Source organism: Pinus tabuliformis, chromosome 5_1, assembly GCF_031772625.1.
Source record: "Pinus tabuliformis cultivar Carrire ecotype Pingquan chromosome 5_1, CPIR1, whole genome shotgun sequence".
Lineage (NCBI taxonomy): Eukaryota > Viridiplantae > Streptophyta > Pinopsida > Pinales > Pinaceae > Pinus > Pinus tabuliformis.
This window is the reverse complement of record NC_142305.1, coordinates 30,475,632-30,619,810: the sequence shown is the minus strand read 5'-3', so window position 1 is coordinate 30,619,810 and position 144,179 is coordinate 30,475,632.

The following is a 144,179-nucleotide window of genomic DNA, read 5'->3' as shown; positions in this document are numbered from 1 at the left end:
GGAAGTTTATGCGGAATCGCTGGCCACCAAGGGGCATAAGCAATTGGATCATTCGTCAACCGGTTTAGATCTGGTAATTCTAGAGTTGCTACAAAGGGCAACTGTTGGTTCAGGTTAGGCGAAGCATATCCAGGATAAGATGGTATCGCCTGAGCAATGGGTCTTTGCAGACCAGCATAATGCTGGCAACTTTGACAAGGTTGATGGGCATAACCATTATAGTATGGTTGCCCATTACTTACAAAGACTTGTTGCTCAGGTCCTTGATATGATTGCTGGAATGGCGGTTGTTGAGATTGAACCAGCTCTGGTTGTTGGACCATTTGCTGTTGACCAATACTAGATGATTGACCGGGATGAGGAGTCACAGTACGTGTTTGAGCCTGAGTCACTCCAGATAAGGAGGCACTACCCTGAGATTGTGATTGAGTCGTTGAGACAAGAGGTTGTTGTATTGCAACCTGAGAAACTTGGGGTTGACATACAACAGGTGGAGCTTGTACTTGCGACACATTCACTATAGCAGGTATGGTGGGAATATTCGACACAGGGTGTACTGGTTGCATTGAATATACAACCCTGGTTGTTGAGGCAGTATTGGTACCCAACCGCTGGATGTAATTCCAGTTTGACCTGAACTTTGTTGTAAACTCCCAAATGGTTGTTCTCTGGGAGGGAACAATGAAAGAGCATACTGCCCTCCATATGGTGGAAATCCAATACTTAAAGGGTAAATTGGCCTTTGAAGACACATTGGATCAATTTGTTGAGTTTCAACATAAGAAATACCAGATGATAATCCGGATGAAGAAATAGGAACTAACCATGTCGTTGTCCCTGATTGAACTCTGGCTTGTTGTTGACAATTTGCCGGGACAAATGGTATACCAGTGAACATCATTGGAGTAGCAGCAGGAGGCTCTGCTGCTGCTGTGTCGGGCGACACAGTCCTAGATGTCGACGGTTGTTCAGACATATCTAGTCTATCCAAAAGATTTCTTAGCGATTCTACAGGAACTTCCACTTGTGGTGGACTAACTTCGAAGATCAACGAGGGAAAGGTGATGATTATTCCGCTTAAAATAAATTTTATAACGACGCTTTAGACACAACTTGCTTTTTCAGTTTTAAAGAGTCGAGAAAAAGCTAAAGATGACTCTAGTCTCCTTCGATGTTTTAACGAGCCCGAAGTGACAAATGCTCGGATGGACTTTTTCAGTTATAGAGTTTGAAAAAGGCCAAAAGAAACTGCTCTAGAGATCTAGGCAGAGGGTGTGCCAAACCTTTCGCAAAACCACAGAATACGTTTTACGGTACGGGTGGTCGATCTTCGTGAATGCTGTGTTCACTGCATTGCGATCAGTAGGGCGGCCGACACGGCTTCCTATGGATAAAAGATATATGCCTATAGGGGTCTCCCAATATATACGCGACGGTACGTGGGAGCACAAGTCTGTATTAGTGCCACCGACTCTCAGGAGGAATCACCCACCTTCGTCGAGATCGATAGTCACTACGTTTAACGACGTCGGAACACGTCTCTAACTTAGACCTCTATGTGTTTGCGTTATGTTTCAAAGCATTGTTAGGTTCATTCAATATATTTTAAGTTGATCTTTTTAAAGTTTGCCTTTCAAGGTTCACCACGAGATGTTTGATACAAATCCCTAAATGCAGTCTAAGATGAGAAGCAAGCTTTTTCAATCTTTTCGACTTATGAAAATCTTAACTACTGAGGAAAAAGAAAGACAACATCTTTTCACACAGATCAAAGAGCATACACTAATGCACTTTTTCCTTAAATCAACATACAAACTTATATGCAAAATGAAAAATGCAGGTATTTCTTTTCTCTTTCTTAATGTTGGTGCGATACAAAAAGAAAGCTGTTGTATAATTTCGAATTCAATTTCAAGTGAAAGCAAACAAGCTTGTCCAAAATCAAAAGACACCTTAAGATTTACTTGTTTCGACACTAGAAATATATAAATTCAAACCATATGACGAAAGCAAAAGCTCAATCAGCTATGAACAGCAAATAAACTAACTCTTAAGATCAAAACGACACTTAATCACAGGTCTAGACCCAAGAGGCCACAGCAAGACTAGTTCACTTTCGTTATGGGAAACTGCAAATGATACAAGAAATACACCAAGAACAAACATAGTTTCTTTATACAACCGAGGCGGAATAGTGGCAAGGAAAGTTGGTTTCAGATAGGTACATTGACTGGTAACAGACTGCAAAAACAAGGGTGAAAACAGGGCAATGAACAGCAGGGAACCCCAGTAGCACTAGGCAAAACTGGTTCAACACAGGTGGTACACTGTCAGTTTGACATTCAGCGCAGGTAGCCCCTTCGGGAACTGCGCTGAAATGCAGACTACCTTCACAGCACCTGCACTGAAGATTCAAACTTTCATTTTTCTCAGTTTCCGGGTCACAGATTGCTCAAAAATTCACAGTTTTTGGCCAAATCAGAAGCTATCAGTCAAGTACACACTAAGGGATGAAAAGGAGGATGAAAAGCTATCACTAAGAGCTATTTAGAGTCCTTGTGGATCAGCTCTTCAAATCATAAACTTGCCCAGAAACTGAGCTAGAGTAGCTGCCCTCTACTTTGCATTTGAAATATCCAAATGCAGTTCGATTCGGTATTCCCTGTGTTTATGAAATGAATAGCAAAACACAAACAACCAACAAGATACGATCCCCAGCGGAGTCGCCAATTTGTTGTTGGGAAAAGTATCCAATACGGAATGACCCTATCCCACTCTAAGGGTGATAGTACCTCAGCAACAACTGAATGCAAAGCTATTCAAGATTACTTCTTTATGAGATGAGAGAGAGAAGAGAAAAGGGATCCACTAACCGTTATCTTCCGCTAATGGTTGATCCAATCTTCCCTCTTTGCTGCTTGCTCCTAGCTCCTTGCTCTTTCACCGACCCAGCTACACAAAGATCCTGTAAAAGCACAAGGAAAGGAAACTACAAGAAGCATACATCCATAACTGATTCAAGGATTAGAATAAATCAAATATACAAGCATCAATTCACCATAGAGATACATGCATATAGAAGAACCTCAAATACTTTATTAATAGAAGAAGTAAAGTTCTGAGAGTGTTACAACCATAATAGGCCCAATCCAGCAACACCTCCCAGCAGAAAGAAATCTCCTCTTCACCTCCTTCAAAGCAATCACCCAATAGTTCTATACTCAAACCAACAGCACTTCCTTACTTGCACAAAATTCCAGCCTCCTTAGACCTCATGAGAGAGCTCTATATATAGGAGATTTGGAGAAAGGATGAGTCAGCTTGAGGTTGGCATGAAGCTGACTAGTGTCCTCTCCCACTTCAGTTATACTTCAGTTCTTGAGTCCACTTGGAGTTTCTTGCTTCCACTTGGAGATCTAGATCCTCTTACTCATCACAAGGCGAATTCCCTGATCCAAGTGTCATTTTGGAAGCTTCCTGGGCATTTGACACCTTGCAGAATGACTGTGCCACTTGGCCAATCTCGCCCAGCGCAGGTAGCCTTCATTGCTTTTGACATTCAGCGCAGGTACAGAGTGGAGCAGTTGACATTCAGCGCAGATGCTCAGTGGAGCAGCTGACATGATCCAGAAATAGCTTGTTTTTGAGTGTTTTCAGGTGGAGAACTGATTTTCAGTGCTGTGGTTTGCTGACCTTGTTCCTCTAGGGGTAGGAACAACATGTTTAGGGACTTTGGATCCCTCAGATTATCGACATTTCATGCTTCATGCTGTAAGGCACAAAAATGTCTATAACAGAGGGACCCAACAATTAATTATGGTGGTAATGGCTTTATTATGGGTTAAAATTGAGATTAGCAATTAAATGGAGGTTTAGGTTATTTCTTCATTTAAAACATAAAAAACCTTTTAAAAAACGAATCGTTTGCAAAACACGGTATCGAGGACTTGAAATTTTATGAATTCGATAGATAAATGATATCGGGTCTGGGTTCATCACATATCACAATCGTGGTTTAGTGGAGGAAAGGCCCATCGAAAAGGAATGTGATAGGGGCCGAACGTGACATGGAAATAAATCATAGATAATAATGCGATCGGGTCCGAGTTCATCGCATTTCGGAGATCGCAATGGCGAAGGGTAATGCTTTAGCCGGGACTTACGATGGAGGCGGATGCAAAATGGAAATGAATTATGATATATATTGTGTCAGGTCAGGGCCCATTGCGCATCACATATCACAACGTGGGGAGAGTGGATGCATGTTGAAAGGCTTGCGATCCGCTGATACAATGTTTTATTAAATACATAGTTTTTATAATAAAACTAATGGTTTTGGGGTATTTTAATAAAGGGAGTTAATATATACGGGAAAGGGAACTTTAGGGGTTTAATATTATAAGTTAGAGTTAATATAAATATGAGCGGGAAGGGGAAATAGACTAAGTATAATTCTTTTTATGAGTTTTTTTCTTTTCACATATATACATTAATACTTAGGCTAAACATCTTTTTCTGAGTTTTTGGGTAAAAGGGGATTTAGCTTGGGTTTTTCACTTTTCCTAGGAAAAAAGGATTTTGACCTTAGGAAAAGGGGTTTTTTTTTATGGGAAATGAATGAATATGAGCTGTATGAAGGTGGGAAGGGGAAATTAGTAAATATAGAGATGAATAGGGATGAGGGAAGTTAATTAATTGATCTTGTAGACCTTCATTTGCTTTGTGTAATTGCCTCATGGACATAGAATCATATAGTAAAACATGATAAATGTACATTTTGTCCAATCAGTCATCATACTTCTGCAACCTTTATGTACTTATCCTTTGCTTATCCTATCATTTTTTCTTCACTTAATGGGTGCATTTAAGTTAGCAAACCCTTTTCCTTTCTTCTTATTTTTACAAAAGAAAACAATCTAATTCTAACCTTATAACATCCAAGGGCTCAGATTAAAATGATGAGCACCTTATTATTCTCTACCTAACTACTGATCTGCTAAGATTAAATAGTTTGGCGAAATATTAATTCTCTAATTATAGCATTAAATTTAAAGCATGAAGTGGTCAAGCCTAAACTATTTCACTGTTATGGGTTGTGGCATTTATGACAAGCTACACACAACCATTATTTTGTAGAAAAAATATTAGTGGCATTTAGACTTGCTCACTTCCAGAGTTTATGTGTTTTCTTTTCTTTCTAACCTAACATTTTCTTTTTGCCTTGATTTTTTAGGGCATCTAACCTAACATTTTCTTTCATATGGACATCATCATCAAGATATTTTCAAAAACATTTTATTCACTATTGTTATTTCCATATCCTAACTTAACATTTTTTCAAAATATTTTTTATTTTTTGACTATTTTATTCTCTTTTGTCAAAACCGAAAAGTGCTACAACATTGGCTCCAACTAGAGACTGCTTTCTCCTGTAGAATGTAGAGAACCTTCAGATCCATGTGCCTTCTCCTCGAGCTATGGAGTCCTTGCTGTAAGAAAAATCACACTGACATCTTGAAAGGTAAAAGAAAACTAGAGTATTTACGATGAAAACTATTTCAACTTCTTAGTATTGAATGTAATGTTTGAGAAACCTTCCATTTACAGGATAAGTGGACTATAGCCCCTCAAGATTCTATAGCACAAAAGTGTTGTTACCCTTCACTTCAGAAATTGCTAAAGGTCCAAACCATAGCTTGTCAAATTTTCCATGCTTTCCTTTCTCTTCTCTCATGGCATCCCATCTTAGAACTAGATCACCTTCCTTAAAGTTCCTCTCCCTGGATCTTCTGTTAAACAGGGCCTTCATCTTATTCTGATATTTATTCAATTTCTATTGAACTTCATCTCTGTTTTCATTAAGTTCAATAATCTGATTTATTCTTCTTAAAAAATCATCAAGGTCATCTATTGAATCCTGCAGGAATTTTAAAACAGGCAAGGCCAAATTGGTAGGGAAAATTGCATCTTTTCCATAGACTAACTGAAATGGAGATTTTCCATTTGATCTCTTTGGAGTAATTATGTTTGCCCATATTGCATAAATCAATTGTCAATCCCAGCTCTTCTTATGATTAGCTAGAGTCTTTTTTATTACCTTTACCAGACTTTTGTTTGATGACTCAACAACGCCATTACCTTGAGGGTAGTATGGGGTTGAATGATGTAACAGAATCTGATATTTCTGGTAAAAGTCAGTCATTTTAACACTAGAAAAATTTGATGCATTATCAGTGGCAATTTGAGTTGGGCAACCAAATCTAGATAAGATATTCTCCTCAATAAACTTAATTACTACTAATTCTGTAGCATTTCTGAATGGAATTGCTTCCACCCATTTAGTAAAGTAGTCTAGTGCAGTGAGGATCCACCTATGCTGATTACTTGAAGTGGGGTGAATCTCTCCAACAAAATCTAATCCCCATCGAGAAAAAGGTGATGAAACCATTGATGGAACGAGTGGAAGAGCTTCTAATTTTTGTTTACCAGCAAACATTTGACAAGGAACACAACCTATGACCTTTGCCCCTACTTATAAGAACAATGTGGGCCAATAAAATCCTCCTCTCAGAATCGTGTATGCTACTGCTCTCCAAGCATAATGTCCCCCACAAAATCCTGTATTGATCAATGATTCCTTCAGTTTCTGATTCTGTTAAACATAATAACAAAATATTTAGTCGATCTTTCTAGTATATATTTGCATTTATAATGCAGTACTTGACTAATTTTAACTTAAGGGTTTTACACTAGGTTTTGGAGAATGATGTTGGACACTCAAATTGGATCAATAAATTTACAATATCTTGATACCAATTTGATAACAAAATTTTTTCATCAATATGTATAGGGCTGATTTTCTCTAAAGGTAGAGGTTGTTGTGGATTATCCCCTTTAGGATGGAGGGAAGGTTCTTGTGGATTCTCCCCTTTAGGATGAAGGGAAGGTTCTTGTGGATTCTCCCCTTCTGCAAGGACAGAAGGTTCTTGTGTATTCTTCCCCTGTATTTCTAAAACAAAATTGATTCCAAGAACTTTGCAGTTGGATTCGGCTAGAAGCTTGGCTAATCCTTGACCTTTTACTAGCTTGGTAGTCTTGATAGTTAGATCAAACTCCAGAATTTGAGTGATCCATCTACCTCTTTTCCCATCAGTGTCTGGTTGGGTTAGGAAAATTTTCACGGCACTATTAGGGACATAAGAAATAATAGGTGAATGTAAGACATACATACTGAATTATTTCAAGGCTTGAATGAGGGCATAGGCTTGCTTCTCAATGATGTCATACTTAAGCTCAACATCTCTCATAACCTTGATGAAAACGGATATGGTTTGGTCATGGGAATCTTCATTTTTCTATGATAGAACAACAATAAGGGTTGTTTCAGAGGCAAAGGAGAAAATACTGAATGGCTTAGTAAAATCAGGGTTGGTTAAGGTGGGAGCTTCAGAGATAGCCTTTTTATTTGTTCAAATGCATTCCTAGAAGAGGCAGTCCATTTGACTTCCAGTTATATCTTTTACAATCTCTGCATAATTTGGAATAAACCTCCTTAGAAAATTAATATTGCCTAGAAAATCTTGAATCTCCTTCTTGTTTCTAGGTAAGGTCAATGTTTCAATGGCAGATACTCATTTGAGGTCAATTACTACTCCTTGCTTTGAAATTATATGGCCCAAAAATTTTCCTTCTTTGATAGCAAAGAAGGAATTCTTAGGGTTCAATGATATTCCAAATTTTCTACACCTATCAAAAACCTTCATCAAGTGCTTTAGATGTTTCTGATCAGATTTAGAAAAAACAGTTATGTCATCAAGATAAATAACCACAAATTTATTTACCTAACCCATAAAAGCTATGTCCATAGCTCTCTGAAATGTTTCTCCAGCATTGGTTAAGCCAAATGGCATCCTAATGTACATGAATGTACCCCAGGGTGTAGTAAAGGTTGTCTTCTCTTTGTCTGTTGTATCAACATTCACCTAATTGTAACCTGAAAAACCATCAAGCATAGAAAGTCTTTGTGCTCCTAAAACCATTTGAAGTAACTGATCCATTTTGGGCAAAGGATAATTATCTTTTAATGATGCCTTGTTCAAATTTCTAAAATCCACACAGAGTCTTATTTCTCCATTTTTCTTTCTAATGGGAACTAGATTTGCAACCCAACTAGAATATATAAGAGGGAGGATGATCTGAGCATCTAGCATTTTCTTAATATCCCTTTCTACAGTTGGTAGGAGGGTTGGATTTATCCTTCTAAGTTTCTGTTGATAAGGTTTTGCTTTTTGCTTCAAAGGAATATTATGTTGTATTAATGAAGTATCATAGGTCTTTAGATCAACATAAGTCCAAGCAAAAACATCCTTATAATTTTGCAGTAACTTAAGATATTGAGCTTTGATTTTAGGGTCTAGAGATGCACATATTTTGATGTTTTTGATATCTTCATCAATTTCAATGTTAATCTCTTCTATGTCATCTTCTAAAGAAATGGACTATTGTGCATCTCTTTATCTATTGCATAAATTGAATGGTTCCTTGGTTGGTCAGTTTTACAAACATTATGCACAAATATTACCTCTCTATATAATCTTAATTACTCTCCTCCATAAACAGGAATAGTAGCATATGACATATCCATCTATAGATTTCCCCCTAATTTGGCACAAAAAGACCTAGAAAGGAGCATTCCAAACTTGGGAGGGATATCTATGACAACAATATCAAGTACTACACTTTTCACTGGAATTTGGGCAAGGGTAACCACTAGATCCTTGATCAATCCCAAACAGGGCACCCTTTTAGAATCAAAGGTGTACAGGTCATCATAGGATTTAGTTATGTCGAGTTTCAAATGGTCCATGATAGATTTTGGCATAAGGTTCTGTGATGCTCCTGAATCAAGCATACAATTATACAACATGGAATCATTTCTTTTAAGAGTTACATAGAAAGGAGGCATTATCTCATCTATCATGTCTGAACTAGGGCCAAAAACTACTGCTAGTTTTTCATCTTGCAAACTTATGACATCACCTTTAGCATCAACCGAGGTATTTTGTATCCATTTTGTGACTTGGCTTTTGTAACTAGGGTTTTTAGAAAGTTCTAACAAGTGGAATTGGGATCTTAACCCTCTCTAATTCTTCCTCAAAATTAAATGTAGTCAAAATGTTTTTACAAGTTTCGGTAGTATCAATTGACTGATCTAAGGGCTGAATAAGAGTTGTTTGAGATTCAACAGTTTTGGTACATGGTTCAATTATTGGAGTTTCCTTTGGAGGTCTCCCAGGACTAGGCCTAGGCTGAAGATCATATCTCTTGTTTAACTTTGTAATTAAAAATTCAGAGAAGGCATGATATTTAGAGACCTGTGAAGCTTCCTAATCTTCTTGAACCTGATTCTATTGTGAGAGAGGAATGATGGTTGTTTGATTGGAAGAAGAATCCATAATATTAATATCTTCAGTAATTGTCATAGTATTGTCATCAGGTTGTTGTTCATCTATCAATAGAGGAGTAGGAACTTGTTGATCATTGCTAGGTCTCTGAAGAATTTGTAGTGGAGGATTTCTTTTATACTGACCTTGATTTTGGTTTTGAGGTTTAGTAACTGTTTGTTGTATTGTCCTATGTTGGGTCTCAATCTTTGAAATCCTATTTGATAAGTTTCTAATAGGAGATGTTATTTTATCTATTTTTAAGTCTTCTGATTTAGTCTTAGAGGAGCTAGAGGCTTCTTGAATAGATTTGAGTTTACTTTGGGCCTTTTCTTCCTTAAGTTTTAAAGAAGTTGAGGTTGCCCTATTTGCTTCTACTTCTATAGTGTTTGTTTTCATATCTTCAAGATTTCTTGAAGTTCTCTCTCGTAGCATAACAGTAAATTCATCATCAAAAGCTTTAGAAAATCTAGACTTAGCTACTGCTACAGGGGGCTTACAATCAACAGGTATTTTGTGATAGAGTTTATTGAATCTTTTAATAAAATCTGATACTAGTTCACCAAAGTTCCTTTTAAGCTCTTCAAATTCTATGAGGAAGTAAAGAGGATCCTTTTTCACACCCCATTGATTTTTAAATATGGTTGTAAGCTCTTCCCAATTTCTAATGGAAGCTGCTGGTAACTGCCTAAACCAAATCCTCACATTTCCTTCAAGTGACTGTACAAACAATCTCATATAAACATTTTCTTGTTCAATATTCATGTTGTCTACAAAGTCTAGGAAAGATTGAAGATGGTCCTCAGCTGAGGGACCAGTTTCTCCATTGTACTTGGGAAGGTATTTTAAGTATCCAGTTGGGAATGCATCAATGTTATTAGGTAAGACTAAGGCAACATATATAGCCTGTACAATAGGTTGGAAAGCCATGACAGCAGGTGGTGTATGAGGTGCTTGAGGTGTATGAGGTTGTCTAGGTGGAGTATGAAGTGTTTGTGTGGATGAAGAATAATTAGAGGATGAAGGTGGTGATTCAGGGGTTGATGAACTAGTTGGAGGTGAAGGAGGAGGAGATCTCCTAAAAGACTTCAAAGGAGTCTCAAGAACTAACTTTGGGACCTGTAAAGGAATACCTTCTTTTGTTTCAAAGAGAGGATTGGAATATATAGAGAAGGTCTCCTCAGTTTGTTTAGAAGAAGAAGCTTCAGGTCTGTAAAAAATGGAAGGAAAATGATAAGTGGTAGGGGATATGAAATCTGTGGGTTTATATTCTGGTAGATTAACACCCAAATTAGATTCAGTTTTAGGTTATCCTGGTGGTAGTGTGGGTATTGGATGAGATTTTAATGAATGAATAAGGTAGGCTGACTTAAAATCAACTCCTTTATCTAGAAGTTCAACAACCCTAGGTGATACATGGGAGTAAACAGGATCAGATGGGATATTACTATAGGGGTCAAATGATTCTAATTCTTCCAACTGTAGCATTGAAGAGGAAGAAGATGATGGTTGGTGTCCCCTTTTAGAACTGGCTTTTCTCATAAGCCTTTCAGGATTTGACAGAGGACTAACTATGTCAGCTTTTGAACTAGATCTGGTATGTTTAAAAAGGTGCCAGCTTGGGAGTATGGAGTCACCTAGGTGAATGATTTAAACCTTTATAAACCTTTAATCACCTTTAAAGGAAAATAATGAATGAATATCATTGCCCCAAGGGAAACTTAAATGAAATTCGAATCCCCGGCAATGGCGCCACTCTGATGTTGTACCTCTGAGATAGTAGTAGGTTAGCTACCAATGCCAGAGCATCTAAAATAATTGTTTTGGGGTTTTTGGTTTTAGTTTTGGAAGACCAATGAATGAAGACAAATGTAGAATTGAAATTCTTAATCCTTTGGGTTATATTAATATTTCAGCAAAGGGCTGCTATAAAGCTTTACACGTTGATATAGATCAAAATAGTGGTGAGAAGAAGACATAAATTAATATGATTATCACAATTTCCAAACTGTAAAACAAAACAATCATAAGTGTGAAAACCTTTTGAACTACGTTCCAAAGATTCAAGGTAGTATACTTTAATCATACACAAGATGTTGATGTTTTATTGATTAGAGGGGATTAGCTAAACAGACAATTCATCAATCCATTCTCTTAATAGACAATCACTTCAGAGCTTATAGGAATAAATTGAAACACAATTATTCCTACCTATATATCTCTATAAGTCATAAGAATATGATGCAAAACATAATGATTCATAACTGGAAAAACTTACAAGATAACACAAACTATGTAAAACCAAATTCAGAATCCTCTGCTTTGTATTAAGGTTCTAGAAAGATTGAGTACATCAAGTGTCTACAAAATCTTCCTTCAAAGGTGCAACCAGGTTCAAAGTAGAATGAACAGTCACAACTTAACAAGCAATGAATAATGAACCTTGATCTTCGAACCTATAACAACTCGAGAAGAGAGTTATTTATACAATAATGAAACTAAGAAAATATCCTAAAACTAATTAAGATTTATTCTAGGAAAGGAAAGATCTTCATGCAAGAAGATAGGGGCAGCTATTTAACTGTTTCTTGTTGTCCCTTTTATTCAGGTTGTGTTGGCTTTGTTGTTTGACATTTTTCCCTTTAAGCTGCTTATTTGTTTGTATCCTTTATGCCAGTCAATTCCTTCATTTCATCTTTCATATGATTCTCTTTAAACTCTGTGAATATCCTTTGACCCTGCTAAGTAACCTTTACTGTGTTCCTTTTTACCTTTACTGTGCATTTCAAGATTTTTTTTTACTATGTTTTTCAACAGTAAGATCTTCATATTTGTATTCAAACTGTATGCAACATTTTCTTTGTAGGCCTGGAACATAAGTTTTTACCTGCAAAACACAGAAGAAAACATAGGTGACAGAGGAGGTCTTCAATGGCTTTATTGAGCTTGAAAGGATATTGGAAGGAGTCTAGAGCATATCGGAGGGTAAAACAATGGATTTATTGGTCGCAGAGGCTTATGGAGGTTTTGCTGTGAAAACAGGTGAAACAAATGAAAAATAGTGATTTTTGCGTTTAAACGAAAAAAAAAGCTTTCTTTTTGAAATATGGCGCAAAGTGAATAGTGTTCATTTTGCCATTATGTGGGAAGTGGTTTTCGTTTTCTTTGCACCGCTTATGAGGCGCAGTTGGTTTTGGGAGGGGTCACTTGATGCAATCTGAGCCTGACACGTAGCAAGGGGAGGTCAGTGGAATATTGCTTTTCGGGAAAGTAATGCTTGGACAAAGAGCCAACCCGAAATCACTGAGGGTCGTGGATTTGAATGTATTGGATTGGACAGTGGTGGAGTGAAAGAGCAGCGTGGAGGGTAGAGGAAAGAGCAATGGAGGGACCCAATGATTAATTATGGCGGAAATGTCTTTATTATGGTTAAAACTGAGATTAGCGGTTAAATGGAGGTTTAGGTTATTTCTTCGTTTAAAACATAAAAAACCTTTTAACAAAGGAATTGTTCGCAAAACATGGTATGGCTGACCTCAAATTTTATGAATTATATGGATAAATGATATCGGGTCTGGGTTCATCGCACATCGCAATCGCGGTTTAGCAGAGGAAAGGCCCATCGCAAAGGAATGCGATAGAGGTCGGATGCAACATGGAAATAAATCATAGATAATAATGCGATCGAGTCCGGGTTCATCGCATTTTGGAGATCGCAATGGCGGAGGGTAATGCTTTAGCCGGGACTTGCGATGGAGACGGATGCGAAATGGCATTGAATTATGATATATATTGTGTCGGGTTCATGCCCATCGCGCATCGCATATCGCAATGCAGGGAGAGTCGATGCATTTTGAAAGGCTTGCGATCAGCCGATGTGATGTTTTATTAAATACATAGTTTTTATAATAAAACTAATGGTTTTGGGGTATTTTAATAAAGGGAGTTAATATATATGGGAAAGGGAACTTTTAGAGGTTTAATACTATAAGTTACAATTAATATAAAATATGAGCGATAAGGGGAAATAGACTAAGTATAATGCTTTTTATGACTTTTTGGCTTTTCACATATATACATTAATACTTAGGCTAAACATCTTTTTGTGGCTTTTTGGGTAAAAGGGAATTTAGCATGGGTTTTTCACTTTTCCTAGGCAAACAGGATTTTGACCTTAGGAAAAGGGGTTTTTTAATGGGAAATGGATGAATATGAACTGTATGAAGGTGGGAAGGGGAAATCAGTGAATATAGGGATGAATAGGGATGAGGGAAGTTAATTAATTGATCTTGTAGACCTTCATTTCCTTTGTGTCATTGCCTCATGGACATAGAAACATATAGTAAAACATCATAAATTTACATTTTGTCCAATCAGTCATCATACTTCTGCAACCCTTCTCTACTTACCCTTTGCTTATCCTATCATTTTTTCTTCACTTAATCGGCGCATTTAAGCTAGCAAAGCCTTTTCATTTCTTCTTATTTTTACAAAGGAAAACAATCTAATTCTAACCTTATAACATCCAAGGGTTCATATTAAATTGATGAGCACCTTATTATTCTCTACCTAACTACTAATCTGCAAAGATTGAACAGTTTGGCCAGATCTTTATTTTCTAATTATAACATTAAATTTAAAGCATGAAGTAGTCAAGGTTAAAATATTTGACTATTATGGGTTGTGGCATTTATGACAAGTTGCACACAACCATTACTTTGTAGAAAAAATAGTAATGGCATTTAGACTTGCTCACTTTCAGAGTTTATTTGTTTTCTTTTCTTTCTAACCTAACATTTTCTTTTTACCTTGATTTTTTAGGGCATTTAACCTAACATTTTCTTTGATATGGACATCATCATCAAGATATTTTCAAAAACATTTTATTCACTATTATTATGTCCATATCCTAACTTAACATTTTTTCAAAATGTTTTTTATTTTTTGGCTTTTCTATTCTATCTTATCAAAACCGAAAAATGCTACAATAGTCTACACATGAAAATGCATTTACTATTAATAAAAAATAATGGTTGATGTTCACCATACATTGTTGATGTGATATTTCATTAATGACTTGCTCAAAGATTTGACTTTTTTAAAAGCGTCATGTGAACACTGGACTCTTTTTGCTAGTTTTTGCTAGGACAATAGGGTACAGAAATAACAATTCACAACGCTTTTAAATAAGAATATATATTAATAAAAAATATATAATAGCATTACAATTTTTCTTATAGATAAGATAATAATGATGAATAGTGATTTATATAAATTCTATTTCAATTACTACCGTAGAAATGTACTATATTTAAAGTATTTCATAACTACCTCCATGTTTATAAACATATATATTTTTTGTTTATTTATTTAGCATAAAAAACACTACTATTAATCTATTTTTTATATGGATGTTAAAATATCTATATAATATCGTTTTACTTGAAATGTAAGGAGTGCTAAAAAAAATTCTACTCATTGCAGATATGTGGAGTGCTTTAACAACTATAGTAGGTATGCGTTCATTTTTCTATGTCGCAAAATATGATGCCGTGCAATGGTCTCACAGATAAGTTGGATATAGTTGGTTGATTAACTATCACAGATGATTTGGGAAAGTGTGAATATTTTTATATATTGACAATGTTACATTTGGGCACCACTGACGAGTAATCATTGTATACATCAAACGAGAAGCACAACAGTCTAATATGCTCGAGCTTGGAAGATTACAAAGAAATAATGGTTATACAACAAGAGGAATGATAGCAGAGCCAATAAAATGCAAGATAAATCAAACATGATATTTAAAAATAATCATTTTAGTTGTTTTACTAATGTTTACTTTAGAGATAACAATTTTATTTTTAGTCAAACTAGAACTAATATAAAGTCAATAAAATATCAAATACGATATAACCTGTCGGTGGCAAGAATAATAAGAGTCCCTCTTCGTTGCACCAATCAAAAATTAAATAAATTTAATTTAATAATTGAAAACAAAATTGTATTTTCTAATGTCCACTTTACATATTCTTTATAATTTTTTGGTCAACAAGAAATTAATTGAAGGGTCAATGTATTTTTGAATATGTTATACCCTAGCCTATGACAGGGATAATAATAACATGATTCTCAGTTGGTTTCTCTATTAGTTATCACTAGATGAGAAAACATACAAATTAGCTACAAGGTCCCTACTCTTCATACAATATTTAATTGCAAACTTCTCCTTTACAATTTTCTGTAAAAGGTAAGTAAACCCCTGTCTCTTTATATTCTCCCACAAAAGAGAAACAACTAAATAAACATTGTTTATTGAGGGAATTACAAAATGTTTTAAGATATTTTCACCATCACATCTCATTACTATGCACATAAGTTGTACATTTAATCGGCATGAAAGGATCATTATGTTTACAATGATTTGCTTCTATACCAATTAGCACACATACACCATCTATGTAGATAGGATTTGACTCAAATATCCAATATATGGAACTCCTCTCCAAATGCATTTAACTTGCTCTCCAAATTTGTACCACTCAATTTAGTGAAATTACAATTGGTAAGTGTTTGGTCCAGGGACTTATGATTTGATTAGCTTGCTTTATGTCTCTTCTGTCTCATTTACTTTTACATTTGCATTGTCTTTAATAGCTATTAACCTCTATTGATCATCGTGGTTGCAAGTAATAAATATTATAACCATTCATTTGTTTAAATTCATTTGGACCAAACTTCCCAAATTGGGAGGATTTCTAGTCTCCAAAAGCATAAACAAAACCAATCTAGATCAATGTGTCTTCTATCTGCTTCTTTAGAACATGGTTGTAACTCTAGATCCTAGCTACAACTTTGGCTTTAATTACTCTGGCTCTAGCCCATGTCTCTGGTTACTCTCTATAGTTCTAGTTATGGACCTTGATCTCCTTTTTGGCTTGCTTATTCTCACAATGCGCTGGGACAGTGTCCCCTAGGGTCGATTTTGGGGTTAAAAGCCCAAGTTTTGGGGCTGAAAGCCCAAGTTTTTGTATGTAAAGGGTAAAGTCTCCGCAATTTGTGGTTGTGGAGCGCGTAGATTGTTAACCCCCTAAATTTCTCTCTTTTGGCCACTTTTTCCTTCCTAAATCATAACCATTTACCACTGTTTTACGTCTCTTATACACCCTCATCTTGCAGTAGTCCAAGAACGATGACATATTTTGCATGAACTTTATATTTCATATTTTTAACTTAACTTAGCATTAATTAATTATTTATTACGTGATTTCTTACTTATAATCACTCATGTAACTTATCGATATCTCCAATGTTTGTTTGGTAGTCAAGTGCTTACCGTGACCGCTGAACCTAGTGTAGGATCGGATCTTGCACCAGTGCTAGCACAACAAATCTTTGCAGCAGATCTGGACCTCCTTGATCATCGCCTCATTCTGCACCGCTTCAGCCATGACAACAGGATAGATCTGAAGGTAGCTGAGCTTCAACCATGACAGCAGGGTCGATCAAAAGTAGTTGAGATTGGATTTATGAAGAACGAACAGCTGGAGATTGGCTATGGCCAGTTTTGTTAAATTGCCTAATTTTGAAGGCCAAAAGCTAAATTCTGCATATCGGTTATGTAATTGGTTAAATGATCTTTTTGGCCTTCAACCAAATATCTATATAACAAGGAGTGTAAATAGGATGAGATAGTTTTTCAATAGAGTTTGTATAGAACAGAGATATAACAAGGGAAGCAGTAACAGGCTTGTATTTTTGTTATCGCCCAAATTTGGGCTAGACTATGTATTCACGCATGTATTTGCCTCTATGAATTAATAAGAAAGGGAGCTCTGCCTTATGTTTCGTAAATCGTATTTCTGTGTTTCAAAGATGATGAGTTGATAAAGTACTGAGTAGCGTTTCTATTTGAAAACGAAACACGCTGGTTGGCTAGGGCCCAACCAAACCAGCACGTTTACCCTATTTTATGTTCTTGTAATTTATGTTAATACTGCCAAGTGTGGTTTAATTTACAGCACATGTATTCTTGTTAGAGTGAAAGCGGATCCGCTGTGTGAAGTAGTTAAATTTCATTTTCCCTGCACCTGATTTCGGATTGGCTTTTCCCGCCTGGTCTAAGTAGGAGAAATAAATCTGCACCAGTTCACGTTGGTGTGCTACTCATTTTCTGTAGTTTTGTTTGATTGGATTTCCCGCCTGGTCTAAGCACGAGAAATAAACTTGCACCAGTGCACATTGGTGTGCTATTCATTTTCTGCAGTTTTGTTTGATTGGCTTTCCTGCTTGGTCCAAGCAGGAGAAATAAGCCTACACCAGTGCATGTTGGTGTGCTATTCATTTTCTCCAGTTTTGCTTGATTGATTTTCCCAGCCCGGTCCAAGCAGGAGAAATGACCCTGCACCAGTGCACATTGGTGTGATGCATCAAACCTTTTTAGTTTACTTCCAACAGTTTTCTTGCTTTCATTAATACTTCTTGATAGGATAAATGATATGGATTGTTTCTTTATTTCTGCACTCTGTTAAAATCAGGAACATTCATTTTTTATATATGCAATTTGATTTCACAGTATATTAACACTTGCAGTAATTAAACACTTATTTGAAGAATTAAATGCCAAATGAAAGAAGCTCTGATCTGGTGCAAGAACTAGTTTCTTGCCACGGGATCTGAGTGCTCTGAACCTGAGAAAGTTCAAGCCCTTGCACGAAGTAAAATTATTTTAGTACAGACACCATTTATACCCTCTACATAAATCTCTATTCCTTCACTAGTGCAAGACAGATTAGTGCAAGAAGGAAATCTTTACATAAGTAGGTTTGAAGGGCGCATCTGTTGAGATTGATAAAGTGTCTTTGCTAAAGAAGACACACACTCAGTAGTTAATCAATAGTTAGCTAAATTGATTGCCCCTTTATTTCTAAATTTCTTTTGCAAATGCATTTTTCCTTGTTCTAGTCTTAGATTATTTTGATGGTTCAAGTTTCCTTTTTCTCTCTTTAGTTTCATTCTGCAATCTTTCCTTTAAAGAAAGTAGGGATTGGCATTAGAAATATTCATACCATCTTTGGCGTTTCCTGTGCTTCGTCTCTAAGTTTACAAATCCCCCAGGTTGACAATTTAAGTGTTTAGGAGTTTGCTTAAGTGTAATTCCTACACCCAACATTTTGGCGTCGTTGCCAGGGAGGCGATTTGATTTTGTAAGAATTTTCCAATTATACAATAGAGGTAATTTTTCCTTTATTTTTTTACAAGAAAAACTTCTTTGGAGGAATTTTACTGGTGTTGATTGATTTCTGGCAGCATTCTTTATTAAAAGTTGTTTTTTATTTTTCTTTCTTTTTTGAAATGAATGCCTAGAAAAGGTAGGGGTTCAAAGCCCACTAAGGGCTGAAAGAATTCTGAAAACAATTCTCATGTTGGGTCTCCTTGTGTGAGCAGGAAGCCAAATCCAATTCAAACCCATCACACAGGAACAGTCCACCTGGATTCTGGTGACAATAGCTTAGGTGTGGTTCATTCTGTTGGGAGAAAAAGGGAAACAATGGCAGACCATGAAGATAATGTGGAAGGGACTGGTGAAAACCAGGTAGGTGGGGAACAATCAACTTTTGTTTTTCCAATTGTGGACCCCGATACTGTGGTAAAAATGAGGAATATTCCACCATCATCTCTCCCTCATTTCCATGGTAAAGTTCATGAAGATCCTGAATCATTTTTATTCGAGTTTGATATTTTGTGTAGAAGTTATGATTATTCAACTGATGTTCAGAAGCTAAGATTCTTTCTTGTTACTCTCAAGGACTCGGTTTTACGCTGCTTTATGGGGTCAGGAGGAAACACTATAGCCTCTTGGGATCAGATGAAGCGAGTGTTTTTATCTAAATATCAAGAATATTACAAAACTCGGGACATGCAGGATGAGATTTTTACAATCATATAGGATGATGATGAAACTCTTGATGATTATCTAGAAAGATTTCTATATATTTTACAAAGGTCAAAACTTAAGCTTGATTCCAGTACTATTAGAACCTTGTTCTTAAGAGGACTTACTGATAATGCTAGAAATAATTTAAATATGTTAGGACAAGGTGATATTCTTAGCGAACTTTTGAACAAATTTGTGAATTATGCAGGAAATTTTCAAGAAATCAGTATAGATCAGGTAGAGGAACTCAAAATAGAAATAGAAAAACTGAATCTATTGATGCTATGATTATTGGACTAGAAAATAAAATGGAGAACATGAAAATTGAAATAATGAATATTGTTACCAAACAGTTGGACTCTTTAAAATTTCAACAAAAACTCATGAAGAAATAAGAGTCATTAAGCATTTTCTGTCCTAAATGTAGAGACAAGCATCCTCCTATTGAATGTCCTCTTAATTTGAAAGAAACTAATAAGTGTGTTATTTGTGCAGAAGACCATATCACAGAAAAATGCCCCTCTATACCAAGACTTAAAGATGTATTTACAAGGGGATAGCCTGAAGCTGAATACTTGTATGCTATGGGAACAAAAAGAAATTGGCCTCAGGTAGGTGCAGGTATGGCTCCTGAATTTTCTCCACACTATTTCGGTTATAATTCACATGCATATTCTTATCCTAACACTAATCAGCAGTGGCAGTACGGAAACCAATATCAGCATGGGAAACCTTCTCAACCACGGCAACAAGGTTGGAGAGGGCCAACTCATTCTCCATATTCCTACCAGCCACCTATGTAGTCATATCCATCTACACATACACCTTATTCAATGCCTCAACCTCCAAGTCAGTCTACTCCACCATTACCTTTACCTCCACCCTTTCGACCTCCTCAGTTGCCTACTCAACCTATGCCCAATCCTAACAATAATAAAGCAATGCAAATGATCTATGTAACAAACCCACCTTTGCTCGAGTACCAGTCTATTCTAGTTTGGGTTCATGATATTCAATTAAAATTAGGAAGGATTGTAACATCAGAAAATCAAAAGCAACCTAGAGTGATTGTTGAAGAGAAAGAAGAAGAGGAAACTCTTAATCATTCTCTAAAAGCTGTCACTAAGTAGCCCTTACCCTCTAAATCATTGCCATCTTCTTCCAACCAGCCTCCCTTCCCAGAGAGGCTAGTAATGGAAAGAAGTGAGCCTATTTCTGAGACTAGCTTGGCATCAGAGCTTTGGAATATTTTCATTAAGATACCTTTGCCCCAAGCCATCAGAGAGATCCCTATTTGTACCAACAGTATTAAGGGACTCTGTCTCAAGAAACCCGGGAGGAAGAGATTGGAACCCCAAACCATTCAATTTGTTGGTAGGGCAGTAGAGTTGATGACGGGATGTGTGTCTATGGAAAAATATATTGATCCCGAAAACCCTATTGTCTCAATTCAGATTGGTAATATCCTTGTCTCTAATGTTCTTATATATATGGGGGCAGCCATTAATGTCATGAATAAGCAAACCATGGATCAACTTCGATTATCTCATCTTCGCCCTACTCCCACTGTGCTTGAATTAGCAGATAGATCTAAAATTAATCCAGAAGGAGTATTGGATGATGTGATCATCTCATTATATTCTTTGGAATATCCTGCTGATTTCATTATGCTTCAACCAAAGAACCCAATAGGAGGACATCCCTTGATCTTGGGTCGACCATGGCTTGATACAGTCGATGCATATATTAGATGTCGTTCCAGTGATATGTATATTTCGCATGGAGATTCTAGGAGGAAAGTTACCTTATACCCCCCTGCCAGATCCATTCAGGACCTTCGAGATACTTTATGGTTAGATCAGAGCAGTGATGAGGAGACTCAGCCCATTTCCTTTATCCATCAGCATACTGGGTCTTCAAAAGAAGATGAGATTCAAGATTTCCTTAATAATATAGACACTATGCCTAATTTTGAGCGATTGGGCCAAATTTTCAGCCTAGATTTCCAAGATGACCATGAATCTCATTCCTTTGTACCATTGCGTTTGACCACCCCCTTGAATACTCCTGAGCCTGATACTACTCTTGTTGAGATTAGCCCTAGTAAATCCTTGTATATTAGTTCAGATTTGGACTCATCTCAACGAGAGCAGCTTGTGAATTTGTTGCAAAACCATCTTAGTGCCTTTGCATGGGGCTGTGAAGATATGAAAGGTATTCCTCCTAAAACTTGTATACATCATATCTATATTCAGGAAGGAGCCCGACCTGTCCGACAACCCCAAAGGCAAATGAATCCAGCTCTAAGAGATATTGTAAAGGAAGAAGTACAGAAACTCTTGGATGCTGGTTTTATCTATCCTATTTCTGATAGTCAGTGGGTCTCTCCATTAGTGATAGTACCTAAGAGAGATGGAAGATGGCATATTTATATTGATTATCGAGAATTAAACAAAGAAACTATCAAAGATTACTTCCCTCCCCATTTCATTGACCAGGTGCTTGATACCATTGTAGGAAAGAAATATTTTTCCTTTTTGGATGGCTTCAGTGGTTATAACCAGATACAGATTGCGCCCAAAGATCAGGATAAAACTACTTTTACATGTCCATGGGGTACATTTTCTTATACAGTGCTCCCCTTTGGTTTATGTAATGCCCCGACTACCTTTCAAAGGGCAGTCCTGGCCATTTTTGCTAATCTAGAATTTGTAGAAATTTATATGGATGACTTTTCTTTGTTTGGTGATTCTTTTCAGGAAGCTCTCGAAAATCTGTAAAAGGTAATTCTACGTTGTCAGGAAGCGCATCTCACCTTGAGTGAAAAGAAATGTAGATTAATGTGCAAAGTGAGAGTGGTACTTGGCCATTTGATTTCTAGTAAAGGTATCCAGGTTGATCCAGCAAAGATCGAAATTATTTTGCATCTTCCTGCACCGAAAACTCAAAGGGAAGTAAGAGGTTTTTTAAGACATGTTGGTTACTATAGGAGATTCATTGAAAATTATTCTAAGATAGTTGCTCCTCTTTTCCGACTTCTAGCTAAGGATAGTGAATTTTCTTGGACCACAGCTTGCCAACAGTCTTTTGAAACAGTGAAGGAAAACTTAGTACATGCACCAGTTTTAAGAGGTCATAACTGGTCTTTGTCTTTTCATATTTCCTCTGATGCTTCAGATTTGGCTATTGGCGCAGCTTTAGGAAAAGAGAAAAATAAAAAATCCTATGCTATTTGTTATATTAGTAAGAATTTGTCTTCTACTGAATTAAATTATACAGTTACAGAGAAAGAGTTTTTCGTTGTAATTTTTGCAATCAATAAGTTCAGGCACTATATTATAGGATATGAAGTATTTGTACATACTGTCCATTCCATGACTAAATATTTGATGAATAAACCATTAACTAGCAGTAGAGTGAGTAGGTGGTTACTATTGTTGCAGGAATTCAATATTACTATTGTTGTTAGACTAGGAAAATCTAATGTTGTAGAAGATTTTCTTTCTAGATTAGATAATCCTGGTGAAGCAACTCCTGTTAATGATGATTTTCTGGATGAGCATATTTTTTCTATGTCAACAGATTCCCTGTGGTTTTCTGACATTGCTAATTACTTGGTTGCTGGGAAAACACCACCCCACTTGTCCGCTCGTGAAAAGCGGAATATTGTTCAAAAAAGTGCTGCATATTCCTAGATTCAAGATCTCTTTTACATTGGTCCAGATCTGATTATCCATAGGTGTGTAAGAGAGGAATAAGTGTTTGACATATTGAAATCTACTCATGATGAACCTTGTGGAGGCCACTTTGCTGATAACCGGATTGCATATAAGTATTACATGCTGGTTACTTTTGGCCTTCCTTGTTTAAGGATGTCAAACAGTATGTCAGGCATTATGAAAGTTGTCAGCGAATGGGACAACCTAATCAAACCAATGAAATGCCTTTATGCCCCCAAATTATGATTAAGCCATTTGAAAAATGAGCTATTGACTTTATAGGGCCAATAAATCCAACATCATTAAGTAAAAAGCATATCTTGGTTTGTACAGATTTTGTTATGAAATGGGTAGAAGCTAAAGTTGTTTCTTTTGCTACAGAAAAAGTTGTTGTTGATTTTCTTTTTACTGAAATATTTACTAGATTTGGTGTGCCTAGAGAAATTTTTTCTAACAATGGTCCCCAATTTATTTCTAATCTGGTACAGGGTGTGATGGAGAAATATAAGATCCGGCACAGGAAATCCACACTGTATCACCTGCAAGCAAATGGCCAGGTGGAATCCACAGAAAAAGTGATCGAGTCCATTCTAACAAAGACAGTAAATATGCATGGGAAGGACTGGGCTAAACGATTACCAGAGGCTTTGTGGGCATACAAAACCACTTGGAGGAATAGCACAGGACGTACACCATATGAGCTGGTATATGGCAAACAGGTTCTGTTACCAATTTAATTCCAGATCAAAACTTTTAGAACTGCAGTTTAGTTGGGACTAGATCTCTTTGATGCACAAAAACAATGTCTTCTCCAATTAAATGAGTTAGATGAATTTCGTAGGGATGTTGTTCAGTAGAACATACTAATTCAGCAACAACGCAAAAGGTGGCATGACAAGTCTATTAAGAAAAAGCAGTTCCAACCAGGTGATTGGGTGCTCCTTTATGATTCTAGATTTAAAATATTTAAAGGGAAATTCCATACATGTTGGATAGGACCTTATGAAGTGATCTGAGTATTTGAGAATGGAGCAGTAAAATTTAAAACTATTGATGGAAAAAATTCAGTATTCTTGGTAAATGGACACAGGTTAAAGAAATATTTTCAGCCACCTACCAGGAAAGATTTTACACAACAAGTCCAACAACAATTTGGGATGGTTTTGGTGAATGGTAATACCATCCTTTTGAAAACATGAATTCTCTTTCTTCTTAAAAATAAAAAAAAAAATAATAAAAAATAATAAAAAAGTAAAGAAAAAATATTTTCCTGTAATTATGAAAATCAGTTCGCTGACATGATTGCAGAAGGATCAACCTGAAAACCAGCTTGCTAGCAGGAAGATCAAAAATTTCTAATAAAAAGAAAATGTTGTTTGATCTTTAGATATGCTAGCTACCACCAAGTAAAAGCAGGTTCAGCAAAACCAACTTTTATACAGTTGGGTAATTAGCATGGAAATTTTTACTCAAGTAGTGCTTAATTTTCGCTGTAGTTATTTTTTCTTGCACCAGTGCGGGCAGAGCTTCCAGAAATTTCTCTTCCTTTATTCATATTCCACTTTCGTAATATTCCCTCATTTTTCTTCATTGATCCCAGAATGATTAAACTTCCCACATTCTTCTAAATTTACCCTGTCCGCTTTAAAGAAATCCCACTTTACCCTTGAATTTTTTTTTCCCTACACCACTTCTATTTATTCCCTCTTTTGGTACTTTTCTTGGAATCCCTGTAACAAAATTCCTTCCCATTCTAAAAATTCCCTATTCCCACTTCTTTATTCCCTCATGAATTTATTGCAGGATCTCACACACAAGGAGAAAAAGGATATGCTCTGAAGCATCAAGAAAGGATGAAGCAAATTTTTAGTATAAGTTGAGGAAGTCATGTGAAAATCCAGCCTATATTTTATTTTAAATTCTCTGTTTTTAGATAGTATGCTTGCACTAGTGCAAGCATGTTGTCCTATATGATAAAGCAAGTAGAATGGTACCAGCAGAATAACATAATTTAAGCCGTGAAAGCATATCAGTGCAAGCATGCACTGTGTCAGCAACATAGTACAAGTTATTTTTATAGCATACCGCATAGGAAAGTGGTTATCATGAAAATTAATATGAAATCCTTTCATTTCACCTACGAGTACTTATGTTATCATACTAACTAGGAGAAAATTATTTAAAGTACAAGGTGTTTTTTAAGTTAGAAATCATGATCTTTTTAATGAATGCTAAGTTCTTTTTTTGAGTTATGAAGGAATGCGGAAATGTTTTAACCATTGCTTGGACATAATTACCCCTCTCCGTCATAATCCTAAACATCCTTCACTCGTAATGATTACCTCACCTAGCCATTAAACCGCCACCTCAAGTACCAATCTGGCCTGACATCAAAGATTCAGTGCATCTACGGCGAATGAACCGATGATATGATGGAAAGGATGGTGGACAGTTGGATCGGTATTTATAAGGACCGATTTCCCCGGTATTGCATGTAAAATTTTAGAACTTGACAGTTCATAGCTGTTAAGCAGCGATGCTGCCTATTCGGAACAAACCCTCGTCTCTCAGCAAAATAGAGCAGACCACTGAGTATCGCAATAGTCTTGCACTATTGTGAGACTCAGGTTTTCTTCCATTTCTGTAGAAGTTTGACAGGCATGATAAAGAAGTGGCTTTACAGTTTGCAAGGAGTTGGAGAAATGGCCGAGTGAAAATTGGGCCTCTCAAATTTAAAGTTACAGAAGAATTCATAGCAGCAGCGACAGGGTTAGAGAACACTAGAGAGCAATGGTTTAAGACTCAAAAGCTAGAAAGGAAACGCTGGTAGTGTTTCATCATTGATAAGAAGATAGAGGTAGACTGGAAGGTAGGAGTTCCGTGCAGTGCCCTGTTGGGTTAGTGGAAAGACCTCCTTTTCATTCTACAGAAGTTTGTGACTTGCGAGGGAAGATACACCCGCACCTTGGTATACCATTTTAGAATGCTACAACATTTTGAAGCCCGCCGGCACGTCTGGTGGAGGATGAATTTCCCCCTTTTTTTGCTTAAGAGCTTGGAGAAAATGGCTAAAAGTGTGCAGGATGGAAGGGTAGACCAGGCCAACACAAGGTTATATCATCACAGCCTGATAAAAATCTTGGTCCTGAAATAGCTGGAAGTGAAAGTTATGACATGGGAGGAACTGTTAAAATAGCTGCACAAAGGGGTAGCCGCTGGAAAGGAAAAAGAGGACCCCACTAGCACAAGCAAGGGCCTGAGAAAAAATGAAAAGGGAAGTTCTTCTTGCACCAGTGCAAAAAGGAAACGATCTGAAAAAGTAGAAAAGGCCTCATCTTCAAATAAGAAGACAACTAGCGCACCAGCTAAAGAGACCCCTTCCACACCCGAAAATGACAACCTATCAGTCCTTGCGGATGCAGCAAAGTTTGCAGAGGTCGAGGACAATGCTTTGTTAGCCGATTTCATCAAGAAGCCCCAGAAAAAGAGTGAAGTCTCTGATGCAAGTAAAGAACCACAGTCCCCATAGGGCATGAAATCCCCTCCTGCACCAGTACAAGAAGAAGCACGAGTGTGAGAAGAAGAACCAGAGAAAGAAGCAGAAAACGAAGAAGCAAAAGAAGAAGAGACAAGAGGAGAAGAACTAGACGACGAAGAAACAGAAGAAGAAGAAGTAGGAGGAGAAGAATCTGAAGAAGAAGAGGCAGAATCTGAAAAGGAAGAGGTAGAACCCACAGAATAAGAAGCAGGAGGAGAAGAATCCATAGAAGAAGAAGCAAGGAGGAAGAACTGGAAGAAGGAGGACCAGAGGAGGAAGAAGCAAAGAAGAGGGACCAAAGGGAGAAGATTTCCCTGATGTAACCATGGCGGATATGGGGGTCCCTGAGGAAGACACTACCCCTACCGAAACAGAAAAATAAAAAGAGTTGGTAACTCCTGCTGCTCGAGTAGTTGAGTTAGAGCTTCAAGTGCAAAACTTAGAGCAGCTTGTCTCCAAAGCACAGGAGGATAAAGAACAGAGCAGAGGAGAATTAACGGCAGAAATCTAGAAGAGGAAAAGAGAAGTTAAAGTCTAGAAGTATCGAGATGCGCAGTGTTTCAAGTGACTTAAAAAGGTGAAAAAGAAGTTAAAGAACATCAGAAAGAAGAAGTCTGAAACATTGCAGGGTGATGACAGTATTCCAGAGCAGGATTGAGCTGGAGTGCTTAAAGTTTTGAATTTTTTTCAGAGGTAAAGAGTTGTGTGAGGACACACAACAGTTTAGGGATGGGAGGATGTTAGCCCCCTAAATTTCTCTCTTTTGGCCATTTTTACCTTCTTAAATCATAACCATTTACCACTGTTTTACCTCTCTTATACACCCTTATCTTGCACTAGTCCAAGAATGATGACATATTTCGCATGAACTTTATATTTCATATTTTTAACTTAACTTAGAATTAATTATTTATTTATTACATGGTTTCTTGCTTATAATCACTCTTGTAACTTATCAATATCTCCAATGTTTGTTTGGTAGTCAAGTGCTTACCATGACCACTGATCCTAGTGCATCATCGAATCTTGCACCAATGCCACCACATCGAATCTTTGCAACAGATCCAGACCTCCTTGATCACCACCTTATTTTGCGCTGCTTCAGCCATGACAGTAGGATAGATCTGAAGGCAAATCAGCTTCAGCCACGATAGTAGGGTTGGTCAAAAGCAGCTGAGATTGGATTTATGAAGAACGAACAACTAGAGATTGGCTATGACCAGTTTTGTTAAACTGCCTAATTTTGAAGGCCGAAAGCTAAATTCTGCATATCAGTTATGTAATTTGTTAAACGATCTTTTTGGCCTTCGGCCAAAGATATATATAATGAGGAGTGTAAATAGGATAAGATACTTTTTCGATAGAGTTTGTATATAACAAAGATATAACCAGGGAGGCGGTAACATGCTTGTAATTTTGTTATCGCCTGAATCTGGGTTGGACTATGTATTCACGTATGTATTTGCCTCTATGAATTAATAAGAAAGGGAACTCCACCTTATGTTTCATAAATCGTATTTCTATGTTTGAAAGCTGATGAATTGATAAAGTACTGAGTAGCGTTTCTATTTGAAAGGGAAATGCACTGGTTGGCTAGGGCCCAACCAAGCCAGCATGTTTACCCTATTTTCTATTCTTGTAATTTATGTTAATACTGCCAAGCGTGGTTTAATTTATAGCACATGTATTCCTATTAGATTGAAAGCGGATCCGCTATGTGAAGTAGTTAAATTTCCTTTTCCCTGCACCTGATTTTGGATTGGCTTTCCTCGCCTATTCTAAGCAGGAGAAATAAACCTACACCAGTGCATGTTGGTGTGCTATTCATTTTTTGCAGTTTTGTTTGATTGGCTTTCCTACCTAGTCCAAGTAGGAGAAATAAACCTGCACCAGTGCACGTTGGTGTGCTATTCATTTTTTGCAGTTTTGTTTGATTGGCTTTCCCGCCTAGTCCAAGCAGGAGAAATAAACCTACACCAGTGCACGTTGGTGTGCTATTCATTTTCTGCAGTTTTGTTTGATTTATTTTCCCCGCCTGGTCCAAGCAGGAGAAATGACCCTGCACTAGTGCATGTTTGTGTGATGCAGCAAACCCTTTTAGTTTACTTCCAGCAGTTTTCTTTCTTTCATTAATACTTCATGATAGGATAAATGATATGGATTGTTTCTTTATTTCTGCACTATGTTAAAATCAGGAACATTCATTTTTTATATATGCAATTTGATTTCACAGTTTATTAACACTTGCAATAATTAAACACTTATTTCAAGAATTAAATGCTAAATGCAAGAAGCTCTGATCTGGTGCAAGAACTAGTTTCTTGCCATGGGATCTGAGTGCTCTGAACCTGAGAAAGTTCAAGCCCTTGCATGAAGTAAAACGATTTTAGTATAGACACCATTTATACCCTCTGCATAAATCTCTATTCCTACACTAGTGCAAGCAGACTGCACTAGTGCAAGACAAATTAGTGCAAGAAGGAAATATTTACATAAGCAGGTTTTAAGGACCCATCTATTGAGACTACTAAAGCGTCTCTGCTAAAGAAAACACACACTTGGTAGTTAATGTTACGCCCCTATACTACTAGTGTAACCCCTTATTGTTATTAGTACAACCCCCTTATTATATTGTTGTACCCATGTAGTCCCCATATTGTTACTATTGTGCCCCATACAAGCCCACTATTATTATTATTGTGCCCTTACATTATTATTGTTATGTCAGCTCTGATTATATTATGACCGCTGAGACTCTAATATATAGAAAGGAGGTCTTGTCATTTGTATCATCTAAGAATTGTTCATTTGTGTAATGTAAAGGAGGTTGCCCCCTCAAATAGGCTGAATTCTAAGGCATTGATCTATCTTTTCTATCTTTTTGTGAGTTGGTTTCATAACATTTGGTATCAAAGCTTTGGATTCTAGGGTTTCACTGCTCCAAACAAGTCATCGTGGAATTTGTGCTATAAATTTTGTTCTGTGACGTTTCAGATGCTAAAAAAAAAACCCATTTTGGTTGAAATCGTTCTAAGGCTTACATCTAAATTTTAGAGCTTTTCACGCTATATTTGCAAAGATATGGTCTGAGGAAGTTGGCCTTTTTGCAGACTCCCGAATTACATTAAAAACAGGTGACCTGGGGAAAATAGTCATAAATTTTGTTTTGAGCATCAGATTGAAATTTTGTAAGAAGTTACAAAACAAGAACGGACTGTAGTTTCTTGTATACATTTTTCAGATCCAAAGGTCGAAACAGTGACACGTGGCACGTCGTACAAGTTCGCTCTATTGAACTAGTCTATAATCAGTTCACCGTGGGAGATTTCGCATAACTCTTCCTTGGATAATCCAGTTTGGATCCGACTGGTGGCATTGGAAAGAGGCTGCAGAGGGATACTGTAGGTCGTGATTTCAGAACTGGAAGACATGAAATTACAGAGTTACAGTCGTTTAAAGATCAAGCTCCTAAAATCAAGAAAAAGTGAGATGAGGAAGTTTGATGGCAAGGATCCAGTAGATTGGATACTACAGATGGAGAAATATTTTGATCTACATGGTGTACCACTATTACAAAAGGTATGTATTGCATCTAATTATTTAGAGCCGAATTAATTTTTATGGTATAAAGGGCTTTGTTCTCGTAAACCACTTGTCACGTGGTCAATTTTCACGGAGGAAATGATAGCACATTATGAGGGTACAAAGAGAAACACCTTCTTTAGCCAATTGAAAAATCTCAAACAAAAGTGTTCAATGGAAGAGCACATTGAGGACTTTCAAAAATTGAATATAAGGGAAAATGATATTCTAGAGAAGCAGAGGATTGATGTCTCCATAGGGACTTTAAAGGATAACATTCAACATGAGGATCATCTTTGGGAACCTGATTCATTGGAGAATGCATTCAGGTTGGCAAGAAAAATGGAAAGAAAAATTATGGAAACAATGAATTCTCCTAGCCTTCCAAAACCTACAAGGATGACACCACGATAATTGGAAGAAAAAAGAGAAAAAAGGCTTTGTTACAATTGTGATAGAAAATGCGCTAAAGGTCATAAGTGTGCTGAGAAGAAATTATTTAACATAGATTATGAAGAGGAGGAAGAGAAGGATATACACCAAGAACAAACCCTAGAGAAAGAAGAAATGAATCCGACCATATCTTGTAAAGCATTGGCAAGAATTACCACTCGTCAAACTCTCAAAATAGAAGGACATATCAAGAAGAAAATGGTTCAAGAAGTGAAAGATCACATCAAGAAAGAAGAAATGAATCCAACCATATCTTGTAATGCATTGGCTGGAATTACCACTCCTCAAACTATCAAGATAGAAGGACATATCAAGAACAAAAATGCTCAAGAAGTGAAATCTCACATTGAGCATCAAGAAATGAATCCGACCATATCTTGTAAAGCATTGGAAGAAATTACCACTCTTCAAACTCTAAAGATAGAAGGACATATCAAGAAGAAAAAGGTTCAAGCAGTGAAAGATCACATTGAGCATCAACAACAAGTTCTCCAACTTTTAAAGGATAACACCACTTTGGTGCAGAATCGAATGAAAAAACAGGTAGATCAACATCGCAGTGAAAAATGTTTTGATGTAGGTGATTGGGTATTTTTACGGCTACATCTCAAGCAAGCTATTTATGAGAAGGAAATGTTGGCAATACTACATGCACTTAAGAAATGGCGACCTTACCCAATAGGAAGACATTTCAAGGTAATAATGGATCATGATAGTCTTAAATACTTTTTAGAACAAATATTATCTTTAGAAGAACAGAAAAAATAGGTCGCAAATATGTTGGGTTATGACTTTGACATCATCGATAGAAAAGGGAAGCAAAATTTTGTTGCAGATGGACTCTCAAGAAAGGATGAGGATGTGGAAGCATTGTCTTGTGCTATGTCTATTATCCAACTAGATTGTATAAACGAAATAATGGATGAATGGAAGAAGGACGAAGAAGTGTGGCCACTCATTCAAAATTTGCAAAAGATCCCAATTCAAACAATATGGCCAGAACTTGAAGAGGAAGGAAAAATCATATTGGAACCTGGAGCAGTCACAGAGTATCTCATCTATTGGAAGAACTTACCTGCTGAAGATTCCACATGGGAGGACAAGAATTTTATACAGAAGCATCAAGAACTACTCAAGCGTTGAGGACAACACTTTTTGAAGGAGAGGGGCATGTTAGGCCCCTATACTACTAGTGTAACCCCTTATTGTTATTAGTACAACCCCATTATTATATTGGTGTACCCATGTAGTCCCCATATTGTTACTATTGTGCCCCATAGAAGCCCACTATTGTTATTATTGTGCCCTTACATTATTATTGCTATGTCGGCTCTGATTATATTATGACCCCTTAGACTCCTCTATATAGAAAGGAGGTCTTGTCATTTGTATCATCTAAGAATTGTTCATTTGTGTAATGGAAAGGAGGTTGCCCCCTCGAAGAGGCTGAATTCTAAGGCATTGATCTATCTTTTCTATCTTTTTGTGAGCTGGTTTCATAACAGTTAATCAATAGTTAGCTAGAGTGATTGCCCCTTTATTTCTAAATTTAGTTTGCAAATGCATTTGTCATTGTTCTAGTCTTAGATTAGTTTGATGGTTCAAGTTGCATTTTTCTCTCTTTAGTTTGATTCTGCAATCTTTCCTTTAAAGAAAGTAGGGATTGGCATTAGAAATATTCATACCATCTCTCGCATTGCCTATGCTTCATATCTAAGTTTAGAATCCCCAGGGTTGACAATTTAAGTGTTGAGGAGTTTGCTTAAGTGTAATTCCTACACCCAACATAGATGTAAAGTGTCATAAAGGGTTTCCACCCTTCTTTTATGTAAGTTTTGTCAGCTTGAGAAGATCTACCCATGGTCTGTAGACCATGGGATTGTATAAAAAAGAGAGTCTTAGAAGAGTCTACGGTAGAGTTCAGATTTTGGATGATGAATGTAATGGGTCATTAGCAAAAAGAGTGAAGAGTCTTAGAGTAGAAGAGAGGGTTTGCAGTTGTGTGCGTAGAGGCCTAGGGTAGAAGTCTGCAGCTGAGTGCACGAACCCCCGCAGCTGAGTGTGCATGGTAGTTAGAGTCTGTAAGAAGATCTGAAGCACTAATAAATAATATTACTATGGAATTATTGGTGTTTTCATCTATTTACTTATGTTATGAATGAATGCGATTATGTTATGTTGAATAGCAGGTTTATGATTTAATGTTATATTGAGGTGCGAATCTATATGTTTTACATCATTATCTGTATGCAAGTAATAATATCTGTTTACGCGAAGAACATATTAATTCATGTTAATCTTATTAGATACTTAAGTTGATCTGGGTAAATACGGGAGTAAGAGTAATCACAGAAGTGCATAAATGGTTGATTCGCCTAATAAGGGTCTGTGAACAATAGTTGTAGATCTTCTCGAAGGTCTAGAGGCCAATTAAGGGAAGTATATTGATAAGCCCTAAAAGGCTTATCTATCTACACAAAGGCAGTGTTAGGGCACAAAACGACATCACTACCATCTCTGGGTGTGGAAACTTGGTTCCTGCATCCCCCCATGCTACTTCGGGTGAGACTTTAGCCCTCACTCCATGGGTTGATGCTGAAAGGGCTAGTAGTGTAGGGATTTGTTTGGCTAATTAACACTGAACCTGGGTCAGGGCCCAATAAGCCAACAAATGGATCAGTTGTTGGGACAGGGATCTCCATAAAGAGATGTGTGATGTCACATCACTGGAATTCACCTAAGAAGGAAATTGAAGACTAGTTGGATAGGAAGATCCAAAAATTCATGGAAAAAGAAAACATAAATTCGCAATTGATGAAAGAAAAGTGGTTGGACATATATCTGTACATAGAGATACATGAAATCTTCTTCTGTTCATTCCCGATTTAATTATACGAGTGGATCGCTAAATTGGTAGATGACCAAGGAAGGTGGAGGCTTGAAGATTCGATAATGTCGACCCTGGAGTTAGTGTGAATATTGGAAGCCTCAGAAGATAAGATCGTACACATTGTCGATCACTAGCTTGATCGTATCATAGGAGAATTTGTGACAGAGTTTGCGGTTGATACATCAGTTAGTTACAACGAAGCAGAGCACCACTTCTTCAAGGGACTGCGAGGTAGGTATTTAAGGTCTTTAAATACGTGGATTAAGATGCTCTTTTGTGAAAATATGGTTATGCAATTACCTTGATGTTTGGAGCTACGCGAAGTGGAAAGATCTTCAGGGATAGAGGAAAAACAGGCCCTGAATATAGCCCGCTGATCGAACCTCCTCTGGGTGACGACGAGGATGTTATAAAATTATATATCACAGAGCAATGGAACACATAAAATATATTGCATAAATATAAACACATAAAACAAGAGAGACACAGATATATGTTGTTCACCCAATTTGGGCTATGTCCACGGAGAAACAGCGAGTCCTTCCTTTTATATTATCTAGCAAAATGAAGAGATACAACCTACAGCAGATCCGATGTACTTCCCTCTTCGGTCTCACACAATCTCCTCTCTCTTTATCACTCAGAATATAGATCTATACATAGACGCAATACAATTCCCTCATATATAGTGAGGGGTTTCCCTCTAGGGAAAAAACCCTAAATTAAACATAACTTCTACGGTCAGATCTTCGCCTAATGAACGACCCAGATTGACTACGAAATCACAACATTTTACAAGTAAATTTTACATATATTTTTAGCTTCAGGGGTACTGCGTGCAATCCCCCACTAGGGGGGGCTCCTAAAGATCACTGTTGTCCCCCCAAACCCCCCTTGTAGCACAAATATTACGGGCGGCGTTGTCACCACATTATGAATTGTGGTCCAATTCGGTGATACCTCTGAATAAAGAAGATAATCAAGCTCCACGCCCAATAGAGGAAAGAACATAGGCTTCACCGTAGAGCGTTGTTCAGTTAATAAAACAAGATTTCCCTCGAATATGCCATCCACCTACCCCACCTCCACATTCACCTCCACAGCATACACCTTCTCCCACACTGCCACCACCTCCGCAACCAATTAGTATGGAAAATGCAATAAAGTTGCTCGTTTTCAAGGATTCAGGAACTAAGGACCCACACCAGTTTTGGTTCATCACAAAGGCCATATGGGAGGCTCAGGGTATTATGGACGATCATATGAACAAAGAAATGTTGGTTACTACTTTACAAGAATGCGCACTAACATGGTACATTAAGTACTGCACTAATAACCCGATGGCTTCAATAGCAGATATTCAGACTTTGCTGAATAAGGAGTTCAATCGGCCTAAGTATGAATCTCAATCAATTTTGGGATTCAAGGAGATCATGGTGAAGTCTGGCTAGATACCCTGGGATTTGGATCAGAGGTTGAAGTGCACGAACTGGGAAGCCAACATGAATCTTATGGATGGGTAGCATCACGAATGGTTTGTGGCTTCGCTCTTGCCTCATCTAAGGGTTTCTTTATCGCAGCAAAAGATTGGGGCCCAGACGGAAACCCTGCAAATTGCAATGAGATTGCATGAGACGTTGATGAAAGATGCTAATTTGGAAGTTCAACATATTCATGCGCAGTTGCTGAACCTTTTCCTATAGTTTCAAAGTTTGAATAAGGATAGAGCAGTTTGGCTAGAGGTGGGCAAAGCAGTTTGGTTCCTGAAATGCAATAGCCAGGGGCATGACAAAGATCACTTCCCTGTCTTCGAAAATTATGTTGCAGTAGGAGGGTTGATGCCTCTAAGGCCAAAAGCTCAAGAAGGGCCAAGTACAGGGCCTGCGCTATGGTGTGCTATCTGTTAGGTGGCTAGAAAACATGTGCCCAAACAATTGTCACATACTCTAGAAATTTGTAAAAACATCGCAACAACTCTTCTGAAACTTTTTTCAATCAGTGGGCCATGATGAGTGTAACTATCATAGCTATGAGCTAATGATGGATAGAACACCCTCATATATAGTGCAGGCAGAAACTCGGCCTCTAGATCAAGGTGTTGGGGGAGCTCGGGGAGGATTTTAGGGGCACGAGCAAGGCTGAGGTGGAGGAGGACCTGCTAAAGGTCAAGGATAGGTGATTTTCTACAACTATGGGGGACCAGGACACTGTTAGATCCTAGATTGACCTCAGGCTGAAGGGAGACAATTCTACGGTAGCCACAAACCAAGCTTAACCTGGTAGCTAGCTATTGGGCTAATTTATTGACTAAATTAACACAAGTATTTAATGATCAATCCGGGTTTGTAAAACTTGGAGGAAAATCCACTGTATATGGACATCAGATATAATCAAGTTTAGAAGATAAAATTTGAAGATTTAAAGAAGTACATATTACAAATATAAACCTATTTTAACAATTTCTAATTCACTTATGTAATATATGAGGGAAGAGGCTCCTAACTTAGGAGAACCAGGTTGTCTTTCCCTACAATACTACTTTCATGAAGATAAATCTAAGAGCACTAATTAACAATGGTTTATGATGCAGAAGATGTAGAAGAAGATGCTCCTAACTAAGGAGGTCCAGATTGTCCTTCTTCACAATCCTACTATATCACAATCACCATTGCTTCAAACCAGAAATGCATAAATAACTTCAAATAAGAAAAGGAGAATGAAATTCAGTTTTAGTTCAAGATCAAATAGAAGGAGAATTTAACTTAAATTCTTGTGTGTCCCTTCATATGTAGATTAGAATTAAACCAATATTCATTCAACAATCATCACACATCTAAATACATTTGAAACAAAAACTAGTCTATGAAAACTATGAAAATTGAACGAATAAGTGTACTTAGCTTGGTGTTGGGGCCCTCCACCCTTGCCTTGCACACTTGAAGAAATATCAGCTAAAACAACTTCAGTAGATCAACCAAGCATGAACAACAAATTGGGATGAAACAAGTTCTTCAAATTAGCTCCCAACTCAAATTATACAACAGTTACATACCAATTTCCATTACAAAAGCCATCAAAGTCTTAGCTTTAAATAGAGGTTTAATGAAACAAACTGATCTATATTATCTCTAACACTCATATCTACTCATATCCACCTATCTAAGTCGAACTCATCCAATCCATCCCAAGAAATATGGTCAATCCCATAAAATCTCAAAACTGCCCTATTTCCTAGGGATTTTCTGGTGACTAGTCATGTTTGACCAGCCTTGACCGGGCCTAATAAAGCTTGTTCTGGCTGAACCAAGTGGAGTTAGCTTAGTCCTAGTTCCCAAGCTGTCCATCCATGCATCAAACTCGAGCCCAAGTGTCCTGCAAATAATTCATCCACATAGCTATTACGGGAATTTCTGATTTAGTCCAAAATTGCACTTGAAACTCAATTTTCATAAAAACTTCTAGAAATTGCAAAATTAAAATTAAACACCTGAATATGCATAAAATACATCAAAATGAGATGGATGTGATGGAAAATGGATGGAAAATATAAGAATTAAGTAGGTTTCCCTAAGCAAAAATAGACCAAAACTGAGGCCCAACATCTCTCCCTTGCTGATCTTCAAGCATGTCCTCATGCTTGCCTTTGTCTCATTGATCTTCTGCCTCTGTATGCTGACCTCCCTTACTGTTCTACCAATGGCTCTGTCCCTTGAAGATTTCTCTTGAGCTACCTGTAAAAGGATATCTATGCTTTCATATACTTCTTCTCTTTTCTTGTGGATGACTTTCTTTACCAATATATCATTCTGGATGAGCGGCTTTAGAGAAGACAACAAATAAAACGAATTTTGCAATACATTCTGACATAGGATCCATGTCCCTCTCAAATCAACAATTTTACTCAAGGCATCCAATATCCAGTTTCCCTTACATCTCATTAAAAGAAGCAATTTTTTTATGTCTAGGCATTCACTCTCAATTTGGCCACTGATTTACCCATGCAATCTGCAAAATATGGGTTGGAAGAACCATAAAAATATCCCAAATAAAAATGAATTTGAGAAAAATGTTCACTTGGAGTCTAATTAGGCTCGTTCTGAAGAAAACCCATGTTTTTGTTTTTCAAATTTCATGTTATTTTACTCAGAAAAAGGCAACGAAAAATAGTGGCTTTCAAAAATCAAAATGCCTTTCTGGCACTGAATAAAATTTTATGATCCTTTGATTGGAAATCAATTGAAATCAAATTATTCAAATGAACAATCTTCACAAATTTGAATAATCGTTTTCAAATTCACCTTCTGCGCCTTCTCAAAAATTGAAAGCTGGAGATTTACTCAAGGTAACCACTGCATGCAACATAACCACTCATTCATTCATTACCTTTTGAGTAATTGATTTTTGGAAAATGAAAATCAACCTACAAGGCAATCAGAATTATGCTCAGCTACATAATATTCCCCAAAAATCGAAATCTAGAAAATAAAAATCATTCTTCTCTACCTTCAATTTCTGTGTCTTGCCAAAATTCATCAAAAATCCCCTCTCTGTTTCGAATTTTTTTACTATGCCCATACATGGATGAAATGCATTTTGCCCACTGTGTGTAAAAAGAAAGATGGAAAAATTATGTTCTCTGTATAAATTTTTATGCAAGCCTAATCTGCAGCATGACAATCGACATATGACAATTTTCCATTCACTGTTCCTGATGACCAATATAAACCGTTGCATTGTTTATACAACCGTCATATGTCATTTCATTGCTCCATGATCTATATACACCACTGCATTGTTTAATTCAATCAAAATATGACAATCAATTGCACCTACTACAATGTCCATTGGCATCTAATGGAGATAATTCCTTCTTTTCCATAGGCAATGGCTACAACACCAACCAACGTAGTGAGTGCCACACTGACACAAATAAACCTAAATCTTATAAATTCCATTGTGAATATTTAGGGACTCCAACAAACGTATTGAAGTTTTCCTTTCAAAAACTATTTTTATTTATAGTGTCAATGTATGGATCAAGGCTGAAAGCCATCAAAAAAAATATCCAATATCCAAATGAGTCTCGAGGCCATGCATTCTACAAATTATTGAAAACCATTAGCAAATATGAATGCAAATCTTTAAACATCAGCCCACGCTATGTTTTTAAAGACCCATTCCCTTCATGCATCAAACTGGAACGCGACTATTTGATCATAAAACGCATGGACAGGTGTAGACTTCGGCTCAGCAATTTCAAAAATTCACTCAAACGTTTCATTCATTATTTCAGCATGCAGCCAAACCATAATAATCAATTTATTGCGTGGAGAACCAGAATCACAGCTAACAACTCATTCCTCGTGCAATTAATCTGAAGATGTCATCATGCAAACACTCTGCTTTATCTAATAAACTTGGCGATTGCATGGAGAATCAATAAAACAGAATAAACTTGGCGATTGCATGGAGAATCAATTTACCTGGCTGTGATGAACTGTAGTGATTTCCTCTGCAACGTGGCTCAATTAACCTATGTTCCTTCTCATTCTCCGGATTTCCTGGAATTTGTTGGCTTATCGTGTAGGCAAGACAATTTTCAATTTAAAATCTTCTCTCAGCATTTCAAAACAAGAAGGCAGCATGTGGCAGCGTATCTCAAAATCTACAGGTGGCAGAGGATTTTATGCATACGAAATCTGGAACATAAAATCTGGGATTTGATTTTAATTTTGATGCTTACCTTCACTAAGACTTCACCGCATAATCTAAGGGATTCTCTGCATAAATTACGGCTTGGCATTATCTCCATTAGTTTACCTACACGATCTCAACTATTTTTATCATCCGTTGTCAAAACGTTTTTGTTCTCGCATCTATCGTCTTGCCTGAGCCTCAAACGGTTGTGATGGGAACAAACTTACAGTTCTGAGCATCCACAATGGCAAATTTCTTTGCTGTTAATATGCACAGGGTTTATTTCTGCTTGTTACAATTTACTGTAGCTGTACAGGGTCTTTTTTACCAAAACGTTTTGACCATTCTATTGTTTGGTTACTGTTCTTTGACCATTATACCGTGCACAGACCATTAAGCTTAGTTTCATATCAAATCACCATACCTTTGACTGGAATGCACTGTGGCTTTTTCTCTGTTTTTCTTAAAACATTTTGACCATTTACTTTTGACTGGTATGCCGTGCATAACCATTGAACTGCTGAATGGAGCTGTCCATATGGTTCATGGCTGTCCTGCAACCAACCCACAATACCATCGTGGTTTATCCTTTGACTGTCATATATATTTCTTTGTTGCTATGCTGATTGCTTCCTTCTTGGCTACCACCGTATTTCTTTCTGAGTACTGGTTGATTTTTGTTATGCATTGTTTTGATTGCCATGTTAATTGCGTAACAAAAATAAATTCCATAATACTAATGTTCAATTCCTACGGCTGTCCCTTCAAACATTATCACTTAAATTTGCAATGCATTGCCACCGGCTTACCATAATAACCTTGCACCATCACATCGTATTTCCATAAAATTTGCTATGATAATATCGTATTACCATTTCATGCACTATGATATATTTAATACATTAATCATTCCGATTTTGTATTTTCTTTAAATATATTTCATAATGTGCACATCCCTTATGTTTTACAATATCTCTTTAATTTTAAAATGACCATTTAGGTCATATTAAAATTATTTCCCATAATACTAATGTTTTATTTATGGTGGAGGTTTCAACTTATCTTACTTTGATCCCTTTTTGCTTCTAAGGAAAAATACTTAGGGTTAGGGTTATGAAATGAGAATATGGAATATATGAATATAGGTAAATAGAGAATGATATTTAGGGTTATGAAATGTTAGGGTTATGGAATGAATGTAAGATGTACATATGTACATTGAATTAGGTATAGGGTAAATGTAGAATGAAAATGTAGGATGGACATAGGCTAATGGGTATAGAATGAGGAAAATGTGATGAATATAAAATATCCATTCAACTATTAACTCAATTTTAACAAAGTCTAGAAATTTCCACAAAAATGTAAATTTGCAAGAACAAAATTGTGCACTTACGGTATTTGTACTTCCCTGTAGTATTGGATGAATGTTGTTGTTCCTTAACAATATTGGATGAAGTTGTCTTGATCAAATATCGTAGATAGATAGAGCTTATTTATGCTTTCTGTTCTAGCATCCTTCATTGATTCTGGTCCATTGATTGTTGATGTCGTTCAGGTCCCTCTGTAATTGATTCATGATAACTCAGGTCCCTTCTGTCATGTACATTTTTATGCAATATATACATGCTTTTGCTAATATTTCAGGTCCCTCTGCCAACAATACAAGTTCCGTCGTCAATTTAGCTGCACAACTAAGTTTATTTTTGCGAACCTTCCCCCCTTGCTGATGGGAAGACTTGTCCTCAAGTCTTCTTTGTTTTGGAGGATGATTCCTGCTAACTCAAACTGAAGAAATGGTAAAACAAAATAAAGAATTCATATTGGCCAAACAAGTTGGTTTTCCGATATGAATTCGAGTTTGTATTGTGCCACTTTCGTGGATTTTCACAACCAAACTCCTTTATTATTTTTGACCTTTTTCTATTTTTTCTTTTCTGAATGGAGGTGGGGTGTAATGGAGTAGGGATGTATGAAAAGCTTATGGAAATAGGTTATATTGAAGTCATGATGTAGTAGTAAGTCTGGACTTCAACATGCTTGGTCATGGAACTTTACATACAGTATGGATGATGGATGAAGTCATGGACAAATGATGATGATCAAATCATGAACAATATGAATTCAATATGAAAGGCTTCTTTTGAGATTGATGTGACTTGACATGGTACTGAACTTGACTGCTTCTTCTAATGATTGTCTTCATGTCTTTTTTCCTTGATCTCGATCATGTTGTAGGGTTTGTTGGTGTTGTTGGTCAATCATTGAAGAGCAAGCTTCAAGAGTTTGAGTTTCATTTAATGAACTCAAAATCAGGTGAATTTTCGCTTTTCTTTGACTTGAACATGTGTATTCATATTCTATAATATGAATTTGACTTTGAAAATTACTTCATCCATGCAATTTACTCCTTCATTCTTCCTATGACCTGCAAAAACATAGCACTTGCCTGCAATACAACATTAGATGATGGAGGAAGAGAGGTGTACAGTCTCTCTTCTTCCAATAAACATGTAAATCATTACAAGCATTTCTTAGAAAACAAGTCCAAATATGATAGACAAACATAATGCATTTATTTACCCCTTTGAGGAATGGTGGCCAGCCTAGACCTCCTAGCGGTATTTTGTTTACAAAATATTTGTTTGATATCCAATTAGAGTGATTCCAAAGCCAAGTTGAAGTGAATTCATATGGCTACCTCCAGTATAAACAGGTTTTCAAAATGATTTAAAATGATATGGTAAAAATTATAAGGAGTGCCATGTTTGATAGAGCTGTTTGTTAATTTTTAACTAGACCAACAGTCACTATTTGAAGCGTAACGTCTTTGATAAAGATCAGATCAATGTGATTCCACTTGGATATTAAAGTAGATTCATTTTTTTATTTCCAGTAGAAACAGGTTTTAAAAATTTTTAGTCTTGATATCACAAAATTGGTGATGAACAGGCCTGGGAGGCAGAGTTTTACTATGCTGGTTTTAAGACATGCAGTCACTAAATGTGGCATACCTTTTTCATTTCCCCTCCAAATGGGATGATTCAAATTGTGTCTTAAGCTAGAATTGAATATATATCTCCCATATAAACCAGTTTTGATAAATAATATGATTTGGTATTTCAAATATGCCAATGAACAGTCAAGACCTAGAATTGTCACCTTGCAGATTTTTCGACAAGCAGTTAGTATTTCAAGAATAACTTTTACATATGATACCTGATTGAAGTGATTCAAATTGATTTAGAAACTAGATTCCAAGGGCTATCTTCCCTATGAATTTCAGATAAAAATGTTTCCGTTAGACACTTCAAATATAGGCTGTACTAACTCTGTCTTCAACATTTCACTTGAGACCTAGTTTTGATTTTGATCACATTTTTATTGTGATATAAATTGAAAACTTAAAAATGGATTCCAAAACTAGATTTCAAGAGATACGTAAAATAAACCATGATTTCAAAATGATCCTATAGGGTTACCCAAAATAGGCTTGGTCTTACTGCATTTTGCCATGTAGTCCTTTCAAATGAATATTGAACAATGATTTGAAGAAATTGTTTGAAACAAGTTTATTATGGAAGTCTTATTGTGAGTTCATTCTACTTGTTTATTTATTCTATTCTATCCTATTCTATTTTATAAAATAATTCATTCTCTCAAGTATAAGAGAATTTCCAGTGCATCCATTTTCGTAACAAGATCATAAGTAAACTCATATCCAAATTTGAAAAATATACTTTAATGTATGTTTGGACATGAAAATCAAGATTTGATGAGAAAGAATGTTGAATAATGGAGTAGTGTTGTGAGCTAATGACTAGTTGAAACCAAGTTTTAAGATGATCTTTGTCTACTTGGTTCTCATTAATTGTCATAGCACAAAACTCTTCTTGTGGTACTTGTTCAAAATCTTGTATGCACAAGGGATCGTGTGATATACTTGCTAGAAATTCTTCAATTTCTGGCTCTAATGTTTGATCTTCATTGCCTGTGATCCATGATTCATTCACCTCCTCACAAAGATAGCTAGAAGAAAGTTCTAGGTTCTCTTCCCGTGGATCATCTTCATGGATGTTTTGTTGCTCTTCTATCCTTTGACATAAAGATTCAACCCTAGTGAGCATTCTAAATTGAGGACAAGGACTTGAAAATAGTTTTGTGGTAGCATACCCTCCTTCTCTAAATGATTTCTTTCACATCATTCTTTAGACCTTGTCTTGCAAATGGATTTTGTAGTTATCTTTTTATTTTATGTTTTTGTTGGGGGGTTTGTTTTGGGAAATCTACTTCTAGGATCTCTATTTCTAATCATAAAGAAACATAACTAAGAAAAATGCATACTAACTAGATTTTTAGTGTTTTTGTTTATCTTCTATTTGACTATGTTGATAATTACCTCCCCGGCAACGGCGTCAAAATGTTGGGCTAATTTATTGACTAAATTAACACAAGTATTTAATGATCAATCCGGGTTTGTAAAACTTGGAGGCAAATCCACTGTATATGGGCATCAGATATAATCAAGTTTAGAAGATAAAATTTGAAGATTTAAAGAAGTACATATTACAAATATAAACCTATTTTAACAATTTCTAATTCACTTATGTAATATATGAGGGAAGAGGCTCCTAACTTAGGAGAACCAGGTTGTCTTTCCCTACAATACTACTTTCATGAAGATAAATCTAAGAGCACTAATTAACAATGGTTTATGATGCAGAAGATGTAGAAGAAGATGCTCCTAACTAAGGAGGTCCAGATTGTCCTTCTTCACAATCCTACTATATCACAATCACCATTGCTTCAAACCAGAAATGCATAAATAACTTCAAATAAGAAAAGGAGAATGAAATTCAGTTTTAGTTCAAGATCAAATAGAAGGAGAATTTAACTTAAATTCTTGTGTGTCCCTTCATATGTAGATTAGAATTAAACCAATATTCATTCAACAATCATCACACATCTAAATACATTTGAAACAAAAACTAGTCTATGAAAACTATGAAAATTGAACGAATAAGTGTACTTAGCTTGGTGTGGGGGCCCTCCACCCTTGCCTTGCACACTTGAAGAAATATCAGCTAAAACAACTTCAGTAGATCAACCAATCATGAACAACAAATTGGGATGAAACAAGTTCTTCAAATTAGCTCCCAACTCAAATTATACAACAGTTACATACCAATTTCCATTACAAAAGCCATCAAAGTCTTAGCTTTAAATAGAGGTTTAATGAAACAAACTGATCTATATTATCTCTAACACTCATATCCACCTATCTAAGTCGAACTCATCCAATCCATCCCAAGAAATATGGTCAATCCCATAAAATCTCAAAACTGCCCTATTTCCTAGGGATTTTCTGGTGACTAGTCATGTTTGACCAGCCTTGACCGGGCCTAATAAAGCTTGTTCTGGCTGAACCAAGTGGAGTTAGCTTAGTCCTAGTTCCCAAGCTGTCCATCCATGCATCAAACTTGAGCCCAAGTGTCCTGCAAATAATTCATCCACATAGCTATTACGGGAATTTCTGATTTAGTCCAAAATTGCACTTGAAACTCAATTTTCATAAAAACTTCTAGAAATTGCAAAATTAAAATTAAACACCTGAATATGCATAAAATACATCAAAATGAGATGGATGTGATGGAAAATGGATGGAAAATATAAGAATTAAGTAGGTTTCCCTAAGCAAAAATAGACCAAAACTGAGGTCCAACACTAGCCCTACCAGGTCGGGAGAGGGCTCTCTCATTATGGATCTCAGTCAAAATGACTGGATCAGATAGGGATTTTAGGCTAGTTATAGTAGCTCGAAATGTTTTGATTGATTTTGTTGGGTTTTTTTCTGGATCAAATGGAGCAGGCAGCTTTGGGTTTGGGAAATTAAGTCAGGATGCAGGGTGTTCTGTGGGGCAAGGGTAGGTAGGTGTTTTGGCACTTGAAATTGAGTGAGATGAGAGGTCTAAGACTAGTGAGGAGCTAAGGAGGGTAGGCAAAGATCATGTATCCTTCTCAAATAGTAGAAAACATAGAAAACTGAATGGCTTCCCAAGGTAGAGCACTGTAACCAATGAATTCTACCTATCTATCTTGATATCATTCAGCTAGAAGCAATTGATTAGATTGTGGCACACATAAAACATGAGAAACACTGATAACAGAAGAAGAAACAATGAAAAAAAACCATACCACAATTATCCCATAGAAATAGCTGCAAATCCTGGTTTATTTCCTTGCCAAACTACTGATAAAGGTGTACAATGAGCATCCAAGAGAGTCCAACCTTTTCTAATGACACAAAAAATACATAATATAGATATCAAACCACCTATTCTAGCCATCAAGGGTCGAATCCAAGAGAAAAGGATCTGTTACAACCATTTCCAAATAGGGAACAGGAATATAGGCAGTGGAACAACTTGCCTCTGTAAGCATGGAAACTAATTCATTGACCCCCAAACCACCTCAAACTGATGAATCTACCCTCTAAGATCATTTCACTATTACATTTACATACCAAGGCATTAATTATAATCATAAAATCATCCATGAAGAGAGAGAAATTCAACTTGAAATGAAAGTAGGCGAAAATTTGATTTTCTGGCAAACTGGCCAAAACCGCAGTGCCATGAGCCAAAAGCGCAACGCCACATTCCACCCTCTTTTGGAGGCTTTCCCCTTAGCCAAATTTATCCCAAGATAGCTCATTGGAAAGGCATGTTTGTCTAGTTTCTGGAACATCTTGAATGTTTGTATTTGGAGGTAATTTTCACCCCCAAAGGTGAAATCTCCCAAGGCTGCTTCTGTGTGTCCAAAAAGAGGCAGAGAGGTCATTTTTTGGTAGTTTTTTTACCTTTTGGTGACCTAGTTTTGCTCCAAAATTGCTAAAACTTTCTGCGTTTGATGCTATCATCATGCTAAATCCAAATATATAAGCCTTTCCTCAACAAGTTCTCTAGGGAAAAGCATAGCGCCACCACATTTGGGCCAATTTTCTATTTTCAAATTTTGAAAAAGACAAAAATTCATCAAAACTTGCCGAGATTTGGCTTAGGACACCACCATTAGCTACTTTGATGGGCTAGTGAGGCTTTACCCAATATTTTCAACTTTTCATGCTCCTTTTTTCTCTTTAAGGCCTTCCTCAACCTAGCCTTAAGCTTCCTCATCCTTATGTTGCAGATTTTGTTGCGAGTCATGTAGTGGTAGGCCATGTGGCAAAGCATCTTCTTGTCTCTATTGGCCTTCTCAATCAGCCCCTCAAGGTGTATATTAACCCTCTCAAGCCAAGTTTCCCTATCATTCTCAATCTCTTGCTCAATAGGGGTCAATGGGACATTAGCCTCCTTGGCCTTTTACCTTTTTGTTTGATCATTTGCAGCTCCATGAGGACTTGCTTGTTGCTCAATTGTTTGTTTTCTTGCTCTAAATACCTAATGATGAACTTAGCTCTCTCTAAGATACCTGACAAGGATTGTATTTCAACTTCTTGTTCGTTTATGATAATGTCTTTGAGAGTTTCCAGATCCTAAGTTTCCAAGTCAATGACATCAACTCCTTGATAAGTAAAATGTTGTTGTGGCTCCTCATGATCAACAAGATTGAAATCTCTTTCCTACTCATCACTAAGATCCTTCTCTTGCACCTTTTTCTTGCCCTTACTTTTTCCCTTGCTTTGCTACTCAACCTGTACCTGTTTTGTTGAAGAAGAAGGCAAAGCCCCTTCCACACCTTGTGGAGATAGCATTTGCCTATGGCCTGATGATGAAGGCGAGACCCCTTCCACACCTTGTGGAGATAATACTCGCCTAGCAGCTGCAAAAAGTTTCCTAGTACCCCTCTTATATGTCACAAACACTGGCACTCCAACAGTTTCAGTCTCCTTGACTTTTTCATGGCTTGAAGGTCCACCTTCTTCATGATGTACTGATGAAAACATTTGTGTGTCTTTGAACATCTCATGAGAAATGAAAGTCTCCCATGGAATGTTAAGAAGGTTTAGCTGATGTAGAACAATGATTTTAATCAAAGAGTAATGGAAAATGCTAATCAACTGCTGGGGGTATGGCTTCCTCTTTACAATATGTGCCATCTTCTCAATGTTTCTGAACATGAAGTAAGGGATATTCATCATTCTTACTCTAGTGAAATGCATCAGCAGTCTAATGTGGTAGGCATACAACCGGGAGAACCTACCTTCACAAGTGAAGTACTTGATAATGATTTTCATCAATGGAGCAAACCTGTCTTCCAAAAACTTGAAGGGGAATACTCTCTTCATTTTGTCTTTGTATCTAGCCTTGATGTAAGGCTCATAGTACTCCCTATCAATATCCTGACCTTTGTTCCATTTTTCACCCACATCTGGAATACCTGTAGCCTTTGAGATGACAGTTGGTGATATGGTGAACGTAATTCCGATAAGGGTTACTTCATTATTGTGAAAATGTGTCACAAACAACCTTGCCAACTCATGATGAAATTTAACTCTTTCTATCATTTCACAAAAATCAAATCATGACTCGTGTTTAAAGCAAGAAATGCCAAGTGGACAGGCTTGCAACTCCCTCAAACTAGTAGCCTCTTCTCTGATAATTCTTCCTTCTTTATGAGGCTTCCTTTGCTGTATGTTTCTCTCCCTGGAACTGTCACTAAGGGTGTCCTCCTCAAACTCATACTCACTGTCTCTTTCCATTTCTTTTTGTAGTTGTGAACACTTGTGGTCAATGATGGGAAGGGTGGATGAAATAAAGATGAGTATGAAGATATTTTTATGGATGAGTATGGTTTTAGGGAGTGTGAATGGGATTTGTAGGGTTTGGGCAAAGTGTAAGTGGGAATGGGGGAATGGGGATGGGGAGAGTGTAAGTGGGAATGTGGGAATGGGGAAAATGTATGAGGGGAAAGGGGTTTAGGAAATAGGTAAATGGGAATGGAGTTTAGTTTAGGGAATAACGGAAAGGATAGGGTAAACAAAACAATGGAGAGATGAGGAAAACTAGGGTTTCACCCTAGAGACTAGGGTTTTAATTTTAAAAATGCTAAATACCAAGCTTTGCAATCAAAACCCTAGATCATAAGATAGGAGTAATGTACTTACTTGTTAGAGAGAGGAAATAAATATTTCGAGGTGAATTGGCAACTTGGAGAGTTTTGGTCTTTGCTGGACAGATGCGCAGTGCCTCACACAGGTGCGCAACGCCTCCAAGATGTGTAGTGCTAGCCTAAATTTCTCCAAAAACGCAGCGATTTCACTCTTTTGCTCAATGACACTTAAAAATTGCTCCTTAGCTCTCCTTTGGCACTTTGACTTCAAAATTAGCATAATGAAAAGATCAATAGAGGGATGGGCTTTATATGGCTTTCACTTTTTTATTTTTGATGGTGAAAACCCACTTTCATAATGTCTATTTGCTTTTTCAAATACTCTATTTTTGGATGCTTGATCTTTTTGCTTTGATATGTAGACTAATGCTCAAATTCTGACTTTTGCAGTGGCAAGTACTTGGCATTATCACCGGGTGACCAGGAGCAGCATGGAACCATTTATTACATATGAGAACAATAAAATTACATCAAATTTAAACATGAAATACAAATGCTTTGTTCTCACCTCAAAACTAGTTTTGAGGTGAGAACTTTATTAAGCTTACAAATTAAGAAATTATAGCTTTTTGATCATTATTTTCATCCTCAAGTGTCTGCTGACCATTATTAGCAATAATGATTAAATTTTGACAATGTTGAAAACCGTAAGACCTAATGAGACTAAAATCTTATATCATTGATGAAATGAATTGAAAATAAGCATGAATCATTGACTAAAAGGTATGAAAGGAGGTCAGTAGATATATATCATGAGGGAAAAACTGAAATGAACCCTACCATCAGTAGATCCATGACCTAATGGAATGCAACCTCATCGGAATGGGACTCCTAGTATGAAATGCAAAATAGTAAATTTTGATCATGGATGGCAGTGTGAAGACACTAACACTAACAGACACTACGCGCGAGAATGCATGAACCCAACATGCTTGTCGTGCAGATATTGCACTCAGTTTGATCATGTGACAAAAGACTGCCCTGTATTACTAGCTAAGATACACGAAAATGGGGCACAACCTCAGCAGCCTACCCAGAACCTGCAAATGATGAGGGTTGAACCCCAAGAAGAAGATCCTAATGTGAACATCGTGCTGCGAAGTGGAATGACGGCTGGAGAAGACAAGGGAAAGAAGCCCAAAGAGGGTGAATGGGTCCACAAAGCTCCAGAAAAGGAGGTTGGCTTTTATTTGGAGTACGCAAAGGAAACCTTCAGGGAAGCAAAGAAAAGTTTCGCTGAGGCTTCTACCTCAGAAAGATAGGATAAGTAGTCTAAAGAAATGGACCCATCCATGCTTACTACATTTTTGGAGACTTGTATGAAGTTGCTTTGAGATAGAAATGTCGTTAAGGGATTACAGGAGTTGATCAATAAATGTGATGGTGATACTCCTAATGGACCATGCGTGGTCAGGAAGTTTGGTAAGCATAAGGAAAGAACATTGTGGGAGATGAGAGTCACTGCGCAGATAGGAGAATATGAAATGGACCAAGTTATTCTGGATCTAGGGTCCAACGCGAATGTTTTTCCTAAACAGACATGGGAGAGAATGGGGATACCTAAGCTGTAGTGGTCTCTTATTCAATTGCGGATGGAAAATCAACAAAAGGTTATCCCCATCAGAAGACTATAGGGAGTGACAGTCGATATCGAAGGCACAAGCGCATTGGATATTTTTGAAGTGATAGAGATTGTGGATGACAACAATCACTACCTTGCACTCCTTGTGATAGACTGGGCTAGAGACATGAATGGGGTGATTAATTTGAAGAAATGGATGATGTCATTTGAAAGAAAACTGCTCCACGTAGTAGTACTGTTGGACCCTGTAGAAGGACTGAGCTACACTAAAATAGTCTGCAATTACGAAAGTGATGATGATTTGGACTAGATTTATAAGAACGATGCGAGATCAAGATTGGTTGAATTCGACAGCTAATGGACATCTTGCATGGGACCGTGAAATCTCTTGCACATCAGACTTAGACGAGGAATTGGAACATTGGCAGACTAGGTTCCATGAAGTGTCTACACTATGATGTAACATGGTGACCAAATCATTGGGATGCGTATCATTGGAGGTAAGAAGTCTACCTTACTATAATGATTTAACTGACGTTGATAAATTTTTGGATGTATTTGAAAGGGAAGTGCCGAAGAAGCATCGCTTCCAAGCCTTGGACTTGGCGCTACGCGCTACGCTTGCAAGATGGTGGGGTATGCATAAAGACAACTTCGATGGACGGTGCGAATATAGAAGAATGATGAGGGTGCAATTTGGTTGCCAAAAGGTATGCTTAACAGAGAAATATGATGGAAGGAGTGATCTGCATGATCACTTGACCAAATGGACCGATGCTTACGAAGAAGAACTAAAACAAGAGTGGGTACATCTGTTTTGTCACACCTTGGATGTAATAGCTATGGATTGGTACTTGGAGACAGAACTCCGCCATGGCACAGACGAATGGGATATTTTGAAATAGGGATTCTTCATGAAATTTAGCTTTGAATATGGATTTGAGTGCATTGATGAAGCACTACAGGAGGTCAAAGAAACGATCTTCAGAATACCACAATATCCCTTGGATTTGATTCAACCGGATTGGACAACCCAGTTGTGCCACGTGCTGGAGTGCTACAATGTGGCTGCTAAAGAGGAAGATGAGGATCCGAGGAACATTAATATCCTGGAAATAGAAGGAAACCGCGAAGTTGAGGGGCCATAGATAGAAAACCTAGACATCACTGTGCCACTGAAAACAAGACAAGTGAACATCGAGACAGAGGTGGAGCTGAAGTTTGCGAAAATAGGGGACTACTGGAATGATGCTATGATGGATAAGGTCGTTGAATTGCTCCACGAATACAAGGACTTGTTCACTACGAAGTCCTCAAACTTAAAGGGGATAATAGGGGACCTGGGAGTTATGAAAATTACGTAGAAACCAGACACGAAGCCAATCAAGCAAAGGCGTTACCAACTCAATCCGAAGTATAAAGAAAAGGTCCACTTAGAGTTGGATAAAATGCTTGTGGAAGGTATTATTGAACCAGTGGAAGAATCTGATTGGGTGAGCCCAATAGTAGTTCAAGAAAAGAAGCAGAAGGATGAAATAAGGATATGCGTAGATCTCAGGAAGTTGAATGATGCTTGCGTGCATGATCCTTTTCCGACTCGATTCACCGATGAAGTGTTGGATAATGTAAGAGGATAAGAATCATATTCATTCACTGATGGGTTCTTGGGGTACCATCATATCAAGATCATGTCGAAGGATAGAAGTAAGACAACCTTCGCAACTAAGTGGGGATGCTTTCAGTATATTGTAATGCCTTTTCGACTGAAGAACGCGTCAGTGATCTTTTCATGTGTAGTCATCGCGACGTTCGAGGACTTCATTCACAAGTTTCTGGAAGTATACTTTGACGATTGGACAGTGTTTGGGCTTGTGAAACACCATGTAGCCAGCCTACCCTTGATGTTGGATACATGCCGAAGGTATCACATCATGCTCAATTTGAAGAAATGCTTTTTCTATGTTCCTTTAAGAATATTGCTGGTCCATGTGGTGTGCAGACAATAATTAATGGTGGACCTAGCTAAGATAGCAGTTATAATTAATTTGGAGACGCCAAGAAGTGTGAAACAGCTGCACGCAACGTTGGGGCATACGGGATACTATAGAAAGTTCATCAAGAGTTATTCCCATATTACCGTGCCAACGAAGAAGATGCTAAAGAAGGATGCTACATTCTATTGGAATGAAGAATGTCAACAAAGCTTAGATGTGTTAAAGGAAAATATGGTCACCACGCTGATCGTAGTCTTCCTGGGTTGGAAGAAGGAATTTCATATGCATTTGGACACGTCATGTATTGCGCTCGGAGTAGTATTGACACAGGACAGTCAGGGAGAGTTGGATCAACTTATTGTATTTGTGAGTAGGAAGTTGTCTAAAGTTGAGAAGAACTATTCAACAACGGAGCACAAAGGTTTGGCTATGGTGTACGCACTCTAGAAGTTTAGAAACTACTTGCTAGGCAGACACTTTAAGATGTATAAAGACCATTCTGCATTAAAGTACTTGGTTAAAAATCCTGTGTTGGGGGGGGAGATATGCAGATGGTTGTTGTTATTTCAAGAATATGATTTCAAAGTCATTATGAAGCCAAGATGATTAAATGGAGGACCAGATCAACTATTGCGCATCAAAATAGGAGAGGAGCCTACTAATTTGGAGGATGGACTTCCTGACATGCATCTCTTTATGGTGCGCATAGTTGACAATCGCTTTGAAGATATCATACACTGATGATGGGAACGACTCCAAAAGGGTATACTAGTCAACAAAAGAACGAGCTGGTGGTGCGCGTAGTAGATATTTCTGTCATTGCAGGAAATTTATATAAAATGGGCTCGGATGAAATTCTGTGACGTTGTGTACCTAACTTTTAATAGAACAATATCCTTGCTAAAGCTCATGGAGGAGTTGTGGGAGCACATTATGCAGGGAAAGCAACAGTGCAAAAGATTTTACGTGCTAAGTTGTGGTGGCCGATAGTGCATAAGGATTCCAAGGCTTACTATAAGGCATGCGATGCATGTGAGGGGATGGGCAGGCCATCGCGGAGGGATTATCTGCCTTTGAATCTGCAAGTTTTGTTACAGCCATTTGAGAAATGGGCCATTGAATTTGTAGGCCCAATACGGCCTCCAGGGAAGAAGGTGGGTGTGCGATATATCATCACCGTGATGGAGTATTTGACCAGATGGGCAGAGGGGAAACCCTTGAAGGACTGTATAGGGGCAACAACAATGAAGTTCCTCTTTGAATATGTGCTGACTAGGTTTGATTGACTGAATATTTTGATGAGCGATCGTGGCACACATTTCCTTATTGAAATGATTAGCGTGCTGACAGAGGAGTTCTAATTTTATCATCAAAAGAGCACACCATATCACCCGCAAGCTTATGGGATGGTTGAATCATTTAATAAGATATTGGAGAACGTGTTGATGAAGGTTTGTAATGTACGAAGGAATGATTGGGATGTGCGCATACCCGCAGTGCTATGGGCTTACAGAACTACTTGCAAGAAACTGACTAGACAGACACCCTTCACACTGGTTTATGGCATTAAAGTTGTGATGCCAATAGAGTATATTGTACCTAGTCTACGCATAGTGGAATTCACAGGAATGGCAGATCGTGGAGCCCTAGAAGAAAGGCTTGTGCAGGTAACAAAGCTTGAAGAAGATAGGTTTTTGGCTGGATTCCATCAGAAAGTTCAGAAGAAGCACAGAAAGGCATGGCACAATCAACACATCAAACTGTGCACCTTCAAGGTAAACAATTTGGTTTTATTATATGACAACAAGTTTGATAAATTTCGAGTAAAATTTCAGATGCATTGGCTGGGGCCATATGTCATCAAAGAGATTACCAATGGTGGAGTGGTTCAACCGGTGAAATTGAGTGGAGATCCATTTCCTAGATAGGTAAATGGCAGCCAATTGAAGCCATACACTAAGGATCTGGCCACATGACTATATGATGGCATCATAGTCTTAGTGCTCCAAGAAGTTGGAAGGAGGTGCGAGACTATAAACTACACTGCTTGGGTTATAGAGATGCGTGACTGGGGGACTACGCGGGATGGAAGAATGTCACAGCATCAGCAGAAGCATGGAGGGAGCTATGCTATAGGAGGCGAGACCATCCAGGGTAGCCAGAAAGTGACTGTTACAGTCACTGTTCATGATTTGACAGTGAGAGAACGGCTAAGGGGAATGGGGGGCGCATTTAAGGTGAAATTTAAATGCGAGATCTTTGAAAATCTGTCGCCAGTCTAGCATTTATGAGCGGATTTTGGGGGGAATGGTCGGATCTGAATTCAAATTTGCCTATAAATTACAGATGATAGTGCCACAAAAAATACTTTGTATTCTGAGAGTTGAGGTGTCAAGCTATCGGTTGTGCATGAACCCTGCAATTTTTAATGCCTTGGTGGCTAGTTCGGTATTTTACAGGTTGCCTAAGGAAACCTAGGAGCTCCTTAATAGCCTGATGTCAACACCCACAAAAACTATAAGTTCTGGAGGATTGATAGCCTCTGAGGGAGCTGCCCTTGAGGTCATAAGTGTGGAGATGCCCTCTGTGGTGCCAAAATCACCGAGGTCTCCTAGGCTGAAGCCTACGCCAGTAGGAGAGGCTTCCAAGACAAAGAAGGACAAATAGAAAGTGACACAGTTGGCGCGAGAGTCACCAAGGAAGCACCAGAAGAAAGAGAAGCCCATCGCGTAGGAGAAAGGCAAGGTGGTAAACCTGGAATCTGATGAGGGCACTGAAGAAACTAGTATGGGCGGAGAGGACATTTACATTGAGGGTGTAGGCCCTATCTCAAAGCTACCATAATACGTTCCTCCACGCCAGGGTAAGGTGAAGATCCCAAAGGACCCAGATGAGGGAAATTTTATGCTTAATACACACTTGGTGCCAGAAAATATCGCGTTTTAAGGACCACACTTGGTGTGCGTCCCCCACCTAAAACTTAAAGACTCGGACTTGGCGGATATAGAGTGATTCCCCCACCTAGCTACTGATAGTTTCATGCAGAGGGTATTCTATAAGGATTCAGGTGTCATTGAGCTAGAACTGATGAAGTGGATTCATGGGGTGGAGAAGGCTGGATTACTAAACTTGCTATGGGTGCTGCATTACCACTGCGCGCCCATAAACTTTATAGTTATCAAACATTTGCTGTGTCTGGTGTATGACGGGTGCCTTTGGTTGGAGGAGCCAATCCCCATAACTAATATGTTGATCCATAGGATCACCCGGCTACCCCATTCAGGACTAAATCCGGCCAAGGAATTTGGTAGAAAGGTGGGCAAGTGTAACTTCGCCAAGCAAATGAAGGACAAGTTTAAGCTTGTCAAGAAGCCACACGATACTCAATTTAAAGCATAACCAACCTTGTGTTCAAAGTAGCCACCTAGATCTTGGCTAGGAAGATAATGCGGAAGTGTCATGTAGATGAGGTGTTGGCACCAGTAGTTTCATTAGCAGCCCAGTGCATGGAGGGCGTACAATTCAATTGGGTGCATTACCTCTGCAGCGAGTTCCTCACAAACTGTAGAGAAGTGTAGGATCACAACAAGACATTCCACTACTCTTGGTTGTTGTTATCAATTATGTTGGTTGCGTGGTAGTTGCCAGAGGATAGTTAGTTTCCTCCGATTGCGACAGATTTGCCAGAAGCCACAGAGTTTCCTTCACTATGGGCCACAAAGGATGTTGAGTGGGTCCACAAGAGCAAGTTCTTTTGGTTTCTAATGGAGATGAGCATCAATATGGTAATCAACTGTAAGCCAAGACTGTCACCAACTATCTTTAGCAGTTGTCGGGATACGCAGAGTTCAAAGCGAACATCCACTATATCTCCATCCGAGCATGGAAGGACCCAGAACAAGAATGGTATGATCTCCCATACCTTGCGACAGATGATGCCATAGCAGTGGTCCTCGATTGTTGGCCAGCTGAGTGGTGCATGGCCTTAGATTTTTCACCCGGGTCTAGTAGGTCTGCAAGAAAGCAAAAGAAGGAAGAGGCCCAATCGAAAATGCAGTAGTTGGCTGACAAAATGGAAAAAGTAGAATGAGGAAAAATAAAGAGAGGAAGCATAGTGCGTCATGAAGGAATAGAAGGAAGAGTGCAACTTTTACAGAAGTCAGAAGTCTCCTTCACCACATATGGAGGAAAAGGAGCAATCTGAATAGGGTGGTGGAGAGCAGGAGAACACCCCCTTTCGGGTGAAGTGGAATCAGCAGCAAGAGAAAGAAGGGCCGCAAAAGAATTCGAAGGCCTCTAAGTCATTTCTTGACTTGATCACCTTGACCAAAGTTAGATGACATTGAGGATAAGGTCAGGGACGTGACCGCGGAACTGCTACAGCAGTTTGAGCAGTAGCAGAAACAAGACCTGGTGTCCATTCAGATGGGTCTGCATGAGCTCCAGATCCAAACTACTCAACTACAGGCCAGTGTAGGGAAAGGTAGTGTGGCGTCGACTAGTTTGGCATCAGGGAACACTGGAGTAGTGGAGATGGATCTCTCCTTGGATCCTCGGGCCTTCATGCTACTTGATGGAGCCCTAAGTGCGGAGACAAAGGCTGATAGGGATGTGTTAAGGAACATTGGTCTCAAGTTGGCCATGATCCCAATCAAATTCCTTCACACACTACAAGCAAGTATGATTGCGGAGCTAAGGGCTCGAGAGTAGTGTGTGCTGAGTGTGATCAATGAGAAGAAGGTTAACAACAAACAACTGTTCATTGAGAAAACATCTGTGATAGAAACTTGGAAGAAGGTCCATGAAGAGAATCAGCACACAATAATGGTGGTAGTAGAAGCGTGTAGAACCGTTCCGAAACTGCACATCCCCAAAGAGGTGCCTGTGGAGGGAAAGATTGGGAAGTTGGTTGCATATGTCCGTGATGCTTGGATCGAGATGGCTAAGGTTCAATTTGATATGAACCTTAAAATTACAGAGCTTGAGATGAGGGCATAGCCTTCAACTCCACGAGAGGTTAGAGAACATCATGAGGCAGCTGTCAATAATGTAGTTGCTACAGTAGATACCGCGGTGGTAGATTGCACTGCGCTCTTCGAGCAATCACTGGAGGTACCTACCAGTCTATAGGAAGATCCCAACCTATAGAGGTTAGCAACCGAGGTGAGGGAATTGCATCAGTGGTTTGACGAGGCAAGAGAATTGGTGCGTACCGTCGCTATCACGTAGAAATTGGCAAAGCTATAGGAGGCGAAGGAATTGAAAGAATAGGCGGATGCAGCGTAGCAAAGAGAGGAAGTACTCAAGGCCAGATTGGGGCCTTGGCTAGATGAGGCTTATATGCTCACCACCACCATTGAAGAAAAGTTGACTATCTTGTAGAAAACATGTCTGAAGATCCAGGCAAATAGCGTAGGACCAGCAATGGAGCAATTGGTAGAGCAAGTTAAGAAGGCGGTGATGTAGTGTACCGTTGAAGTTGCAGTGGTGCAAGTGGATCTGGGAGGTCATCGCAGCAAGATCTCCACACCAATAGAGTGACTCAGGGGTGAGTTACCATATTTGTGTTGGGGACCTATTGGGAAAGGGTTCCCTAGGGTCGATTTTCGGGTTAAAAGACCATGTTTTGGGGCAGAAAGCCCAAGTTTTTGTATGTAAAGTGTAAAATCTCTATGATTTGTGGTCATGGAGCACGTAGATGTAGACTGTCATAAAGGGTTTCTTCCCTTCTTTTATGTAATTTGCCTCAGCTTTAGAAGATCTAACCATGGTCCGTGGATCATGGGATTGTATAAAAATGAGAGTCTTAGAAGAGTCTAAGGAAGAGTGCAGATTTTGGATGATGAATCTAATGGGTTGTTAGTGAAAAGAGAGAAGAGTCTTAGAGTGGAAGAGAGGCTTTGCAGCTATGTATGTAGAGGACTAGGGTAGAAGTCTGTAGCTGAGTGCACAGACCCTTGTAGCTGAGTGCACAGGGTAGATAGAGTATGTAAGAAGATCTGAAGCATTAATAAAGAAGATTACTCTGGAATCATCAGTGTTGATCTATTTACTTCTGTTATGAATGAATGCAATTATGTTATACTGAATAAAGGGTTTATGATTTAATGCTATATTGAGGCGCGCATCTATATGTTTTAGATTGTTATCTGTACGTAGGTAATAATATCTGTTTATGCGAAGAACATATTAATGTATGTTAAAGTTATCGGATAATTAAGCCGATATAGGTAAATACAAGAGTAAGAGTAATCATAAAAGCGCGTAAGTGGTTGATTCTCCTGATCAGGGTCCGCGAATAATAGTCATAGACTTTCACGAAGGTCTAGAGGCCGATTAAGGGAAGTATATTGATCAGCCCTAAAAGGCTTATCGATCTGTGTGAAGGCAGAGGTAGGGCACAAAATGACATCACTACCATCTTTGGGTGTGGAAACTTGGTTCCTGCATCCCCCCATACTGCTTTGGGTGATACTTCAATCCACGCTTCGCAGGTTGATGCCGAAAGGGCAAGTACTGTAGGTATTTGTTTGGCTAATTAACATTGAACCTGGGTTAGGGCCCACTAAGCCAACACAATGTAGAAATATATTCATTTACTCTGAACTCTAAGAAATCTCTAGATCCAAACTATAGAATCGACATTCATTCCCATCTCTCTCAAACTTCGAGACAGACTATCTTGGTACTTAGTGAATCCAAGTCAAATGCTAGTTTATGTTTCTTTAGTGAGATCTTGGTATCTATGCCTTGACATAACAACCCAAAAATAAGTGGTTTGTTATGCATTCTTCTACGAGGATTAGTTGCTTCCTAACATGGAAATAAATTTTTGGTGTTTACACATGCTTACAAGCCATCCATGTTTGTATCAATGTCATTTGGATGACAAGCTTACTATGTAACCATATCACCTTCTTCTGCCCAAAGCATTTGATGAATCATGCACATGTATAATTGTGGGGAACAATCACAAATAGGTTATACGCTTCAGGATGAGGGACTTCCTTCATATTTGGATAATGCAAGGAAAAGAGATTGTTATTGACTTCCCTACACCAATCTCTAATACAACCCCATATAGGGAAACATATTTAGAAGATTGTTACCTTGAAATGGGGTTTCTTTGGTTGTTAGCTTCAAACTATTATCCTCTTTGATAGTGATATAGACCTTGTGAGTGTGAAATGTTTTGGATGCCTAGAAGGTGTTATTAACCTAGTTTATTATTTCTATTACTTATACACAACACATTTTAATATTCAGCTGAAAATAATAAATAAAAACATGAACAAAACCATTTACCAAATTAAAGATTGTAGCAAAAATATGAAAAACCAATCACATAATTAACATGAGTAATTTTTTACAAATGAACTTATAAAAAACCTAATGTGGGGAAAACCAGTTTTCAATCTAAGGGTTTTATCATTATCTTCATAAAAAAATACTATTGAGAAAATACAACAAATATGCACCTTTCACTGGCAAAGCTCTAGAAAAAGTAAGTGATCTCCACCTTTTCTAATAAAATCGACTATGGAAATAACCCTTCGGTCCCTTTCATATAATGAACCTAGCCCCAACAATTCACACTGGCACTTTTGAAATACACATTGTCTCTCTGATAAACTCACACTACTCACACATGTGACCTTCTGAAGCTCGATCTACCTTCTTGCAAATTTTATATGTCTTCCAGGAAATTAGCACTGCCTCCTAGAGAACTTGCACCTCCTTTGGAAAAATCGCACTTGGTCTAGAAAAATAATTGCTTCCTCTCTGCAGAAAATTAATGGTTAGAAAAACCGCCCTTTAAAACTCAGAAGTTAGAAGTCTTTCGAATGAAGAATAACTCTATAAAATCTCTTCCTAATCATTGTTGTTGAAACCCTCTTGGTGTCTTACTAAAAACTCACCCAACTCACATTATCTTACTGAAAACTCACCCAACTCGAACTATGTCTGTGATCTGATATATCTCCAATGTTGACCATTGATATCCCTTTATAGTCAGTCATTAACAAATGAATGACCATGATTATAATTTCACTTGATCCAATCGATGGCTAAGATCATCTTAGAAACTTTCTTGAAGCTTCTAGAGTAAATAGATCTTATCTCAAATAATGTTAATTAATTATCCACTTTCCATAAGGTTTAACTCAGGAAATATTTAAAAAGTCACTAATTGACATAATTAAGATATTTTCCCTAGGTGAAACTTAGTAAAACTTACATAGGTTTGGAGATAATCAATTCCTATGTGTTCCTAGCCTCAATGATACCTATCGAGACTAGAAAACCTATTAGAGCTACAATAATTAACCTTCCCTTTTAGTGAGGAAGGTATTCTACACAACAACCAACTTTTCCCTAAATAAAATAAAATTCCCTTTACCCAAGGCCTTCGTTAGAATGTCTGCAATTTTCTAATCTGTAGGAACATATTGTAGTCGAATTGATCCACGTTATACATAATCCCTGACAAAATGGTATCATGTGTCAATATGTTTCAACCGATCATGGAATATTGGATTCTCAAATAGCTTTATGCAACTATGTTTATCATAGTGGATAATGGTGGAATCCATCCTCTAACAAAATAGTGCCACTAGCATATTTAGAATCCATATTGCCTCACATGTTTCCATGCTTGCTACCATGTACTCTACTTTTATAGAGCTTAATGCTACAAACTTTTGCTTCCTGCTATACCAAGAGACAACCCCTGATCCAATGTTGATGCAACACCTTGAAGTTCCTTTCTAGTCCATTGCATTACCTACCCAATCTGCATTGGTGTAGCCCATCAACCTAACACCGTCACCTTAAGTATACTTCAACCCATACTCAATTTTACCTCGTAGATATCACAACACATGCTTTGATTTTGTCTAAGTCATTCTCTTTGTTTATACCATGCACTAACTAAGAGTTTTGACTACAAATAAAATGTTTAGCCTTGTGTTGACCAGATACATAAGATAGCCAATAAGTTATCTATGTGAGGTGGGGTCCACTATCTCTTATCTTGATGCTTCAATCTTCCTCCAATTGGTTATCATAGGTGTAGAAATTGTTATACACTCCAACATACTTAATTTATTTAATATATCCATAACATATCTCCCCTGACCAAGGACAATCTCTCCATCTTCCTACAACACCTCAATTCCTATAAAATAGTGCGTCAACCTTAAGTCCTTCATCTTGAACTTTGCTTCTATGTCCCTCTTGCAATATTCTATGAGCCTTGGTTGCCTAGTCAAAAATAGCTCATCCACATACAAAATGAGAATGAGTGGCTCTCCTCCAATCATAAGGTAATAAAGGTGTGAATATGCCTCGCTCTTCATGAAGGCCATCTGTGTTATGAAACCAGCTGACAAAAAGATAGAGAATAAAGATCAACACCTTAGAATTCATCCTCTTGAGGGGGAAACCTTCTTTACATTACACAAATGAACAATTCTTGGATGATACAAATGAAAAAACCTCCTTTCTATATATAGGAGTCTAAGGGGTCACAATATAATCAAAGCTGACATAACAATAATAATAGAAGGGCACAACAATAACAATAGTGGGCTTCTATGGGGCACAATAATAACAAAATGGGGACAATAGGGGCACAACAATAACAATAAGGGCTACAATGACAATATAATTGGGGAATCACTAGTATTATAGGTACCTAACATGTCCCTCTCCTTCAAACAAGTGTTGTCCTCAACGCTTTAGTAGTTCTAGATTCTTCTATATAAAATTCTCATCCTTCCATGTGGAATCCTTAGCTAAATAATTTCTTCCACTTTACAAGATACTCCGAAATTGATGGATTTCACAACTGTCAAGTTCTTGTTTCTATGATTGCTTCAGGTTCCAATATGATTTTTCCTTCCTCATCGATTTCTGGAAATATTGTTTGAACTGGGAGCTTGTCACCAATAACCTTCTTTAAGCATGAAACATGGAAAACTTGGTGCACTCGGAAAGCTGCAAGAAGCTCCAATTTGTATGCCATGGTACCAATATTTTGCAATACCTTGTACGGACCATAATACTTTGGTGATAATTTATTATCCTTCTTATCTTTCTTGAGGAACATTTTTTTATATGGTTGTGGCCATATAAATACCCAGTCACCTATATCCAAACTTCTTTCACTGCGATGTTAATATGCCTATTTTTGCATTCTATTATGTGCCAAAGTTAGGTTATCCTTTAAGATTTGGAGAACTTGTTGTTGATGCTCGATGTGATCTTCCACTGCTTGAACCTTAGAATTTTCTCTTAAATATGATGTGATGGACGGTAGGTGATATCCATAAAGTGCCATAAATGGGGTCATTTTTGCTGCAGTATGGAAGGAAGTGTTATACCACCATTCAACCAAAGGCAACCATTTGACGCATTGTGTCTATTTATCTGATACAAAGAAATGAATATATCCTTCCAAACATTTGTTTACTATATCAATTTTCCCATCAGATTGAGGATGATAAGATAAGTTATGAGCTAATTGAGTACCAAGACAAGAAAATAATTCTGTCGAAATTTCTAGTGAAAATGGGATCTCTGTCACGTACAATAATCTTTGGGTTTCCATGTAGCTTTTGAATTGTTTCCATAAATTCAATAGAAATCGTACTAGCTTTAAATGGATGAGATAATGCACAAAAGTGTGCATACTTGGTAAGTCTGTCAACTACCACCATGATGACACCCTTTCCTTCAGAATTGGGTAAACCTGTGATGAAATCCATTGAAACCTCCTCCCAATGTTGACTTGGAATGGATAAAGGTTGTAATAGACCTGAGGTCTTAATTGTTTCAACTTTAATTTGTTGGCAAACCAAACATTCTGCCACAAACTTTTGAATATCATATTAAAGGCCATCCCAAAAAAATTCCTTCTTAACCCTATGGTAAGTTTTTAAAATCCTTGAGTTCCCTCCTGAGGGAGAGGCGTGCAATTCCATAAGTATCTTTTGTTTGAGTTGGGAATTCTGAAATAGGTATAAGCGATATTTGTACCATAATGAATTATTTTTCCAGCTAAATGTATCATATGTACTGGGATCTTGTTGTAATTTTTGAATGAGTTCCCACACTTCTTCGTCATTATTCCATTCATCCCTTGATTCTTTTATCCAAACTGGTTGGATAATGGAAATGGCACAAATAAATGCTTCCACATCCTCATCCTTTCTTGAGAGCATCTACCACAACATTTTGCTTCCCTTTTTTGTATATTATTTCAAAGTCATAACCCAACATCTTTGTGACCCATTTTTACTGCTCTTCTGAAGATAATCTTTGTTCTAAAAATTATTTAAGACTATCATGATCCGTTTTTACCTTTAAGTGTCTTCCCATTATGTAGGGTCGTCATTTCTTAAGTGCATGTAGTATTTCCAGCATTTCCTTCTCATAAATAGATATGTGTAAATACTTTCCTTTGATTGGATGAATTTTGAAAGAAATGAGTCTTTCTTCTTGCATTAAAACAACACCAATTCCATTTCCCAAGGAGTCACATTCCACAATAAAGATTTTTGTGAAGTCCGGCATAGCTAAGACTGGTGCTTGGCACATTTCCTTTTTAATATGTTCAAAGTCCTTCATTGCTTTTGGAGTCCATAAAAATGAATCTTTCTTCAATAATGTTGTTAGAGGTGCTACTATTATCCCATAATTCTTAACAAACTTACGATAATACCCTGTCAACCCAAGAAATCCTCACAGATGCTTTCTGGATGTGGGGATTTTCCATTTCTTAATGGCTTTAATTTTGCTACGGTCTACCTTAACACCTCCATGAGATACAATATGACCTAGATATTCCACATCTTGTACTCCAAAGAAACATTCAGAGCTTTTTGCATATAATTGTTTCTCCTCCAATATTTTGAGCATTGTGTCAACATGTTGAACATGATCCTTCCAAGACTTGCTATAGATTAGTATATCATAAAAGAATACTAACACAAATTTTCCAAGGGTTTGAAAATGGAATTCATCAAACCTTGAAATGTAGAAGGTGCACTGGTAAGGCCAAAATGCATGACCAAAAATTCATAATGACCCTCATGAGTTCTAAATGTTGTTTTTGGAATGTATTCAGTCTTCATTATGATTTGATGATATCCTAAATGAAGATCCAACATGGTGACACAAATTGATCCATGAAATTCATCCAATAGTTCATCAATGACAGGAATGGGAAATTTATCTTTAATAGTGAGCTTTTTGAACTCCCTATAATCCAGACACATGTGCCATGATCCATCCTTCTTATGCACCAATACTACTGGAGCAGAGAAAGAACTTTGACTAGGTTGAGTTATACCAGTCTCTAGCATTTCTGCAACCATACGTTCAATTTCACTCTTTTGGGCATAGGGATAATTGTAAGGCTTGATGATTGGAGGAACACTTCCTGGAATCAAATGAATAGCATGATCATGATAAAGAATAGGTTGGAGACCTTCGGGAGTCTCAAATACCTTTGAATGATTGTCCAAGATATTTTGGAGATCTGGAGAAATAGATGATTTTGATGTGAGAACCTATAGCGAACATAATTGTGCAATTACGCCTCTTTGTTCTTTCTTTATAAGATTTGTCATTCAATTAGAGATGATTATCTTTCCTGGTTTCCCTACGATACCTCTTAATTCAACTTCCTTTCCTTCTGAAGAAAATTTCATGAAAATTTCTTGAAAATTACAATCTATTTTACCCAAGGATTGTAGCCATTGGACTCCTAGTACAACATCAACACCACCCATTGGAATGGAAAGAATTAGGATATTAAATACATATCTCCCATGGATATCTTGATCTTATGGCACTTTCCAAAGAAATTTATGGTTCCTCCACTTGCAACCATCACTTGACACTCTAGTGCTAGATATAGGAAGCAATTCAATTCCTTGGCTATCTTACAATGAATAAAATTATGGGTACTGCCCGAATCAATCAACACTATTACCTTTTTCTTCTTGATATGTCCTTCTATCTTTGTAATTTGAGGAGTAGTAATTCCGGCCAATGCATTAAAAGATATGGTCGGATTCATTTCTTCTTTCTCTAGGGTTTGTTCATAGTGTATAGCCTCTTCTTTTGACATTTTTTGTTCCTTTTCTTCCTCCTCTTCACAACCTATGTAAAATAATTCCTTCTGAGCACACTTATGACCTTTAGTGTATTTTCTATGACAACTGTAACAAATCTCTTTTGCTCCTTTTTCTTCCAATTGTTGGGGTGTCAACCTTGTAGGTTGAGGAAGGCTAGGGGAAACAACACTTCCATCCTTATAGTTGTGAGTGGTAGGCTTCCTTGTAGCCATAATTTTGCTTTCCTTTTCTCTTGCCAACCTGAATGCCTTCTCCAATGAGTTAGGTTCCCAAAGGTGAAACTCATGTTGGATGTTATCCTTTAATGTCCCTATGAACACATCAATCCTATGCTCCTCTGGAATATCTTTTACCCTTATATTGAATTTTTGGAAGTCCTCAATGTGCTCCGTCATTGAAACCTTTTGTTTGAGGTTTATCAATTGGCTAAAAAAAGTGTTTCTTTTTTTATCCTCATAATGTGCTATCATTTCTTCCGTAAAAAATTCCCAAGTGACAATTTTCTTACAAGAGAAAAGCCATCGATACCATACAAACTGATTTGGTTCCAAATATAAAGTTGTAATGTGTACCTTTTGTGTGTTTTGGACATTATGGAGATTGAAATATTGCTCCATCTGTAGTATCCATGTTACGGGATCCTTGCCATCAAACTTTGTCATATCAATCTTTGGAACATGGTGGGTCTTCAATCCAACATTAGAGTCTATGAAATCATGATTAACATTTATTTTGTTCTCATCATGAGCTTCCTTTACTACCCTTCCACCATTAGTAAGCATTTATTCTAGAAACTTATTCAAATCTATCTTTAAATCTTCCATCTTAGCATCCATGCCATTCATCTTAGCTTCCTATTAGTGGTGCTAGACCCACCAACATCCAAGGGATCACCCTGGTATGAAGTTCCAACTAGACCTCACACCATTTGGTGTGGGAGTCGTATCCGGTATGATGGATTGGTTGCCATTGTCTTAATGATTTTCCTCAACTCTTTCTTGTCAGCACAGAAGAGTGATTCGCTTTATCTTCGAGAAGTGCAGTTTGCATGCATGGTGAGTGTAATTGTACTTGTGTCAATGGTTCTTTCGCTATGAGGGGGAAAAGGTGAAGGTGAGTTCCAAGGTTAAAGGGATCAGTCCCAACTCGGCTAGGAACACACAACACAAAAGGACATACAGAGCTTCCGGCGTAGAAATCCACTCGGATGCGGCAATCACAACATACAAGGTAAGATAACACGTACATCACTCATGGATCAGTCCGAGATGAGTGCAATGGTTGTTACAACAAGGTTCATGTGAAACATTTGTCTAATGTCTGGCAGAGTAGTCGACATGGATGGGACAACATTAACATCATATACAACACATTTCCATTAATAGATTATGCATTATAATAAATGAATCAGCTCAAATGTAGAACACATGGTTTAAGAAACATGCATTACAAGTGTTAAAGATTAGTCTTGCAAAAAATACAACACGTGTATGAAAATGTGCTGGCCTATTGACAAACTTCTGAGTTAAGTGAAAGTTCCAAGACACATCGTTACAACGTACATCACTAACCCCATTAGCGGGGTGTTAGAGCCACTACTTACTCCTCAGAGAAAATATTATAGACTCTCTTGGCTGTATGGGAGGAGTTGAGGTGAAAGGTCCTTTCATGTACAAATGAGGGGGTATTTATAGCCAAGCGTGAAACTGACCCTTGTGGTTGTTCAACTACCCTCATGACCATTTGAATTCCATGACTTTACAACTTACATGACTCTATGTTCAACAAGTGGGTATCTTGGACTTCCACATTACATAACATTGTTTCACATCAAGCCCATAGTGGAGGAGATGTGGGCAACATGACTCATGACTTGACTCGACATAACTTGACATAACAATGTTGGTACATTCATGCTACTACTAGAGTGCATGTCGAGCTAGAGTGTTGTCGAGTGATGGATGTCTTCATGGTCTATCATAGCTTCACCTCTGCATGGCGAAGTGCGTGAAGTCTTCCATGGTCCTTGGTTCACTTGATGAAGCTTTATCATGTTGTTCCTTGCTTTCATGCTGGAAGGCTTGACAGACTCACTTTTTTGCGAAGGTGCATGTTCTTCGTGTTCATCTGCTTCACATGCTTCATTCGTTCATCCATTGGTGAACTTTTTCATTTGCATGTGCTCCATTCGTTCATCCCGTCCTTCGTCTTGACATGTTTGTGGGTGTACCTGTACCTGCAGTCAATCATGATGTAACGACGTCAAATCCAAAACCTTCTAGTCTACTATGACACAAGATCATTCAGATGTGGGTGACTAGGAGAGGCAGTAGGGCTGTGATGCGGGATGATGGCTCTGGGCAACTACTGATGAAAACTACGCAAGAGTCACTGAGAGATGGAGATAGGCGATCTGAGTCGACAGTGATTGACCACAAGGTCTAGCTCAGCTGGGAGGAACTTGTTTGGGAGGAACAGTCCGGGCTGCTGGAAGGCAAGGCAAGCATGCTTTGCACATTTTCCGGAATGAATAGTCAGCAGGGGTTAGACAACCAAATTTGTTTAATTTTCCATAGGAACGAGTCGGGCTACATGAGGGGGTAGCAAGCAGGGATTGCGAAATTTTTGTGGGGAACTGCCTGGGAGACTGGCAGCCAAATTTGCGTAATTCCAAAAGGGAACTGCTAGTTGGCTGCTGGGGTCACTCGCAACCAGACTTGCACAATTCCCAGAGGGAACTGCTAGTTGGCTACTGGGGTCACTATCATCTAGACTTGCGCAATTCCCAGAGGGAACTGCCAGTTGGCTACTGGCGTCACTAGCAGCCAAACTTACCAATTCCTAAAGGCAACTGCTAGTCGGCTGCTTAGTCACTGGTAGCAGAAACTGAGTAATTCCTGGAGGGAATAGGCAGTCTCTTGCTGGGAGCTACTGGCTAGGAAATTTTCATTAAAGCTGGGAGGTCAGCCTCCTGATCATCTTTGTGCAATTTCCGAACTGACCTGACTGATGGGCAGCGGGAGGCCTGCTCATGAGCACTACGCAATTTCTAAGATGAATAGTCAGTCAATTGTCTAGGTGGGGAGCATGAGTGCTGATTGAATTTCTTGCGGGTAGCACAGCTTGAAAGAACTAGCTTGGTGCTTCTGATTGTTCTAGTTGACAGTCAGTCAAGTCGAAAGTAGGTTGATGGTCCAGCTCTCAGTGAGGAGTCTGGTCATCAGAACTTCAGCAAAAATGACTAAGTGTGTGAACAATCAAAAGATGCATAGGTGATCATATGGATACACACTCGCATGACTTGATGACGAAACGACCAAACCATCCAGACACACATGTTCAACATGACTAACTTGTTAGGATATTCCGACACATAGGAAATAGTTAAGTACAACTTGGTCTAGTGTAGAGTTAGGTATAGAGTTAGGTAAAGTGTGTTTCTTTACCGTTGTACATTTTGTAACTTACAATCCGACGGTCACGATATGTAGTGATCCGACGGTTCATTCTCTCCTCGGTATTACCGACACTTGATCCATGGCTTGACACCCGATTGGTCCATGAATTCTATTTAAAGCGCATGGAGGGTCATTTGTAGGGTAATCCGTGCATGAGAGAAACATATGTAAATTTTCATTCTTTTATTAATAAATTTCCTGAAGTGGCCGCGTTGGCTCAGGCCGTGGACTGTTTCCCTCTTTGAGGGTTTTAACCACGTCAAAATAATGGTGTATTGATCTGCGATCTGGTTGTGAGCGGTGTCCTTTTGGTGTTCTATCTGAGGAACTTACCCTGTAAATTACTACATGGTATCAGAGCTATTTGAGGGCCGCGTCCGTTGGTGATCCAAATCTGAAGCCGGTAGAACTGCATCTGACTGCCGTTTCCTAGATCTATTGTTTCTGACTGCTTTCGGGCCGAGAAGACTGCTCTGTTGTGTTCGGAGCATTTGTTCCAGTGAGGAACCCCTTTCGTTTCACGCGAAAAGGTTTCCGGTAGCCCTAGCTACGTCATTTTTAAGATCTGGAGGTATACAGTGTTTATTTGCAGTTTACTGTTATTTTCTGTCTGTTTATTTTGGTTTTGGTTTATTTAGCCTTTTTATTACCAGATCTATACCTTTCATTTCTGCGTATGCTCTTTGCCTTGTGACTCTGTGCGATCTGGGCAAATCAGAAATAGAAAGGAAGGATTTTTCTCATGCGTATGCTCTTTTCCCTGCGCCTTAGGGTGATCTCTCTCTCTCTCTCTCTCTCTCTCTCAAATTTTTTTGTATAGATCAATTGGTTCAAAGCTATTTTAAGAGAGTAGAGGTCTTGGGTTCAAGTCTCCATTTTGTGGGGGCGGATTTTTTCATTTCCGCACATTCCCGCACTTCGTCGGCACTCTCTCTCTCTCTCTCTCTCTCATTCCCGCACTTCTCGGCAACTTCAACAACTTTTTTTCAAAAAGCCATAACTTCTTCATTCAGAAGCCGTTTTCAGAGCCGTTTTTTTTAAACCAGCCTAATTTTTCGAGATCTATCCATTGGAACACTTATTTTCAGCATCTTTAGCTTTAGTTTCCATTGAAATGGAAAGTCAATACCAAGTTACCCTTGACAGCACCAACTACTTCCAATGGTTGGCTTACATTGAGGATTTACTTAGAAATAAAGGTCTCTTCAGAATAGCCTCAGGCCAAGAAAAGAAACCGAAGGATGAAGATAAGGCTGCTAAATGGGAAAATAGGCAAGATCAAGCACGTGGACTGATAGGGATGTCTATTTCTCCAGATCTTAGATTCCATATTGCAGAAATTGATTCTCCTGATGAAGCAATGAAACAAATCAATAACGTTTTCAGCATTAAAAATGAAATTAGAGCCCATCAACTTGAAAATGAGTTTCTTACATTGGACCCTAATAATTTTTCTTGCATTGAAGATTTCTTGTCCAAGTTCAAGACCCTTAGATATCTTTTGGAAGGTGTTAAAGTTAAGAAAGAATATAGTAATCTTATCTATTCCATTCTTGCAAAGTTGGGACCAGCCTACTCTGTGTTTGTTTCCACCTTCCATTCTACAATAGAAGCTGTTGGAGAGGTAAATCCCCTCTGCGGACAGAGGCGATCCCACTAGCCCAAAATGGGTCTAGCAACAATCAAATCACACTACTATGCAAGTTCCTAGTTGCATACTGAAAGTGGATTACGAGAACCAACCTGGAGTCTAACGCTAATGTCGAAGAAGAGTTGATACTCCCGTTCCCTTGCTCCGGAAGGTCACAATCCTTGTGATCCCCGCGTATGGATACCTGCACATGCAAAGAACGAAGCGAATACAAGCATAAAATCCACTAAAATACAACTATATTTCAGTTAGAAAGGAAATAAACCAAACATTATCATGATGAACAATGAGATTGGAACCATAACAGTAGTCGTTTATTAATGAATAATCAACAGAGAAAGATACAACCAAGGTTCTGACGTTGAACCTCTCCTTTGGCTGGGCGAGCAGCTATGTATATCTTGCAATGGACCTTCTCTCTCTCAGACTTCCGGTAGCATAACCTCCCTATGCTTCAAGACTCTTACTATCACTTAAGACAAGCATAATCACAACTAGCATTACTCAAAAACTAGCTTGTCTAATGCATGAGGACAGACTTTTATAGATGGAGAAGGGAGGAAGATACAATGCACCAGGACACCCAATGTGGATTGACATTATCTCTGAAATGCCGCTGCGGATAGATGATGACTCTCGACCTCTATCAGATGGATTTTATCCTCAAAAGACTTCGTGATCTGAAAGGAAAAAACATATGGGTGCGCGTTTGTCAAAAATCATTACCAAACTTGGTTGGAACGGGTGTTGTTCTAAGACAGAGCACCAATGGTCGCACCCTCCTTTGAGGATCTCAGTGATTGGCGCGGGTAAGACACTGTGGATCCGCGCCAATGGAAAAAGGGCACCTTTCAGGGATAATTTGCAGAAGGTGTCTTCAGGGAACATGAGGTACATACTCAGGGGAACATAATGCAAGTGTTTTCAGGTTATGCCACTGCTCACAGGTCCCAAAATGCGTCCTCCAATGTACGGGAACAGGGGTGACAGGGATGGTCACCAATGGTGACAAATTACTGTGTAACAGATGCCCCCTAAAGCAGGAGGCCCGAGAGAGAGAGAGGGGTGAAATGCTTTACAAGAATACATGTAGCTACCACTGAGAATCTGCGTTGAGAGATACAACTGATAGCTCAAGTACATGATATATGTGGTATGGTCGCAGCCATCCATAAGAGAGTACATAATAATCTAGATCCATAGTATGGACGCAACCATCTGGTTAGGATCAATGAATCAACTCAGGTATGGTCGCATCCATCAAATGAATGAGTCATGTATCAAGAATCACGCCTGGATTACAACAGACACAATCCAGGGTCTTGCACTCCATCGCGACCCGAACAAAAGTACAAGTTCAAGCATGCGAATATATGAGCTGAAGTCGAACATGCATGAACATTGTCTGATTACCAGTCAATATTGAAAACTATTAACAGACGCGAGAGGTACCACCAATAATGACAATGGCCCTCAAGGTACTATAGGTACAATCTACGGCGTGTGAATTAGTGATTTGACATTGAACACCCGTAGAATCATTCGATCAGAGGCCAATGATGAAAACCTCATGTCGAACACGAAGAACCTGCCATTGAGGCATGCAGGCTCCAAGGCACCGGAAGGGAGTCTCTAGATCAACTTCCTGGATAATAAGCTGAAGTCGACAGGAAGTGACCTTGATCAAAGGTGGGCCATAATGTTTCCCACATCATCGACACAAGACAGAGAGATAATGTTGTGAATCAAGATTGTGCGAGCTGTCAGAGGGAGGTTGTTTCTTTGCAGAGGTCAACTTCTCTTGAACATATCGGCGGCACGACAGTGGAATTGGCAGTATTTGACATTAATGCATCAGAGGTCATGGTGACGAGGCAATGAGCAGATGAGCGTTCAAACAGGATTACCCAAATCCACGGAGGCAAGTGAAAAAATGAGATGAGATATCCCCACCCAGACACGAAAGCAGAGAAGTGCCATGTTCAAGAACGACATATTGCCGACACAACGGTTATTACGGTTCCTATTTTCCCCTCCCCCGCCATTTCTGGCGAGTACCCTAATTATTTTTAACAAGCTTGATGGGGATAACATGTGCTTGTGGTGTGTCATTTCGACAAAATCCGATGTCATCAGGTTTTAACGAGTCTGACAAAGGAAGAACTCGGCGCCTTTTCACATTTAGAGAGTTTGAAAAGATAGCGGAAAAGGAAACTCCAGAGGTATCCTTTTTCGTAAAGTTGTGTCTCTCGGGCCCGAAAAAGTATAAAATATTGCCCGAAAGAACCGCCCAACCATTACGATCGAGGAGTACTTTTCATAAATAGTGATTTCGACCTGAAAAAGTAAAAAAGCGATCAAAACCACGTCGTTTCGTAACCATTAACGAGTTTGAAATGACAAAAACCCGGTAATCTTTTTATGTTTTAACGGTCGACAAAAAGAACTTAAAATGACTGCCCCTTATTAACGTTTAACGAGTCAAGAGGAGTAACTCAGCAATCTTTTCCTCTTTAAACGGTCAGAAAAGAGCTAAAAGCAGACCTTAAAAATAACCTTTTCACATGTGTTACTGAGCCTGAAAAAGTAGAAAAAGGGCCTCATTTCGTTTGCTTGAGTTGCACCAATCCCTGTCATCATACAAAAATAGCGTAAAACCCACTTTGACATAAATAGATTCCAAAAATACTCAAAAAATATCATTTCTAATGTATTTTTAGGTCAAAAAATGCTATAAATAGTGAAATGGTAAAAAATAAATTTACTTTTCACTTTTTACCTTGTGAGTTTACCATTGGAGGGTTTTGGGTGCAAATTTCAACTGCTGATTGCGATCAATCCATGAGACCATTCGAGCCGCCGTCTGAAGCAGGTAAGAGGCCTCATCCTTAGCTTTGTTTTCATTCCATTCTTTCAGTTTTTCATCCATAGATTAGTCCTCTGTAAGAGGATTTGCAATTTCATAGGGTTGCGCCATTGGCGCGAGTTTCCCGCTCGGGATCGCGCCAATGGGATTTTCTGCCCAAAGGGGTCGCGACCTTGGCGCGACTGTTTTAGAAACAGTCGTGCCAACCGCGCGACCTAAATTTCCCGCACATTTGACCGTTGAAATTGCAAATTTTCCTCAGATTTGATTTCACCAATGATTTAATGATGAAAATTTCGACTTTGTGGTTGCAGGGATTCATCAGAATGGCTATAGAATGGAGAGAAAGAGAGCATGATGCCATGGATGCCATGGCAATGGAGGATGATGCATGCATGGATGCTCTGAGAGACTGTGGCTTGAAAAAGTTCTTCCTTACCTCATACTTACGTGCACAACCTGAGTTGCTGTTAGGGTCCCACCCTAACCCCCTTATTTATGTCATGGGATCACGTCATAGTCAAGAGTCAATAAAGCCCATATTAATATTTGTAAGTGGTTAACCCGCAATTAATGACGGGACCACAGTTAGTTGCAAATGGGCGGTAGTATTAGATAGATGGTATTAATAAAACCCACGATATTGGCCCGTGGTATTGCATGTATGAGTCATATATAAAGGATAGAGACTCCCTGCGAGGAGCATCATGTCTTGTCTTTGTGATCGAGCTCTGCTCTATTGGAGGTTGCCCCCTCGAAGAGGCCTGTGAACATTTCTCTCTGAATAATAAAATCATTGCTATTCTGTGTTCTGGGTATATTTTCTTCGCATATTCTGTGTTCTCGGTATCTTTTCTTCGCAAATTTTATGTTTGGGTATTGCTTTGTAGGTTAAGAGCATAACAAGTGGTATCAGAGCACTTTCCAGGGCTCGGTGGGATCTCCAAATTTTAGCAAATTTTTTTTTGGCTAGAGACGTGTTCCGGCGTCTTTAAACCACGGGATCTGTCGTTAAGCGCATAAACCTGCGGATTTGGGGAGGCATGCACGCAGGAAATACAAGAGGTGGTCATGTTTGTTGGACTCCCTTGTAACCCCTGTGGGTACCCCTTCGAGTAGTAGCGCATTAGACAGAACCGCGCACGGACTGTCTTCCACGTACCCTCTGGGTATATAGGAAGCCCCCTAGCTACCTTGAAGCCTCACCATAGATAAACCTTCGGCCGTCTTGTGGCTACAGTACACCGAGAACAGCACTCGGAGAGATTACTCGCCCGTAAGATAGGGTAGTCGGGTTGTACGGCTAAGGGTACGGTCAATCCTCCTTAGTTAGAGCCTTGAAACATTGGGCCGAGTACTACTGTCAGACCCTTATGTATATTGTGATCTGTAGCACCTGACACTCCCCAAGACCATAGTTCCCTTTCTATCGGGGGATCACACATCATCTATTCCAGATCAGCAGTAGCAGTTGTTCCACCATTCAGATCTCTCAGATCCACCAGATCGGATATTCCAGATCAGCAGCAGCAGTTGTTCCACCATTCAGATCTCTCAGATCCACCAGATCGGAGTAGTTGTGAAGGGTTCCTGTACCTGGATATAATTTTCGCAGGACTTTTGGCGGCATTGACATTTTGAGGATTTGGCGACTGCAGTATTGATCAGGAAGGAGTAAAACTCCGTTAGGAGTTTTCCAAAAAAAAAAAAAAGTCTGAGATCTTCCGAAGTGCTTATTTGTGATCTAGCCCATCAGCATCAGGACAACGAGCTGAGCACGGTGGTACCATTCAATTTCTTAGAAAAAAAATTTGGCGGTCCCAATTTTTCATCAAGTTGGTGTATGGTAGAAACTAGAGCTCAAGCAATGGCCAATGAAAGATTAGACAAACTTGAAACAGATATGAACGAGATCAAAAATACGCTTGATGGACTATCGAGCCTGGTATGGCAAGCACTCGATAAGGGCAAGGAGCCAGCTCTTGAGGAACCCTATAATGACCATATACACCATGAGGGTGAGTCTAGCCACTCTCCTCACGTCTAGCACACCCATCCACCACCCAGTCAGCGGCCTCCCAAGTTGGATATGCAGAAATTTGATGGTTCTAACCCGTCCGCATGGCTAGCAAAAATGAACCAGTATTTCAAATTGAATCATCTCCAAGATGATTGGACTAAGATTGGAGTGGCGACCATGTACTTAGACAATGAACGATGGCAATGGGTGGAATGGCATCAACGTCGCAATGCACCTTTTTCGAGTTGGGCCCAATTTGCCAAAGCTCTTCAAGATCGCTTTGAACAGGGAGACTCCTTTTTGGGCCGTCTCACTAAGCTCCGACAGACGGGTACAGTGGATGAATATATCACTGCTTTTGAAGCCTTAGCCTTCCGCACTCAGCATCTCTCAGATGAGTTCTACACGGAATGTTTTATCAGTGGTCTTAAAGAAGCCATCAAAGCTCAAGTTCTACTCCACCACCCTCCCACATGGACGGAGGCTTTCCAGGTAGCCCGTAAGGTGGAACATGCCATAACAGCCCAATACAGTCGCCCCAATTTCCCCACTAAAGGTCATCCCCCAGAAGCTCACACCACGACTCAGACACTTAAGGTCCAAAAGGTGTCACCTCAGGAAATGGCTGAAAGAAGGAAGCAAGGACTATGTTACTACTGTGATGAAAAATATTCCCCTGGTCATAAATGCAAGGAGCCCAAGTTTTTTCAAATAGATGCCACTGACTACAGCTCCACCGAGGAAGATCCACCTCTTGAGGAACCGGAGGCGATCGAAGAAGACAGCCAAAAGGAGATTGTATCTGACGACCCAGTTATTTCGCTCAATGCGTTGGCAGGAATCTCTTCCCCTCAAACTCTCAAAATCAGGGGTTTTCTTAAACATCGCCCAGTAATAGTCCTGATTGATAGTGGAAGTACCCATAATTTCATCCATCAAAAAATCGCCGAAGCAGCGCACTGTTTTGTAAGGGCAGTTTCTAACTTCCAAGTCCAAATTGTAGATGGGGGCACAATGAAATGTGAAGGCCGCTGTGAAAATGTCAAACTTCAAATGGGGGATTATCAGTTGAAAACCCACATGTTTGCCATACACATGGGGGGATGCGACATTGTCCTAGGTGTTGAATGGCTCCGCACCCTTGGGCCAATCACAATGGATTTCCAGGAGTTATATATGAGTTTCAAGCAGAACAACTCCACACATACCCTCCGTGGCCTCCAGGCGGGAGCCCCCTCGGTCATCAGCTCGCATTGGATGGAAAAATTGTTAAAAAAGGGCCATCATGGAGTGGTAGCGCAATTTAATGCCATCCAGGTAGTCGAAACCAGACCTCTGCCAATTCATCCTGAGATGCAACAGATTTTAAATACCCATCGGACGGTCTTTGACAAGCCTCATGAGCTTCCACCCTCGCGAGGGGAACATGATCATAGCATCACCTTGGTTCCAGGGGCTCAACCCCCAAATGTGCGGCCATACCGATATCCGTTCACTCAAAAGAATGAAATAGAAAAAATCATCAAGGAATTGTTGGAAGCAGGTGTCATTCATCCCAACATTAGTCCTTATTCATCCCCAGTGGTCATGGTCCTCAAGAAAGATGGGGAGTGGAGGATGTGTCCCGACTTCAGGGCCCTCAACAAGTTGACAGTCAAAGATAAATTTCCCATTCCGGTGGTTGACGATTTGCTGGACGAACTCAATGGGGCTCAATTCTTCACCAAGTTGGATCTTCGCTCCGGCTACCACCAAATTCGCATGAAGGAAGTCGACATTCCCAAGACGGCTTTCAGAACTCATGAAGGCCATTATGAGTTCCTGGTCATGCCATTTGGTCTCTGTAATGCCCCTTCTACTTTTCAGAGTCTTATGAATCACATCCTCAAACCATATCTCAGAAAATTTGTTCTTGTCTTCTTCGATGACATTCTCATCTATAGTGGCACCTGGGCGACACATCTTCAGCATGTAGATCTACTCTTGCAACTGCTCCGCAAGCATAAATTATTTGTCAAAATGTCTAAGTGTGCGTTTGGCATGGAAGAAGTTGAGTATTTGGGCCACATTGTGGGGCGTGAAGGTGTCAAGGTGGACCCCAAAAAGATCCAGGCAATGCAAGAATGGCCTCAACCTAAGACTTTGAAGAGCTTGAGAGGATTTTTGGGTCTCACAGGCTATTATCGTAAATTTGTCCGCAACTATGGCCACATAGCGAAGCCCCTCACTCAACTCCTAAAGAAAAATTCCTTCTTTTGGACCGAGGAAGCACAACAGGCATTTACCGCGCTCAAAAACGCCATGTGTACCACTCCAGTCTTAGCACTACCTGACTTCACCAAATCCTTTGTCATTGAAAGTGATGCTTCGGGTACAGGTATTGGGGCGGTCTTAATGCAGGAAGGGCGACCATTGGCCTTCACAAGCCAACAACTCAGTGGGAGGAATCTGGGCCAATCTACCTACGAGAAGGAAATGATGGCCATCTTACATGCAGTCGAGACCTGGCGACCTTACTTATTGGGTCGACGTTTCCAAATCCGCACAGATCATCACAGTCTTAAATATTTTTTGGAGCAATGCCTATCCTCCCCACAACAAAACAAATGGTTAGCCAAAATGTTGGGATATGATTATGAGATCATTTACAAGAAAGGGAAAGACAACAGGGTAGTATATGCATTATCACGCCAATTTGAGGAGGAAAGTACTCTGCTCGCAATTTCCCTTCCCATTCCAGACTGGATTGAAGAGGCTCGCAGGGAATGGTTTTCACACCCAGGGCTCTCCCAACTCATTTCTCAATTGCAGGTAGATCCTAATTCCAGCACGGGCTACTCGTGGCAGAATGATATTCTTCGCTACAAGGATAGAGTCGTCATATCAACAACATCTACCCTCAAAAGTCGCCTTTTGGCAGAATTGCACTCATCTCCCATTGCAGGACATTCGGGCTTTCAGAAGACGTATGCTCGCACTAGAAGATCATTCTTTTGGACAGGTATGAAAAAGGGCGTCCTTACTTTCGTAGCCGAATGTGATGTCTGTCAATGCCACAAAGGGGAAACTGTCAACACACCAGGCACCTTACAACCATTGCCCATTCCGGCCTCAATTTGGACGGAGGTTTCTATGGATTTCATTACAGGTCTTCCAAAGTCAGGGAACAATTCAGTCATCATGGTGGTTGTGGACCGACTGTCAAAGTATGCTCATTTCTGTGCCCTACCCCACCCGTTTACACCAACCTTGGTTGCTCAAACTTTCATGGATCAGATCTTCAAATTACATGGCATGCCCACTTCAATAGTGTCCAACCGCGACCTGATCTTCACCAGCAATTTTTGGCAGGAACTCTTCAGACTACAAGGTACTCAACTCAAACTCAGTACTTCATATCATCAGCAAACAGATGGTCAAACCGAAGTTGTCAACAAATGTATAGAAACCTACCTTAGATGTTTCACGTCAGAGAAGCAACACCTTTGGGCACAGTGGTTGCCTCTGGCTGAATGGTGGTATAACACCAACTATCATGCTACCACCAAAATGACTCCCTATGAAGCAGTATATGGTCAACTTCCGCCTTCCCCTACTTCTTATCTCAAGGGATGCTCCAAATTACAAGCAATGGATCAACTCCTACAACACCGTGCAACCATGCTCGCCCACCTTCGCGAGAATCTTCATCAAGCTCAGAACCGCATGAAGCAACAGGCCGACCAACATCGCTCAGAGCGCCAATTTCAAGAAGGGGATCAGGTATTTTTGAGGTTGCAACCATATAAGCAAACATCACTCAAAGATAAGGGTTGTCAAAAGCTCGCTCCAAAATTCTACGGACCATAGCAAGTACTTCAGCGCATTGGAGAAGTATCTTACAAGTTGGCTTTGCCACCTACGGCAAAAATCCATCCAGTTTTCCATGTATCGTGCCTCAAGAAAGTGATTGGGAACAATTTCCGAGTTCAAACCAGTCTACCTGAGTTAGACGAAGAAGGGTCAATCTGGCTTCAACCTGAGCAGGTTCTAGAGACCCGAGACAAGCACCTGCGCGGCCGCATGATTAAGGAGGTCCTCGTCAAATGGAAAGACACCTCTCCAGAAGATGCAACTTGGGAACCAGCCACTATTCTTCAGCAGTTTCCACAGCTTCAGCCTTGAGGAAAAGGCTACTCTTAAGGGGGAGGGCATGTTAGGGTCCCACCCTAACCCCCTTATTTATGTCATGGGATCACGTCATAGTCAAGAGTCAATAAAGCCCATATTAATATTTGTAAGTGGTCAACCCGCAATTAATGACGGGACCACAGTTAGTTGCAAATGGGCGGTAGTATTAGATAGATGGTATTAATAAAACCCACGATATTGGCCCGTGGTATTGCATGTATGAGTCATATATAAAGGATAGAGACTCCCTGCGAGGAGTATCATGTCTTGTCTTTGTGATCAAGCTCTGCTCTATTGGAGGTTGCCCCCTCGAAGAGGCCTGTGAACATTTCTCTCTGAATAATAAAATCATTGCTATTCTGTGTTTTGGGTATATTTTCTTCGCATATTCTGTGTTCTCGGTATCTTTTCTTCGCAAATTCTATGTTTGGGTATTGCTTTGCAGGTTAAGAGCATAACAGTTGCTGCGATTTATCGTGGATGCGGAGGATCAGGTATTTCGCCTGAAAGACCAGACATTGGAGTTAGATGTTTCCGATGTCTACTTTATCACTGGTCTATCGTGGCGAGGTGCACGGCCCATCTTGACTGGTAGCAGGCCTTCCGGGGAGAAGATGGGAGAGGTGATGGAAAGAGTTTGTCCTGGGGCACAGTTTGGATCAAAAAGTGCCAAAGTAGATATTATCACAGTTCCCGACCTGGTGCTACGAGTGATTTTGTTCACTATCACCCGGACAGCTGGGGTACAGGCGCCCCACGAGGCCAGCAAGAATCATTTGCTGCTGGCAACTGAGTGTCTCCAACCTACACTATTTGATTGGGCCACGGCAGTGATGACAAACATCAAAAGGCAGCTTACCAAGTGTAAGCATGATGGGAACAAACAGTTCGGATACGGATCTATCGTGGTATCGTTCTTCTTGGAGTGACTGCGATATTCCGGGTACAGGGGGGTATAGTGGCAGATCCAGTGCCACGGGAGCCGAGATTGAATCGATGGGCAGAACTCATGCCCAGAGGAGGAGGGGGCCAGCAGATGGCCTGGAGGCCCGAGTTCTTTATCTGGCTCCATCACCAGATGATCGTCATCGAGGAATGGCCCTATGCGGGCACAGATTTTACTAGAGATCCAGATCTCCCATTGCCTGCAGGAGAGGACTGGGACGAGGAGCTAGGTAAGAACTCTTTGTGTTTTTGATGTTTTTATGTATTTAAGTTTTTTTTTTTGCAATACATGCCTGTTCCTGACAATAGCTATATATATGTATGCAGATGTTGGTGCAGAGCGACCAACTGACTTGCCTCATAACGCACGGAGAGCACAACCTGCAGTCAACCCTCAGGCAGAGGGTGATGCGGGTGACGATCTAGTACAGATGCTTGAGGCACTCACTCGAGGGATTCCAGATTATGCTAGATTGGCAGACGTGCCTAGAGCGTACCAGAGCCACACGGTGGGAGTATCTACTCGTGTCCATCGTTTGTTGAGACATTTGGTGCGAGCAGTGACATGCTATCATGAGCACCACCGTGATTAGACGCCTAGGTTTCATTTTTGCACGTTTTTGAGAGACATGTTGTCAGCGGCTGTATGAGTTTTGGACATGTATTATTTTTGGGTTATGTAATGCGCGTGGCGCAAACATTATGACACACACGTATATATATACATATGCCTATGGTTCATTATTGTGTTTTTCATGTGCTTGCTTGTATAATTTTTTAGTTACAAATTACACAAATGTCTATCTAATACATGATTGGCCAATGCATCAGATAATGTGTTTAATTATCGTGGAATATGTTGATATGTGATAAAATCAAAGTTCCTTTCTAACAATCTCACACGTAAATACAACCTTAAAATGCGATGGTCTCTGACGGAATATTGCCCGTTGAGCTGGTGGACGACAAGTTGAGAGTCCAGGTTCACTACCAATGCACGAATGCCGAGATTAATTGCTTCAGCAAGTAGCTCGATCACATCACAGTATTCGGCGACATTGTTAGTAGTACGACCCAAACACACACCCTGACAATCTATTAGCTCGCCATGAGGATCGTAGATCACCCACGCCGCAGAATATAAGTTGCGAGCACTGCGGCAGGCACCATCAGCAAAACCAACATAAGGTGTATCCGACATCTGCACAAGAAGCGAGAAACACAATAAGCAGCAGCTACGCCTTAAAAACTGACACACACACATAACACACTAGCTAGAGTACATGTATGTACAAAATAAAATGTACCAGCATTACGCATAGTACTTTTTCAAATAAAGCCCATTTCGGGGCTTCCCAAGAGGGTTTCCTTCATAATCAATCAGCTCGTAGGCCCCTTTCTGCAGAACTTTCTTGACAATGTAAGGGCCTAGCCACATAGACTCGAGCTTTCCTGCTCCTAGCTTATCTTTTGCCTGATCATAGAGCAGGACTAAGTCTCCCTCAACAAAAGAACGCGGACGTATGGTCTGATCGAAGTGATTCTTGACTCGCTTATTTTGCGTTTCGATGGCCAAGGAGGCCAGGCGACGAGTTTCATCCAGCCGTTCTAAGTAAAGAAGGCATTCTTCTAACGGAGTGGTGTTGGGAAGTAGCTCAACGACTAACTTTAATGAATGGATTTCACATTCAATTGGGAGGGTAGCCTCTAGTCCATAAACTAGCTAGAATGGAGTGAAACCAGTGGCATCCTTCACAGAGGCTCGGTAGGCTCACAAGGCAGGGAACAACATCAAATGCCAGTTAGACTTATGCATGCCAACGGTACGTTGAAGCATCGTAACCAAGATCTTATTGATAGCTTCAACTTGGCCATTGGACTGAGGGTAGTATGGAGTTGAACTATCGTGCTGCAAGCCTAGCTGGGTTGTTAATTCCGACATCATATGATTACGGAAATGCTTCCCGTGATCAGCTTGAGGGATGCCAAATCGCGAAATAATATGATTAAATAAAAATTGCGCCGCTGTGTGACCGTCTTTAGTTAATGTAGGCATTGCCTCGGCCCATTTAGTAAAGTAATCGACGGCAACGATAATAAACCCATGCCCCCCGGCCGAGCGAGGGTTACAGGTCATATAATCAATACCCCATTTGGAAAAAGGGCCAATGGTGACAACAGGGTGCAACGGGGCAGGAGGCGCTCGCATCTTCCGCTGGTATATCTGGCACTCATGACAAGAGCAGACGACAAGGATGCAATCCTTAAAGATAGAGGGCCAAAAGTAGCCAGCACGAAGGATTTTTTGGGCAGTAGCATATCCGGACATGTGACCGCCACAGGCACCAAAGTGGCAGTCATTCAAGACCTGCTCAGCCTCCTCGAGAGTAAGACAATGGCGGAGAATAGAGTCGGCGCCGAGACGATATAATGTATCTCCAATGATACGGTATGGTTGAGATTGATGGCGAATCCTTCGCCGAGCATCGTTAGACACGCCCGGACGAAATGAGGACGTCTGCAGATATATAATTATATCTCCGTACCATGGATCGAGGGTGCTAATGAGGAATAAGGACTCATCTGGAATTTTATCCTCGACGTGAGATGTCGGGGAAGAAGATGGCAAAGAGAAAATTAACTCAGCAAACATAAGGGATTTCTTAGACTTGGCAGTGGTAAATTCCAAGTCAAACTCTTGGAGGATAACAATCCACTTTGAGTACTTGCCCCCCAGCAACTGGCGTGACAATATATACGTCATGGGGTTGCAGTCAGAAATCACAGTATTGGTACGCAACAGAATATAATGACGGAAACCTTGGACGGCACAAACGACGGCCAAAGCCAACTTCTCGACATAGGCATATCGAGTTTCCGTGTCTAAAAGGTTGCGGCTGAGATAATAGATAACATGTTCAGTGCCATCATCGTCAGCTTGAATGAGAACCATGCCGATAGTGGTGTCGGCGGCGGCCAAATATAGAGTGTAGACGCGATAATAATTCGGAGGACGGAGCAATGGAGCAGAAACAAGGAGGCCCTTGAGACGCTCAAAAGATTCCTGAGCAGTGGTTTCCCAATGAAAAGGGACATCGCGTTTTAGTAATCATGTAAAACCTTTGGCCACCTCGGCATAGTTTGGAATGAAACGACGTAAAAAATTTGCTTTACCCTGCAAGCTTTGCAATTGCTGTAAAGAAGCAGGGGGAGGAAGATTCACTATAGCCTCGACTTTAAGGGGATCCAAACGGATGCCCTCTCAGGAAACAACAAACCCAAGAAGTCGGCTAGATTCAACACAGAAGACACATTTGTGAGGATTAAGCCTAATTCGATAGTATCGACAGCGAAGAAAGATTTCGCGAAGGTGCTTAGGATGGTCCTGATGTTTGGCCGAATGAGCAGGGAGATCATCCAGGTAAGGTTGTACAATGTGTCGAATGTCATGGAACACATAAGCCATTGCACGCTGGAAGGTAGCACCGGCATTTTTAAGATCGAAAGGGAGCTTCTTATAGGCAAAAGTGCCCCATGGACAGATAAAGGTAGTTTTGTGTTGATCACCGGGAGCAATATTGATCTGGTTATAGCCAAAAAAACCGTCCATAAAAGAATACATTTCACTTCCGGCACACTCGTCAATAATTTGATCAATGAATGGTGTGGCAAAATTATCTTTAGGACAGGCTCGATTTATATCGCGATAATCGACACAAACACGGATTGTACCCTGTTTTTCAGTGACAGGGACGATATTTGAAACCCAATCTGTGAGCGGAATAGGATAAATGAAACCGGCTTTAAGAAGCTTCTCTACCTCGTCCTTAATTGCTACAGCCTTTCGGGGGTGTACAGGGCGTAAACGTTGACGAACAGGCTTAGCACCTGGGTACATGATTATCTCATGCACCACTATGCTAGGATCAATGTCGGGCATTTCTTCGTAGGACCACGCGAAGACATCACGGAATTCACGAAAAAGATTAGAATACAGTTGAATCTCCTCCGGAGTACAAGTGACTCCAATGTGAAGATGCTCGACAAACCCTGGTTTCACAGAGATGTCGATGGGCTGGGTTTACGTAATGTTTGTCATATTCCCTTCAGAAGACACCTGATAAATCTGAATAGGTGTTTGAAGTATCATAGATGGGAGACAAGGAGCAAACCGCTCGAGACAAGTGAGAAAATTCTGCAGGGCAGGTAGAAACGAGGAACGATGGTGAAAATCATGCCAAGGAGGTTCCTCTAGAGACAAAGTCTCAATAATAGCTTCGTCGGAAGAGAATGTTTCTTGTAAAGGATCCGAAGAAGTTTCTTCTAGAAGCCCTAAAGATGGAGCAAGTTCAAAAGAGGGAGTTGATGCAGCAACAATTTCAACATAGTTGAGTTCCGCAGGACTTAACGGCATCTGGTCGCCCCAAGAATCTACTTGGTCGGTGGGAGGAATAATCCACGGATCAGAACAAGTAGTAATCATATTAACCGAGGCGACGTTAGGAGGTGGGAGTGGAAAAACACCCATAAGGGCAGGATCTTTGAAAAGTCCGGCTCCCAGACTCTCAGATAATTGCGAGGTATGCTCCACAAAAGGGATGTTACCTTCAGAAGAGGAAGCAAAGAATGATAGCTGGTCTACTGTAACAATCTTCCCTTGATGAGGGAATCAAATGATACGAAACAGAGATGAAGCAACAGCTTTCATCGCGTAGATCCAGCTACGTCCGAGAAGGAGGTTGTAGGTAAGAGTAGCGTCAACGACTTCAACTTCCATTTCGACCGTCTTCCCTTCTAAAGTGATGGGTAAACGTTGGAGTATTCCATAAGGATGAGAGGCTCTTCCATCAAAGGCTTCCAAGGTTGTGGGAGACTGGCTCAGTGTCGGGGATCCGATGGCTTTCCAACAGGCAACAGACATGATGCAAGTAGAAGCACCTTCATCAATGGTTGTTCGATGAATTGTTTTGGAATCAATGATAACCTGTATAAGGAAAGAAATTTGAGGAGGTAGTCTCTGGGTATGGCGTTCTAAGTCAAAAGTAATTAAATCCGAATCTGCCGGGTCTATGCCACCAATAGCAGATAGCAAGGACTTCCTCTGAGAAGGGCAGCTCTGGAGAACTTCTAAAGCGGACATAACCGACGGAGTCTGCGCTAAGTCCTCAACGATATTGTAGTGACGTGTAGCACGAGCATTTGGGTTGTAAGAAGATTTCCGGAGTACTCCTTTTGGAGGGGGTCGAAGAGGCGTCTCAGTTGTAGGTCTCTCAATGTGGAGAGGACCCGAACTGAACGGAGGAGCACTAGACGGTATCTCAGGCTCCTTCCCGATAGATGGCGGATAATATTTTGTTCGAGTACTGATATTGATAGGTATCGTTCCAGCCATAAACACTTGAGAACCGAAGGAAGAGGGAGGCTGAGAAGGGTCAGCCACCATCTGAGTTTTTTGAGTTTGTTGTGTGGGAAAGGGTTCTTTAAGCACCGCAGGAGTCCCGGGAGCGCCTTTCAACAAACGACTAACTTCGGACCGCCTCGGGCAGTCCTTGGTATAGTGATCCTCATCACAGATAAGACAAGGATACTTGGGTTTGCGTTTGGCACCGTCCTCGGGCGGAGGTTTAGGGGCTTCCTGCTTGGGTTGATCTGGCTTATTCTTCGCTTTCCCTTTCTTCTTTCCTTTCGAGGCTTTGTCTGCCGTGGTGGATTGGATGGCATTAACCTCGGAAGTAACATTCGGAATGGGTGCTACCTGGGAAGGTGGTTCATTCGAAGCAGTCGATTTTTGCTTCCCAGGATTTGCGGGATTCTTTTTTGAGGATGAACTAACTGAACCAATAATACGTCAACAGTTGGTGTTGGCGGGGCTTTAGATGTTCTTGGTCTTGGGGCATCAGGCAAATAATCATACAATGTACCTAACTGAGAGTAAACCAAGTCAAGGTACTGAGCACGCGCGATAGCTTGCTCTTCAGTGACACACGCCCCCATGGCAATGTCCCGAGCTATTGGAGGAACGAACGAAGTCGTGAACCAATCGGTAAGAAGCTGGTCGGGAATCCAAAATTTAATCATACATCTACGCCGTCTCCATTCATGGATATGATCAGAGATATGTGTAGCCGTCGTTTGTCTTAAGGATGTGAGGAGGTGTGTACCCATTTCATATCGAATGGGTAAATGAAAATGCGTGAGAAATGCCATAGCCAAGGAGTTAAAATCCTAAAAGGATCCGCGATTGAGCTCAATATACCACTTAGCTGCAGAGCCAGTGAGAGTCCGCTGAAAAAGGCGAAGCCGAATTGAATCGTCAAGCCACGAATTGGATGAACACCAAAGGTGATAAGTCATAACATGGGCTTGTGGGTCTTCATTAGCTTTACCATCGAATTTTGGACAGTCACCGAGAATTTTCGTTGGAACCGGAGGCCAATATGGGTTATGAAGAATAGGATCATTAGTCAATTTAGACACATCCGGTAATTCTAAAGTTGCTAAGAAAGGTAATTGAGGATTAAAGGACATCTGGGGCTGCTGTTGAGATGGAGCACCAGGGTTCCAACCAGGTGGCGGTTGCCCCCAAGGGCTTGGTCCGGACAGATTTGGCCCCATAGGATTTGGTCCATAGGGACTTGGGTTCTGCCCCCCAGCGGTCCATGGATTACCAAACGGTCCTGCAGAAGCACCATATGGTTGCGAGTAAGTCTGATAAGGATTTGTCTGCAGTTGTTGGTAATTTTGGTACGGGGCAAACAACGGTTGCCCTTGAGGTTGCTGGTGACCATAAGGTGGCTGGACTCCAAACTGAGTTTGAGAAATAGGCTGAGTTTGATAGGTCTGTTGAGATTGAACTCCAGCTTGCATTTGAAAACCGGATGGGGTCTGGGGTCCAGCCTGGGGGAAAAAAATAGGTTGAGCAGTGCCAGGAGGATGTCTTGTTGGTTGGGCTATCTGGCCGGAAGGATAACCTTGTTGATATTGAGGTTGACCTCCCTGCCCAGAAGGTTGTACCTGCTGGGAAAGGAGTTGTTGTTGCGTGACTGAAGCTTGTCCCAACAGACCAGATGGCTGAGTGGGCTGGGCAGTTGGTTGGCCTGATTGGATTTGAGGCTGACCGACTTGCCTAGAAGGTTGACTATATTGGATGGTGGGCTGAACAAGTGGTTGGACAGCTTGTCCAGATATCGGACCATACTGGACATTGGGTTGGTTTGGGTTAACAGATGATTGACCAATTTGTCCAGTAGGGTAACCTTGCTGGATACCAGGTTGAGCTTGTTGAATAGAAGATTGACCTGAGTTACTAGAAGGTTGAACATAAGAAGAGAAAAACGGACCACCAGAAGAAAAAGGGTTTCCATGGAAGGACTACCCTTGTTGGTCTTGAGGAGGTTGTCTGGGAGATTGGGCAGACGACACTTGGCCACCATGAAAAGAGGTGGAACCCCAGTTAATTGACAATGGAACTGATACCTCAACAATCGATTGAGACGACAAATAGTGCTCGTATGGCCCCTCTGTTGGGACATTTGACATAGGATCAAAGACTCCGAATAAAGAAGCCGACGGATGACTGAAAATAGGAGTCGAAGAGGCTGCACATACCGTTAGAGCGGTTGTGATTGAGGTAACAGACACACTGCGATTTTGCGGAGTAAAAGGCTCTGTGGTGGGAAAAGTGTGTGGTGACCAGATAGAACCTGTGAAAGGAGTTCCAGAGGGCATAGTATCCCTTAATGCTTTATACCCTGGTGGTAGGTCGCCAGTAGTAGGAGTACTACTGATAGGTGTAGGGCCCGTTGCGGTGGCAATTTCACCGCTCATCGCAACGGACTCGTCGGTCGTAGTAGGGGACAAGTCTTCCATGTCAAAGGAAGAAGTTGGGACTGAAACACGAGGAGAAGTATAGTCCCAAAAAGGGACACTGTCCTCAAAAGGTTCCCAAATAGGGTTCCAATGAAACTCGTAAGTCTCGTCGCCGGGGGCACGAGAACTAATTGGTTGTATACTTGCAACCAGAGAAAGAGTTGCACTCACAACCGGTATCTCGGAAGACGAAATTGGTAATTCCGCTAGGATGAAACTTCACAAAACCTAGGGAATCTACCGAGACAAAAGTCCCTACTCAAACTAACGCAAACAAAATTTAACCGGGTAAATGTTATCGTGGCCGAATAAATTTTAGGACGCAAAGACACAACTTGACCTTTTCATATTTTAAGAGTCGAGAAAAGGACAAAAAGATGACTCTAGTCTCCTTCGAATGTTTAATGAGCACGAAGTGACAAGATGCTCACTGGCACCTTTTCTTTTAAGGAGTCCGAAAAGGATCAAAAGTGACTACTCTGGAGATTCTAGGCAAAAGCTTTACCAAAAAATATGTAAAACTGCTTATACACCTCGGCAATCAGATGAAAACCAAGGACTTCCCGTATTGCAGTCAATCTTCCCGAATGTTGTGTTCAGTGCATTACGCCTTGTAAGGCGGCAGACTCAGCTTCCTATGGATAAAGGATGATAACCTAGTGGGGTCTCCCTTTTATACGCGATGGTACGTGGGAGCTCAGTCTGTACTGGTACTTGTTGTCTCTCAGGAGGAATCACCCAACCATCAGTGAGGCAATAGTTACCAGGTTTTACGACGCCGGAACACGTCTCTAGCCTAGACCTCTAGAATATGTGTGTTAGGTTCCAATGCGTTGTTAGGTTCATTCGGTTTATTTTACAGTTGATCTTCAATTAAGTTTCAGTTTTTTGGTCCTACCGTATGTGATCTCTCAAAACTTCCTAAATGCAAACTACATGCCAAAATGATATCATTTTGTTCAATGAATTCTAACTACAGAAGGGTTGAGATTTTCAAACAAACAAAATGAACGATAAACAAGCAACAAAGATCCTAATATAGCTAATAACAAGAAATGAAACTTTTTCTTTTCTTTTCTCTTTAAAAGCAACAAATAACAATAAATGCTAACTAATATAATGCAAAAATATCTTTTGTTTTTTTTCTTTTAAAATGGCATGATGCATTTAAACAAATCTCAAGAGATATTAACAAGCATGAACAAACAAAATTCACTCAATGCAAAGAGAACCAAATCTGAAACACCAAAATGAACCGTTAAAACAGGGAAAAGCACACAGACCTTCAATGAACCATGTGATCTAAGTTCAAATGAAGTCAAGCAAAAACCAAACAAGCTAGAAGTGAATTTCCCGAAGCACAGAATAACAAACTTAAACAACTACTAGACGAGTGTGGAAAACAACCAAAACGTTGACTGGATAATCAAACCAAAACTTCCCACAGAAGGCTCGACATGCAAAGCCACTAGGTACTCTAGGGCTAGGATACAAAATCGATAGAAATAAGCAAACAACTGAAGGATAAAAGTAACAACCAGTCAAACAGAGGTCCAACACACTCCCAGAAGCTGTAAAAGATATACAAAGATAAAAATCTGAGTTTAAAGAGCTTCCAACAAACAGGCTGGCAAAGTTCACAGGACTGGCGCGACTGTCAGCCTGCAACTTGCGCTATCAAGGAATTGGCGCGAGTTGCTGTGGTGCAACCTGCGCCAACTGGCGCGACTGTCAGAGGAAAAAACGCGCCAACCGCGTTTGCTGACCCAAAAAAAAAAAATACAACAGCCCGGGGTCTGGTCAACAGTACTCAGACAGGTCTAAGAGCAGAAAACAACTTCAAAGCTGACCCAGAAAGCTCAGTTATACAAGCAGGCAAGAGAAAACTAACATGCAAGACAAACTCCAAGCCATTCGCTTCATAAACCAAACCGAAGATCGACTGAAGTGGCATTGATCTACTCCGCTAATGCAAAGCAATAGCGTTTCAAAGGCTGCCTGGCAGTGCTTCAGACTCCGTCCAAGGTTTATGAATCAAACAACAAATAGCTCCTCCCCAGTGGAGTCGCAAAATCGTTGGAGAGGTAAATCCCCTCTGCGGACAGAGGCGATCCCACTAGCCCAAAATGGGTCTAGCAACAATCAAATCATGCTACTATGCAAGTTCCTAGTTGCATACTGAAAGTGGATTACGAGAACCAACCTGGAGTCCAACGCTAATGTCGAAGAAGAGTTGATACTCCCGTTCCCTTGCTCCGGCAGGTCACAATCCTTGCGATCCCTGCGTATGGATACCTGCACATGCAAAGAAAGAAGCGAATACAAGCATAAAATCCACTAAAATACAACTATATTTCAGTCAGAAAGGAAATAAACCAAACATTATCATGATGAACATTGAGATTGGAACCATAACAGTAGTCGTTTATTAATGAATAATCAACAGAGAAAGATACAACCAAGGTTCTGACGTTGAACCTCTCCTCTGGCTGGGCGAGAAGCTATGTATATCTTGCAATGGACCTTCTCTCTCTCAGACTTCCGGCAGCATAACCTCCCTATGCTTCAAGACTCTTACTATCACTCAAGACAAGCATAATCACAACTAGCATTACTCAAAAACTAGCTTGTCTAATGCATGAGGACAGACTTTTATAGATGGAGAAGGGAGGAAGATACAATGCACCAGGACACCCAATGTGGATTGACATTATCTCCGAAAAGTCACTGCGGATAGATGTCAAGGATAGATGATGACTCTCGACCTCTATCAGATGGATTTTATCCTCAAAAGACTTCGTGATCTTAAAGGAAAAAACATATGGGTGCGCGTTTGTCAAGAATCGTTACCAAACTTGGTTGGCGCGGGTGTTGTTCTAAGACAGAGTGCCAATGGTCGCACCCTCCTTTGAGGATCTCAGTGATTGGCGCGGGTAAGACACTGTGGATCCGCGCCAATGGAAAAAGGGCACCTTTCAGGGATAATTTGCAGAAGGTGTCTTCAGGGAACATGAGGTACATACTCAGGGGAACATAATGCAAGTGTTTTCAGGTTATGTCACTGCTCACAGGTCCCAAAATGCGTCCTCCAATGTACGGGAACAGGGGTGACAGGGACGGTGACCAATGGTGACAAATTAATGTGTAACAGAAGCCTTCATTTCTCAAGGAACAGACTACAAGTCCCCTTCCTTTGACCCTTTTTGTGATTCTTTAATAAGAGAACAAGAAAAACTCTTACACCTTGGTCTTCTTAATCTTGGAAACTCTTCCAAGAAAGCGTTAGCTGCCCAGCAGCAACCAAATTCAAAGAATCCCAAGAAGTCATATCCTAAAAAGAATGGTCCTAAACCAAACAAGGGTCCTAAGCAATTTCAGCCCCAAAATGAAAAATCATTTCAACAAAATGATAAGACAAATAAAAACAAAGGGAAGAAGACTGATAGACATTGCAATTTTTGTAATCGAGATGGCCACTTAGAATCAAAATGGTTTAAGAAGATGGAAGCCTTGGAAGCAGCAATGAATAAGCATAACATCCATTTGGGGCAATCTTCAACTTCAACTTCATCTTCAGGAATGGCACTTTCTGCATGTGGTTGTCAAGCATCTCGGTCTGGCTATGCATTAAATGTATCTTCTTCTTCTCATTCTCATGAGTGGCTAATTGATTCTGAAACTTCTTATCACGTGGCAAAAAACAAAGCCATGTTTTCTTCTTTAAATGATTGTAACACCAAAAATATATATGTTGGTGATGATAGATCTCTTAATGTTGTAGGGACTGGAACTGTTCATCTAGACAATGGTCAATTTAATGATGTATTATGTGTTCCAAACTTATCCTGCAACCTTCTATCTGTATATCAGATAACTCATTCAGGTGAAGGTAAAATCGTTGAATTTTCACCTCATGATGTTGTAATCAAGGACTTAAGGGTTCCTAAACAGATTTTGGCTACTGGCATTGCTGATGATTCCACAAGGTTGTATAAGTTTCACAACTTTGGGTCATCAAATATTCCCTCAGTATTTGTTGCTCATAACGATGAAGTGAGCAAACTTTGGCATGAGCGATTTGGTCACTTAAACTATCGCTCCCTTCAGCATCTATGTAAAGAAAATATGGTGACAGGTCTTCCTATGGTATCTTGAAGAGATAATGTTTGTTCCGGATGTGTACTCGGAAAACATCATCGGGACAGTTTTGAAAAACGTGCCTCTTAGCACGCCTCAACCCCTTTACAGCTTGTGCATAGTGATTTATGTGGTCCACTTCCAGTTGTGTCATTCTCTGGCTGCAAGTATTTCTTAACTTTCATTGATGATTTCTCCAGACGCACTTGGGTATACTTCTTAAAACTCAAGAGTGAAGTATTTAACACTTTTTTGGCCTTCAAGGCCTTTGTTGAAAAACAATCTGGACATCAAATTCTTAAGTTAAGATCTGATAATGGCGGAGAATATGTTAAAAACACATTCATCAACTATTGCACTGAGAATGGAATTCAAATGCAACATACTGTTCCATATACTCCACAACAAAATGGTGTAGCTGAAAGGAAGAATCGCACCTTAAAGGAAATGGCTACTTGTATGCTACAATCTAAAGGACTTGGTCTTAGTTTTTCGGCAGAAGCAATTAACTGTGAAAATTTCATAATAAATCGCACTCCTACTAAGGCTTTAAAGAATATCACTCCAGAAGAAGCATGGAGCTCAATCAAACCAGATGTAAGTCACTTTCGTGTTTTTGGAAGTGAAGCGTGGGCCCATATTCCAGATGAAAAGTATAAAGCTTTAGAACCTAAGAGTGAAAAATGTACTTTTGTTGGATATTCTGAAGATGTCAAAGGCTATAGACTTATTCCATTTAAGTCCAAAAATGTTATCATTAGAAGAGATGTAAAATTTGATGAAATATATCGGCCTGTGAGCCTAGTCCGGCGGTTGTGCCACCTCTCCCTATCTCTTCTACTTTTGAAAACATTTCTTCTTCAGATGATGAAAGTGAGGATGACAATCCTCCCCCACCATCTCAGGATCCTCCTTCAGCTCCTGAGCTTCCAAAATGGGTTCGTGCTACTTGAGATGCAGCAGGTGATCTTGCCGGTGATCCTACAGATCAACGACGTACACGTTCTCAGTTCGAGAGAGCCTCTTCTTTACTGGCTCAAGCTCCAGTAAATTATGATCCTGACACCTTTGTAGAGGCTTCAGGCCATCCAGATTGGGAAGCAGCTATGAATGAAGAATATCATTCATTATTGGCAAATGATACATGGGATCTTGTTCCTCTACCAAAGGGACGAAAACTTGTCAGATGCAAATGGGTTTACAGAACCAAGTATGGACCAGATGAGAAATTTGATAAACATAAAGCTCGTCTTGTTGCTAAAGGTTTTTCACAGGTTGAAGGAATTGACTACACCGAAACCTTCTCCCCTGTTGCCAAAATGAACTCTATCTGCCTTGTTCTTTCCCTTGCTGCCTCTTTCAAATGGGAAGTCCATTAGATGGATGTTAAATCTGCCTTCTTGCATGGGGACTTGCATGAAGAAATCTATATGGAACAACCCATTGGCTTCATACAAACAGACTCCAGCCTTTTATGTCGACTTAAGAAATCCCTTTATGGTCTCAAGCAAGCTCCTCGGGCTTGGTATGCCAAAATGGATAGCTTTCTTTTAGAATCTGGCTTTTCTAGGTGTCATTCTGACAATACTGTCTACACCAAGAAAGTGGGCAACTCTCTTATCATCCTTGTTCTTTATGTTGATGATCTTATCCTCACTGGTAGTGATCCCAACCGTATAAACCATGTGAAGTCTAGCCTTAAAAGGAAATTTGAAATGACAGACTTAGGACACTTACACTATTTTCTCGGTCTTCAAGTCTTGCAATCCAAGGAGGGTATTTCCCTTTCCTAGTCCAAGTATGCTTGTGATATTCTACATCATTTTCACATGGAAGACTGTAAGCCAGCCCCTTCTCCCTTTCATTCTGGAGTCAAACTTTCAGTCACTTGTACTTTTCCTGATGTTGATTCTACATTATACCGTCAACTTGTAGGAAAACTCTTGTATCTAACTCATACTCGTCTTGACCTTTCCTTTGTTGTTGGCCTTGTTGCTCGGTTCATGAAAAACCCCCGTGAAAGTCATTGGAAAGCAGCTAAACGAATACTTCGTTATGTTCGAGGTACAGTTCAGTTTGGGATTCATTACAGTGCCGAAGCATCTCCTCTATTGGTTTATTTCACTGATTCCGATTGGGCTGGTGACCCTGATGATCGGAAGTCTACTGCTGGTTATGTGTTCACTCTTGGTTCAGGACCTATTACATGGGCTTGTAAGAAACAAGCTGCCATTTCTCTTTCATCAGCAGAAGTAGAGTATCGTGGTGCCGTAGAAGCTAGTAAGGAAGCCTTGTGGCTTTGTCAGATCCTGTCAGGGTTTTGCTTTCAGCGGCAGCATCCGACTACACTTTGGTGTGATAATCAAAGTGCCATTCAGCTATGCAAAGATCCAGTCCAACATCAGTGCAGCAAACACATTGAACTACACATGCACTTCATCAGAAAGCTCATTCACGACCATGTTCTTGAAGTGCAATATTGTTCAACAGATGATCAAGTTGCAGACATCTTCACAAAGGCTCTCACAGAGGCGAAGTTCACTAAACTTCGATTTATGGTTGGAGTTCAGGAAGTTGTCACTAAGGGGGGATAGGCTCTAGTGCCTCCTTCCTTCTCCTATTGTGTCATATTTGTAAATCCTTCAATCCTATCCCAAGTTGTTCTTAAGGGGGGATGTTAGGATATTCCGACACATAGGAAATAGTTAAGTACAACTTGGTCTAGTGTAGAGTTAGGTATAGAGTTAGGTAAAGTGTGTTTCTTTACCGTTGTACATTTTGTAACTTACAATCCGACGGTCACGATATGTAGTGATCCGACGGTTCATTCTCTCCTTGGTATTACCGACACTTGATCCGTGGCTTGACACCCGATTGGTCCATGAATTCTATTTAAAGCGCATGGAGGGTCATTTGTAGGGTAATCCGTGCATGAGAGAAACATATGTAAATTTTCATTCTTTTATTAATAAATTGCCTGAAGTGGCCGCGTTGGCTCAGGCCGTGGACTGTTTCCCTCTTTGAGGGTTTTAACCACGTCAAAATACTGGTGTATTGATCTGCGATCTGGTTGTGAGCGGTGTCCTTTTGGTGTTCTGTCTGAGGAACTTACCCTGTAAATTCCTACATAACTGACAGTGGAAGTGAAAAGCGTGACACTTGTGATTGATCATTCATGATCGAGATGATGCTTGCATGATAGTGAATATGAATCCATTTATGAGTGCGATAGATGCCTTCATTGTGAACACAACAAAGACATATGAAGCAAAGACTTCAAGCATAACGAGAAAATGGTCTGAAGCAAGGCGAGTTTAAAGACTCACACAAGCTCATGGAGTGAACCTGAGTGTGTGCAGTCATCAAGTGAAACTCTCCAAGGGAGGCTCTGAAATTGGTGCAGGCCAAAATTTTGGAGGGTGGTTGTAGCCGCTACAACACTTGGCAACACACTGGTAGAACTCCAGCTTCTCTGTTTCGGTTCATTGCTAGTATATGGCCTTGGTCTTTCAGGAAGTATTGAATCGCTATGGATGTTACTTTAGTTTCCCCACTTACCCCATGGACATACATGGTTCACCCTTTACCAACTCAGTCAACACACAATCAAAATTTTAGCTTAGATCTCAGTGTTTCGAATCCGGAAAGGGTAGTTTAGTTTGCGAGTTGAAGATTTTTAGAGTATAAGTTTTCATCTCTGGTGTTTCTCTCTACCATCAGGCCTAGATAGTGCCCCGATGGAGTCATGTAGGAACACACAAATTGATCCACTGCCATCGAGCCTGGTTAGTAACCCAGTGGAGTTGCATGCTTCACCTCTCTGCATAGGAAGCCTTTCTCTTCTTTCACCTTTGTATTTTTTTTATTTTTTATTTTAAGAGAACTGTGAATAGGCACTTATTTATTTTTGGGGTGGAAGAGGGATCCCGAATTATTGAGAGTAGAAGAGGTTGTTCGTTTAGAGAAGCATGTAAGACCTCTGACATAGGTTTGCTCATTAAGATTTTTCCCCTTCTCCATTTCTGCTAATTGGATTAGCTTCAACACACAAAGCAGAAGGCTAAGTACAGGCATGGGGATTCCCAGTGTGGACATAGGTTCATGGTTGGACCAAAACTTCCCTTATAGACAGTTCATATTTTCTGTTAGGACTTCATCGGTGAACGTTGTAATCAAGCATAGAGAAAATGGACACAATACTAGCCAAGTGATGCAGTGTCACAAGTCTCTTCAAATTTCATCCACATACTCTATTCAAAAGCTAGAACGTAGTAGTTGGCATCACTTATTTCTGAAAGAAAAAATAGTAATATATATAAAAGAAAAAATGGACATGAAAAAATATAGTAATCAGAATAAAACAAAGCAAAATCAAAGATAATAAGCAAAACAAGCCAAATGAAAAAACAAGCAGCAAGTAGAATATGTACAAGGCATGGGCGCGACCTAACCTATTGAACTAATGTTTGAGGACTTGTCCATTTGACAGAAAGATTATCAATCCTCCCATCGAGTGATTGTAAATGATAGGTGTGCGTGCTAAGTTTCTCATGGACCAGTGCCGGTCCATCGGGCTCCACTACTGGAACCTAGTGGCATTCTAGAAAACCTTCAAGTGAAGACAACATTGCTTTGTTAGGTACTGTGTGCAACATGGGCTCGGATGATGGCACGGGGTAATTGTTTTTACTTCGGGAATGGTTCAAGTTTCTGAAGTCAATGTGTAATTGGATCTTCCCAGATTTCTTATTTGGAGGATTTAAATCATAAAACCAAGTGCGATGACGAACTTTTTAGGTAATCGAAACACTTAAAATGTTAATCAAACTATTCGGTGAAAGGAGTACAAACAACATGTATGTGTTACTTGTTCTTTGCTATAATGGCTTTTCTTCTCCTTTACTTGGAATCTCATGTTGGATTGTTTGCATGTAGTGGGTACTCAGGTCATCATCTACTCATGTAGGCCAATCCTGGTACTATTTGATTAAGCAGTCAATGATTGGTCACTGCTACAGTGTGTAACTTGCACCAAGATTAGCCATCTTTGGATCATGGTGGATCCCCAAGTTTCTTTGTTTGTTCATAGTGTTGGTCTTTCGTGTGTTCAACATGAGTGCTTCAAAATCATTGTTTGTTGGTTTCTAGTGAACAAGTGTTCATAGATTCATGAGTGAAGAGTCTCTCTATCTGGGATTGCTAGAAAAATTTTCTGAGTAGTCGGGTCTTCCAGCTAGTGGGTGCTAGCTCCTCTATGTACAAAATTTGTTCAGCACAATAGAAGATTTGAGCAATAGAGTAGCGAGTGGTTTTTTTCCCTGGAGAGGGTTTTCTACCATAAATCTTGGTATTTTTATGTGTGCATGTTATTTATGTTGCTATTCTTGGTTATGCATCTTGAAGCTTTTATGGTTGATATTTAGTTTTAATATGTTGCTTATGATTCACAATATGTATAGATCTATTTATGTGATGTGTTTCTTATAAGTGAATGAATGAGGGTTTGAGGAGGAAAGGTGTGTGAGTGATCATTTTTTAGCATTTTTTTATCGATAGCTTAGTGAGAGTATTGTCCATCACATTGTTAGAATGTGAAACAATATTGGGGGATGGGGGGAATGGGGGATGGGTGAATCAATATTGTGGCGCATATATATATATATATATACATACAGATATATATATATATATCTATATATATACATACATATCTACATACATATATATACATATATATACATACATACATACACACACACACACACACACACACACACACACACACACACACACACACACACACACACAGATATATATATATATATATATATATATATATATATGCGCCACAATATTGATTCACCCCTCCCCCATTCCTCCCATCCCCCAATATTGTTTCACATTCTAACAATGTGATGGACAATACTCTCACTAAGCTATCGATAAAAAAATGCTAAAAAATGATCACTGACACACCATAAAAATCACCTACAAAAACAATCCACTCTCCTACACTAATCCTAAATATATGTAAAATTAATAATGCAAAATTTCCATAAACACAACCCATATCAGGAGAGACTCAATGACTCTAATGCTTTTGATGGCCTTCTATCATCATATCCTCTAATTAAAATAATCTTGGTTTTTTGATCAAACCATGAACTATTTTTTTGGAACATTTGGTCCCACTAACCAACTTATTCTTTCAAGGGAATTCGATCTTATAAACAACTAAGTATATTCATAATTGTTTATATCTAATTGTATATGCATTGCCTTCATCTCTTTTTCTTTTTTTTATTTATCATGGTGAATTGATAACTCATTGGAGTAATTTGGGTGAGGCTCGAGGAGGTCAAACCAAACACCTACCACCATAACACCAACCACATATCCAATAACCCATAAGCCAGATATACCAGGAATTTATGACTTAGAAAGAGTTAAGACTCTATGAGGGTGGGGGGCCCTACTCCTTGAACCTTTTCACGGCAAGCCAAAGATATCCCCTCGTGGGATTTGAAACCGAGTGGAGGGGATAACATCTTATTGTGCCAACCACTTCTTCCTCTCTTTTTCCTCAAAATCTTGACAAACTCCTCATGTAGGACACGATTGTAAAATTTGGTTGATTATGTCAACACCTTAAATACATACATTTTTTTTATCAAGAGAATTAGTAGACTTGCCACCTATCACTAAGAGAATTGGTAGACTTGCCATCTATCGCTAAGGAGATCTTAGATTGAGTCAGTGAGACTATGACTATACTCCTTAGCCTAACGCAACTGCTCACAAAGTTATTACTCTATTAAAAGGAAAGTCTAATCATTATTGAGATATTTAAGAGATTAGTCTAATCATTATTGAGATATTTAAATAATCTCTTAAAGAAAAAGCATAATCATTATTGAGATATTTGGGTCAACCTTTAAACAATTCATTAAATAAAGAGTGCACATGTTTTTTTTTTTTTTTCGATGTGGTTCACGGGGGCACCGGAGGTGGCCACTACGTCCACGTAGAGCTGCACGGCCATCAGGCCTACCCCCGAGGGCGTCGAGGAGATTTGACCCCGTGACCTCTCAAACCGGAGAGTACTATCAGCGGGAACTCGACCATTTGAGCTAACCCTCGGGGGCAAAGAGTGCACATGTTACACGACGAATCATTAGGAATTAAAAAAATACAGATCGCAGTTCACATCTCCCTATCACTCTTCTAGTTATCTGCTACCCAACTTTGTGTCTAGGTAGTAGGTACCATTGACTCACCAATTTCAAACAAATTAAAGGTGCATATAATTGCCTTCTAAATAATTTAGAAACCAAAATCAAAATCAAAATAAAAGCTGACTGAATAAATTTATTAGAAAAGGTATTTTGAAAAAAATCCAAAACCTAGATGAGGGGGCCACGTTGCTTTTGACTGGCGACTGCTCCGACAAGCGACGGCATTGCTTATTTGTAGGCCCCTCTAGAGACCGGAGAGAGTGTTTGTCGCCGCCACCACGACTGGCCAATAACTTTCTACCGATTATTTGTTTTTCGTTAAAATTAAAACGTCGTTCGTCTTTTTAATCTTTTATGCACATGTCATGCACGTTACAACATTTCCGGTTTTCAAATTAATAAGTTGAGATGCTACTAAATGATTTTACCTTTTTTCCATTGAAAATGACGCATGAGTTTCGGGGACAAAGTTGTAACATGTACCACGACATTATTTATTTTTTATTTTTACGTTGCAGTAGTTATATATTAATAGATTTATATGGGCTTGTCTAAGTAAGTGACTCTTTTGTCTAGATGGTGATTTTTACACTAGAATGTGGTGATATTTTTTTTTTAAATCTTAAATTATAAGTGTTTGAATTTTTTTTAATGGTGGAAAATGGTTTAATATTTTTAAGAATTTTTGGAACATTTGAAATTTTCAAACTTGACAGTGGTAATTTGGATTTCCAACAAATTATTTCGAATTTCGTCAAAATCCTGTGAGAAAAACTGTTATTTTCCAAGAAAAATCATCAACCATTATTTTTCAAGCAAAATTGTCCCCTGTTTATACTACATTGATTTATATTAATAGATTAATATTTATAGTAAAAAGTATATTCATTGTTGGTTGAGGTTTGTGAAAAATAAAATCAGATTTAAGAGTCTAGGTTTTCATAATTATTCATATTGTTTTTGAATTTATGTGGTGATAAGAATATGAATGTTCAACATTTCAAGTGGATACTTTATTCTTCTTGCGTTCTTAACTATGGATAACTTCCGGTGTTTAATATTCTTACATAGTTTATCTCCAAAAAGATCAATTACATTAGGAAATCTTAGCTAGCTTTGTAAAACTTCCCCAAATGGACTAAACTAGACATATAAAGTTTGTTTAAACTATGGCAAAATAACATCATATATATAGTGAGCCAAAACAACAAGTATCACAGATAGACAACTAGAGACATATCATGATTATCAACTAGTAGCATTATGGCAGAGTAGGTTTATCACGAGTTTACAAGGGCTTGGATGAGAAGTACTATTTATCCCTTTGGCTTTTCTTGACAACTTCTGCCACGAATAACCTTTAATGACTATCAAGTTGGAGTTGGTGCCATGAGAGTCAAAATTTCCATTGACTTCCACCATACCTTCCCCTTTATTTGGTTCCCACTCGATGACTTTGAAGCTTAGACCAGATGCAACTCTACATAATATGTGAACTTGAATTCCAATCTCCAAATTTTATCTAGTATTTCTAGCTCCTTATGCCTTTGTTTTACCAAAGTGATGGCCATCTAATAAATTTCCATGGCTTGAAACATTTTGTATCCCTAGACCTAGAAAATCCAGAGGCCAAGACCCAATCTTTAATTTCATCTCTAATTTGTTGCTTGTCACATCTTAAGACACCTTTACCAGATCAACTAGTATATCAATAGTCTATTGAATTTGTTGTGGTATGTGTTGGTAGAACCATTGGTGGGCCTATAGAGACACATCTTCCACCCAAAACCCTTAGAATAAGGAATTGTATGCCCATGGGTGGAGGCTTTGGCCTTCCCTTTCCTCATTATAGTTTGGTGACAAGGTTTAAGGGCCGTAGATTCCCCCCTATTGACCATCTCTATTGCCCAATATTACAAATGTAAAATTACAATGCAATTCTACCCCACACCAAGAGAAAACAGAGGGCACATAATGCCTAATGTTCTTACTACCATAACCTCACTGAGACATAAAACTAGCCATCTAAAGCACTAGCTTCAAGCTAAAAGGGAAGAAAAGGGAGTCTAGTGGTCCCACACAATTACAAAACTATCTAACAACACCCATATATACATGGAAACACTTTAATTTCCCCCGCCCCCCCAGTAGTCTCCAAAAATATTTAGTCAAAGCAGGGAACTTAAATCACAGATGTAGTAAGGAGAATAAACTAGGTAAATCCAAAGTTTGTATAACCATAAAATCTAAAAATTCTAAAGAGGAATAGTGAGACAGGGATAGAAGCTAACCATTTTGGCTATCCTGATGAGGACACATAGTTCTTGGGTGTAGAAAGGCCTATGCTTGAAAGGTACCAATTGGACCACCATGAGTTAAAAATACACCCACCATCCACTTACCCATTTACTTTGAGGCATTCCAACCATATTGTTGACGGTGTTGGACTAGCGGACATGTCAGGAGATCTCCCCGGTAAGAATTCCCAACTAGACCTTAGATCGTTTGGTGTAGGAGTCCCAGCAATGGGTCGTATGGTATCGCCTTGATCACGGTTGTGCGCAGAGGCAAGTAAGATGTCCCTGTTGGTAGCAAGGGTGTGACATATGTGGCAAGTCAAGGAAGGTGCATGTGTGGTTCTAACACATGGAGGGTGAGGTGAGTGCGCCCCTTGGAAACCTATGAAAGCAAGAATTTAAGAAGGGAACACACAAGAAAAGATGCATCACAAACTAGAAGGCAAGTAATCTAGCAATCTAAAGTGATGGTTAAACCAACAACACATTTTAGTAAGATTCATACATACATATAAAGAAAATAGCCACACATGCATGCGTAAGAACACAGATACATATATCATTTAGAGTAAACAAGATAGATGAAATACAATACACATATGTGTGAAACATGTTGGCTCTGTTATATTAATAAGTGAAATTTCCAGTCATACAATACAAGCATGACCAACCGCTAGTTCCGACAGTGAAACGTTCCAATGACTGTCGCCTGCTCCTCCAAAGAGATATACTAGCTTTGCACATTGGAGAAGCCAAGGCTCATTACAATAGTCTCCAAGATTTCTCTAAGATACTCCTATCAGAGGCTTGGCTTACCAAAAGCCTCTATAATGAGTTATGAGGGACTATATATAGCTAAGGGTGGGGTGGCCCTTGACATTCCCCTTTGTGACTCTTCATCTACCCTCATGACTCTTTATCTACTCTATGACTATTACATCCAACTATCGACACTTGAACTTCCACTTGACAAGACGTTACATACAATCTGCACATTTACCCATGTGAGACAAAATAGGCTTGAGAAAGCCATGCAAGACATCACTATGACTCAAAAAACTATGGGAAGACTAGCTCTTCGACATCCTTACGGTGGTTGACAGTAGTGAACTGATGCCAAGCTTGGTAGTCTGCAATGGTGTCTGTGTACTCTGTGGTGACATCTTTCTGGAAGCGAACTCTTGCCTCCATTGCATCCAGGTACACTTCTCGGGCTCCTCTCTACAACTTGTCTAATAACATGTGCATCGTTGTCTTGAGTGCAACCAGACCAGCAACATACTGATGCATGGTGTCTGCATTGGTCACCAAGTCTATGATGATGGCTATGTGAATTAACTCGTCAAACTACGAGTCAAGCTCCAATCGAACTTGTGCCTTTGTCTTTGCCTCGGTGAGTGTCCTAATAGATGGGATCGCATGTGCACACACAGTAACAACCATACTCATGAATACCCATGCATGGTAAGCCTGCAAAATAGTGATGAGCTGCAGGAGATCTTCATAGTTCTGGATCTGACTCGAATGCGTGCCTTCAGTTCGACCGCTCTAGGCTTCATCATCTTTGGCAAGTGTAATGCGGCTCCCTTGTATCTCATTTTCCATGTTTGCATGTAGTCAACAATAGTATGCATGCTTGACAAGATACGTGCTCTCCTAGCACATCGTTGGTGCCAACCATTGAGATGGACAACTACCTTATACACGGTACCAAACTTGGAATACAACGACTGCATGACTATCTCAAGGGACAATACTTCATCTAGTATTGCCTTCTTCAACTCTGCTTGTGCGGATGTTGTAACCAGTTCTCCTCCGTGCTTGGTCGTCTACAACTCCTTAGTCATTCGTTTGTTCTCTACTATCACGAAGTGAACACTCGAGCTAGTGGCTTCAGCATATGCTCTGGTAGCATCGGCCAATGTTGTTGGATGTTTGTGCATGTCAGACATGATCACTCATTCCTCAAACTGTGCACGAGATGTATTGTCTCCTGGAGTAGTTACTCTCGAGATCGCAAAAATATATGCTACGATTCATTGAATGATATGTTTTGCATCTCTCCTTTTGGATTGTCTCCAAGGATCTTAGTGTCTCCTTGGTTGCTTGGGACTTGCTATGCTTCCGGATCTGGTGAAGCTGGTAGGTCAACCTCTTGGTGGTAAGGCATGAGGTTGATGTCTTTCTCTTGTTCTTGTTGCCCCATATCCATATCCATCTGCTCAAGTGCTTGTTCAATCTCTTGAGCGAAGTCCTTCTCCTGCGACTGCTCATGTTATCTTCTTAGTTCCAGCTATTCGGATGAGTCTGTTAGAACCTCGATTTACCTTGGGCTGAAAAGGTAAGCTTCTAGGTCCACATCAAACCACGCTCAGCCTCGTAGCTAGCCCTATGAGGATAGGAGTGGGCTCTCTCCGGGTCAATCTCAACGAAAAGTGTTTCAATGGGGCTTGAGATGACTTAAAATGGGAACTGATTTTAGGCTAGTAAATAAATAGGAAAGTAGTAATTTATTGAATGACTGAATTTTCTGAGCTGTATGGGACAAAGGACAACATGAGATGGGAAATTAAATCAAAGACACAGAGTATTTCGTGAGGCAAGATAGGCAGGAGGTTTAACAATCAAATTGAAGTAGTATGGAGTGGAAAGACTGTTGGGAGGTTGAAAATGGCATAACAAATGAATCCTTTTCAAACAGAAGAAGGCACACAGAGGATGAATGCTTTTCCAAGGCAGAGAAATAAACTGGATTCTACCTTTCTTACTTAAAAAACATTCGACTGGCAATGATTATGAATGAAATGTAAGACATAACAAGACACATATGAAACAGGAAGAAGAAACATATGCTAAACTCATACCACAAGAATCTCATGAATCAGAGCTGCATCATTTTATTAATTTCTTGGCCAAACTGTACAGTGAAATGCTTAGTTTTCCTCCACACTTTTCCCAGAACTCAGACCTTTACAAAATGATTTTCCATATATTAAATAAGCTTAGAGGTGGGAAAACAGATCGACACAAATAGGGAGCCGTTTAACATCATTAACAAATAGGAGCCAATCATCTTTTCTGAAGATAAGCAGCGTTACATTTTCTACTCGAATTTGCTGATGACCAATGAAGAGGTGAAATCTGGAGGCGCAAATCCCATGAAATCGTGACTGAGGACAAAAATAGGCCTCCAATCCTATTTCTCTGCTGTTGTAGATTTCTCCGTTTTAATTTAGGCTTTCGGTCTATTCGCTTCCACTTACCGTTTGAATAAAACCAATTTTAATAAAAATAGAAAAACACACCCATAATAATAGCAACTGAAATGAAAACCAACGCTGACAACAGAATAGTTGTGGGGATACCTAGCAGCAGGGCACCAATACTTATTGCAGCAATTGATCCATCTATATACTCTGACAAGTTAGAGCATGCATTGTCGGTGATCATAGAAATAGAACGGACGTTTCCAGGTGGCGACGGTGATATAGTTGCATTTCTAGGATTTCGTATGCCAAGCCACTGAAACCACTGTGGTAGCCAGTGCCTCCATTCATTAGAACAAAGATTTCAACGCATATTCAATGTGCCATCAAAAGAGGAGAAGCTTTGAATTGCTCTAGAATACTGACGATCTCCCTGCTGTGGTAGATATTCTTCGTTCTAATTTTGGCTTTTGGTCTTTGACTTTTCACCTTTCCTTAATGCCGTTTGAATAAAAACCGTCTTTTAATAAAAATGATTTTGAACCAAGATTTCGCCTTTAATGAAGGGAAATAGAGCTCCGCCAATTCCAGCTGCAATTTCTCCCATCCTTTAAGAACTGGCCATTTAGCGTTTGAAATGGAGTCCTTCATAAATCGCCCCCACTCAAGAACACCACATCATGCTAATAATGGAAAAGTTGGTTTGGAACAGGCAATGGTTCTCTCTAAACATAATACACCAGCCCGTAGCAAACAGCTAGTTTATCTCAATCACAAGCTAAAACAACACCTGTCCTAGTTGCAATAATACTTTTATTTTATTCCTCAGGTCGTTGAACATCCTCACTCAAAACATCAAAGTTCTAGTCCTCGAATATATCTCTTCTAACTGCACGGCAGCGAACCAAATGAGGTGTACCAGGAGGGTCTTGACTGGTCATAACAGGGCATGGAGATGCCTGCGAACTCATTGCACTGTTTGCAATATCTGTAGGAGCTGTCATGGGAGTCTTCCTCCAGCAGTTCATTGTTGCTCCACATCATCCTTCACCATCCGAATATGAAACTGAGTAGCTTCTGAATGACTCTGCTCGACTATTTACACCATGGCAAGCGAGACATGAAAGACTTATGGCTTCACAACATCGACTAGAAAATGGCAGCATACGCCTCATCTTCGATAAACCAAATTTAACACACGACAATGGTCCTGGAAGATAACTAAAACATGTCGTAACACTGGATGCAAGTGGATCTCACTCCCTTCTTTTCCAAATCTGGCAAATCCGTGCACGTTATTGGCAATTTGGAGGAATGGTGAGCAGTTTTGGGCCTTTAAGTGTATGCGCCGCGCGGCATACCCAATGTGCCGCGCCTGCCCAGTGCACCGCGCCCGTGCAAAAATGCACTGTGTGTTCACTCCCAGTGCATCGCGCCTCTCCGGTGCGCTGCGGCAGTCGCCTAGTGTGCCGTGCACACTCTAAACATAGTCTTAGCTTGAAAATTCACAAGTTTTGCCCTCTCTCCACTAAACTTCGACTTCAATCAACCTCCTAAGTGCAAATGGCATTGATATAGAAATATTTATATAAAGTCATAGCTTTGACCTTTGCTTTGTAAAGACCCATTGTTGGCATTTCTTCAGTTTTAATAAAGTTCTGCTTTTCAAGTTTCCTCTTTGATTTTTTGGCTAAAACGATGGCTTTTTGGTTGATATTTTGCAGGGATGGTGGCATTGGATTTCAGCAAAGGATGACCAGAGTCCACATTTGAAGTACTTCATGGCGAAAAACTTTAAAAATACATAGTATTACAAAAAACAATTTTAACGATTTCTTCTTCAAAACAGAGTTTTGAAGAAGAATCATTCTCAGCATTATTGGTGATGAAAATTGTGGAATGAAAACTTATTGAAGACATCCTCAAGACCTGTGGGCATTATTTGACATTCTAAAGACAAAACCCTAGACCTAGAAACTGAAAGACTCTTTTTTGACCAAAACACCATCTATGACTGTAAATGACTGAAATCAACTTTGATAAACTTTGAGAAAATTTGACCAACCCAGCAAGTACAACCATGAGGGAAATGAGAAAACAAAGCCCTTCCATCAAATGATGGCATGCCCCTAACGGAATGCAATGGAGTGAATCGAACGAGACACCTAAAAATGAAATGCAATAAGAGAAATGATCTCTGACGGAGGGATGACCAGAACGAATCTAACAGAGTCTATTACCTGTACGGGCCCAGTTTCATCTGTCTGTACATGTTGCGCCCCCTAGTATACCTATTTTTGTTTCGCTTCCTTCTCTTGTCTGCATAGCTCCTATTCCTTCTAGTGTTTCTCCTTCAACTCATGTAACTCCTTCACTATTTACTCCATCCTCTATTTTTTTCTTTTCCTTTGCATGTTCCTTCTATTGTGCTTTTCCCTCTTCACCTCTATTGCCAAAGCTTATTTCTACACAAGTGGGTATGATCTAAACTTGCAGCTTTGTTTTTCCTCCATGTTGTCAACAATCTTCCTCTTTCCTTTGTCACTCTCTGGTATGTCTACCTCTGTTGTTGCTACTGTTGGTGCTCTCCTGGATGTTGCTTCACGCTGCTTCGCTAACCATTTCGCAACGATGCTGACCAGTTCATTGGGCCTAGAGAAGCTGTAAAAATATCTCCATGGGTCTTCCTCCGCCCAATGACATGCCCCGTGGATCCAATGAAACTGTACTCTCGTGCAGTGATCTTACACAACCCGACCCATAACAGAAGAGTAGGCCAAGGTGCCTTCTTCTTCCAGTGTAGCCTAACTGACAATCCTATCGAGATGTGGTATGATACTTCTTGCATGATGAGCTTGTCCATTGAAAAAATTGGCAAAACATACGGAAGCTTCTCCGCACTGTACATCTGTATCATGGTATCAGACGGTGAGGCATACCAATCCGCTATATCGATCAATGATTCCATTGTTGCCTTTGACATGCAATGTGGATCTTGCTCAAATATCATATTGTACATAGAGGTGACAAAATGATCTGACAACTGTGTGATAACTCCTCTGAAGCTGCATTTGGAAAACAATTTACAATAAGTGTTGACAGAGGTTTCCGTCAATGTCCATGCCCACTTCATACTCGGGAACTCCTGCTGGGCACAGATTGCACCCAAGATGTAGGTGGACATGTAGATTTTTTCTTGTTGACCTTTGGGCAGCTACCGAACTCCTACAACCTATTCCTTCAGCTTGTGATCCAATATGTCAGACCAGTTGCATGCTTTGCCTTCACTAGCTAGTTGGTTCAACGCGATCACCCAACTTTGTGGGAATGTCTCCGTGCTCTCTTGGCCATACAAGCGACATAAAAAGATGACCAAGTATTGATACACCCTCCGAAGTATCTTCATCTTGTAAATCTAGTTTGGTGTATTCCTGAATGCTCCTTCACAAAGTTCTTTAAGATATCCCTCGAGTTGGCACTACTGCTGGGTATGCTGAAGGGTGTCTCCATGGTGATCACTGGCTTCGACAAATGGTACATCTGTTGATAATCCTATGCCCTGAAGGTAGCAATCTTCATCCCACTGACACTACTCAATGTCATCATCTCGGGATCAGTGTGTGAGACGATCTAGTGTATCATATCTGCGTATGGGAATGCAGGATACCTGCATGAAATCTAGTATAAGCCGAACTTGTGAATGTTCACATAGAATTGATATTCTTTGAGATCTTCCCCAAATTTGCCTGAGAATCCATCATTGACTACTTGCCATTTTAGCTTGATGTCTTTGTCTACGATAATCTTGGTGTCTTCATAGACACAAAAACTTATAAACACTCGTTCAACTACTGCTCTAGTTGCACTTCCATCGGTGTCCTTTGACCCTGCTCTCTTAGACGTGATTGATCCAGAGCTGCTGAGAGATGGAAAAACGCCCGCTATATCTGGAGACATGGTGACATGCATGGCAAGAAATATGTCAGCTAAAAGAAAAGAAAACTTGAGGTATGACATACTATATACCTGGGGATTGACTGGCAAGGATTGTGCAATTTTCACTGGGAGGCCGAGAATTGGCTTCTGGAACTGTGCAAAAGGCAGTACGGACTATTTGGAGGTTGACTGACTACTGGAATTTCGTAATGCACAATCTAGACTGGCCTGTTAGGTGCTGGAATTACGTAATGTGCAATTTCAAATGGCAAGAGCTACAGGCCCAGTGACTGCATTGCGCAATTTTCTGGGCCAGCAGTCACTGCCTCTCAGAATTGTGCAAGGCACACCTAGAGGGTATTCACTGGATAGAATTGCGCATTTTCTAGGAGGAAGGTAGAGCCTTCCCTCTTAGAATTGTGCAATGTTGTCTTAGTGAGGCAAAGTCTGGGCGAAGGTTGCCCAAACTCATCGAAGAGCAACTAAAAGCAAATGAAGATATGAATGCATGGTGATACTGAGTGTAAGCAGAGGTGAATGATGATGCATGCAAACAGCGGATGCAAGATTCATAAAATGGAACAACATGCATGTGTGTAAGATGAGTCGCCGAATCAACAACCATTCATGCAAAATAGTGTCATGCATGCGATAGTAATGAGATGCTAACGAAAACTGAAACAATTCTTATACACGCTAATATGCATGTAAACGACAGCAAGCATTCATAGAAATCAAGCAAACAACACTCAAACAAGCCAAAACACAAAAAGCGACAGAAATGTTGCAAAAGACAAGTTAAGCTGACTTACTCCCTGAAATAGTTGAGTTTGATGTGTTGAAGGCTCCTGGACGTGATGTGGGATGTCAGAGCTCCAAGATCAATGTGAATAATGAGCTATGAAGCATCGAATAAATAAGTTTGAGGCTCATGATGTGAATGCCACAAATCTAGCAAAAAGTGACACTTGGAGGAAAGTTTCTAAAACAATCTTTGCATGTAACCTCCAATTGCTAAAAATAGTTCCCTAAAATCTAGGAATGATTTTTGCATGTTTATTTTTGTTATTTCAAGAAAAAAGCAGCCCATGCATGCAAGTTAGGTTTTCTTAGTCCTGGGTGGAACCGTCAACCTCAGGGCACAAGCAACAACCTACTTGATTGAGGGGAAACTTTGCAAAGTTTCTGGGAGGAAGCTGGGTTGGCTGCCCAAAGGGATTGCGCAATTTCTGGGAGGAGCAGTTGACTACTACCCATAATTGCAATTTCTAGGCTGAGCAGTCCTGTTGGACCAAATTGCATAGTTTTCACTAGGAAGCTTGATTGATAGGATTGCCTAGTTCTGAGCCCAGCAGGCTGCCAGTCAAATTTGCACAATTTCTGGAGGGAAGACTGGTTCCCGTCCAGAATTGTGCAATTTGTTGAGGGAACTACTCAGCTAGCAACTGGACAAAGTCTGAGGTAGTAGCGTATGAAGGGATTGAAGCAAGCTATCATGAAAAAGCTAGCAAGCTGCTAGCAAACCACTGAAGCTCATGTACTTGATAGTGCAAGACATGCTGCTGAGGATGGTTGTTTGGGAGGCTCCAAAACAAATATAAGGAAAAATTTTGGAGGTTGTGTTATCACTCAAGAAAAAGCTCTGAATTGTTCACATCAGTTCAATTGTTTGCCAAAGGTACATAAATCTTTTTTAGCAGTTTCGCAGCGCAACATGCTCTTTAGGTGATTTCGTAGCGCATAAGTCAGTTTTCAGTAGTTTTGCAGCGCAGCATGTTGAGACAGTTGCGCACAACTCTGGGAGAAGTGGTAGAAAATCCTGATCTAATTCCTGAAAATCTGTTAACTGATAAAATACTCTTCCCCCAAAAATAGAACTCTGGAACCCTCACAAGTTATGCTAGTTCAGGATTTATACACAGGTTGACTTTTTCCTGGTTGAATTATCTGTTGGCTACTGGGCAGAGGTGTGCCATTAATGTTCAGGATTTACCTATGCTTGGACCTCAGGATAAGAGCTGAAAACAGTTCTGCTCTGCTCCAATCGAAGTTGCAGTCAAGGCAATGCTCTCTTGTATTCGCTATATTATGGTCTTTCTGGAAGTTATCTAGCCTCACTGCTATTTTGGCTTTTACAAAATTGTCTGTCATGTTTGTGGCCCCCCTTCTAATACAGAGCTTCATTAATGTAGTCACAAACAAAGAGACTTTGTGGTATAAAGGAATGGCGAGGAGAAATTGAGCGTTCAGAGAAGCTAGTCAACAAGTATGAATGTGGGCAGATTCCACGCATTGAGGGGCTAGATGAAATTGCATTCAGAGCCATTGAGAACATCAAGGAGAGAGAAAGTAGATCCATTGGGACATCTTATTTACATCTTATTGTTCATATAGTTGCTTTTGAGCACGGAGTTGCTTTCCAGGATCTGGGAGCAAATCATCTGTCTCTATCTCCAATTTCTTCAACGAATGAGCTAGTAACGGTATGAGATCTAGAAATGTAAACGTAGGGAAAATGTGGATAATTTAGTGCTTCGCTCAGGTGTCAAGACACTATTAAGCGATATGTGTCAATACACGGGTTTATATGGGAGCACCGCTTTCATATCATGGTTGAGGTCTATACAAATGGGCCGATGGAGATTTCTTTCCGCTGTGGGTGAAACCGATTATTGGCAGGTGGCAAATTCATGGAATAGCATTTATGTCTTGGGCGCAAGTGTTTGATGAAGTGCCAGAGAGAGATGTAGTTCATTATGTTCGTGGCCTAGCTCCACAAGAGTTCTTTTTTCATGCAAACGGGTGGCAGAGAAGGTTTGATAGATACTGCTGTTGTAATGAGGCACATAATGAAGGATTGGGATGCATTTTCATCTTTTGTCTTGGCAATATTCGGAAGTTCCCATCAGGGATCATTGAGAACTCAAAAAGCCATTAATAAGCTCTTTCTTGTGTTTAACATACGTTATACTGGAATACCGAGTATCAAATATCGATTTCCTGGGGAGGCATCTGGCAATTCTGATTGCATGAATTTGTTCACTTGAAATAAGATCCCTCATCAGTGATATGCATAGTGTGAATTGGTGATATAACCTGATGGCACATAGAATGCTTTTGCTGCTGGCACTTCCTTCACGTAATAATTTTGATTTTCCATCAAAGATAAGGGAGGAAATTGCTTGCTTCTCAATAGCCATCTACCCCCAGTAAGGGTGCTTGCGGTTGCATCCCTTGTTCTTCTTCTGCAAGCATCTCCTAACAGGAAATCAGTTAGTGACAACATGTTGCATTCTGGATTGTCAAATGCAATTGCTAGTTCTTCCTTTAAGGGTGTTTTGAATCCAATCATTCAGGTAGAAGGTTTTGTCAATGGCATGCTGAATGGTTTATCTTATGATCATGTTTTTCCTGATGCAAACAACCCAAACAGCCAGGCAATGACTATGTCCCAAAGTATTCGAGATAAATCGGTGAATGGATGGTTGGAAGCTTTTTATGCTCCATGGCCGCGCTCAAGAAACTGGATTGACCTCTTAAAAGGAGAAGCATTTGTACCTGGTTTTGCCAAGTTATTTAAATGTCTTGTTAAAGAGTGTGGAGAAACAGTACTCCAATCCTTGCAGAGCCCTTTAGAAGAGTTACTGGAAAAGGAAGCAATGGGAAAACCAATCTAACAGACATAAAAGAGGCAGCTTACACAGAAAGATTAGCAAAGATAAAAAGAATTCTATATGGAGAAACACCCATACAATTGACTTTACAGTTTTCGTATAGTCACAACAGGGCAGATCTTCTGATACTGAAGACAACAACAAATCTTTATTTGAATTGTGTTTATAGATCTTGTCATGAAGTCTGGAACATTATACAGAAAAGGGCCCTGATATATTTTTCTTTAATGCTAAAAATCTGACATGGCAAAGGTGGGCAGCAGATCAAGGACGTGGCATTTTGATATGTTCCGAATAATCAAAGATGAAAGGCATGCTTCGTTGGATTCGAATATGGAGCAGCACATCAAAGACCGACAAACAGGGGCCTATGTTTCAGGGTAACAGAAAGATATGTCATTGAAGACAAACATGGAGCATTAAAGGTTCATCACAGCCACCGCCAGAAAGAGAGCAGATGTCAAAGAATGAAGTTCATTGTAATCAAAGCCATCAAAGCTACCGCTGTAGTAATCCACTTGGCAGAGAATGAATCTTGATTGTAATAAATACTATGTCCAGCATGATGTAGGATTAGAATCCTAGTTGTTTTAGGTTTCTAGAGCTGTCAGTTAGTAGTAAGTGACTTTTATTAGTTAGTTTAAAGATGAATATGTGTCATTAGAAAAGGACTTCGAGTTCCCCTCAGATGAAGGGGAGTCAGGTAGAAGAACTTTATAAATAGCTGAAACAGAGATAAACAAAGGGTTGGATGTTTTTGGAAAAGACTGTTGGTTTATGTATAGCAGATTTCAGTAATTCAAATGCCTGTTGTTTCTTCTCAGGATTCACAATAGATCTTTTTGTTCAAATGTATGATGGTTTATTCTCTTTAATGTTCTTTTACAGTTTGGTTTATGCATAATCACTCAGAACTCATGAATCATGCTCTGACTTCCTGTATGCCTAGGCAAACTGTGTTTCATGTAAGTTATGTTTGAACATTAGATGTAAAGTGCCCTGATTTCTATGAAAGGATAGTGTTATTGTTTACTAAGATATTAGTGACTCCATAAGCCCAATGGAAAGCAATTCTGTCCAGCCAGTACATTTTTCATGTGTCTTGTAAGAGTTAGCCATCTTGTTCAATATCAATAACCTATGAGAGAGCCCTCTCAGACTAAGGAGGCTAAGCCTTAGTTAAAAGCTTGGTTTGAAACAGTTACATAAAGTCTTCCTGATCAGCAGCCTATCAGGGGCATGATTTTGTGATAACATTTTGGTGCGTCTGCCGGGAGCCTGAAGATTATTCTTTCCCGAAATTATGAAGCTAAACTTCTTAAGGTAGCAGGAGCTCAGAAGGTTTTTGAGGCTGCAAATGTACCTTGGCGACTCCATTGTTGAAGAATTCGAAATTCATAGGTTCATGGTGATTCCACTGGAGTTATGAAAGTCCCAGAAGCTACCATTCTTAGTTCAAGGTATGCATGCATAGATTTTTCAGGAATTCATGGTTTCCCAAATCATTTTCCCAAGGATGCATATTTTCTAAGGAATGGTCCCAAATTTAATGGAGAAGATTTGAGTTTAACTCTGAAGCATATCTCAGATTTCTGTCATTTTGCTGAGCTTCTTAGAGTTAAACATGAGGATGTTTGCATTATGTTATTTTATGATTCACTTCAAGGGAAATGCAAACAATGGATTGAAAGTTTCCCTATCAAATCCGTTAAGTCATTTCAAGACTTATGGCTTATGTTTTTGGAGGAATGGATAGATAGGTCAGAAGTGGTGGCAAACTCTCCTTCAGTTGAGGGTTTCAAACAATGGAATGATGATCATATTAATGAAGAAATAGGTGAAAATTTTTCTTTGTCCTTGTCCTCGTATCTAAAGTCATTTGACTGTAAAGCAGAGGATAAGATGAGATTTTTGGATGAAGTTGCTGAGGACATTGAGAAAGAAATTGAAGGTTTAGAAGGTCAAATTCAGGCATACAGTTTTCATAATCATGATCATTATTTTCAGAAGTTTTCTATGGCAGAACGCAAGGAGACAATGCTGGTTCCTTTCTCTTTCACGATTGAGGAACTGAACACTGTTGTTGAAGATCAGTTTGCACAACCAGAAAGTTACAAGAAAAATCAAGCTGATCATGTATTCTGGGATCCTATAGCTGATTACATTGAAGAGTTTTACACTCCAGTGTTTCAGTTTTCCTATAAAGATCAGAGACAATTCCAGTGGCAGCGGTCATCACACTATCATATTGGCTCTGAACTCCGATGCAGTCAAAGAAGTCAAATATCAGATAAAACAGAGGATTGGCTACATTGGAAATTTCATATTGATTGAGCAGGAAAAAGTTTGAAATTGTTAGGGTAGGTAGGTAGGTAAATATGAATAAGCTCAAGGTCAACTGAGCATTTTTCAGTAGATGTAGCTTTCTTTCTCCTACAGTCATGCTCGTCAAGCAAATTTCTGTTTGTCATGAATGGATAAGGCACTGGATCTGCATGTTCTTAGTGTACCACAAGGACACACTATCCCAAGTGGAGCCACTGTTATCACTCAAGAAAAAGCTCTGAATTGTTCACATCAGTTCAATTGTTTGCCAAAGGTACATAAATCTTTTTTAGCAGTTTCGCAGCGCAACATGCTCTTTAGGTGATTTCGTAGCGCATAAGTCAGTTTTCAGTAGTTTCGCAGCACAGCATGTTGAGACAGTTGCGCACAACTCTGGGAGAAGTGGTAGAAAATCCTGATCTAATTCCTGAAAATCTGTTAACTGATAAAATACTCTTCCCCCAAAAATAGAACTCTGGAACCCTCACAAGTTATGCTAGTTCAGGATTTATACACAGGTTGACTTTTTCCTGGTTGAATTATCTGTTGGCTACTAGGCAGAGGTGTGCCATTAATGTTCAGGATTTACCTATGCTTGGACCTCAGGATAAGAGCTGAAAACAGTTCTGCTCTACTCCAATCGAAGTTGCAGTCAAGGCAATGCTCTCTTGTATTCGCTATATTATGGTCTTTCTGGAAGTTATCTAGCCTCACTGCTATTTTGGCTTTTACAAAATTGTCTGTCATGTTTTTGGCCCCCCTTCTAATACAGAGCTTCATTAATGTAGTCACAAACAAAGAGACTTTGTGGTATAAAGGAATGGCGAGGAGAAATTGAGCGTTCAGAGAAGCTAGTCAACAAGTATGAATGTGGGTAGATTCCACGCATTGAGGGGCTAGATGAAATTGCATTCAGAGCCATTGAGAACATCAAGGAGAGAGAAAGTAGATCCATTGGGACATCTTATTTACATCTTATTGTTCATATAGTTGCTTTTGAGCACGGAGTTGCTTTCCAGGATTTGGGAGCAAATCATCTGTCTCTATCTCCAATTTCTTCAACGAATGAGCTAGTAACGGTATGAGATCTAGAAATGTAAACGTAGGGCAAATGTGGATAATTTAGTGCTTCGCTCAGGTGTCAAGACACTATTAAGCGATATGTGTCAATACACGGGTTTATATGGGAGCACCGCTTTCATATCATGGTTGAGGTCTATACAAATGGGCCGGTGGAGATTTCTTTCCGCTGTGGGTGAAACCGATTATTGGCAGGTGGAAAATTCATGGAATAGCATTTATGTCTTGGGCGCAAGTGTTTGATGAAGTGCCAGAGAGAGATGTAGTTCATTATCTTCGTGGCCTAGCTCCACAAGAGTTCTTTTTTCACGCAAACGGGTGGCAGAGAAGGTTTGATAGATACTGCTGTTGTAATGAGGCACATAATGAAGGATTGGGATGCATTTTCATCTTTTGTCTTGGCAATATTCGGAAGTTCCCATCAGGGATCATTGAGAACTCAAAAAGCCGTTAATAAGATCTTTCTTGTGTTTAACATACGTTATACTGGAATACCGAGTATCAAATATCGATTTCCTGGGGAGGCATCTGGCAATTCTGATTGCATGAATTTGTTCACTTGAAATAAGATCCCTCATCAGTGATATGCATAGTGTGAATTGGTGATATAACCTGATGGCACATAGAATGCTTTTGCTGCTGGCACTTCCTTCACGTAATAATTTTGATTTGCCATCAAAGATAAGGGAGGAAATTGCTTGCTTCTCAATAGCCATCTGCCCCCAGTAAGGGTGCTTGCGGTTGCATCCCTTGTTCTTCTTCTGCAAGCATCTCCTAACAGGAAATCAGTTAGTGACAACATGTTGCATTCTGGATTGTCAAATGCAATTGCTAGTTCTTCCTTTAAGGGTGTTTTGAATCCAATCATTCAAGTAGAAGGTTTTGTCAAGGGCATGCTGAATGGTTTACCTTATGATCATGTTTTTCCTGATGCAAACAACCCAAACAGCCAGGCAATGACTATGTCCCAAAGTATTCGAGATAAATCGGTGAATGGATGGTTGGAAGATTTTTATGCTCCATGGCCGCGCTCAAGAAACTGGATTGACCTCTTAAAAGGAGAAGAATTTGTACCTGGTTTTGCCAAGTTATTTAAATGTCTTGTTAAAGAGTGTGGAGAAACAGTACTCCAATCCTTGTAGAGCCCTTTAGAAGAGTTACTGGAAAAGGAAGCAATGGGAAAACCAATCTAATAGACATAAAAGAGGCAGCTTACACAGAAAGATTAGCAAAGGTAAAAAGAATTCTATATGGAGAAACACCCATACAATTGACTTTACAGTTTTCGTATAGTCACAACAGGGCAGATCTTCTGATACTGAAGACAACAACAAATCTTTATTTGAATTGTGTTTATAGATCTTGTCATGAAGTCTGGAACATTATACAGAAAAGGGCCCTGATATATTTTTCTTTAATGCTAAAAATCTGACATGGCAAAGGTGGGCAGCAGATCAAGGACGTGGCATTTTGATATGTTCCGAATAATCAAAGATGAAAGGCATGCTTCGTTGGATTCGAATATGGAGCAACACATCAAAGACCGACAAACAGGGGCCTATGTTTCAGGGTAACAGAAAGATATGTCATTGAAGACAAACATGGAGCATTAAAGGTTCATCACAGCCACCGCCAGAAAGAGAGTAGATGTCAAAGAATGAAGTTCATTGTAATCAAAGCCATCAAAGCTACCGCTGTAGTAATCGACTTGGCAGAGAATGAATCTTAATTGTAATAAATACTATGTCCAGCATGATGTAGGATTAGAATCCTAGTTGTTTTAGGTTTCTAGAGCTGTCAGTTAGTAGTAAGTGACTTTTATTAGTTAGTTTAAAGATGAATAGGTGTCATTAGAAAAGGACTTCGAGTTCCCCTCAGATGAAGGGGAGTCAGGTAGAAGAACTTTATAAATAGCTGAAACAGAGATAGACAAAGGGTTGGATGTTTTTGGAGAAGACTGTTTTGGTTTATGTATAGCAGATTTCAGTAATGCAAATGCCTGTTGTTTCTTCTCAGGATTCACAATAGATCTTATTGTTCAAATGTATGATGGTTTATTCTCTTTAATGTTCTTTTACAGCTTGGTTTATGCATAATCACTCAGAACTCATGAATCATGCTCTGACTTCCTGTATGCCTAGGCAAACTGTGTTTCATGTAAGTTATGTTTGAACATTAGATGTAAAGTGCCCTGATTTCTATGAAAGGATAGTGTTATTGTTTACTGAGATATTAGTGACTCCATAAGCCCAATGGGAAGCAATTTTGTCCAGCCAGTACATTTTTCATGTGTCTTGTAAGAGTTAGCCATCTTGTTCAATATCAATAACCTATGAGAGATCCCTCTCAGACTAAGGAGGCTAAGCCTTAGTTAAAAGCTTGGTTTGAAACAGTTACATAAGGTCTTCCTGATCAGCAGCCTATCAGGGGCATGATTTTGTGATAACAGGTTGGTTGTAGCCACTATAACACTTGGCGACACGCTGGTAGAACTCCAACTCTTTGAATGGACCTTGTTCATGAAAAGCAAGTCTAATACCTCTGGAAGTAATATTCAGTTCTCAGTTCGTCTTGGTTTCCACACTTTCTTGATTGTAAGATGTAGCATCTACCAAGATCTTGGTCAATTGACACACATCCAAGCCAAGTCAACACAGTTGTTTTGATTGGGGATGAGGGGTATATTTTTCCACAAGTAGTATAGTCATCAGAGTTTTAGTTTCATCTCTGGTGTTTCTCCGCTGCCAGCAGGCTTGGACAGTACCTTGGCGGAGTCACATAGGAACACAAGCATCGCTCCACTACCAGAAAGCCTGGTCAGTACTCCGACGGAGTTACTTTCATCACCTCTCTATGCAGGAAGCCTTTCTCTTCTTTTTCCTTATTCGGTTTTCATTTTTTTTTGAAATTTTTTACTTTTTCATTTTTTTCATTTTTCATTTTCATAACTGTGCATAGCACTTATTCATTTCAGAGGCGGAAGAAGGATCCCGACTTATTGAGAGCAGCAGAGGTTTTTCCTTCAGAGATGTAGTTTATATATACCTCTAACGTGCTTGTTAAGGTTTTCCCCCTCACCTTACTCTACTTGACTGAGCTAACAAGGATTAACCCAAAAACAACCAACTAGAGTAGGTGACACTAGTTGGCACACAAGCATTGTGTTTTCACCAAGGTTCACTTCGAACAATACATATTTTCGATCGACGTATCATGGAATGAAGATAATGAGTTCTTCATACAAACACAAGACAATGGATAACCAAGTATTGATAACTACACAAGTCCTCTTGTACTTTACCTAGCTTGTTTCAAGAGTCACACACAGTTTCATGCGAAACTAACCTACGAGTGAAAAACAAGCAAACAAAGCAAAATCAGAAGTAAATGCGAAAGAAAAGCAAGTAAGAAAATGAGCATGCAAGAAAACAAACATGAAAGATAAGAAGCAAACATACATGCAAGAAAAAAAACTAAAAGAAAACACTACTCCTACTCCTAAGCTAACAGTGCATGGGCCTGATTAGTGAAGTCATACTTCCAATGCAACCACCATTGCATTGGTCGACCCATGTTGGTGAAGGCATGGCTTGCGAATAACACAACTGTGTGAACCAGCAAACATGAAATATATAACAATGAATACAAACACACTCCAAGTTTAAATGTGTCCACAGAACATAAGTGAGTGCAAGTGCATGACATGCAATCTGTGGACTTATCACGGTGTTGTGTGACACTATGTGCAGCTGTTAAGCATACACATACTCTTGACTATGACATGCAAGAAAATGAAAGAAACAAAGACAACTTCCGTTGTGCACGTGTGTTTTCTATGTAAGATTCCCCCAATGCATGAGCGATGGGATCATGTATTTCAAGTGGAGGAAGCACGATCTGTGTGTGAGATTGATCTTCAATGCATACAGATGAGAGATGAGGAGCCTTGGGTGTTTCAACATTTCCTAATTGGAAGTGAAACCAACCTCAGGATAGTGAGGGCCTGATGTAACCACCTACTTGGGCTGAAGTGCCTCGACAGTCTGTGGGGTGTTGACTTTGTCGACAGATAGATCATCATAAACATGCAACTTCGAAAAATCAACTACGATAGAATCATCATCGTGATCGAATACGGGAGTAAATAGATCATGATAGCTACGATCAACAAAATTCATGATTTCAATGACATCATCATCATATGATGAATCAAACAGAGGGGTAGATGAGAAACAAACAAATTCACCCTTTGAATTTCTAGAAAAAGAAGATGAGAAATCGAGTCGATTTTCAATGAATAATTTATCCTCTCCATTGATGGATGATGGACTGACAATCGGTGTGTTCTTCGAATGATCAACAATGGGTGCATCTGTAGATGGAGATACACATGTGAAATCGTGGATGGCAGAATCACCAAATATGTCAGGAAAACACGAAGGAGCCTCAGATAGAAGGAAGTCATCCTTTGCCGAGGATTGATGCTCAAGCTCCCAATCATACACTTCATGAATGATAGTGCATGTTGGTTGTGCAACACCAACTCCGTCGATGGCTTGATCCTTGTTCACAACAAGTGTAGAGTCCAAAATGGAAGACACAAGAAAGTATCATTCGAAGGATCATCCGAGTACGAAGATGGAGGTTGAGGTGCAAAATGCATGTGATAACTCAATGGAGTCACAACCAAGCTTGAGCAAAAATCAAAAGGAGTGATGTCGGGAGGATGTGACGGTTGAACAAATGTGTGTGCATGCTCTCCCACATCACTTTGCGATGGTGGAGCTATTTGATGAGGGGATGGCAAAACTTCACTTGTGACAGTGACCGTGTCTGCCAGTGATTACGCAACTCCATCACCGAAGTATGGTGAGCAGGGCTTGGGCTCACACTTCTTGTTTGGATTGACTGATTTGTTAAGACAATATTCGAATCTATCCCAAAGATATGAAAATTTCATCTCACTTTTCTGAGCTTCAAATTCCAAATCATGGAAGCACTGCTAAAAATCCATAGGTGATTCATGTGGGGCCTTCCATTGTTGTAGATGTTTTTGGTCAAGAGGTTCTAGATCAAAATGATGGAAAGTAGATTCAATGAGATCACAAAACTGCTCAAGTGAGTGCACGGTGCCAGTAGGTAGACTGTAGCACCATCGTTGTGGGGATTCCTGATGTGTGTATGCAAGCAGCAGGCTGGCCTCTTCATCAGAACATTCATATGCCTTGTCAAGCATGATAAAATAAGTCTTGTAAGAGCACAGGCCAGGCCACTTTGCCTTCACCATCATACGTGAATTCAGACAAGAGATAAAAAAACTCCCTCGTGATGTTGAGAGGTTTGGCATGCGAAACAAATCATGGAGGGGTGAGTGTAATAGAATCCATGATAGATATGCAAAGGTTCAAAACAGGATGAGAGGATACAGCTTGTCATCTGACCCTCCTTCTAGTGCCAGAAATGTTGACAGTGCTGGACCCGCCAACATGTCAGGGGATCTCCCTGGTAAGAAGTCCCAACTAGATGTCAGACCATTTGGTATAGGAGTCCCAACAATGGGTCGTACTGTATCGCCTTGACCGCGGTTGTGCACAAAGGCAAGTAAGATGTAGTTACACAATAATTTGTCACTCTCCTATCACTACCCGTTCCTGATCCCAGAGAACCCTAGTAGTGACTATTGTGTTATACTTTCACCATGAAACTTATACTCTTGCATCCCTTGACGTTTGAAGAAAGTAGTCCCCATTCCCTTCAAAACATTTCTATAGAATACTTCTTAAAGCCTGGTTTTTAAGATCAATGCTCTTTTCTAGTGTCTCACCCGCGCTAATTTGCAGAGTTTAACACTATGACCCACGCCGATCGGTGCTACTGTTAGCCCAATATCTGTGCCAGTCTACTTCTGGAAAGTTTTTATAAAATGAAATGGAGTTTCACGTCTAGAAACTTCTAGTGGCGACGTGTTGGATGTTCGTTTGGTTGGATAAGGGCCGAGAACTCCATATAAGGTTCTTTCCCCCTTAAAAGTGGATCTTCCCAAGGAGATAAGACCTTCTTCCCCCCTAAGTGGATCTCATTCTTATCCTCCTCTCCCTATATAAACCACTTCCTCTTACCCTTTTTGGCTACACACAATACAACACATACTGAAAGTGGTGGAGAGATAACCAGTCACAAAATTCTGAAATCTTTAGCTTTTGATAGAAAATGATTAGTCTTAGATGACAAAAGACTAGTATTTGGTAGCTAAAGCATGAGGAGAGAGAGTTAGATCTTGGAAGCCATTTCATGTCAAGCTAGAGGAGGAAAAGAGTGTTGAAAAGGCATGTCGTAGGACTTCGATACCGCAAAGGATGTCTCCAACCTCAAGGCCTCGGTTGTCTTTCTCTTTGAAGTTTATTTTAATACAACTAATGGTTTATTTCCCATATCAGGCATAATATTACATTTGATATCTTATAACTCCTTGACCTTTTAAGTAGATTGAATTCGATTTTATGCTATCATATTTTTTGTTGTTTCTTGCATGTTTGTTTCAGGTACTTGAACAAAAGGAACAAAAGGAAGCTAAAGCAAGGAAGCAAGATCACCATCAAGTGGATTAGCATTATAAGAGGTAGGCTCTCTTATTTGATTCTAATATAAGGAAATTTACATTAGATTGTATTGTTTGTGGCTAGACCCTCTCCCCTGGTCTAGAGGAATTGTCTCTGTCCGCAGAGTGGATATTCCTACACCATAAATTCATGACTCCACTAGGGAAATACATCTCCTTTTCATCACTCTATTTTTTCTACTTGTGTGCCTAGTTTGTTTATTTATGGTCTTTTGGATCTGTATTGACCTGTTTGAAGGCATACAGACACTAAACCACCCTCTGATGTGTTAATTCTATCCCTGTGTGAGGTTATTTTTCATTTTTTCTTTGAATCCCTCAATCAACACTATTTTTGGCCAAACGGTCATGCCGATCAGGCCTATCAGCTCTAGTTTTAGCCCGATAGTCATGCGGGTCGTGCCGATCAGTGCTAGTTTCAGCCCAAAAGTCATGTCGGTCTCCGAGTTAAGAAAAAGTTAGAGTTTTTTCCCGTTCTTGTGCCAGTCTGTGTTGACCCTCAGACTCTCTTCTTCCTCTCGAAAGTGACTAGGATGCTTTGTTTGTTGGGTTTGATTGATTCATTGGATTGAAGTTTCATTACTTGATTTTTTGAGTTTTTTGGATGGTTTCTATGACCCTAGGGCATGTAGGTCAATTACCATTCATTTTTTCGTTTACTCATTGTGTCAAGTTTCTCATTTGCTGCTTCATGTAATCCATCTTTCAGTAACAACATCTTCATTGCTTAAGTTTTCAATTGAATGAGTGAAAGAGTCTCATTTGTATCTTATTTCGAGTGTTGCTTTTCTCTTTCCGAGCATAGATTACATTGCTTGGTTTGTTGATTGAAGCATTTGGGTGTTTGGTTTGTTTGATTAAGGGAAGAAGTTGTTTTTAGTTTCATTTATCATGCTTTGGATTTGATCGATGCTTGTTTTTATGGAATTGTAAAATTTTCATTAAAGTGGTTTATGTGAAAGATTAATTTTTCATTTTATGAAAGAAGAACATCATTCTAGTTTACATAAGTGAAAGTATTACATTAGTAGCATTATTGAGAAGATATAATTTCATCATCATAGGCATGAGGAATGAAATAAACCTTTTTTTTAAAGGAAGATTAAGTGAATTTAGGACATGTATTAGTAAAAGTTTTCATTCTTTGGTTGTTGCGTTGATTGTGTTCTCTATCCCTCAATTAGTGTTAACTTTCATCGAAGAAAGATTTCTTTTCTGATACAGATGCATATAGGAGTTTTCACATGACATCAGCAGGGCCATGGAACTCAAACCTAATTGAAGATAAATCATTAAAAGTTATTGAACTAACCTAAGGAAGCATTGAAAGTTAACACTCACATTTAGTGGTCTATGCTAGAGACCTGTTCTGATGTCTTTAAACCTAGCAACTATCATTAACTTTAGACAATGCTAATACAAACTTGTGCTCCCCATACCATCACGTATATAAAGGGAGAGCCCTATAGGTTGCAATCCTTTATCCATAGGAAGCCAAGTCTGTCGCTTTGTAAATGTGATACACCAAACACAACATTTGGGGAGATTGCCTTCTCGTACCTTTCGGTTCACCGGGTGGTATTATGCAGTTCATGGTTACCTGGTAATCCCTTTTTCCTAGTTTATCCTGAGCAGACATTTTGGTCTTTTTGACTCTTCAAATTTAAAATATCATTGAGCACTTTCCCTTTCAAGCTTCTTAACTCTGAAAGCGACTAGAGTCACTGTTTGCACTTTTCTTGACTCTTAAAATATGAAAAGGAAAATTTTTGTTTTAGTGTCTTAAAATTTTATACCCACGAAATATTCCTGGTTAAATTTATCTTCCTTATTCATTCATTGGGGTCGATTCTAATGGCAACAATTCTAGAGTCTACCAGTAAAGGGTTCCCCTCGGATGGGAATCCTGGTCCTTTTCCTTCTTTTGGAAACGATGGTTCTCCTTATATGGCAATGTTGTCCCTATTTGGGTTAACCATTGGTTTACTTGTCTAGTTATTTTTGACCTCGGTGGTCCCAAGTGTCCCAACTCCTGCCCCTCCATCTCCTTCATTTGAATCACATCTCGTTTATTCTAAGGTTGACCTCTCACCTTCTTCCCCTATTTCTTCACCTTCCTCTTCTACTTCGCTTGGTGAAAGTTTGAAATACATAAACTAGGAGGCTAAGAAGAATAGAAGAAGATGAAGAAGAAGAAGTCAGATAAGAAAGAGGCCAACAATGCAAATTTACTCCAAATGCATCTCCCCTAGACAAACCTTTCGATCCTCCATGGATGGTTAGATTCCCTTGCAAGTTTTGTAAGGGTGACCATCTCCTTCGAGACTGTCCTAGCATTCCTAGAGTCTTAGAGGTATGGCGTCAAGACCTGAATCGACCATCCTCGTTGACCTCTGGAGATCATGTCGATGATACACCCTCGGCTAGCGATGGTAAGAAGAATGGAAAAATTAAATTCCCCCGTAGGTTATGTGAAGGAGAGAATCTTCTTCACCTTTATCCTCTTATGGATAAAGCTTCCAAAGTTTTGGAAAACCTTATAGCTCCTCACCCCAGCTTCTTGTTGGTTATCAGAGGCTTTCTTCTAACCCTCTCCTAGTTGCTAAAGATATTTACTTGGATTCATCTCTTTCCCATCCTACTCTTCCTGAGCATTACTCTCTTGTGTCTGTTCCTGACCAACCATTGGTCGAAAAGAGTCTCGACTTGGCTCCACCTTCAATTGTTCACTATATTCACGTAGGGAGTGGTGATCATGTTGCTCATGTTCTTCTCATCTCCTCAGATTCCCATGAATTGAAGAGTGACCCTCCCGTCCTGGTTGTTCATGAGAGTCCTTCTACTATTCCTACAGAGCATGGGGGCAATCATATGATAACCCAACCAAGTAGTTCTGTTATTTCTTTTGATTGGAGTCAATTGACTGCTTTCTACCTCGCGTCCTATGTACCTCTCTAGATCACAGTACAAGCCTATAATATGGTATTACATAGCACTATATTATATGAAGGTGCGTCTGTTAGCATCATGTATTCTACTACTTGGAAATCTTTGGGTTCCCCACAACTTGTTCCTCTCACCCAGAATTTGTTGCCTTTCAACAGAGGAACCAATCAACCCATAGAGATCCTTTTGAAGGTCCCTATTACTTTGGGAGGAAAGACTATCTATATAGACATTATGGTAGTCCAAGTTCCCTTAGTGTTGATGATGTAAATCCCCTCTGTGGACAGAGGCGATCCCTACTAGCCCAGACTGGGTCTAGCAACAATCGTCAAACGCTATAGTGCAAGTCCCTAGTTGCAAATAAACAGACCAGCGATGAAAGCCTACCTAGATTCCAACGCTATTGTTCGTAGAAGAGGTGGTGCTCTCGTTCCTCTGCTCCGGCAGATCACAATCCTCACAATCTCCGTGAATGGACACCTGCACATGCAAGAAACAATACAAACACAAGCATAAAATCCAGTATACGCAACTATATGTCAGTTAGAAAAGACATAACTCATCATCATCATAAATAATAACAAGAGTGGAACCATAACCAATAGTCATTCATTAATAATCAATCAAAGGAGAGTACAACCAATGTTCTGACGCTGGATTCTCCTTTGGTGGGTCGTCAGCAGAACATGTCTCGCAAAGCCTGTCGGGAATAAGGACAAGCCTCTCTCTTCGGATCTAGACAATAGTCTCCTTGCTTGGATTTGGCCTTAAGGGAATCAAGAAGGCTCTTGCAGCATGAAGCTCTTGGGAATTTAGGAATTCTGGAACTCTGGAACTATGGAACTCTCAAAAACTAGCTTGCAAAGGAAATGGGCAAGCTTTTATGGAGGAAGGGGAGTTGGGATCCCTATAATCATGGGATTGGCCCTATCATCAAGGAAGCTTCCATGAGAGGTGGAAAACCACTTCCTCTCTATGGAAATCCGTAGCCAAACCACCCAACTCAAGATAGATAGCAGTCCAGGAATTTGTTAGGACGAAGCTTCCACCATTTATTTTTAAAAAACACCTCTTAATATGGTTGGCACAGGTGAGGCTCTATGACAGAGCGCCAATGGGCACGCCCTGTTGGAGGATTTGCCCTCTTGGCACGAGGTCTGAACTGTGGAACCGCGCTAATGGAAAAAGAGCTATTTTTAGGGTTTTTCAGTAGGAGATGTCTTCAGGGAAAACAAAGCTCATGTTCAGAGGAATGCAATGCAAGTGTTTTTAGGCCATGTCACTTCTCATAGGTCCCGGAATGAGTCCTCCAAGATACGGGACAAGGTAGCAGGGACGGTGACAAATTTCTGTGTAACAGATGCCCCCTAAAGCATGAGGCCCGAGAGAGAGAGAGGGGTGAAATGCTTTACGAGAACATGTCCAACTGAAAACACTGCCGCCTGGAAAACCTGCGTGGAGAAGTACAACCGATATCTCAAATACATGATATGTGTGGTATGGGCGCAGCCATCCATAGCAGAGTACATAATAATCCAGATCCAAGGTATGGGCACAGCCATCCAGCGAGGATCGATAAATAGACTCGGGCATGGTCGCAGCCATCCAGTAAATGAGTCATGTAACAATCATAGTAATCCACAAAATCGCAGCCTGGATTCCAACAGACAAAATCCAGGGTCTTGCGCTCCATCTCGACCCGAACAAAGTACAAGTTCAAGCATGCGAATATATGAGCTGAAGTCGAACATGCAGGAACATCGTCTGATTACCAGCCAATGATGGAAGCTGTTAACAGACGCGAGAGGTACCACCAATAATGACAATGGCCCTCAAGGTACTACAGGTACAATCTACAGCATGTGAATCAGTGAGTTGGCATCAAACACCCGTAGAATCATCCAATCGGAGGCCAATGATGAAAACCTCGTGTCGAATGCGAGGAACTTGCCATTGAGGCATGCAGGCTCCAAGGCACCAAAAGGGCTCTCTAGATTAGCTTCCTAGATAATGAGCTGAAGTCGACAGGAAGTGACCTTGACCGAAGGTGGGCCATAGTGTTTCCCACATCATCGATGCGAGACAGAGGAAGATAATGTTTTTGCGAATCAAGATCATATGAGCTATCAGAGGGAGGTTGATATTTTGCAGAGGTCAACTTCTCTTGAAAATATCGGTGGCACGACAGTGGACTTGGTAGTATTTGACATCAATTGATCAGAGGTCATGGTGACAAGGCAAAGAGCAGATGAGAGGTCAAATAGGATCACCCAAACCCACGGAGGCAAGTGAAAAATGAGATGAGATATCCCCACCCTGACACGAATGCAGACAAGTGCCATGTTCAAGAGTGACATACTGCCGACATGACAATGATTCTGGTTCCATTTTCCCCACCATTTTTGGCGAGTACCCCGATTATTTTTATTAACAAGCTTGAAGGGGATAGCATATGCTTGTAATATCAGGTCGCCCTTCAGGCGAATCCATCCCAGTACATTTAACGAGCCCTAGGAAGGAGAGACTCGAGTAACATCATTTCGACTGAATCCAATGTCATCAGAGTTTAACAAGTCTGACAAAGGGAGAACTCGACGTATTTTCATGTTTAGAGAGTTTGAAAAGACAGCAGAAAAGAAAACTCTAGGGGGGTCCTTTTTCATAGAGTTGTGTCTCTCGAGCCCGAAAAAGTATAAAACGATACTCGAAAGAACCGCCCGACCATTACGATCGAGGAGTACTTTTCGTAAGTAGTAACTTCGACCCGAAAAAGTAAAAAAGCGGTCAGAAGCACGTCGTTTCGTAACCAATAACGAGCCTGAAATGACAAAAGCTCGGCAATCTTTTTTATGTTTAAATGGTCAAAAAAAGAGCTTAAAGGCGACCGCCTCTTGTTTCTTTTAACGAGTCAAGAGGGAAACTCGGCCATCTTTTCATGTTTAGAGAGTCAGAAAAGAGCTGAAAGATGACTCCAGAATGACTTTTTCGTGTATTTACCGAGTCCAAAAAAGTATAAAATATAACTCGTTTCACCGTTTAAGTCGCATAAAAACCTGTTGCTGCACAAAAAGCAAGTGTAAAACCCATTTTTGACAAAAAATATATTAAAATATTCAGAAAAATAACTTTCAAAACCTATTTTGAGTTCAAAAAGTTATAAATATGTCAAATGGTAAAAATAAAATTACTTTTTACTATTTACCTCACTGAAGAGCAGCAGTGGTCCATTTGGTGTGCGAACTTCTGACGGCGATTGCGACAGATCCGGGCTACCATTCAGAGTTCCGTCAGTTCCAGGTAAGAGGCGCTTCCTAGTACTTCATTTCAATCCATTTTTTGATAGTTTCCCTCTGCCCATTAGATTCCTGTGGAAGGATTTGCAAAATTTAGGGTTGCGCCCATTGGCGCGGGTATCAGGCACGGACCCGTGCCAATGGGCTTTTATATGCAAAGGGCCCGCGCCGATTGGCACGACTGTTTTAGAAACAACCGTGCCAACGGCGAAACCTAACTTTCCGCCCAAAATTCTAGATTTATAATTAATCTGAAAGATTTTTTTGGCATAACAGAGATCTAATCAAGGGTTCTTGACCATATGGATGCAGGCAACCGAGAAAAATGGTGATTGAATGGAAAGAGAGGGAGCACGAGAAAGAGGATGAATTAGCCATGGAAGATGAAAATTGCATGAATGCCCTCAGGAATTGTGGGTTGAAGAAATTCTTCCTAACACCTTGTTTACGAGCTCAACCTGAGCTCTTACAATACCTGATCAGCATTTGGGATGTGAACGAACAAGTGTTCAAGCTGCGGGATCAAGTATTAGAACTGGAGGTTCCTGACATCTACTTTATAACCAGATTGTCACGCAGAGGTCTGGTGCCCATACTGACAGGGAGCAGACCGTCTGGTGAAAAAATGGAACAGGTGATGGCACGAGTGTGCCCGAGGGCACGATTTGGATCCGGGAGTGCGAAGGTAGACATTGCTACTATCGAGGATCTAGCACTCAGGGTGGTGCTACATACCATCACGCGGGCTGCGGGGTCGCAGGCACCGCACGAGGCGACAAAATCCCAGCTCATACTGGCCTCGGAGTGTATGAGTCCCACGATATTTGACTGGGCCACAGCAGTGACAGTAAGTATGAAGAGACAGCTCACGAAAGGCAAGCAAGCCAAACTGAAACAGTTTGGCTACGGCTCTATCCTGGTATCGTTCATTCTGGAATGATTACCAATCTTCCAAGGCCAAGGGGCCGTAGTAGCTGAGCCAGTACCACGGGAGCCAAGAATGGCTCGCTGGGCAGCATTGATGCCCAGAGGAGGAGGGGGCCAATAGATGTCTTGGAGGCCGGAGTTTTTTGGGTGGCTACGTCGTCAGTTAATCGTAGTCGAAGACTGGCCATACGCAGGGACCGATTTCACTGGTGATCCAGATCTCCCACTGCCGGAGGGAGATGAGTGGGACAAAGAGCTAGGTATGATCTCTTTTGATTTTATGTTTTATGACCTTTTTGTTTGTTAATACATGTTCGTTCTGACAGCAGTTATATGTGTATGCAGATGTCAGCCCAGAGAGACCAGCTGGTATTTCTTCCATTTCATGGAGAACTCAGCCCGCAGCTGACCTTCAGGCAGAGGGTGCCGAGGGAGGAGAGTTGATCTAGAACCTCGAGGGGATCACCCGGGGGATTCTAGATTATGCCTGGCTGGCAGATGTTCCACTGGCATACCAGAGACATACAGTGGGAGAGCCTAGTCGCCTCCACTGTCTTCTGAGACGCCTAGTGCGTACGGTGACTTGTTATCATGAGCACCACGCAGATTAGACACCTAGGGTTTATTTTCATGCATATTTTTTGAGAGACATGTCATCTCCGGATGTATTTAAGACGAACATGTATATTTTTTATCTATGTGATGCACGTTGTGCAAACATTTCGACACACACACACACACACAGATATATATATATATATATATATATATATATATATATATATATATATATATATATATATATATATATATATATATATATATATATATATATACACATGCCTATTTTGGATGGATATTTTACATTTGATGATGTTTTTATATTCCATGCAGATGTCTAACACAAATTTAATCTAATGTATCAGTTGCATAACAAACGACCCAATGCGAAATGTATTTAATCACATATTTTATTTTTACACAAGCTTAAAAGCACACATGACAGCACATATGCAAGCTATGCTTGGAAATGAATTTTTATTTTTTATGAAAGCTTAAAAGTATGCACATACAAACTATGATTGAAAACAAGGGAAACGGGCACGCCCCCCAGCATGATGTCTCAATTCGAGGTACATGCGCCCCAAGCTTTAGTCCATTGAAAATGGAGTGAAGGTTGACAATAGTTTGATTGCACTCGAATTGGACAAGCTCATGTTTCATTATTTTAACAAGGTTGAAACACTTAAAAGAACTATCCTTGTGACACCTAGTTTCATTTGTTAAGGAGCTTGACACATGAAAGGAACTATGCTCCGACTAGACCCAGTTTCATTTTTTAAGGAGCTTGACATAGGAAAGCGAACTATGCTCCGCACGAACTTCATCATAATGAACAGGAAGTCGTTGCTTCCAAGAGTGCCACTCCCAGTGGAAGAACAACATCTTGGAAGTCAAGACCTAATGCCACCAGGATACTATGCACGACGGCATCATCACTGGATATAGGCACATGATAAGTAGCCACATAGTTGACCTGTGGTGGGGCAGATACAACCGGCGGAAAAAAAACAGGAGGGGATGCGAGCTGCGCAGGAGGCACCGGGGGACCAAAGAATGATAACTGATTGATGGTCACGATTCTTCCAGCGTGTGGAAAGCAGACCACATGGAAAAGGGAGGAAACGAGGGCCCCCATGGCATAAATATAATCATGGCCAAGGAGAAAACTAAAATTCGCACCTTGGACAACCATGACGTCGATATAGACGGTTTTGCCCCCCAAAGTAACAGGAAACTTGGGGAGGACTCCTACAGGTTGACAGGCTCCTCCGTCGAAGGCCAACAGATTCTGCGTGACTGGCACAAGCTGTGGGGAACCCAAAGCTTGCCAAGTAGTGGATGGCATAAGACTGACCGACGCACCCTCATCCAGAATAGTGCCAGGTAGTGCCTTATCGTAGGCGTGTACCATGATCTCGAAAGGCACATAGGCGGGGAGGCGGAAAGTAGTCAAGTGACTCCAGTTGAAGGAAGTGACCAAACTACTTGGTGGGGGAATCATATGATTGCTCCCATGCTCTACAGGAACCGAAGAAGGACTCTCTAGATCAGTTGAGACAGGGGAGTCATTTTCGGACTCTGGAGAATCTAATGAGATGAGAAGGACATGAGCATGATGCTCTTCTGAAACAGAGTGATCAACGGGTACGGAACCCAAGTTGATACTCTCACCGACCAACGATTGGTTTGGACCAGGCTTAGCATAGCCAGGTTCGAGAAGAGGAGCCCGGACAAGGGAAGAATCTAAGTCAATCTCTTTTTCGACAGGGAGACGATCTAAAGAGAGACTTTGATAACCAACGGGAAGTTGGGGTGAGGAAGCTGTTAGCTACCTATACCAATAGGTTTCATATTTCATGATTGGCAAGGGAAGGTCCAAATATGCTCTGCTTTGATGATGCAAAGATCACATATTTCCAGGGAAATACAATCTGTGCTTATAGCTTGATGTGGACTCAAATTTTGATGGATGGTCCAACAGCCTAATCTGGATCATGCCATGTTTTGAATTTTCAGTTGTAGAATAGAGAAAGAAGTCTGTACAAACTGTTTAATCTTGGCAGACAAGTAGTTTAGGTAGAGAAGAAAGGCTCCCAACAGCTTAATCTGGGACCTTGGAAGAAATAAGGGTAGAAGTAGATAGAAAAACAAAAGAAAAAGCCAAAGAAAAGAAAAGGCAAGTAAGGGTCTGCAAGTCCAAGTGCACCCTCCAAGAAGAAATAAAAAATGCTAGGCAAGTAGATGGGTAGGCAGTTGGGGTTGCAGAAAGGTCATTTCTTATAAGTTGCATGTGTGCTAACTTTGTTTACCAAAGCAAAATCAATGAATTGAGAAGGTGTTATTCTTCATCAAGTTGCAGCAAGCAAAAAAGCATGTCTAACCTCCCTTCTTCCCCTTTTTCCATTTCATTACTAACACTCCCTCATCAGTTGAGATTCATGGAAGAAATTATGGTTTCATGGTGGTTCTTAATCTTTTTAGAAGCCACATTTCTTGTCTAAAATTCTTTTCATTTTGATCTACTCCCTAAACTAAGTAAGTTTCAAATAAACTTAGTGGTTTCCCCCTTATTCACTTTTTCATCCATATTAACCCCTAACTCTAATATGTAATTCCCTTATGTTACCCCTTTCCCTAGTATTATTAACACCATGGTGTATAAACCCCCAAGCATTCTATAAATATCCTCCTTTTAGCATTATAGCTAAATATGTCTGTCTAAAGGGAGACTTTAGTCCACCTGGGACTGTGGTCAACCCTGTCCTGGGGCTGCTCTAACCTCTGGTTATGAGCAACAACCTTTCCCCTAAGCTCTCACCTTCCCTCTGCTCAGAAAAACCCAAAAAATCCCAAAAAAAAAACCTTGCAAAAAACCCCTCCTACCCATAACCCCCTTTGAAATTGTGAAATAACCCAAAAACCCACCTTTTGGCACTTATCCAAAGTTTCGGCGCATATGTTTGATTTTTCAAAATACATTGAAAAGCTTTACAAAACACCATATCCTAATGTTTTCCGCCGGGCGCAAAATCCAAAACAAATAATATTTAATCCCCCGCTCGCGTCCGTATCGATCGATCACATCGTCAACCCGTCAACCGTCCGATCAGGCAACATTGATTGGACGGCTATTATCCATATCGGGTTGGGCCCGAAGTCCGACGTTTAGCACCCGAGAAACTGTCAGAGGGTGACGTCAGGCCTCCGCCATGCGTCGCCCTCACAGCTTCTCGGGTCGGCCTCTGACAAAACCGGGGCCGTATTGTAAGCGGTCCGAGAAAACCGTTACCGCTGTTTCACTTACCACTTGGTTTTGCTGGTCCCATGTCATGCCCACGTCAGAGCCACGTCGCTGCCACCCCGCCGTCGCATCACCTCATTCGTCCGTCCCTTCGCTGACATGTCCGCCACTTCAGCATATCCGTGGACCAACCAGGACCTGCCACATCACCCGGTGACGTCAGGCTGACGTCATCCGACTCCGACCCCACCCGATGACGTCATGCTGACGTCATCCCAAAAACGCGCCAATATTGCCAAAAAATCCATTTTTAGGCCAAAATCTCGTGTTTTTTCCACTTTTGGCAAAAGACACTACTGCTATTTTTGCATGCTGCTCACGTCCAATCCAACACCGGCCTGCTAAAGTCGATTCCGAGACCACCAGAGCCTCCATTGCACCTGCATTCGCAACTATTGCCGACGAATTCATCAGGTATTCTTCAAAATCATCCCATGAGCCTGGTTTTATCCATAATTCCTCAAGTAAACTGTTAAAAGACTGTAAAACTCTATTTTCACCATCAAACACACAGTGACCTGCACTTATATCCAGCCAGTGAAGCCGTTAAACTCCTGCAGGGCTGCATTTGACAAATTGAGTTGAAATTTACAGCTAGTTCACGCAGTCGCGAACTAAGAACCTTAACTGACCAAATTCACCACAGAAAACACTTTGCTCAGTCCTGTTACTGTTTTATCAGTCCTTTAAACAGTATTTCAATTGCTGTTTTACTCAATTTGCCTTCTGTTTCTTATATTTCACCTCCCTTACCAAGAAACACTCCTCTGTGTCGTTCTGTTCAATTGGAACCGGTTTACATACAAATCAAGAGCCTCAGAAGCCATGGAGACACCAATAGCTCTAAACATCCAGCCTCTGAATGCCCCTCAAAAAGAGATAGATTGGAAACCCCTGGGGGACATGGATTATCAAATGTTAGATTGGTTTCCAATGGGCTCCAAGTATAATATTCATATGATCAATCAAATGAAAGCCCAGCACCTTAGTGGGGCTGATATTTTAGGGATTTGGGATTCAAATTTGCCCATTTACAACCTCCCTCAAGTCAATCCCCTTCCAGACTTGATCCACAAGTGCCAGGAATGCTATGATCCTTGCCAAAGAGCTGTTCTTACTCCTACAGGCTCAGTGTTGTTCTACATCACTCCAGAAACCATTAATGAGATGCTCCACTTCCACACTGCAAGACCATTGACACCCCTGTCCATGCTGGATTTAGTAAAGAAGGGAACTAGTTTGTCAAATGCCCAGATTGTCAAAATTAACCAGTTGTTTGTAGATCCAAGCTTTGAAACTGTAAGAACTCCTCCTATTGGATATGTGTACCTGAATGACTTGGGCAGAATGCTAGTGGACTTGATCAGTTATGTCCTGGGGTATAGAGGAATTGAAGATGTTGATGACACCATAATGGCAATGCTGTCCATATTTTCCCCGGGAATGCCTCCTGCTGTACACTATGACTATGCTACCTATATTGCAGAAAAGATTCATGAGCAGCTAATGAATCTACCAAGGGAAAGAGTGTTCAGATTCACCTCATACATCTACCATCTGTTCTTGTTCTATCAACCAGACAGCTTCCCTGTTCCCCTCAAGAAACTAAATGCCCAGGGAATTCCAAGATCAGTTGTCTTTTGGTCTTCAGTTTTTCATTGTGCTTCTCTCTCACCATACACATACTGTGAGTTCATAGACTTGTTCATTTACCCAGCAATGACCTTGCTATATGGCGCACCTCCTCCAAGGCTAACTGATGAGATGCAAAGAGTCCTCCACCTCTCTAAAGCCTACAGCATTGGTGATTGGTACTTCTACCAACACCACACAGTGATCAGAATTTATGGCTGTGAGTTGGACCCTTTTAGGCTTCCAAGGTATGTCCCCATGAGGCTCTTTGCCCTAGAATACTTCAGACAGTTTGGAAATGCTGACTACATCCATTTCCAAAGTAAAAACAAGAAGGTGCAATTGAAGGTAAGGAGCCAGCTAGGTCCTTTCTTATATAACAAAAGAGAAGAGGGATGGAGGGAGGCAGATAGAATCCTAGAGGGCCTCAGATTTCAAACCAGCTTCAGATGGTCACCTTATGACCGTAATCACTTTATTTCCCTCAGGAGAATAAAACACAAATTAGGCACATATGCACATGTGAAGTTGCCTCATATTGAGAAGTATGCTAATGCCTTGAGCTGGGAAGAAGGCACTCTAGAAGAGTCAATTACTAGAGAGCAGATGCTAGAGAATCAAGCTAGAAATCTACAAAAGGAGGCTGACTTGGAAACTTGTGGACAGGTCTCTTTCTCATACCAAAGGAAACTTGGAGAAACTACCTCATCTTCAACAACACATCAGCAAGCGGCCATGAAAACTCAGCAAGCATCCAACAAAGATAGAGAAAAGCATGTGGAGGAGGAACAGCTACCTCCTATGACTCAAGAACAAATAGATAAAGAGATGGAGCAGCAGGGAGAAGTGCAGCAGCAAGAAGAACAGCAACAACAGCAACAACAGGAAGAACAAAGGCAGGAACCGCCTGTGCAGCTAGAACAAACAGTGGAAGCCCCAAAATCCACCGAGCAACAGCCACAGCAAACTGTGCCTCCAAGGCAAGAAACATCATTTGATGCATCAATCCTCCAAACTCCACAAAAGGAGGATGTAAGTAGAAAGAGAGACAGAGAGACTCCCCTAACATCTTCTATAAATTAGGGAGAAAAAAGGCAAAGATTAAATGATTTTTCTGAAGAGGATATGACAATAAGGCAGTCATTAGGCATGGGCCCACCAAGCAGAGAAGCATCCGCCAGTTCCTTTCAGCAGGAACAAGATAGAACATTGGGAGGAGAAGTCAGTTCCTCTAGCCAGCAGAGAGAGGGTGAACTGAGCATCAAGCAGCAGTTCATTGAAATAAAGAAGAGGAGTGAGCCAATAAAAATACAGCTATATAACCATCTGTTGAAAATGGCTCCCACCAACCAACAACGCCTAATGTCTGCATTTGATGTTAGTGAGGGCAAGATGATCATGAGCCACTTCATGCCAACTACAATGCAGCCACAGTCCCATTCTGATTACTTAAGGACCAATCTTGAGGTCCTTGCCAAGGACATTCACCTAATGGACAAAATTGAATTGCATAAGCAGACAGGTGAGATGGTGTATGCTTCCCTGGCAGACCAAACATTGGACAACTACAGGCTACAAAGTAGCCTTAATAATACAGCCTCTCAACTAGAGTTGGAGAGAGCATCATCCCAGGCAAAGGACAACAGAATAAGGTCCTTAGAGGATATAATTATTGAGATTGGGCATGATCCCAAAGATATCAAGGGAATACAGGAAATATTGAAATTGAGGGATGCTGATATGGCAACTCTAAGGAGAAAGATCAAACTCCCAGCCACGATTCACCCTCAAACAGATGAAGTAGCTCAACAAAGGCATGATAAAGATGCCACAGCTCTGCTGGTGACTCTCTATAAGCAGCTTATCCAGACACAAGAAAAGCTGGGAGAATCAGAGGTTGCACAGGCATCATTACAGGAAACCTTGAAACAAAGAGAAGAAGGCCAGACCTCTCAGCCTCCTCCTCAAATCATTAATCTTGAGGAAACTGCTCCCATTACTACTCCTCCTCCTCAACAGACTGATCAAGCAGCACCTTCTACTTCAGCACCACCAACAACAGAACAGGCCCAAAGCTTGGATATGCAGAAGCTAAGGACTGAGATTCAAGCCCTGGAAGCTCAAATGACAGAATTAAATGAGACCAGGGAGAAATTGCCCAAAGTCAATGATAGATATGACAAATCAAAGCAGGCTGTGGCAGAAAAGGGCAGGGAAGTAAAAGCCCTCAAAGATAAGATCAAAGAGCTGGAAAATGAGCTCAAGTTAGATAAAATTGTGGCTGAGCTTAGAACAGTGTTGTGGGCTAATATTGGCCAGTCTATTACTGAGCAATGGCCGTATATTGAAACCATCCATGAGCAGCTAGAGCTCATTCCAAAGGCACAGGCTGAGATTCACAGATCAAGGAATGCCCTGAGCAATATGCCTGAAGTTGCCACCAGAATGATTAATGTGCTTAATCATAAGACAAGTACTCAGTTAGCTACCATGGGAATTCCCAACAGGACTGAGACCATTCAATTAATCAAGAGGGTTCTTACTCTAAGAAATCTAGTGCAGACATTAGAGAGAAGAACCCAAGACATGCAGACTGAGGTGAACAGGTTCATGGAGAAGTTTCAGGTGCTACAAAACAGAGGGCTTCCTAGCTTACTGAACAGCTCAGGGAGACTATTCACACATGAACAGTATGCCAAAAGGGTGAATACATTTCCCACACGTCAGATCAATGAGAAGCCCAGCACCTCAGAAGAAACAGGGCCAGCTACAAGACAAACTCTCTACAACAAAGTGGAAAGTTTATTTTTTATAATGAATGAAATCAAACACTTGTTTGCAGTAGCTCCAAATTTTTATAAGTATACAGAGGCGGAGGAGACTATGGATGCAATCCTCAGGCATCAATTACCTACACAGGACTGGTGGACCAAAGCAATACAAACGATTTTGTAAACAGTGAGCCATTCACCAAATTTTGTTTATAAAAATATGAATTGTCATGCAAAGCACAGTTTAATAAAATCAGCATGCATTAAAGATGAAAGCTGAGCCAACTCAGCAGAACCTACAGCCAACAAAGCAAGATGAAAAGCTACAGATGTCCCGACCGAGAAGCTACAGCCGAGCAGCCCCAAAAGCGCGTTCTTCAGCATTAACGCAGATCATTTCAACCGACTTGTTGGCCTCCAAAAGCCAAAATATCTTCTGACAGATTAAAAGATCATTTATGTTCTATTAAAGGCTGCAATAACTTCTTATCTACCATTCTGTACAAAGTTGGTAGAACATTTATTTCTCAGATAACTTAGCACTCAGATATTTTGTAACGACCGATAGTATATATTTGCCCCTCGCACAAGCTTGCAGGGGTTGTTGTTGATTTCTCCTGAAGAAGTTCTTATGCTGTAATCCTTTCAGAGTTTAATAAAGAAAGTGATGGAATTTCTCGGATTTCTGAAGTGTTGAATGCGTTATGGTGTATGTTGAAAACTGCAGGATTCCTGTGTACTTCACAATACAATAAGTTTCTGTAACTCTCTTTGTTATGTGCTTTAATCTTTTACAACCCATATATGTTTCTAATTTCTAAGTGTTTAGCAACAAAGAAAAAGAATAACCTTCAGGACTTATTCATGCAATACCCTGAGTTCAATCTGTGTTGTTAATGAATGTTTTTCTTCAGCTATAATCTTGATAACTGTAATTCTTAATTGCTGCACTTTCAGAATATATCTTTCACAGTGACCTTTGTTTCAGGAATTCAAGTTTGCTCCTGTGCAACATGTTTCACTTTCATATCACCAGCTCAATAGAGAATTCTTAATTGCTTTCTGTTGGCTGACCATGCTTCACCACTTAAGTTTAAATTTGTTTGTTTGAGATACACAATAGGCCCTGCAGTCCGAACATCATCACTCCTGCATTTCAAAGCATTTCACAGCTCTAGACTCCATTGCCCAATGTTATACTACTCTCTGAACACTACATCTTAAGCCCTGAAAGAAGTCCTTCAACCAAAACATAAACCAAAACCTGAGCATAATAGCTAGCCTAAAACACTATCAAAACAGAGACAAATCATAAAGAGAGAGCCCTCTCTGATTACAGTTTGGCTAGGAACTGTGATCCAAAGATTGGTTAGTGGTTACCCCGGCCGTATTCCCTTGGGAGTCATAGGGAACAACCTGGGTGTTAACATAATTGGCGACTCCACTGGGGACTTCTTAGGATTTTCCAATTTCTATACATCTCTCAAAGCTGCAAATTAAGCCTGAAATCAGTCAGGAGGCCTTCAAAACTGTTTCTGTATCACATGGACAGCTTTAGGGAAGAGCTTTTTCAGTGAGTCTTCATCTCAGCTTTGGAATATATATAGCTATTCCAAAATCTTTATCCAGTCCTTGCAAATATATATATAAAAAAAAAATCTTCCTATAAAATCCTAAAAAACAGTTAGAAGCTGGCTCCCAAGAAAAATCCACGGCATACTAGGGCAAATCCTGACCCTAATCCACCCATCATTGTTGATAATCCAAATACCATCCCTAGAAACATTAGGAGGCAGCAAAGGCAGGAGCAGCCTGCTGATCTAACCTCAGATTCAGATCATCCCAGCCTTATCTCTACCCCATGCAAGGTCCTTTTCCGGTCCACCCCTACTTCCCCTAGTTCACCATCCACATCTCAAAGTCATCCTCTCACATCTTCATCCACTGCACATATCCCCTTGACCAACACTGTAGGTTCACCCTTACCTATTACCCCTGTAGTACCCACAGTTCCTATTATCCCAGCTGCCCCTGTCAATCCTCTAAACCCTATAAATATGGCTAACAGATATGCACCCTTGCAAATACCAGCTAATGCTGCAGCTCTACCTCAAGATTACCAAACCAAAATTTCATATTTTGACTCCAATGGCCCTCTGACAGCTGTCCAACATGCTAAGAGGATGCAAGATCATTTTGAGACCTATGAAATAGATGATGACAGTGTCAGAATGAGGATGTTTGTTCAAAGCCTAACTGGGGATGTAAGAACTTGGTTTAGATCCCTGAATGCAAATTCCATCACAACTCCTGATGAACTGTATCAAGCCTTTACTAGCAGATGGGAGAAGAAGAAGGATCCTCTGCACATACTTGGGGAATATGACACTATCAAAAGAGGTCCCCAAGAGACTGTTTTGGAATATTGTGCACGATTTAACAATGTATATAACGCAATCCCACAAAATTTAAGACCCCCTCCTGATTTAGCTTTGTATAAATTCCCTGATGGTTTTGACCCTGACATGGCCTATCAGTTAAAAGAAAGAGATCCTCAGTCCCTTGCAGAGGCCCAAAGGGTTGTTGTTATAGTGGAAGCCAACCTAATTGCCAAAAGAAACAGAGCAAGGTTGGAAAAAAGGACTGTTTTCAAAGAGGAACCCTCTGCCTTTGATCAAAAGCTGGATGCGATACTCAATGGAATGAAAAGATTGGGTGATAGAGTGGAATCGGTTGAAAGAAAATCATCATGGGAAGCACCACAAAACAACCCTCCTAGGAATCCAAATTTCAGGAGAACTCAAAACCCAGGAATTGGCAAAGCCAGTGCTGATCAAGACATAAGACCCCCTTTCCAAGAAAATTATGCAGAAACTTCCACATCAACTAAGCCCAATGAAGATCCTGATATTAATTTAATGGGTCTAGATGGTGAAAGTCAAGTCTTTTTAACCCAAGAAGATCATGAGGATGATGAAATCAAACTGTTCCAAACTAAATCAGGTGAATCCTTTGACTTTAAACAAGGCTATGACACTGCTATCTATGAATTCCATAAACAATACAAGCTGAGGAGCAGAACTGTGAATGTAAATCAGCCAGAAAAGATAAAGGATAATCAGCAGCCTAAAAAAGCCATAGTCACAGACCCTAATGACAAAACAAATTCACCTGCAGAAGAAGTAATTATTGAAGAGATTACTGAACCATTGTCCTTAAAACAGCAGCCTATGGCTACTTCATCTCCTCACCTTAATTTAAATGTTACTCCCCAAGAGATGAGTAAAAGAGACAAGTCCCAAAGTCAAGATAAAAATCAAGAAGAAGATTTAATGAACAAGGAAAGGACTGTTATCCATAACTCTAAGACCCAATCTGAAAGACCCTTTGACCTAGAAACTGAAATTGGCAAACTAAAGATAGCAATTCCTCTCTCAGAACTAGCCAAGCATGACATCTATAAACTACAGATCAAAAAGTCCCTTCAACTCACTAGCAACAAAGATGATGTCAATGTGCTGGATGACACCCCAGAATTACTGTTCGGCCCAGAAGTCGATGGAAAAACGGTAGTCACAGGGGTGTTACCTTTCTATGTCAGCTTACATATTCATGATAAAATATTACATAATGCAATGTTTGACTCAGGTGCCTCTCACAATCTCTTGCCAAAAGCAGTCATGGAGAGATTGAATCTAGATATAACAAGACCATACAAGGACCTGTTTTCCTTTGACTCCAGCCAAGTCAAGTGTTTAGGTCTCATAAAAGACTTATGTGTGTCTCTGGTTCAATACCCAAACAAAACAATCCTAATGGATGTGGTAGTTGCTGATATCCCACCTAAGTATGGGATGCTATTATCAAGATCATGGGGAGCTAAACTTCAAGGTTCCCTACAATTAGACATGTCATATGCCACCATCTCTGTTTTTGGGCAACCAAAAAGACTGTATAGAGAAACACTCATGAAATACATGGTCAGCAGTGAAGAAAAGCCTCAAAACTTTCCCATATATGTTGTCCATTCAGACATAGACTCATACATTCTCTTCAATGACAGCACAACTCCCTCAAAAGGTGAGGTTGAAACCAAGATACTCATACAGGAGGAAGACTCCAATGAAAGAATTACCACCCATGAAACAACAGTCAATCAAACACTAGATGATGTTGCTGCCCTAGCTGTCAAGAATATCCAATCAAATGATGAGACTGTCCTAAAATACAAGCCAGATGAAAAACCACAACTTCAACTTACGTTGCCAGCCCATGAACAGATTGTTAAATCTCCTTCACAACAAGATATTCTATGGTTCCTTGAATTTGATGGCTCAGTCAACAAATTAGGGGCAGGAGCTAGAGTTTGGGTACACAATAAAGAAAGTAGTCATGCAGAAGGCAGAGCCTATAGATTAAACTTCAGATGTACTAATAATATGGCAGAATATGAAGCTCTTTTACTAGGCCTCAAGTTAGTAAAGTTCTTACAAGCTGCCAGGGTTTCAATCATGGGTGATTCAGATTTAGTTATCCAACAAGTGAAGGGAAATTTTGTCACCAATGACAAAAGACTAAGGACTTATAGGTCTGCTGTTGCTGGGGTACTAAACTTTTTCTCTGAATTCCAAATCACTAAAATTCCTAGAACCCACAATCTGCATGCTCATAGTTTAGCCACATTTGCAAGTACCTGCAAGCTGCCTTTTGAGCCCCATCATTGTTTTACAGCTGAGGTAAAACATAGACCCTCCATTCCAAACAATGTTAATGATTGGCAAGTATTTGAGGATGACAAGCAAATAAACCATTTTTTAACTCTGCAACAAGAATTTGCAGGATTAAATATTGACACTGATACAGCAAGTCAATCACAAATACTTGATACAGCAATTCAATCACAAATACTTGATACAGCAAGTCAATCACAAATACTTGATAGAGCAAGTCCATCACAAATACAGTTTCAACAGATTACTCACCCAATATCACCTAGAACAGCAAAACAAATGCTAAATCCAACTGCTTTCAGCAAGGAAAACATTCAACAAATTCAACCAATCAGTTGTGAATAAGTGGCCAATGCTGAAACTGATATCATAGAGCTGAAGGACAATTTTCTACCTACCGGCCTGACTCCACTAGAGGACATCTTTGATTCAAATGATATTCCCAGAAAACCAAAAATGCAGCCCTTAAATGCAGCCATTGAAGAATGCAACATTGGTACCATTGACAAGCCCAAAATAATTAAATTATCTGCTTCTATACCTCCTGACCAAAAGCCTAAATACATTGACCTCTTCAAAGAGTTCCAGGATGTTTTTGCATGGAGTTATGAGGACCTAAAGTCCTATGACACCTTCGTTATCCAGCATACAATCCCTCTCAAGCCTGATCAAAAACCCTTTAAACAAAAACTGAGGAGAATCAATCCAATGCTTCTCCCAGCAATGGAACAAGAGGTACAGAAAATGTTCAAGGCAGGCATCATAGCACCAATCAGATTCTCTGAGTGGATCTCAAACTTAGTCCCTACAAGAAAGAAAACTGGTGAAATAAGGCTGTGTGTGGATCTAAGAAATCTGAACCAAGTATCCCTCAAAGACAACTATCCCTTACCCAAGATGGATCACATTCTCCAAAGAGTGGTAGGGGCCTCAAGGATCTCATTACTTGATGGATTCTCGGGCTTCAATCAAATCCTGGTACACCCTGATGATCAAGACAAAACAACATTCACAACCCCATGGGGAACTTTCAAATATGTAAAGATGCCTTTTGGATTGAAAAATGCAGGGGCAACATTTCAAAGAGCAATGGATATTGCTTTTGCCAAGGAGATTCATGACTTTTTAGTCATTTACTTAGATGACCTTACACCTTTCTCAAAATCAGACCAAGAACATATAAAACATTTGAGACAGATCTTCCTAAAATGCAGAAAATATGGAATTTCCTTGAATCCCAAGAAATCCCTGTTTGGTTTAGAGGAAGGTAAGCTCTTGGGCCACATCATCTCTAAAGATGGCATTAGAATTGACCCAGATAGGATACTGGCTATCCTACAAATGCCCCACCCAAGAAATGTCAAAGAGTTGCAAGGATTCTTGGGAAAAATCAATTTCTTGAGAAGGTTTATCCCAAACTTAGCAGAACTAAT